Source organism: Macaca mulatta, chromosome 3 (assembly GCF_049350105.2).
Source record: "Macaca mulatta isolate MMU2019108-1 chromosome 3, T2T-MMU8v2.0, whole genome shotgun sequence".
NCBI lineage: Eukaryota > Metazoa > Chordata > Mammalia > Primates > Cercopithecidae > Macaca > Macaca mulatta.
In genome coordinates, this window is record NC_133408.1 from 70,573,911 (window position 1) to 70,718,089 (window position 144,179).

Below are 144,179 nucleotides of genomic sequence, written 5' to 3' on the forward strand. Positions count from 1 at the left end.
ATGCACACTGAATGACAAAAATTTAAATGCATTCTAAATCTAATGCTTTTGTTTTGTTTTGTTTTGTTTTTGAGACAGAGTTTCGCTCTTGTTGCCCAGGCTGGAGTGTAATGACGGGATCTCGGCTCACCACAACCTCCGCCTCCCGGGTTCAAGCCATTCTCCGGCCTCAGCCTCCTAAGTAGCTGGGATTACAGGCATGTGCCACCACGCCCAGCTAATTTTGTATTTTTAGTAGAGACGGGGTTTCACCTTGTTAGCCAGGATGGTCTCGATCTCCTGACCTCATGATCCACCCGCCTCAGCCTCCCATTGTGCTGGGATTACAGGCGTGAGCCACCGTGACCGGCAATCTAATGCATTTTTTTTGTAAATTACTCTTTGGGGAAACAAAATTCAGCCTTAACCAACCATAAACTGCCAATTAACCATGATTACCCAACCAGGAAATTTCCACCTTGATCATACAAATTAAGAAACTACATAACTCTACTAAATCAATTATTGAATTTGGGTTTCTCCATAATGCACTTTATATATAAAGTTTTTTCCATCATGCACTATATATATATAGTTTTTCTTTTATATATAAAGTTTTAGAGACATGGATGAAGCTGGAAACCATCATTCTGAGCAAACCATCGCAAGGACGGTAAACCAAACACCGCATGTTCTCACTCATAGGTGAGAACTGAACAATGAGGACACTTGGACACAGGGTGAGGAACATCACACACCGGGGCCTGTCGTGGGGTAGAGGGAGGGGGGAGGGATAGCATTAGGAGATACAGCTAATGTAAATGACAAGTTAACGGGTGCAGCACACCAACATGGCACATGTATACATATGCAACAAACCTGCACATTGTGCACATGTACCCTAGAACTTGAAAGTATAAAAAAAAATTTTCTAAACCTAAAAAATAAAGTAATCGTTATAGAAAGTGCTATGTAGAGATATTATAAGAAAAGCAGTAAAATCTCATTATAAAGAAAAATAAAGTTTTATATATAAAGTTTTTCATGGACCACAAACTACAAACCATAGCTAGTTGGGTGCTCTTCAATTCTTGAATTACTCTTTGATTTTATTCTTTAATATTTTTGCCTTGACTCGCTTAATTTTTCTTTTTTTCTTTTTTCTTTTTTTTTTTTTTTTTTTTTTTTTTTGAGACGGAGTTTCGCTCTTACTGCCCAGGCTGGAGCGCAATGGCGTGATCTCGGCTCACTGCAACCTTCGCCTCCCGGGTTCAAGCGATTCTCCTGCCTCAGCCTCCAGAGTAGCTGGGATTACAGGCGCCCGCCACCACGCCAGCCTAATTTTTGTATATTTAGTAGAAATAGGGTTTCACCATGTTGACCAGGCTGGTCTTGAACTTCTGACCTCAGTGATCCACCTGCCTCGGCCTCCCAAAGTGCTGGAATTACTGCGTAAACCACCGCGCCCGGCCCGACTCCCATAGATTTTTAATTAAAAAAAAAAAAAAAAAGGCGGGAGGACTGGAAACACCACGGACCAAAGCTCCTCTTCTCATTCAAGAACCCCACACTCCGAGTCACGATTTTCCCTTGACTACCGTCCAGTGGTTCCGGCACAATAGGGAAGAGATGCGGCGCTGCGGGTGCAGAGCTGCCCAGAGAGGGCTCCAGGCCATGGCACAGTCACTGCGCAAGGAGGAGACACGACGCCCGGGGTCCCGGCTGTCAGCCCAGCCGCCATCTTATGGCTGAAGGGGACTGAGGGCCGAGCTGCGCCAAGGACAACTCTGGCCAAGGAGAACTCGGGACACGGATTTTGGAGCCGACAGCGGGGAGGCAGGAGTCCAGCCACAGCCTCTTCAGACTGGTTCCAACCAGCCCCTCCCCGTCTCTCGGTGCGTCGGACCCGGCCGACTCACCCTTTCTAGGCTTCCTGGGGGGTCCTGGCATCTTAAGCTGTGGATCTCCCAATACCTACAGGTTACAGGGACACAGAGGCTAGGCCTGTGGGACCAGAAAACACAGAACAGAGAAGACAAGACGTGGAGCTGCGGCTGCAGCCGAAGACCGCGCCAAATCCCGAAAGCCGTCCCGTCCTCTCCAGCTGCGTTCCTGATTGGATGGATCGCAGCCCAGCGTCCCTGATTGGATAACGTTTAACATCCCACCCCCTCAGGCCCTGAGTGACAGAAGACGTGCTCAGGGGCTGGGCTGAATGAAAATAGAGTGAAACCTAAGCTGCAGCTTTTTCAGGCAGGGCTTCCTCCCTGAGCTGAGCCAGGCCTGCCCCAGAGGGTATTTGCATTTAACCATGTGTATAAGATCATATGCATTTATAATAATATATGGCTATGCACAAGTGAAGATAATGTAATAACAATTATTTTGAAATTCCAGATTTTATTAACTTACCAGCTTCTGGTCCTTTGAGTAGGCAGCCTGAGATTTTAAAAAGAAGGCAATTCTCTGAAATAAAATGTGGGCCACATGTGAATTCTAAATTTTCTAGTAGTCAATTTTTTTTTTTTTTTTTTTTTTGAGAGGGAGTCTCACTCTGTTGCCAGGCTGGAGTGCAGTGGTGCGGTCTCGGCTCACTACAATCTCCGCCTCCTGGGTTCAAGCAATTTTCCTGCCTCAGCCTCCTGAGTAGCTGGGATTACAGGCGCCCGCCACCATGCCCAACTAATTTTGTATTTTTAGTAGAGACGGGGTTTCACCATGTTGGTCAGGTTGGTCTCGAACCCCTGACCTCGTGATCCACCCGCCTCAGCCTCCCAAAGTGCTGGGATTACAGCCAGGCGTGAGCCACCGCGCCTGGCAATAGTAGTCAAATTTTAAGAAGAAAGAAGCAACAGGTGGAATAAATGGCAACCATTTAATTAACCCAATATATCCAAAATATTATCATTTTAATGTGTGAGCAATGTGTAATTATTAATGAAGTATATTTAATTTTCACTCTAACTTCCTAGCACATCGCAGTTCAGACCAGCCACATTCCAAGCACCCAGTAGCTACATATACCTAATAATTGTCACATTGAAGTGCAGCTGTGATGTCAGGGTGGGTGAAGGGCCTGAAAATCCCTTTTCTGCCAGAGGTGAAGAAGAGCCTCTTCCTACCAGCATCTCTCTTTAGTTCCGAGGGTGCAACAGATAATGACCATAGAAAGAGCAGAAGGTGGCCGGGCACGGTGGCTCACACCTATAATCCCAGCACTTTGGGAGGCCAAGGCGGGCAGATCACTTGAGGTCAGGAGTTCAAGACCAGCCTGGCTATCACGGCAAAAATCCATCTCTACTAAAAATATTAAAATTAGATGGGTGTGGTGGCTGGTGCCTGTAATCCCAATTCCTTGGGAGGCTGAGGCAGGAGAATGGCTTGAGCCCCAGAGGCGGAGGTTGCAGTGAGCGAGATCATGCCACTACACTTCAGCCCAGGCAACAGAGCAAGACTCTGCCTCAAAAAAAAAAAGAAAGAAAAGAAAAAAAAGAAAGAACAGAGGGCAGCAGAAATAAAATAACCCCAGGTAGACCACTGCTGGCCACCTGTTTCCCATTTTTGTTGCAGAGATCAATCAGTGAACAAAGGATGATGGGTCCACAGCAGAAAAAAACTCTGTGTCTTCAGATATGTTCACAGTCTTGACCTCTAATGTATAAATACAGAGAAAACAGATGAAAGGTAAACTTATTTTGCCATTTGGCCTTGGCCCTAATGGTCAGGCTGTGGTTATCTGTTTTCTCCTGTGGTTTGTGGGAATGTGTGAGTATAAGCACCAATCACATGCACACATGTCTACATGTATTTATTTATTTCTCAATATTACAAAACATCCAACTTTAAATCAAGAAAAAAAAGTCAGCACTTTTAGGGTACCCACTGTTAGAAGGTAACTAGTAATCAACCTGCCATTAAATTTTGGCATCCTATCTGCACTGGATACCTGTATTAGTTACCTCTTACAGCATAACAAACCATCCAAAACTTCTTAGATCATAATCGTGATGGTCAGCCATTTAGGCAGGGCTTGGTGGGGCCATTCTTCTGGCCTCAACTGAGCTCCTTCAGACATGTATCATCAGCTGCCTCTCAACTAGGCAGCTGTGCTTCTGGGCATGAGCTTCTGCTTCTGGGATTGTCAACAAGGGGCACCTTGCTTCTCCTCCCCATGTATCTTATCCTCTAGCTGGCGAACATGGGCTTTTTTCATGGAGATGGTAGCATTCTGAAAAACAATTAGAAGCATTTAAAACCATTTGAGCCTAGGCCTCAAACTAGCACACTGTCATGTTCACAGGTTTCTACCACCTTGAACAAATAAGGCCAGCCAGATCTGGAGTTTGGAAAACAGATTCTGGATCTCGATGGGAACGCCTGTAAAAGCACCTGGCAATGGGCATAGAACAGGGAGAATAAAAAATTGCTACCACTTGTGCAATCAGAATCATTCTGTTTTTTGGTTTTTTGTTTGGTTTGGTTTTTGAGTATATGTGGCTTATAGAACTCTTCCACATCAACAAATTGCCCAAACACCCACGGCTATTAAGTGACTGGGCTGAGACTCACTCCCCAGGGCTCTAAATCCTGGAGAGTAACACTTCTAAAATAGAAGCCAGATTCCTTTTAGATTTGTGCCCAAATAGTACTGTTTATTATTGGAAATAATCTCAATAAGTTGCATAAGCACATGGTGGCTCGTACCTGTAATTGTAGCACTTTGGCAGGCTGAGATGAGAGAATCATTTGACATCAGGAGTTAAAGTACAGCCTTGGTAACATAGTAAGATCCTGTCTCCATGAAAAATACATTATCCAGGAATGATAATGCATGCCTTTATTCCCAGCTACTCCGGTGGCAGGGGCAGGAGGATTGCTTGAGCCTGGAAAGTTAAGGCTGCAGTGAGCCGTGATTGGTTACACCACTGCACATTAACCTTTTGAGACCTTGTCTCAAAAAAAAATTAAAATAGCCGGGCATGGTGGCTCAGGACCGTAATCCCAGAACTTTTGGAGGCTGAGGCAGGCAGATCACCTGAGGTCGGGAGTTCGAGACCAGCCTGACCAACATGGAGAAACTCCCTCTCTACTAAAAATAGAAAATTAGTCAGGCATAGTGGCACATGCTTGTAATTCCACCTGAGGTCGGGAGTTCAAGACCAGCCTGACCAACATGGAGAAACTCCCTCTCTACTAAAAATAGAAAATTAGTCAGGCGTAGTGGCACATGCTTGTAATTCCAGCTACTCCGGAGGCTGGGGCAGGAGAATCGCTTGAACCCAGGAGGTGGAGGTTGCAGTGAGCCGAGATCGCGGCATTGCACTCCAGCCTGGGCAGCAAGAGCGAAACTCCATCTCAAAATTAATTAATTAAATTAAAAAGAAAATTACAGAAGATTTTCTTTTGTTTGTTTTTTTGTTTTTTTTTCCAGATGTAGTTTTGCTTTGTCACCAGGCTGGAATGCAGTGGCACGATCTCGGCTCATTGCCACCTGCACCTCCCAGGTTCAAGCGATTCTCCTGCCTCAGCCTCCCAAGTAGCTGGGATTAGAGGTGCGCACCACCACATCCAACTAATTTTTGTATTTTTAGCAGAGATGAGGTTTCACCATGTTGGCGTAATCCCAGCACTTTGGGAGGCTGAACTTTTGACCTCAGGTGATCCGCCGACCTTGACCTCCCAAAGTGCTGAGATTACAGACCTGAGCCACCACGCCTGGCCAAGTTTCTAAAAACTTCAAAAACATGCACAATCCTAGAGTATTATGTTTCTTTTTGAGTGTGTGTGTGTGTGTGTGACGAAGTCACACTCTGTTGCCCAGGCTGGAGTGCAATGGTGCGATCTTGGCTCACTGCAACCACTGCCTCCCGCGTTCAAGCGATTCTCCTGCCTCAGCCTCCTGAGCAGTTGGGATTACAGGCATCCGCCACCATCCCCAGCTAATTTTTGTATTTTTAGTAGAGATGGGTTTCACCATGTTGGTCAGGCTGGTCTCGAACTCGTGACCTTGTGATCCACCCACCTCAACTTCCCAAAGTGCTGGAATTACAGGCGTGAGCCACTGTGTCTGGCCGAGTATTGTGTCTTTAAGAAGGTTCATGAAAAGATGGAAAAAGTCCAGACAAGGTGAGTACAGGTTTCTGATAATTTTAGGATTGTATTGTTTGGACCGGGTAGGGATCATAAGAATTCTAAAGAAGAGATGGACTTATAAAACTACTAATTTAGGCAAAACAAAAATTAATTAAACATCAGGAAAATAGTCTGCCACAATTTTATGCTACAACTGAAATTTTTTAGATATGCTATTTGAATAAACTCTGTCATTCAAGTCAAATTACCTGTGAGAATCCCTCAGTTATCAGTGCTATGGACCTAAATTGGAGAAATAAGTCTGGTATTAAACAGGACACAAATTCAATGTTAAGTGTGGATTCATGGAGAATCTAGACAATCAATAGCCACTGTTCATTAATGAGTTCTTAATGTTTCCATTATTGAAAACTCTGTATTCCATTAATCATCACAAAAGAGATAAAATAATATAAATTAAATAAAAATTAAAGTCTGGGCATGGGAAGCTGAGGCAGGAGAATAGCTGGAACCCGGGAGGCAGAGGTTGCAGTGAGCCAATATCACACCATTGCACTCCAGCCTGGGTAACAAGTTATATATAAATTAGATGAGTGTGTGCATGTGTGTGGTGACTATTCTAAATTACTAAAATACATTAATTTTTTTTGGTCGAACATAGTATCCTGAGAAGACAATCAAAACTTCATGTACTACTGAAGTACATTCTACTACCTGATGGGCCATTTAAACATTTACAGAGAAATTTTATTCAATTATCATTTATAATGCATATTTTATGGTAATATAATAGTTTTCTCACACAAGAAGGCTGATGTTATAATACTAGCTAAAAAGATATGAGGAAATATGTATTCCTCATGGGACATTTCTAAAAAAGTCTTCAATAATAAAAATACTTATTTCACTAGACAAGCTGTAAATCTGTTAAATAAGGTATTACAGATACAATAGTATTGAGCAAAGCTAACTAAATTGACTGGATTGCTCTTGTAATTGCAGGTTGATGACAATCAGATCCACTTAGAGTGGGAAAAATGTGTTGACCCTTATAAAATAGTAATTGGAAGGCCTATGCACCCCATGATAGAACCTCATGCATCTTCTGCTACTGAAGTCTAATATGACTAAATGCAGCAAGGTTTTAATGCATTATGGCAAAATATATTGTCATAAGGTAACGAAAGCTTTTAATACTCTAATGACTAAGAACAGTGTAATCCTTTATAATCTAGAACCTAAAGATTGAGTCTGCTTGCCATCTACACTGCGGAAAAACTTTAGGATCTTGAACCTTGGGATCATAATCTTACAACTCAGAAGGGCCCCACCAAACTGGAGATCTTAAGGTAAAGCTAACCAGCGAAGTTTCTCCTTAAAAGCAGACAGCAATCTTGATGTAGGTAGCTTTTTTTTCACAAGATCAAAAATAAAGCCATCTCTGCCATCATGACACTCTTAGTTCGAAGTGTTTTTCTCATGGCTGTACAAACAACAGAAATAAAAAAGGGTTCTTCACCAGGTCCCCTCCCTGGCAACCAAGGCGAAGTGCTGGGCGCCCTTAGGCACGCAGCTGGCCAGCCGGGAGACCCAGGACATCGTGGACCAGGTGAGGGCCCAGCTTGAAGAGAAAGAAAAGAAGTTCCCTGTGTTTAAGGCTGTGTCGTTCAAGAGGGTTGTGAGGACAAACTGCTTCATCAAGATGTACATTGGTGACGAGGACGTCATACATTTGGGAGTATTCAGAAGTCTCCCTCACAAAAACAAACCCTTGATCTTGTCTAACTACCAGACCAACTGACCTATTTCTTTTCTTTCTTTCTTTCTTTTTTTTTTTTTATTTGAGGTGGAGTCCTTCTGTCTCTCAGGCTGGAGTGCAGTGACAGGATCTCAGCTCACTGCAACCTCCGCCTCCTGGGTTCTCCTGCCTCAGCTTTCTGTGTAGCTGGGATTACAGGCACGCGCCACCTCACCCCCGGTTAATTTTTGTATTTTTAGTGGAGACGGGGTTTCACCATGTTAGTCAGTGTGGTCCCGAATTCTGACCTCGTGATCCACCTGCCTTGGCCTCCCAAAGTGCTGAGATTACAGGCGTGAGTCACCGCGCCCGGCTACTTTTTGTATTTTTAGTAGAGACCAGGTTTCACCATGTCGACCAAGTTGGTCTCAAACCCCCGGCCTTAAGTGATCCTCCTGCCCTGGGCTCCGAAAGGGCTGGGATTACAGGAATGAGCCACCGCGTCCCGCCCAGCTGACCTATTTCTAATCCTGATTTTGGACAGGGCCCTTCAGCCAGAAAACTGATACTTAAAATCATACTTTTTTTTTTTTTTTTTGAGATGGAGTCTCACTCACCAGCCTCACTCGCCAGGCTGGAGTGCAATGGCGCCATCTCGGCTCACTGCAACCTCTCAACCTCTGCCTACAGGTGAGGGCCACCAGGCCTGGCTAAGTTTTGTATTTTTTAGTAGAGGCGGGGTTTCTCCATGTTGGTCAGGATGGTCTCTGTCTCTTGACCTCGTGACCTAGCAGCCTTGGCTTGGCAAAGTGCTGGGATTACAGGCCCGCGCAGAGAAGCCTTTTGAAAGGACAATAGGCCTGGCGCGGTGGTGCATGCCTGTAATCCCAGCACTTTGGGAGGCCGAGGCAGGCGGATCACGAGGTCAGGAGATCGAGACCATCCTGGCTAAGAAGGTGAAACCCCGTCTCTACTAAAAATACACAAAATGAGCCGGGCGTGGTGGCAGGCGTCTGTGATCCCAGTTACTGGAGGCTGAGGCAGGAGAATGGGGTGAACCCAGAAGGCCGAGCTTGCAGCGAGCGGAGATGGCGCTCACTGGGCGACAGAGCGAGACTCCCTCTCAAGAAAAAAAAAAAAAGAAAAAAAAAGGGACATAGAATAATGTGGAGAAAATAGCTGAGAGATGAGTTTAGAAATCAAAGTCCGAAACACAGTACTTATGTTTTTATAGAAAAAAATGTGAATACTTTTCAATAGAGAAATTGAATTTTACAGAGTTTAATTGAGCAAAGTATTATTTGCAAATCAGGCAATCTGTGGGCCCAGAGTAGGCTCTGAGACTTTAACACAGCCACACAGCCACATAGTACAAGAAGATTTATAGACAGAGCAAAGTAACATACAGAAAATGAAAGTGAGGTACAGAAACAGCCAGATTGATTACAGCTTGAGATATGTCTTATTTGAACATAGCTTGAAAAGTTGATGTCCTTTTATTGGCATAAACACAGTAGTTGGTACACGAATCACGAATGGGTTACAGTCTATTTACATATCCAGTTAAGTTTCAGTTTACTATGTACAGTTTACTATGGTACTATGTACTATGGCAATTAGCAATTGCCATAACAGAATTAAATAAATATTTCTTATGGTCATCTGCTACAAGCTAATTAATTAGAAAAATTGGATAATGACTTTATGCTTTATGACATGTTAAGTGTAAATGGTTCCAATCAGTATAAACATACTAAAGTATTTTCAACTTTGAAAGATCCAAGAATGATTAAATCCTTCTGAACAAATGTTTATAATAACTAAGATTATAGCCCTGTAGTTACAAAAATAATAGAAAAAATGAAGTTGTAATCTATGAGAACAATGTTCTTCAAATTATTTGAAGTTTAAAGGCACTGGGAAAAGGGATTACTAGAGATGTCATTTTACTATGTTTCCCAATAATGTATTATTACCATTTGTTACCTGCAACCTTGATTAAGGTGGGATAGGTTACGGATGGTGGCAGGATATACTTCATTCAATGCACAACTATTTAAACACACTAAAGCCACTTTTGTTTGATTTTAAAAATTATGTTCATACGGACTAGATGTGGCTTGCATTCCAATGGTTGGGACTCTTTCACCTGAGACTGAGACTTGGTGGTCTTCAGTTCACCATCTTCTAGTTGCAGTGATAAGTGCACGAGTAAGATCAAGATTCAGAGGAAGAGGAGATGGTCAAGAGGAATCTGATTTGGTTGCATTCATGACTTCTCAGAAGCACCATCAATCTCAATAAAAGAAACCACTGCCGGGTGCGGTTGCTCACGCCTGTAATCCCAGCACTTTGGAAGGCCGAGGTGGGCAGATCACCTGAGGTAAGGAGTTCGGGCCGGGCGCAGTGGCTCAAGCCTGTAATCCCAGCACTTTGGGAGGCCGAGACAGGCGGATCACGAGGTCAGGAGATCGAGACCATCCTGGCTAACACGGTGAAACCCCGTCTCTACTAAAAAATACAAAAAGCTAGCCGGGTGAGGTGGCAGGCGCCTGTAGTCCCAGCTACTCCGGAGGCTGAGGCAGGAGAATGGCACAAACCCGGGAGGCAGAGCTTGCAGTGAGCTGAGATCCGGCCACTGCACTCCAGCCTGGGCGACAGAGCAAGACTCTGTCTCAAAAAAAAAAAAAAAAAAAAAAGGAGTTCGAGACCAGCCTGAGCAACATGGAGAAACCCTGTCTCTACTAAAAATACACAAAAAAAATTATCCGGGTGTGGTGGTGCATGCCTGTAATCCAAGTTACTTGGGAGGCTGAGGCAGGAGAATCAGTTGAACCCGGTAGGTGGAGGTTGTAGTGGGCTGAGATTATGCCATTGCACTTCAGCCTGGGCAACACAAGTGAAACTCAGTCTCAAAACAAAACAAAGCAAAACTCCACTAATTGAGAATTAGGATATTGAACTTGGACAAGAGAGAGAATACAATATACACCTGTGATTGAGCAACATAAATTAGAAGGTGATTGCCAGAAATTGGGTCTGGAAAAGACTGGGAGTGAGTGCAAAGATGGCCCTGATGTAAAAGGGAAGACTCCACCTAATCTGAAGCATGCTAAGATTACAGAAGCAGGAGATGGACAGCCATAAGTTAAAAAGAAGACAAAGTGGTTGGTCACAGTGGCTCACGCCTGTAATCCCACCACTTTGGGAGGCCAAGGCAGGTGGATTACAAGGTCAAGAGTTCAAGACCAGCCTGGTCAAGATGGTGAAACCCAGTCTCTACTAAAAATACAAAAATTAGCCTGGCATGGTGGCGGGCACCTGCAATCCCTGCTACTCAGGAGGCTGAGGTAGAGAATTGCTTAAATCCGTGAGGCAGAGGTAGCAGTGAGCCGAGATCATGCCATTGCACTCCAGCCTGGGTGACAGAGTAAGACTCCGCCTCAAAAAAAAAAAAAAAAAAAAAAAAGAAGCAGCACACACACGGATGACGTCACATTGAAAATTTGACTGAAATTTTGAAAATACTCTCAATTAAGTTTGAGTTTTCGGCCAGGCACGGTGGCTCAAGCCTGTAATCGCAGCACTTTGGGAGGCCGAGACGGGCGGATCACTAGGTCAGGAGATCGAGACCATCCTGGCTAACACGGTGAAACCCTGTCTCTACTAAAAAATACAAAAAACTAGCCTGGCGAGGTGGCGGGCGCCTGTAGTCCCAGCTACTCAGGAGGCTGAGACAGGAGAATGGCCCGAACCCGGGAGGCGGAGCTTGCAGTGAGCTGAGATCCGGCCACTGCACTCCAGCCTGGGCGACAGAGCGAGACTCCGTCTCAAAAAAAAAAAAAAAAAAAAAAGTTTGAGTTTTCGCTGAAGCAAAAAAGAAAAACTAGTATCTTAAAATTAACTGTATTTTATTGTCTTAAAGTACAATTGGTAAAACCAATTTACTTCTTTAAATTTCAAATTTTTCTGACTATAATGCAGTAGACTATGACTCTAAACATTTCCCTATGCATTTTGTGGATATTATGACTTATTATAAAGTCAATCACAAAGAGAATCTACACTTAAATTTTCTCCTTGCATCTTAAATTTCAGTATCTATAATTCTCCATTAAAAAGAACATGATAGGCTGGGCGTGGTGGCTCAAGCCTGTAATCCCAGCACTGTGGGAGGCCGAGACAGGCAGATCACGAGTTCAGGAGATCGAGACCATCCTAGCTAACAAGGTGACACCCCGTCTCTACCAAAAAATACAAAAAACTACCCGGGCGAGGTGGCGGGCACCTGTAGTCCCAGCTACTCGGGAGGCTGAGGCAGGAGAATGGAGTAAACCCAGTAGGCGGAGCTTGCAGTGAGCTGAGATTGGGATACTGCACTCCAGCCTGGGCAACAAAGGGAGACTCCGTCTCAAAAAAAAAAAAAAAAAATGAGAGGCTGGGCGTGGTGGCTCACGCCTGTAATCCCAGCACTTTGGAAGGCCGAGGTGGGCAGATCACCTGAGGTAAGGAGTTCGGGCCGGGCGCAGTGGCTCAAGCCTGTAATCCCAGCACTTTGGGAGGCCGAGACAGGCGGATCACGAGGTCAGGAGATCGAGACCATCCTGGCTAACACGGTGAAACCCCGTCTCTACTAAAAAATACAAAAAGCTAGCCGGGTGAGGTGGCAGGCGCCTGTAGTCCCAGCTACTCCGGAGGCTGAGGCAGGAGAATGGCACAAACCCGGGAGGCAGAGCTTGCAGTGAGCTGAGATCCGGCCACTGCACTCCAGCCTGGGCGACAGAGCAAGACTCTGTCTCAAAAAAAAAAAAAAAAAAAAGGAGTTCGAGACCAGCCTGAGCAACATGGAGAAACCCTGTCTCTACTAAAAATACACAAAAAAATTATCCGGGTGTGGTGGTGCATGCCTGTAATCCAAGTTACTTGGGAGGCTGAGGCAGGAGAATCAGTTGAACCCGGTAGGTGGAGGTTGTAGTGGGCTGAGATTATGCCATTGCACTTCAGCCTGGGCAACACAAGTGAAACTCAGTCTCAAAACAAAACAAAGCAAAACTCCACTAATTGAGAATTAGGATATTGAACTTGGACAAGAGAGAGAATACAATATACACCTGTGATTGAGCAACATAAATTAGAAGGTGATTGCCAGAAATTGGGTCTGGAAAAGACTGGGAGTGAGTGCAAAGATGGCCCTGATGTAAAAGGGAAGACTCCACCTAATCTGAAGCATGCTAAGATTACAGAAGCAGGAGATGGACAGCCATAAGTTAAAAAGAAGACAAAGTGGTTGGTCACAGTGGCTCACGCCTGTAATCCCACCACTTTGGGAGGCCAAGGCAGGTGGATTACAAGGTCAAGAGTTCAAGACCAGCCTGGTCAAGATGGTGAAACCCAGTCTCTACTAAAAATACAAAAATTAGCCTGGCATGGTGGCGGGCACCTGCAATCCCTGCTACTCAGGAGGCTGAGGCAGAGAATTGCTTAAATCCGTGAGGCAGAGGTAGCAGTGAGCCGAGATCATGCCATTGCACTCCAGCCTGGGTGACAGAGTAAGACTCCGCCTCAAAAAAAAAAAAAAAAAAAAGAAGCAGCACACACACGGATGACGTCACATTGAAAATTTGACTGAAATTTTGAAAATACTCTCAATTAAGTTTGAGTTTTCGGCCGGGCACGGTGGCTCAAGCCTGTAATCGCAGCACTTTGGGAGGCCGAGACGGGCGGATCACTAGGTCAGGAGATCGAGACCATCCTGGCTAACACGGTGAAACCCTGTCTCTACTAAAAAATACAAAAAACTAGCCTGGCGAGGTGGCGGGCGCCTGTAGTCCCAGCTACTCAGGAGGCTGAGACAGGAGAATGGCCCGAACCCGGGAGGCGGAGCTTGCAGTGAGCTGAGATCCGGCCACTGCACTCCAGCCTGGGCGACAGAGCGAGACTCCGTCTCAAAAAAAAAAAAAAAAAAAGTTTGAGTTTTCGCTGAAGCAAAAAAAAAAAACTAGTATCTTAAAATTAACTGTATTTTATTGTCTTAAAGTACAATTGGTAAAACCAATTTACTTCTTTAAATTTCAAATTTTTCTGACTATAATGCAGTAGACTATGACTCTAAACATTTCCCTATGCATTTTGTGGATATTATGACTTATTATAAAGTCAATCACAAAGAGAATCTACACTTAAATTTTCTCCTTGCATCTTAAATTTCAGTATCTATAATTCTCCATAAAAAAGAACATGATAGGCTGGGCGTGGTGGCTCAAGCCTGTAATCCCAGCACTGTGGGAGGCCGAGACGGGCAGATCACGAGTTCAGGAGATCGAGACCATCCTAGCTAACAAGGTGACACCCCGTCTCTACCAAAAAATACAAAAAACTACCTGGGCGAGGTGGCGGGCACCTGTAGTCCCAGCTACTCGGGAGGCTGAGGCAGGAGAATGGAGTAAACCCAGTAGGCGGGGCTTGCAGTGAGCTGAGATTGGGATACTGCACTCCAGCCTGGGCAACAAAGGGAGACTCCGTCTCAAAAAAAAAAAAAAAAAAAAAAAAAATGAGAGGCTGGGCGCGGTGGCTCACGCCTGTAATCCCAGCACTTTGGAAGGCCAAGTCAGGTGGATCACCTGAGGTCAGGAGTTCAAGACAAGCCTGGCTAATGTAGTGAAACCCCGTCTGTAGTAAAAATACAAAACTTAGCTGGGCATGGTGGCAGGCGCCTGTAATCCCCGCTACTCAGGAGGCTGAAGCAGGAGAATCTCTTGAATCCGGGAAGCGGAGGTTGCAGTGAGCTGAGATTGCACGATTGCACTCCAGCCTGGACGGCAAGAGTGAAACTCCATCTCAAAAAAAAAAAAAAAAAAAAAAATGAGGCTGGGCGCGGTGACTCAGATCTGCAATCCCAGCACTTTGGAAGGCCGAGGCAGGTGGATCACCCGAAGTCAGGAGTTCAAGACCAGCCTAGCCAACATGGTGAAACCCAATCTGTACTGAAAATATAAAAATTAGCTGGGCATGGTAGTGTGCGCTTGTGGCCCCCAGCTACTCGGGATGCTGAGGCAGGAGAATTGCTTGAACCAGGGAGACAGAGGTTGCAGTGAGTCTAGAACACTCTGCTGCACTCCAGCCTGGGTGACTGAGCAAGACTCCATCTCATAAATAAATAAATAAAGCAAATCTAACAAAGAACTTTTCATAGTTTTAATGCAGCCAACAATTGATCAAATGTTTTTTTATAATGCCACAAATGACGGCATAACATAAAGTGATTTGAGAGTTAAATTACCTCAACATTCATATTTTAAAAATTTAAAATGCTTTTAACGCAAAACAAGAAAAGTTAAATATAACTATAGCGCCTCAAAAGATCAAACTCTTGCTTCTTTTAGTCTTACATAAAAGTAAATGATATATTTTAACTTTGGATTACTCTGTATAATAAACACTGTTTAGAGTAATGTCTGAAAATGTTAGTGCCTTAGTGCTTTCTACTGAGAATTATCTGATGATTATTTCTACTTGAATTCTAATTTTTTTTACATTTACTGAATTTGAAGAATATTATTTAATGTGAACACTCTGGTGTTTTCTAAGGTATGCTTCTCAGAACAAATGGTTTTTCTCTATTTATTAAATTATTCATAGGGTCTGTCTAAAATACAAATTTCCTAAAGTTGAAGAAAGTGTCAACAACTGTTTGAGGGTTTCTCTCCAGTATAGATTCTCCTGTGTACAATAAGATATAAGTGAAGACATTAAACTCAACTTTTGAAAATCAGGAAATGTAACATTAAAAAATGAGATGAATCTTAACAACATAAATAAAGTATACAATCACAAAAAACAGATACTGTCTGAATCCACTTAGACGAGATAGCTAGAAACAGAAACCAAAATGATATTTTGAAAAAGATAAATAATATGAAATTGGGCAGTTGTTTCAGGGGCATTGAGTTTGGTTTAGAAGATAAAAATGTTCGCCAGGCGCGGTGGCTCATGCCTGTAATCCCAGCACTTTGGAAGGCCGAGGCGGGTGGATCACCTGAGGTTGGGAGTTCGAGACCACCGTGACCAACATGGAGAAACCCCTTCTCTACTAAAAATACAAAATTAGCCAGGTTTGGTGGCACATGCCTGTAATCCCAGCTACTCGGGAGGCTGAGGCAGGAGAATGGCTTCAACCCGGGAGGCAGAGGTTGTGGTGAGCCGGAGATCATGCCATTGCATTCCAGCCTGGGCAACAAGAGCGAAACTCCATCTCAAAAAAAAAAAAAGACAAAAATGTTCTAGAAATATGTTGCATAATAATGTCACTATACTTAAAATGACTGAACTATACATTAAAAATATTTAAGACTGTAAAATTTATAGAGTTTTCATCACTATTGAAGATAAACAAAACCTAAAAAAATGCAGAATTATAAAACTTTTCTAAAATTACTCTGAATCACAAACTATTTTCTTCCCACAAAAATGATATATGGATTCACCAATAAACAGATGTAGAAATTGGGACAACTTTTATTTCTACTAGTCTAGAGAGGATAAAACAACCATTGATCACCAACCAAAATCAATACACATAATAAAAAAAAAAAAGGTGGGCCGAGCGTGGTGGCTCATGCCTGTAATCCCAGCACTTTGGGAGGCCGAGGAGGGCAGATCACAAGGTCAGGCATTTGAGACCACCGTGGCCAACATGGTAAAACTTTGTCTCTACTAAAAACACAAAAATTAGCCCAGCATGGTGGCACGTGCCTGTAATCCCAGCTACTCTGGATGCTGAGACACAACGGTCTCTTGAACCAGGGAGGTGGAAATCGCAGTGAACAAAGATGGTGCAACTGCACTCCAGTCTAGATGACAGAACAAGACTCCGTCTCAAGAAAAAAAAAAAAGGTGATATTTATACAGGCAAACAAACACATAGATAAACTGCCAACAGACAACTTGAGTCAAGCAACATACGTTAAGTGATATATGACATGCACATTTCACTTTTTTCACACTTTCTTAAAGTGTATAAAGTTGAATATTCCTATTAAAATTATAATACATAAATAAAAACTAAAACTCAATCAAATTATGTAAGTTGACCTATCCTGAAATTTGAAAAACAGAAATATAAAATTGCAAGACAAATTGAAAAGAAACTTTAACCTATAAAATCCTGAATAAAAATAATATACTACTAAACAAATATTTTTCTAGATAACTGTGATTTTTTTTTTTTTTTTTGAGACGGAGTCTTGCTCTATCACCCAGGCTGGAGTGCAGTGGCACGATCTCGGCTCACTACAAGCTCCGCCTCCCGGGTTCACGCCATTCTCCTGCCTCAGCCTCCCGAGTAGCTGGGACTACAGGCGCCCACCACTACGCCCTGCTAATTTTTTACATTTTTCGTAGAGACGGGGTTTCACTGTGTTAGCCAGAACGGTCTCGATCTCCTGACCTCGTGATCCACTTGCTTCAGCCTCCCAAAGTGCTGGGATTACAGGCGTGAGCCACCGCGCCCCGGCCAATTTTCAACTATGACTGGAAATGCATGAAGAACACAAATTTTAAATCATTAATATTATAGTAATAGCAACAACATTTAACCATAAACGCATTATAATAATAATTATTATTCTTATTATTTTTTTGAGACAGAGTCTCATTCTGTCGCTCAGGCTAGAGTGCAGTGATCTTGGCTCACTGCAACCTCAGCCTCCTGAGTTCAAAGGAGTCCCCTGCTTTAGCCTCCTGAGTAGCTAGGATTACAGGAGCATGCCACCATGTCCGGCTAATTTTTTGTATTTTTGGTAGAGACGCAGTTTCACTGTGTTAGTCAGGATGATCTCAATCTCCTGAACTCATGATCCGCCCACCTTGGCCTCCCAAAGTGTGAGCCACAGCGCCCGGCTGCTTTATAATTATTTACTGAAAACTTTGATAAAAATATTTGGAATAGGCATTAAATAATACCAGAAAAACTTCTTTGTTATTAATATATTGCTGCTCTTCTTACACAAACTGGAAAGGCTATAATCCATCCTTAAAAAGTAATTAAAACCCTTTTGTTTCTAAGTGCAGAAATACTATGAATATTATAAAATGTGGTGTGCCGGGCGCGGTGGCTCACGCCTGTAATCCCAGCACTTTGGGAGGCCAAGGCGGGCAGAGCACCTGAGGTCAGGAGTTCGAGACCAGCCTCAACATGGGAAAATCCCGTCTCTACTAAAAATACAAAATTAGCCAGGCGTGGTGGCGGGCGCCTGTAATCCCAGCTACTCGGGGAGCCTGAGGCAGGAGAATCGCTTGAACCCGGGAGGCGGAGGTTGCAGTGAGCCGAGATCGTGTCATTGCACTCCAGCCTGGGCAACAAGTGCGAAACTCCGTTTCAAAAAAAAAAAAAAATGTGGTATGAAACACTGATATATTAAAGGAACAACTGGGGCCTGGGCACGCTTGCTTATGCCTGTAATCCCAGCACTTTGGGAGGCTGAGGCAGGCGAATCACAAGGTCAGGAGTTCCAGACCAGCCTGACCTATATGGTTAAACCTCGTCTCTACAAAAAATACAAAAATTAGCTGGGTGTGCTGGCGGGTGCCTGTAGCCCCAGCTACTTGGGAGGCTGAGGCGGAAGAATTGCTTGAACAGGGGAGGCGGAGGTTGCAGTGAACTGAGATTGGGCTGCTGCATTCCAGCCTGAGTGACAAAGTGAGACTCCATCTAAAAAAACAAAAATAAAAAACTTTCTTATTTTATGACCCCTAACTTTTGGATGTTACAGAGAGCCAATGCAGCATCCAAAAGAGTGATAAACAGGATTATATGCTATGTTAAATTAATAGGAAGCATTGTCAGATTAAAAACGATGTTTGGGCCAGGCGCGGCGGCTCATGCCTGTAATCCCAGCACTTTGGGAAGCCGAGGTGGGCAGATCATGAGGTCAGGAGTTCAAGACCAGCCTGGGCAACATGGTGAAACCCCAGCTCTACAAACAATACAAAAAAAAAATTAGCCAGGCATGGTGGTGGGCGCTTGTAATCTCAGCTACTCAGGAGGCTAAGGCAGAGAATTGCTTGAACCCAGGAGGCAGAGGTTGCAGTGAGCTGAGATTGCACCACTGCACTCCAGCCTGAACAACAGAGCAAGATTCCATCTCAAAAAAAAAAAAAAAAAAAGGCGCTCGACTGGGTGCGGTGGCTCACACCTGTAATCCTGGCACTTTGGGAGGCCAAGGCAGGTGGATTGTGTGAGCTCAGGAGTTCAAGACCAGCCTGAGAAACATGGTGCAACTTTGTCTCTACTAAAAATACAAAAAATTAGCCGGGCGTGGCAGCATGCACCTGTCATCCCAGCTACTTGGGAGGCTGAGGCAGGAGAATCACTTGAACCTGGGAGGTGGAGGTTGCAGTGAGCCAAGATTGTGCCACTGTACTGCAGCCTGGGTGACAAGAGCGAAACTCCATCTCAAAAATAAATAAATAAATAAATAAGATAATGTTTGATCTTCTTTATCTTGTATTTTAATAAATGTTATTAATAATTATTCCAAAATTGTATGAAATGTCTGCAAATGTAATATATCTGAGTGTATGTTATTAATCATAATTATGGTTAGTATGATAAATTATTGTAGGCCGCAGATATAATCAATTTCTTTTCATTTGTTCGTTTATCATCATTTAAAGCCATTCCCATAGCCAATGGTTTAATTATAATGTAGTTTGTTTGTTTGAGACAGAGTTTTGCTCTTGTTGCCCAAGAGTGCAGTGACATAATCTTGTCTCACTGCAACCTCTGCCTCCTGGGTTCAAGCGATTCTCCTGTCTCAGCCTCTTGAGTAGCTGGGACTACAGGTGCGTGCCACCACGCCCAGCTAATTTTTGTATTTTTAGTAGAGATGGGGATTCACCATGTTGTCCAGGATGGTCTCAATCTCTTGACCTTGTGATCTGCCCGCCTCAGCCTCCCAAAGTGCTGGGATTACAGGTGTGAGGCACCGTGCCCGGCCTTAAAAATAATTCTTAGTCGACCAGAAGCATGTACTTGGGATCACAAAATAAATCGCATCTCTGTGCTGTGCCACTTGGGGTGGAAGGGGCAGGATTAAGCAGCTTCTCTTGCATTTTTGTTCCTAAATTTTATTGTATTCATTTTTTTTTCTTCCCAGTGATCTTACTTTCAGAATATTTTTGAAATATATATATTTAAAAAATTTTTTAAAAGGGGGTTTCTTGTGTGCATTCATAGAGTATAGTTTTACATGCAGAAGATTTTGCAGCCAAGCTTATATATATGAACAAATTTATGCCTTGATAGGCAAAAGATGAAGGGCCAATATGGGTGAGAAATTTTTATGAAATATTTGTTTTCTCATAATATCAGAAACAGAATATTCATCCACTGCTCTTACCTTACTTCACAAGTTAAAGAGAATTTATTCAGAATAGGTTCAAGAGTATTGTCAGGAGGCCATTACTCTTCTGAATGGGCATCATTTTATTATGGTTTAGAATAAATGAGGAAATGGTGAAAAATTTATCCCCCATAATAGACTCTATAGCAGATTCTACTGTAAAGGCTATGGTTACACAATAGACTTTAAATTTTCTTACTAAAGTTGTGCCAAATAGTAGAATTTCTCTAGATTACTTACTGGATAAACAGAAAAGCATTAGCAGTTGCTAATACTTGTAGTTGCACATGGAGAAATATATCAGATGTTACAGAGATTCCGTTGTAGGGGATTACTTAACAGGCTGCTTGGTTAAAATGAGTAGACCATTTATCTAGCTAATTATTTGATCTATTTAATTTTAGTTGGTTGGTTCATGGAGACACTGGCTTTTTAAACAGCATACTTCAAACTCCTGTTATTATCCTCCCTGATAGTCAAAATAGGAGTCTCCCTACTACACTGTATTCTCTCAAAAGTTTTAAATGTTTGCATGTGGTCTCCTGTAGAATGTCAAATAGTCTCTCCTTAACTGGAATGACGAAAACTAAAAGACATATGTAACCATGAGGACATCATAACCTATGAATGACATGATAAGGAAAAAAACCAAAATAATAAAAACTTAAAGTTGCACTAAGGCCCTGAGTTTTGGTCACACTCTGACCTATATGAGAACTTAACCGAAAAGGGGATATTTTTTAACCAAAATTATTAGAGTCCACCATTCTGGACTGCACTTGTGCAATAGGTCCAAACAGACCAAATCAAACTAAAGTGGAGTCACTTATGCTAAAGTGACTCCATAATGAAGTAACATAAACAAAGTAAAAATTTAAATAAATAGATAGATCCTAAAACAGACCAGATTTTGTTTTTTTTTTCTGTAAACAGCAGATTTCAACTTGAAGAGCTCCCCTTTACTGTAAGCCTTTTATTTTTTATTTTTTTATTTATTTTTATTTTTTGAGACGGAGTCTCGCTTTGTCGTCCAGGCTAGAGTGCAGTGGCACGATCTCGGCTCACTGCAAGCTCCACTTCCCGGGTTCACGCCATTCTCCTGGCTCTGCCTCCCGAGTAGCTGGGACTACAAGTGCCCGCCACCGCGCCTGGCTAATTTTTTTGTATTTTTAGTAGAGACGGGGTTTCACCGCGTTAGCCAGGATGGTCTCGATCTCCTGAACTCATGATCCGCCCGCCTCGGCCTCTCAAAGTGCTGGGATTACAGGCGTGAGCCACCGTGCCCGGCCTACTGTAAGCCTTTTAAAAAAATAAGAACTTGACGTCTTTGTTTCCTTCCACTTTACAAACCCACAGTTCTGCTATTTTACAGTGGAATTTGAGACTAATTAAGTAATTTTTTTTTTTTTGAGATGGAGTTTCACTCTCGTCACCCAAGCTGTAGTGCAGTGGCACGATTTCAAGACAAGGTTTCACCACGTTGACCAGGCTGGGCTCAAACTCCTGACCTCAGATGATCCACCTGCCTTGGCCTCCCTAAGTGCTGAGATTACGGGCATGAACCACCACACCTGGGCAATAAGTACATTTTTGATGGTGCTAGATTGGTATCAATGTCTAAAATTTTGGTCTAACTTTCTTTTTTTTTTTTTAAGAGACGGAGTCTCGCTCTGTGGCCCAGGCTGGAGTGCAGTGGCCAGATCTCAGCTCACTGCAAGCTCCGCCTCCCAGGTTCAGGCCATTCTCCTGCCTCAGCCTCCCGAGTAGCTGGGACTACAGGCGCCCGCCACCTCGCCCGGCTAGTTTTTTGTATTTTTTAGTAGAGACGGGGTTTCACCGTGTCAGCCAGGATGGTCTCGATCTCCTGACCTCGTGATCCGCCTGTCTCGGCCTCCCAAAGTGCTGGGATTACAGGTTTGAGCCACCGCGCCCGGCTGGTCTAACTTTCAAAATTGAGAAGATGAACAAATGAGAGAAATTGTTTAATCATAGCCTAAAGCTGCCCACTTCCATGGTTAATTTTGGTCAGTAGGGCTTTTTGTACATAGTAAACTGAAACCTAACTAGATATATGTAATTAGGCTGTAACCCATTCTTGTACCAATCACTGTGTTTTTGACAATAAAATAACATAAACTGTTCCAATCATGTTCAAATTAGGCAAATTCAAAGCTGTAATCAATCTGGCTGTTTCTGTATCTCACTTTCATTTTCTGTGTGTCACTTTGATTTTTCTGTCTATAAATCTTTTTCCAGCATGTGGCTGTACTGGAGTCTCTCTGAACCTACTCTGGATCCACAAATCATTCTTTGCTCAATTAAACTTTGTTAAATTTAATTTCTCTAACTTTCTTTTAAGTTTTAGATTTGTTTTTGTGATGAAAAATAAAGATGTGTTGTTGGGCATTGATTTTGAGAAGCAAGGTGTGCTTCAGCCCTACAAGTAGAAGAGCCCCCTAAGAATCACAGCTGCCCAGTCAACAAGCAGCTGCTGACACATGTCTGAAGGAGCTCAGCTGAAAACAGAAGAATGGCCCACTGAACCTAGTCTAAATTGGTGATCATCTCAATTATGAGCTAAGAAGTTTTGGCTGGTTTGTTATGCTGCAATAGCTAATTAATACATGCACCCGGTGCAGACAGGATGCCAGGATTTAATGACAAAGTTGATTTCTAGTTACCTTCCAACAGTGGGCCCCATAAAGGTACTGATTTTTCTCCTTATTCAAAGTTGGATGTCTTGTAAGAGAATATTGCATAATGCAGAAATACATGTAGACATGTATGCATGTGATTGGTGCTTATACTCACACAGTTCCCCACACCACAGGAGAAAACAGGTAACCACAGCTTGACAATTAGGGTCAAGGGCAAATAGCAAAATTAGTCTGTTTTTAATTCGAGGTAAAGACTAGGGACATGGCCTAGCATGGTGGTTCACATCTGTAATTCCAGCACTTTGGAGGGCTGAGGCGGGTGGATCACCTGAGGTCGGGAGTTCGAGACCAGCCTGACCAACACAGTGAAACCCCATCTCTACTAAAAATACAAAAATTAGCTGGGCATGGTGGCGGGCGCCTGTAATCCCAGCTACTCGGAAGGCTGAGGCACTAGAATCGCTTGAACCCGGGAGACAGAGGTTGCAGTGAGTTGAGATCATGCCATTGCACTCCAGCCTGGATGACAAGAGCAAAACTTTGTCTTAAAAAAGAAAAAGAAAAAAAAAAAAAAAAAGAAAGAAAGACCAGGGAGGGATCTGTAGACATAGAGCTTTCTTATTTTGTCACCCCATCGTCCTTTGTTCACTGTCTGATCTCTGGAAGAAAGGTGGACAACAGGTGGTCTTCCTGTTGTGATTTTATTCCTGCCATCCTCTGCTCTTTCTATGGCCACTATCTGTTCTACCCTTGGAACTGAAGAGAGATGTTGGTAGGGAAAGACTTTCTCTTTATTTATGGCAGGAAAAGGATGTTCAAGCCTGGTGTGGTGGCTCATGCCTGTAATCCCAGCACTTTGGGAGGCTGAGACAGAAGGATTACTTAAGGTCAGGGGTTCAGCCTGGCTGACAAGGGAAAATTCCATCTCTACTAAAAATACAAAAATAAGCCAGGCATGGTGGCACATGCCTGTAATCACAGCTCCTCCGGGGAGGATGAGGCAGGAGAATCACTTGAATCCAGAAGGTGGAGATTGCAGTGAGCCAAGATTGCACCACTGCACTCCAGCCTGGGCCTAAGAGCGAGACTCTGAAAAGAAAAGGAGAGAAAGGAAAAGAAAGAAAAAAAGAGAAGAGAAAGGAAATAAAAAGAAAAGAAAACAGCAAAGGGATGTTCAGGATTTCATCTTCTGCTGTCAGAGCTGCACTTCAATGTGGCAGCTATTGGCCACGTGTGGCTACTGGGTGCATGGAATGTGGCTGGTCCGAACTACGATGTGGTAAGAAAGGTAAAATACATAGTTTTAATGTTTTTTCCCAAAATATATATAGTTTATTAATAATTACATACTGGTCACATATTAAAATAATATTTTGGATATATTGGGTTAATTAAATTCCTACAATGAATTCCTTCTGTTTATTTTTTCTTTTTAAAATTTTCCTTCTAGAAAATTTAGAATTCACATGTGGCTCACATTCAATTTCAGAGGATTGCCTTTTTAAAAAAAATGTCAGGCTACCCGCTCAAAGGACAAGAAGCCAGGGAGCTCATAAAATTGGAAAATTTTAAACAATTGTTATTGCATTATTTTTATGTGTGAATAGCCACATAATATATTATTTATAAAGGCAAACGACCTTATACGCAAGGTTATATGCAAATACCCTCTGGGGTGGGCCTGGCTCCACTCAGGGAGGAAGCCCTGCATGAGAACGCTGCAGCTTGAATTTCACTCTTTCTTCGTTCAGCCCAGCAGCTGAGCACATATTCTGTCACTCAGGGCATTAGGGGGTGGGGCCCTAAACATTATCCAATCAGGGACGCTGGAATGGGACCCGTCCAATCAGGCACGCAGCTGGAGCGGACAGGACGGCTTCCGGGATTTGGCGGGGCCTTTGTCTCTAGCTGCAGCGGGAGCTCCAGGTCTAGTCTTCACTGCTCTGTCTTCTGCTCCTAGAGGCCCAGCCTTTGTGGCCCCGTTACCTGCAGGTATTGGGAGATGCACAGCTAAGATGCCAGAACCACCTGGAAGCCTAGAAATGGTGAGAGTGCCGGGTCCGACACCCCGAGAGAGGGGGAGGGGCTGGTTGGAACCGGTCGGAAGTGACTGTGGCAGGACTCCAGCCTCCCAGCACTGGGCTCCAAAATCCGCGGCCCGAGTTGTCCTTGGCGCAGCTCGGCCCTCGGTCCCCTTCAGCCATAAGATGGCGGCTGGGCTGACAGCCGGACCCCGGGCGTCCTGTCTCCTCCCTGTGCAGTGACTGTGCCTTGGCCTGGAGCCCTCGCTGGGCAGCTCTGCAGCCGCAGTGCCGCATCTCTGCCTGATAACTCGCAGTACCGGGTTCATGAATGGGAAGAGCTTTGGTCCGTGGGGTCCCAGTCCCTCCTTTTTTCTATTAAAAATTCATGGAAGTCACCGCAAAAATATTTAAAAATGTAATAGAAGAGTGGTTCAAAAATCGTAGAGCACCCAGCTATGATTTGTAATTTGTGGTCCATGGGAGGGGCTTGAAGGAAAGACTTTTAAGTGGTATGTGATAAATAAAACCAAATTCAATAATCGGTTAGGTACAGTTACATAGCTTCTTAATTTGTAAGATCAAGGTGGAAATTTTCTGGTTATGTAATCGGAGGGTACTTGGCAGTTTACAGTTGGTTAAGCATAAATTTTATTTCCCCCAATGTAACAATTTACAAAAAAAAATGTATTTGAGTTAGATTTTTTTTTTTTTTTTTTTTTTTTTTTGAGGTGGAGTCTCACTCTGTCGCCCAGGCTAGAGTGCAGTGGCGCGATCTCGGCTCACTGCAAACTCCGCCTCCCAGGTTCACGCCATTTCCTGCCTCAGCCTCCCGAGTAGCTGGGACTGCAGGCGCCCGCCACCACGCCCGGCCAGTTTTTTGTATTTTTTTAGTAGAGTCGGGGTTTCACCGTGTTAGCCAGGATGGTCTCAATCTCCTGACCTCGTGATCCGCCCGCTTCGTCCTCCCAAAGTGCTGGGATTACAGGCGTCAGCCACCGCGCCCGGCCCTAGTGTACATTTTTGATACTGTGTTTTAATTAATCATTGTGTGAGAAATCATTGGATGATACTTTTTAAAAGGTTTGCTTTCCGTTTGTAAAAATTTTCTATAAGAAGAAAGCAAAGAGTAATCCCCGGACACTACTGTAAAAAATCTCTGTGCCTCTTTTCCTTTTATCTTCCCTAGTCACAGAGATCTTACCAGAATTTTGGGGGGTCAGGGTTTCCCTTTGGAAACTTTATGGGGTGATGTGTCCTCGGCCACCCTTCAGATTTTTCCTGGTCCTGGGTTTCAGTACTGTCTGGGAATAAACCATGATACCCACTGTGGCTATGTCTGCCAGAGTGCCTAATGAATATCAGCTGGTGGGTCATTTTCTCCCGTAGGACTGCCTGAGGTACAAAGTGTAGCCTCTCCAGGGAGCAGGTGGACGCCCTGGGGCTGAGAGAAATCTTCTGGTGTACACTGCCTTGGAAAAGCTGACCCCTTGAGACATTACGATTGTCTTCACCCAACTCAGCTTCTGTTTCTTTGGGACACATTGCTGGTCAATCAGATGCTGGTATTAAGGGAAAAACATAGAAATAATTTCTGCCTTTGGGATTCTCTAAGGGGGCAGAAAAATAGTGAAAAAAATGATGAAAAAAGAGTGAAAGACAAATAGTGAAACATTTGTAGAGGAAATTAAAAAGTAAGAAAATATTTACAAATGGTATAGAAGAGGTGAGTTTCAGAAAAAAATTAATATCTACGTATATTTCATTTGTTAAAAATTCTCATGTACTATTTTGTTTTCCAGACCGAGTTTAGTAATTGTCACAGGTAGTTTTTTTTATGGCTGGGTAATTTCTTTTCTTTTTCTTTCTTTCTTTTTTTTTTTTTGGAGACAGTCTCATTCTGTCACCCAGGCTGGATGGAGTGCAGTTGCACGATCTTGGCTTACTACAACCTCTGCCTCTCGGGTTCAAGCGATTCTCCTCCCTCAGCCTCCTGAGTAGCTGAGACTACAGGCGCTAGCCACCACGCTCAGCTAATTTTTGTATTTTTAGTAGAGATGGGGGGTTTCACCATGTTGGCCGGTCTGGTCTCAAACTCCTAGTCCTAATCAAGGTGCTCTACCCACCTTGGCCTCTCAAAGTGTTGGGTTCACAGGCGTGCCGCATCCAGCCTAGCTGGGTAATTTCAAGCAGAATTCCAGGCCTTAACTTTTAGAATGCTAGCTATCTAGGGAAAAAAATAGAGAACATCTCTCTTCCATTTTGGCTTTAGAAAATGAATACATTTCCGGCTGGGTGGCCGGGTGCAGTGGCTCACGGCTGTAATCCTAGCACTTTGGGATGCCAAGCGGGGGGGTGGAGCACTTGAGGTCAGGAGTTCGAGGCCAACCTGGACAACATGGTGAAGCCTTGTCTCTACTAAAAATACAAAAATTAGCCGAGCATGGTGGCACATGCTTGTAATCCCAGCTACTTGGGAGGCTGAGGCAGGAGAATTGCTTGAACCTGGGGGGCAGAGGTCGCAGTGAGCCGAGATCGCACCACTGCACTCCAGCCTGGGCGAAAGAGTGAAACTTCATCTCAAAAAAAAAACAGAAAAGAAAAGAAAATGAATACATTTCCACCAGAAAATGTGGTAGATAATTGGTGAAGGTACATAGATTCTTGAAGACATTAGTACCTCTTTTTGCAAGGTGAATTTGTGACATTGAATATTTCTAGTCTATACCCTGTTATCTTGATTTCTGAGTTTCATGCTAAATTTTATGAGATAAAACTTGGTACCTCCTAGAAGTGTTTCCATATGACTAATTGTTTACTACATAATTTTTAATGGAAATAATAAAATAATACATTTATTATCTAAAAGGAATACTTTTGCTTTTCCTATTGAGATGTAAAATGTAAGCATCTTCAGAAAAGTCCTCCCTGACCAGGCACAGTGGCTCAAACCTGTAATCCCAGCACTTTGGGAGGCTGAGGCGGGTGGATCACCTGAGGTCAGGAGTTCAAGACCAGCCTGGCCAACATGGCGAAACCCTGTCTCTACTAAAAAATACAAAAATTGGCCAGGCGCGGTGGCTCACGCCTGTAATCCCAGCACTTTGGGAGACTGAGGCGGGCGGATCATGAGGTCAGGAGACCGAGACTATCCTGGCCAACATGGTGAAACCCCATCTCTACTAAAAAAAAAATACAAAAAAATTAGCCAGGCGTGGTGGCAGGCGCCTGTAGTCCCAGCTACTGGGGAGGCTGAGGCAAAATGGTGTGAACCCGGGAGGCGGAGCTTGCAGTGAGCAGAGATTGCGCCACTGCGCTTCAGCCTGGGGGACAGAGTGAGACTCTGTCTCAAAAAAAAAAAAAAAAAGAAGAAAAAGAAAAAAATACAAAAATTAGCTGGGTGTGGTGGCGGGCGCCTGTAATCCCAGCTCTACTAGGGAGGCTGAAGCAGGGAGATTGCTTGAACCCAGGAGGTGGAGGTTTCAGTGAGCTGAGATCTCGCTACTGCACTCCAGCCTGGGTGAGAGTGTGAGACTTCGTCTCAAAAAAGAAAAAAAAAAATTCCTTCCCTTACTTGAGCACTGTGTTCAAGTAATTTTGCTGAATGTTCAAACTGTTAGTTTCAAAAGCGAAATGAATAACTCAGACATGAAAATTAAAGCTTGAGCCCAGTGACTCCAAGCTAAGGCTAATATTGACCCTGCAAAAGGCCTAGCTCTTTTTGGGGAGCCTCCCCTGCAGATGTCTCAGGCTGCTCACCCCAGCCACGGAAGAAGCCTTTATACTGAGAAAAGCTACAGAGCCCTGGAAAGCTGAGGACGCACAGGCAGATGCAGTTAAGGTTAAGATGGAAGGGGATTGGGAAGGTCTTACTGAAGATGAAGTTGTTTTTTTGAGGCAGTTTCTGGACTTTGTAAAATAAAACGCAGATTTATGTAAAAAAAATTTAGAATTTCAAAGGAGGAAGCACCAACTATAAATCTTTAAAGATTGCAAAGTTTAGGCAGACTAGAGCTTGCTTTCTTTTTTCTTTTTTTTTTTTTTCAGTCAATTTTGAGATTTATTTTGGTAATGTTGAGGACACACTGGGGAGAAAGAGAGACAAGTCACAATAGGATCTGTGTCCTGTGCTTTTTCCAAAGAGTGTTTTGGGAACTTCAGTATTTAAAGAGGAAAGAGCAAGTGGGAGGGCCGTGAGGCTCTGATTAGCACTCAGTGAATCTATATTTTACATGTGCAAAGAAAGGGTTCACGGGAAGTCAATCATGCATTCCCCCTTTCTCTCTCTCCCTCAGTAAATCTACATTTTATACAAGATAAAGTAAGCATGTGAAATTACAGCTATCTGTTTGGGAATAAAAGGAAGCCAATCTTTGCATGACCCAGTCCCCAGCTTAACTTTTGGCATAGTGAGTTCAGCATCCCAAGAGTTTATCTTCCTTGCACATGTATCTATAATTTTTGATGTTACCAAAGTCAAGGGCAAAGTTTTCATTAGGAAGTTGGCAACTTCTAGAAAAGGCTTTATTCATTTGAGGGGCTGTAAGGTACATGGATGTGCTTTGGTCAGGAATAGGCCGAGGCAGACATCCGGGCCAGAGTGACTCAGCAAGTTTGGAGCACAGGCATATAAATCCACTTGGTTTTTTTGTTTGTTTAGATTTTTGTTGTTGTTTTTGAGATGGAGTCTTGCCCTGTCGCCCAGGCTGGAATGCAGTGGTGCGATCTCAGCTCACTGCAACCTCCACTTCCTGGGTTCAAGCAATTCTGCCTCAGCCTCGTGAGTAGCTGGGATTACAGGCGCCCACTACCACACCTGGCTAATTTTTAATATTTCTGGTAGAGGCAGGGTTTCACCATGTTGTCCAGGCTGGTCTCAAACTCCTGACCTCAAGTGATCCACCCACCTTGACCTCCCAAAGTGCTGGGATTAATGGACTTGAGCCACTGTGTCCAGCCAGGGAGGACTTATTATATAGTCACAGTTATGTAACCATAACATGGGAAGGTTCATCATCTGACTCAGAGCCACTGTTGTTTGTTTGTAAAAGGTATAACTGCCCTGGTGATACTGTGCATACGCCTGACGTCCAAAGAGAGAGAGTGAAGTTTTTGACCCTGTAAGGGAGAGTCAGGCTTGCAGGCCAGGGAATGCAGCTGCAGGCATGGGAGCGGCAGGAGTCCCAGAGCCCGAGCAGGCAGAGACAGACGGTGTAAGAGAGCTGCTGAATAAAACCATATTTCATCTGCCTATGGCCCTCTGTCTGTTCTTTCAGCTATCTGCCACCCATCCACCCACACTCCCTTGGGACCTCAGCATGGGCTGGAATCTGACTCTTGGCATGACAGGGGCTGGTGTTAGAGTGGGCATGCTTGCTCACTTTGATCCATCTCAGGTTGCAAAAGTACTTTTGTTTTTTCATTCAGCTTGATACATAATATGTTTAATCAAAAAGGCAGGCAGGCAGGGTGTCCACTGATTTTTCCGCAGACACCAAAACTACTGCATCATTTAAATGTGGGCTCAAGTCCTCAAAAGTCTCTTGTTTTCCAGGCTCTGTGCTCTCATGCTTCTGAGCCTTTTAGAGACCCTGAGGTTTTATTGTATCCTGGCATGACTGACTTAGTCCCTGCTTCTCTGCTGCATGTCACTTGGGCTTAGCGAAGAGAGGTCACAGAGACCTGTAGCCCTGGGAAGCCAATGTTTGGTGGGGGAGGCAGAAAATTCCAGTTTGATATGGGCTGGCATCCTTGCACAAGATCATGTCAATTCCTTCCTGGAAACCATCCTACTGATTGAAGAATACAATTAACCTGCCTGCTGGCCCCAGCCTCCAGTACCCACACAGTCTGGTTCCTGCCTCTCTGTCCAAATTCATTTCCCAACCCTCTCCCTCCACTTGCTAAGCCCCTGGCACAATGGTCTTTTTTCTTCAAACTTGACAAGCTCATTCCCACCTTAGAGCCTTTCTACTGGGTGTTCCTTTTACCTGGAATGTGCATTCCCAGATTTTCTCCCCACTTAAAAATCAGCTGAAATGTCCCCTTCTCAGGCAGGGCTTCCCTGACCACTCAAACAAATCACCGCCACTTTGCATGTTACTACCATGTTTTGTTTCCTTGTAATTATCCAAGCTTTGTTGTCTCCTCTCTCTGGAACATATGCTGCTTTAGGTTGGAAGCTCTGTCTGGTTTATCACTGTAGCTCTAGTGTACTTTTTGGCACATAGGATATGCCCAGTGAATAACTGCTGAATGAAACAGTCACCGAGATGAGGGAGTGTGTCAGGAGAATGGTGCAGATGGCAGAACTGTCTCAGACTGTTTTCTGTGGGGAAGCAGGCCCCAGCCAGAGGCTGCTGGGTATAGGGAGCAGGGATAAAGCTGGAGAGATCCAGGCTTAGGTCAAGGATTTGACCCACTGCCTGGGGCTGGAAATAGTGTCTACATAGCACTGTCCTGTAGGACTTTCTGTGATAATGGCAATGTTCTGTGTCTGCACTGTCCAATAAAGTACTTCTGGCTTCTGACCCGCACTTGAATGTAGCTAGTGCAACTAGGGAACTGATTTAAATTAGATTTATGGGAAATTGAATTTATTTAACAAATGCACATTTAAACAGCCACATGAGACTAGGGGCTACTGTTGAACAATGCAGCACTAGAGACGCTCACCTGGGACCCCTAAAGCCCTTTCATTCTGAGTCGTCAGCGTCTAAGTGCTGGAAGCTGGGTGGAACTCAAGAAGCAGCAAGTGGAGGCTCCATCCGGAAGGCCCTGGCTGCTCTGAGTGTCCTGAGAGGCAGCCCTGGTGTGCTGATCAGAATGGCCACTCCAGCCGCTTCAGCAGCAGCCCGCGTTACCTTCTAGGGCCTCAGGACAAGGGCTTTTTTTCATAGGGAGGAGGAAACAAGATTAAAAACAAGGTGGGAGGGGAATGGCAAATTGAAGGACAAAAAATTCAATTCTAGATGAGAGAATTGTTTTACCCTGAAGTCAGCATGTTCTTAGGAGGGACATAAAATGGGGTTCTGTGTTGGCTCAGACTGAAGGTAGCTCAATGTTCAGGAGCCTGTGGGAAGGAGAGAAACTTAAGTTTGATTAAAAAGTATTTTATTTTGAAAACTGAAGGCAAATTCAGCTAATTTTTTATAACGAAAATAATGTGCGGAGTCTGCTTCTGGCTACGTGTCAGGTAAGAAAAGAGAGCACCCACCATCTAAGTCATAATGGGAAGGGTGTTTCTTTTCATAAACTGTTCCTGGAGAACTCAAAGAATAAAAGAATTTTATTAATCACAACTTTTTACCAGGATTATCTATGTGCTTCATCCTTCCTCACCTTTATTCTTTGTCGTCCTGTACCTTTTTCCATTGACTTTTTTGGGCCTTTTGGTATCTTTTATAATAAACTGGTCAACATAACTACAGTGTTTTGTTTAGTTTTGTGAGTAGCTCTATCAAATTATGTAATTGGAGGGAGTTTATAAGAGTTTCCAATTTTTAAACAGTAGGTCAGAAGCATAGATGGACCCGTGAGGTTTGTGACTGGCGTCTGGAGTGAGGATAGTGTTGTGAGACTGAGCCCTGAATCAGGGTCTGTGCTGACTCTGGATGGTGTCAGAATTCAAATGTTAGACAATTAGTTGGTGTTGGAGAATTGCTTTGTGTTCAGCAAATACAGATTTGGTGCCAGAAGGAAAATATCACAGAGGCCTGGCCTGGAATGGAACTCTGGGTGTCTGGAAATGAGAAGCTCTGCTCTCCTGTACACAGGCTGTCACACTACGCCATTGTCCTGGAATTCCAGGTCTCTTCCCAGGGTGAGAGAGGACTGAAAACTTAGAGGAAATTAGCTGTGATAACAGGCCCCCTTTTCCCACAGCTGCCACCCCAGGATTCCTACCCACTCACAAACATACCCACTGGAAATTGATGTGTCCACACTCCTCCCAGGACTAGGCACCACCATCAGGAATTTCACCACAGCATTTTTGATCCTAGTGTTTTTTTTTGCCAAAAATCCACAAAAGTGTTTACAGTCTCCTGCATATCCCCACCCCCAGACACTGAATCTGCAGCAGCAACCTGCTTCCTCCACGACCAACGGTTCTGTACCACCTGTTCATAATCTCATCTGCCTGCCCAGACACAGAAATAAATGAGTACAGCCCCACGTGGGCCGCTATCTGTAGGACAAACCAGTCCTTCCACCTACATTGCACTCTCCCCCACCCATGGATTTTATTCCTTTTAACTTTTATTTTTGTTTCAGGGTCGGGGTAAACGTGCAAGTAGTTATATAAGCAAAATTGTGGCATGGGGGTTTGGTGTAGATTATTTTGTTACTGAGGTACTATGCATAGCATAAACAGGTAATTTTTCTAGTCCTTTCTATCCTCCCACCCACCACCCTCAACTCGGCCTGTGTCTGTTTTTCCTCTTCTTGTCCTGCGCCTCCTGGGTTCAAGCAATTCCCCTACCTCAGCCTCCTATACTACAGGTGCATGCAACCATGGCCGGCTAATTTTTGTATTCTTAGTAGACATGGGTTTCACCATGTTGGCCAGGCTGGTCTCAAACTCCTGACCTCAAGTGATCTGCCTGCCTCGGCCTCCCAAAGTGCTGGGATTACAGGCATGAACCACCATGCCCGGCCTTGGGGTAGATTTTTTTTTTTTTTTTTTTCCTGAGACTGAGTCTTGCTCTGTCGCCCAGGCTGGAGTGCAGTGGCGTGGTCTTGGCTCACTGCAACCTCCACCTCCTGGGTTGAAGTGATTCTCCTGCCTCAGCCTCCCAAGTAGCTGGGATTACAGGCATACGCCACCATGCCCGGCTAATTTTTGTATTTTTAGTAGAGACGGAGTTTCACCATGTTGGCCAGGCTGGTCTTGACCTCCTGACCTCGTGATCTGCCCGCCTCAGCCTTCCAAAGTGCTGAGATTACAGACATGAGCCACCACACCCGGACAATTTTTATATTTTTAGTAGAGACAGGGTTTCACCATGTTTGCCAGGATGGTCTCAATCTCCTGATCTCGTGATCCGCCCACCTTGGCCTCCCAAAGTTCTGGGATTACAGGTGTGAGCCACCATGCCCGGACTGCCTTATGGTAAAATTTTTTAAATTCCTTACAAATTTTGAGTAGTAGACCTTTGTCAGAAGCATATTTTGCAAATATTTTCTTTTTATTGTGTAGGTAGGTTGTTTACTCTATTGATAGTTTGCTTTGCTGTGAAGAAGCTCTTTAGTTTCTTTAGGTCTTATTTTTGCTTTTGTTGCAATTGCTTTTGGTATCTTCATCATAAACTCTTCGCCAGTTCCTATGTCAATAATATTTTCTTTATCCAATTGACATAGGTATTTTAGATTTTTCTTTCAGAATTTTTTTACCATTTTATGTTCTACATTTAGGTCTTTAATCACCTGGAGTCGATTTTTTTTTTTTTATATGGTGTAAGGAAGGCATCCAGTTTCAGTCTTTTACATAGTGCTAGCTGGTTTTTCCAGCACCATTTATTAAATAGGGAATTCTTCCTGCATTGCTCTTGTGAGATTTGTAGAAGATCAGACGGTTGTAGGTGTGTGGCATTATTTCTGGGCTCTCTATTCTGTTTCGTTGTTCTATGAGTCTGTGTTTGTACCAGTATCATGCTGCTTTGGTTACTGTACCTCTGTTGTATAGTTTGAAGTCAGGTAACGTAATGCCACCTGCTGTGTTCTTTTTGCTTGTAATTGCCTTGGCTATTCAGGTTTTTTTTCGGTTTCATATAAATTTTAAAATACCTTTTTTTTTTTTTTTTTAGTTCCATGAAAAATGGTTTTGGTCGTTTGATAGAAATAGCATTAATTCTGTAAATTTCATTTGGCCGTATGGCTATTTTAATGATAGCAGTTTTTTCTATCCATGAGCATTAAATGGCTGCCCATTGGCTTATGTCATCTCTGACTTCTTTAAGAAGCATTTTGTAATTTTTGTCATAGAGATTTTTTACCTCCCTGGTTAGTTGTATTCCTAAACATTTTATTATTTTTGTAGTTATTATGAATGGGATTTTTTTTTATTTGGCCTTTGGTTGAATGTTGTTGATGTTCAGGGATGTTACTGATTTTTGTACACTTATTTCGTATCCTGAAACTTCTACTTTCTAGTTTGTGTGCATAGATTTTCTAGTTCATGTTCATAGAAGTGTTCATAGTCAATAGTTATTTGTATTTCTGTGGGGTCAGTGGTAGTGTCTTTTTTTGTCATTTCTAATTGTGTTTATTTGGACCTTATTTCTTTATTATTGTAGCTATAGTGGTTTATCTTATTTTATTTTTTTTTTTTTACAAAGATTTAACTCCTGGATTTTTTGGTCTTGTATATTTTTTTCTGTTTAAATTTTCAGTTCAGATCTGCTTTTGGTTATTTCTTGTCTTCTAGCTTAGGGGTTGGTTTGCTCTTGCTTTCTCTCCTTTTATTCATGGTGTTAGGTTGTTAAATTGAGATCTTTCTAACTTTTGGGTGCGAGCTTTTAGTGCTATAAATTTCTCCTTAACACTGCCTTAGCTGTGTTGCAGAGATTCTGGTATGTTGTATCTTTGTTCTCATTTTTTGCAATGAACTTGATTTCTGCTTTAATTTCATTATTTACTCAAAAGTCATTCAGGCTCAGGTGGCATAATTTCCATATACTTATATCATTTCAAGTGTTTTTTTTTTTTGTACTGAATTATATTTTTATCAAGCTGTGCTCTGTATGTGTGGTTGGTGTAAGTTTTGGAATTTGCTGAAGGTTGTTTTATTTCTGATTGCGTGGTCAATGTTAGAGTGTGTGTCACATGGTAATGAGAAGAATGTATAGTATGTTGTTTTTAGATTAAGAGTTCTGTAGGACTGTTCGTCCAAGTGTTGAGTTTAGGTCCTGAGATCTTTGTAAAGTTTCTGCCCTAAGAATCTAAGAGTGTCTGTGGGGTGTTGTAGTCTCCCACTATTATTGTGTCAGAATCTAAGTCTCTTCATAGGTCTCTGAGAACTTGTTTTATTCATGGGCATCCATAGATTTTTTTTATGACACCTTTCTGTATTCTGCTTTTTCTCTCTGTAAACTTTCAAGGGCACACAGTGTGCCCAGGGCCACTCCTTAGATGCCTGAATCCAGTGTCTACTGAAATTCAGATATTCAAGAGCATGTCTAAAGACTTGGCTGTTATAGGAGAAAATAAAAATAAGAGGCTTTATTTTCCTGCCTGAAAATAAGGAAGGCTATTATCCTCATCTCTCTTTTCTTAAAGCATTTGGATTATATGTACTTTTTTCCTCTGCTTTATTGAAATATATGTAAATCATATAAATCATATTAACCTAGGTGTAGCTAAATAAACAGTTCAGTATATAACAGTGGAGTTGGAATTGAGCCTTGGTTTCTATTTATTACTTCAGAACAATTAGCATTGTCAGGTGAAGCATTTGTAGACAACCTATAATCATATACTTTTTTTTTTTTTGAGATAGAGTGTTACTTTATTGCCCAGGCTGGAGTGCAGTAGCAATCTCAGCTCACTGCAACTCCATCTCCCAGGTTCAAGCAGTTCTTCTGCCTCGTCCTCCCGAGTAGCTGGGACTACCAGCATGTGCTACCACGCCTGGCTAATTTTTATATTTTTAGTAGAGACAGGATTTTGCCATGTTGGCCAGGCTGGTCTCGAACTCCTGACCTCAGGTAATCTGCCCGTCTCGACCTCCCAAAGTGCTGGGATTACTGGCGTGAGCCACCACGTCTGGTCAACATTAATATAAATTAAAGAATATTTTCTACAATAATATAAATATAAGGCCACAATATTTACTTTGAACGAAACCCTTAGTCATTTTAATATTATTATTTCTACTTTTTGAATAAAAAGTGTTTTAACTGAATTATGGTTAAAGAAAATTTTCACGAATCTTACATTATGACCAGTACATTAAAATTATTTATATTTAGATACTTATCTCTAACATCCAAATAAAATTTAGTACCATATTGTTACAGTAGATGTTAGTCTTACATACTTATTACTTATCCAGTAGGGATAACAATAAGTAAGCATGATTTTAGTGTCTTTTTTTTTTTTTTTTTTTTTTTGAGACAGAGTTTTGCTCTTTTTGCCCAGGCTGGAGTGCAATGGCGCGATCTCAGCTCACTGCAACCTCCGCCTCCTGGGTTCAAGCGATTCTCCTGCCTCAGCCTCCTGAGTAGCTGGGGTTACAGGCATGTGCCACCATGCCTGGCTAATTTTGTATTTTTAGTAGAGACGGGGTTTCTCCATGTTGGTCAGGCAGGTCTTGAACTCCCGACCTCAGGTGATCCACCTGCCTCGGCCTCCCAAAGTGCTGGGATTATAGGCGTGAGCCACTGCGCCCGGCCATTTTTGTGTCTTTCATTTCAGTAAGTTAGAATGCTGCTATTAAAGAACAAATAAACACAAACGATCTGACCACCAAAAAACTATAATAGCTCTCCTCTTAACTGTGTTGCAAGCTCAAATATATTCTACTATATAAACAAAATCAGATTCTAATTTTTCATCAAAAAGTGCTGGTGGTGACTGGGCACAATGGCTCATGCCTGTAATCACAGCACTTAGGGAGACCAACACGGGTGGATCACTTACGGTCAGGAGTCCGAGACCAGAATGGCCAACATAGTGAAATCCCGTCTCTACTAAAAATACAAAAATTAGCCAGGTGTGGTGGCAGGTGCCTGTAATTCCACCTACTCTGGAGGCTGAGGCAGTAGAATTGCTTTAACCTGGGAGGCGGAGGTTGCAGTGAGCTGAGATCATGCCACTGCACCCTAGCCTGAGTGACAGAATGAGACTCCATCTCAGAAAAAAAAAAGTGCTGGTGGATGTAGTCAGATGTATTCCGATAGAATCCCCCTTTCAATGGCTAAAAGATGAGAGAGCAGCAGAGATGGAGGAATCTTATAAAATTCTACTGAGAATATGCTCCCTTCTTCATAATGCTCATGTTTCTCATGCTGAGAGTAGCTGTGTAATTTGGGTATTTAGAGATAAATATTTTATAGTGAAATATTTTCTGGCTGACTTCATCAATCTTACATATAATCTGAGTGTTTTCTCAAGATACATTTAACTTATTTTTTTCTCTCAATATAATCTTGCTGAGACTGAGAGCTGTTTTTTTCTCCAGTGCTTTGAGTGTCTGTTTCAGAAGCCATTTTAGCATTTCACAGTGTCCATGAATGAGGTGGGCTGTCATAGTGGAACTCTTGGAGCTATCTTTTTCCAGACTCATGCTGGAAATCCAGCAGAACGTTTTCCATGTCACCATTATAAATAGAAACAGCCTAAAACACTGTTCCCTTTCTCCTTATTGTGAAGGTGCGATCCTACCCAGGAAGCCTGCAGGCTCTCCTCCTGCAGCTCAGGCTTCATTCTTTGATGTGGTGCTGGAGTGCTGCTGTGGCAATTGGGGTTCATGTGAGATGTGACCTGCCAGCTGTTCACCCTGTATTGTGGGTTGTACCTCAGTGGCAGAGGGTAGGAGTCAAGAGAAAACTCCAGCCACCAGGAGAGGGCATGCAGAAGTTCTGTAGTCCAACGCTCGGGGAGTAGAGAGCCATTGCTTCAAAATGTAAATAGCCAAAATGATAGCACCCTTTTCAAATGTTTCTGTAGGAGACTGAGAGCCTACCTTCAGCAGGCACCTGGTTTTATATTGCAAAACTACCCTCTGTCATGAAGATCTTAAAAGTTTATTTTGTAATTATATGTAACAAATTGACATACACAGATGGCCTCCCCCATTACCAGGTGAATTCAGAATGAACTATGCATGACATGGTGCTGTAAGTTTTTCTACTCTTGGGCTAATTATGGTGACCATCTTTCTGTCTTTGCAATCTGTTAAGCAGATTGACCTTGATGCATGTCAAATTCTGGATTAATTGTGTAATGTAACAGTTTTATTTCTGTTCAGTCATTGTGGAGTTGCTCTAAGGCTGGAGAAAATTTGTCTTTTAATTATATTTCCCAAGAACTGTCTAGAATTACCAGACATGACATAAACATATAAGGTGCCAACCAAGCTTTACTCTAGAGGGTCCTTTCCCTCTCAGGCTTCCAGTCCATTCACAGTTGTGCTGCAGAATGCATGCTATCCCCTAAATATGCAGGCAGAATTGTTTCTCTGCCTGTTTGATAATCTGTAGTCCTCTATAGTCACTTTTAAAGAGGTTAGACCAAATTTCACAGGGCAGCAATCAACCATTTTACCTCTTTCAGTGACTCTTGTATCTTCAGACCTGAAACTGATTCAGAGACCATAAGGCTCACAAACTTAGTAACATGTGTGCAGTGAGTAGAAATGAGAATCTCCGCTTTCTCTTTCCTCGTGTTGCTAAAATGTCCATAAATCTGCAGGTAACACCAGCTACTACTCCATTTATTCAGGACCTAAATCTGGACTCCAAATTCTGAATCTGGATCTTGAGATTTTGGGAAAAAAATAAAACATTTTATCTGAAAAATGCATGTCCATTTACTTATAAGACTCAGAGACATTTAAATGAGACCACAATTATGTCTTTCTTGCTTCTTTTAGCAAGAAAGATTTATCTCTTAAAACTGCTTACTATAGCCATAAGTAGCTATAAATTAAACTAATAATTCCACGCTGGATACTATAACCCACACCCTATAGCTTAACAATGTATAGCCAATTAGTAATCAATTTTATTTTTGTAAATAAGAATTTCTAACAACTTTGTATCAGTCCAGTCTCTATCCCTCTATTTTTGCCTGTACAAATCTACTTGTAACTGCTGCTAATCAAAGTGTAAATTTTTGACAATTTGAATCTTTGCTCTCAAGTTACAGTCTTCAAGCTTGACCCAAATAAACTGTCTACTTATGTTCATTTTGCCTCAGTTTTTTTTTTTTTTTTTTTTTTTTTTGTGACGGACTCTTGTTCTTATTGCCCAGGCTGGAGTGCAATGGTGCAATCCCTGCTCACTGCACCCTCTGCCTCCCAGGCTCAACCAATTCTCCTGCCTTAGCTTCACAAGTATCTGGGATTACAGGCACGTGCCACCACGCCCAGCTATTTTTTTTTTTTTTTTTTGCATTTTAAGTAGAGACGGGGTTTCACTTTGTTGGCCAGGCTGTTCTTGAACTCCTGACCTCAGGTGATCTACCTGCCTTGGCCTCCCAAAGTGCTGGGATTACAGATGTGAGCCACCATGTCCAGTGTCTCAGTTTTGTTTTTTTTTTTAATTAAAAAAAAATTTTTTTTTAGGTAGACATACCATTTAGAATGTGCTAAAACAGCCTCTGTGAGGGGAAGTCTCCTTTGGTTGTACCCCATTTGCTGTAACACCCAAGAACGCAGAGCTAGGTTAATCCCACCTAGAATCTGCACGTAATAAGGTTTGGCCTCTGCCTGGGATTTACAATACAGGGCCAGACTTAGGATTGAGAATGTACAGAAAACCAACAGGAGGCATGTTCTGCATTGTGAGATGTCAACATAGACATTCTAAAGTTCCCTTCTGAGAGTATGGCTGCTTGAGCTTTTCTGATCTTATTCAGTGACCTGCTACAGTTTTGTGAGAGGCACCAGGTGTAAATAGAATCTCATGGGAGAATCCGTAAGTGTAAACAAGCATCTTAGGAGTGAGAGATCAAGGCCACAGAGTATCCAAAGCCATGACCACAACTATATCTACCTGTAAAATGTGGTACTGGAGTAGAGTATTCTTGTCCTTCCTCTAACCCAAGAGCTAGCTCATCAGGACAGGTGATCCAAATTCTGGAGCTCCACCAGGGCAGTTTCATTCTTTTTTTTTTTTTTTTTTTTTTTTTTTGAGATGGAGTCTCACTCCATTGCCCAGGCTGGAGTGCAATGACATGATCTCAGCTCACTGCAGCCTCTGCCTCTCAGGTTCAAGCGATTCTCCTCCCTCAGCCTCCCGAGTAGCTGGGATTACAGGCACATGCCACCATGCCACACTAATTTTTGTATTTTTAGTAGAGACAGGGTTTCACCATGTTGGCCAGTCTGGTCTCAAACTCCTGACCTTGTGATCCGCCCACCTCAGCCTCCTAAAGTGCTTGAATTACAGGCATGATGAGCCACCGCGCCCGGCTAATTTCGTTTTTTACATAGGATCACCCTGAGTCTCTCCTGCCTGGCACATCATTGGGTCATCAGCCCAGGGTCATTGGGAACCCTCTTACAATCACCTAGGCATCTTTGAGACATTTGAGGTTGTCCAGAGCAGAACTGTGTCAGGCTGACAAGAGTGGTTAATTATGCTTCTGTCTCAGTGTAAGAGAAATGAGTCAGTCTGCATTTGTTCCTCCCCTCATACAAGAGATGTCTTGGTTGGTACCCAGATGAGAGTTTCGCAAGTTTCCTGGTACTTGGGTGAAAAAAAAAGAAAGGGTCTGGAGACTCAAATAGATAAACTAATTGCTTCCATTTTATATGGCCATTAGAAAATAGTTGAAGCAATCATTGTTCCTACCATGCAGGAACTTTAAGTCTAGACTAGTAACTGGATAAATGGTTGAATGAAGCATTATATGGTTGGTACAATGTGTGGAAAAAAAAAAACTTGGCCTTTGGCCACTTTCTTTATATTGTTGTGACTTCTGATGTCATCACCTGAAGGGATATTTATGAACAGAAGAGTTGTTATTGTTTGTATTCTTTTTTACTTTCCTGTTAATACATATTTATGTTCTAATAAAATTACCCTAGAAAACCTTAAGGAATTTGTTTAAATTACTTATTGACATGGCAGTGGCTAAAAGAAATTAGAGTTACACAAACTCTATAATGTAAGTTTCTCTTAGGTAAGCTAAAAAAAAATCAGAACTGGAAATACCTCAATGGCGTAGAGAGCAGAATTCTACATAGGGTCCACTCCCTCCCCCAGTTCTAAGATTCACTCTTTTTGGAGGCCTTATTTAGGTCTGGCCCCACTGTGGAGTCTTGCCTCACCAAACTGATTAGAAGAAATTAGTTTTGGCTGGTGAGTCCTGCAGCCTTTTTAGAACTGGTGCCCATAACTCTTTGAAACTCAGAAGCAGATAAATGGGAAAAATAAAGTATTTATTTTGAGGCCTTAAGTTTTTATTTTTAATTTTTTTATCAAAACCAGGACTTGCTGAGATGTTCCATGTAGCAACTTGTTTTCTGTTACTGCAGATTTAGTAGTTGCTCCATAAGCCACAAAAAAGTAAATATAAACACAATAAAAAATTTTTCTAAACTACATTAAGCTTTTCTGTATCCCTCTCATCTGTCTATATTTAGCTTTTATTTTATACATCTTCAAAAAAAAAAAAATCAATGACAGAAACAGAAGAAATAAAAATCCTGGGCTCTTTATCCTGAGATTTATTGAACACCTCATACCAACTCCCAGGGTGTTATGAGGATTAAATCAAATAATGTATTTTTCCCAGCACAATGCTCTGTAACACTTGAGGACATAGCACTTGCTTAATAAACGTTACGCTAGTGCATGTGTACATGTTGTTTTCCGAATGCAGACTCATTCAAACGTTGCTCCCTTTTGTTTCCTCTGTAAACTTTAAAGGACCAGCAAAGAATATGATACTTGAGGATGGAGATTGGTTGTCTTTGTGTTGTGATGAGAGTGCTGAGTTTAAGGGAGTCTGTGCTGTGCCTGCTTTCTCCAGCTAATGCTGATAATGAGCCCAGGAAGAGCAACATCAGCATTGACAGGGGATTTGTTTAAAACACCCATTCATGGACCCTTTCCAAACCTGCAGAATCACATTACATAGAGTGGGACCAAAACTATCAAGTGATTTATAAGCTCATTAAAGCTTGAGAGGCAATGCTTAGCTAAGTGGTTATCAGCCCAGGCTTCTAATTAGGATTACATGGCTAATTTAAAAAATCTTACTTGTGCCCTTTCCACAGGTTCTGTTAATTGTTCTTGGTGGAAGCATCCATATTGTTCTAAGTAAGGGCCTCATGTGACTCTTAAAATGAGGACAGAGTCAAGTATGAGGGGTTCAGGATACATTCATGAGAGATAAGTTCCACCTTTGCATTCAGGGTTGGTCACAGGGCCTGTTCTGTTCAGGTTTGGTAGAGACAGGTCAGTGTGGCCCATATTGCCATTATTGTAGCAGAAATTGGTGGTGTCTGTGCCAGGGGAGGGCACCTGAGAACAGGAAAAGGAAAAGGAAAATATATATATTTAAGAGACGGAGTCTCACTCTATCGCCCAGGCTGGAGTGCAGTGGCACTATCTCAGCTCACCGCAACCTCTGCCTTCCGGGTTCTAGCAATTCTCCTGCCTCAGCCTCCTGAATATCTGGGATTACGGGCTCATGCTGCCATGCCCACCTTATTTTTTTGTATTTTAGTAGAGATGGGGTTTCACCATGTTGCCCAGGCTGGTCTCGAACTCCTGAGCTCAGGCAATCCACCAGCCTTGGCCTCCCAGTGTGCTAGGATTACTGGCCTGAGCCACTGTGCCTGGCCGAGAAACTTGTATTTTTATCTTCATGGAGTGTCTCATTGTTCCTGAATCCCTTCTTGTATAAAGGACAGAAGTGGGTGGACTTTTTCTCCAGGTTTTGGTTTTTCTGCCTGTGGGTGTGGCGGTAGCAGGTAAACAGGGGGTGCTGATACCTTTAGAGGCATGTTCTCAAGATACGAGTGTAATTTGTCCAGAGAATCTCATCTGAGAAGGAATTCCAAAAAAGGAGAAAGAGGAAGAATTGGTTCTTTTTTTTACTTAAACCTGTCTCAGATCAAGAGCTGTGTCCACTCTTCCTCCTGGAATACCATGTGTTTAGTACTTGCAAACCTTTACTTCTCTGCTTGATCTTTTCCTCCCTAATGAGCTAGTTTCAATTACTTTAAAAATTCATTATAATAGTCAAGGGTCTCTGAAAAATATTTTTCCTATGTACCAGAGCCGCCTTTATATTCTCTGCATCGTGGCTTCTTCACGCAGAATTCTCATTATGAATTTATAATCTGCAATATTAAAAATATTTCCTTTGTAGCTGTTGAATTATGGGAATGTGTGGATACTCAAGATTTCTACTGGGGAAAAGCTGGGGTCCTTAGTAAAGAAAAAGAACATGTAATGTTGAGGATCCACCTGTGTTCTCCATTAGCTCTATACAGAAAAGGACCAAGAAAATGCTTATTTAAACAGAATGGCATTTATTACCCAGGAAGTTCTGAAAAAATTTTTAGGAGATTCCTGCTCTCTAGGGTGCTGAAGAAAGACTACTTAAAATCACTAACAGTACAGTAAATAGGGGACATCTGTATTTTGAACTTTGCATAAAATTGATGTTTCTTTATGGTTAAATTTAGATTATAATTTACTTTTCGGGAGCAGTATTCCAGCAGTGATGCTGTGTTCTTTGTGCATCAGCACATCATAAAAATTTGTTCCTAGTGCAGTTGATGTTAATGATTCACTTGGCTAAAGAGCTCTCTGACAAGTGTTTTTTTTAATAGAGTTAATTACTTTTCTCTTCATTAGTAAGTATCTTCATACAGCTGATGTGCATAAATTATCACATTTGATTGGGCAGCTGCCTTTTTTTCTTAGGTTTTATTTGCATATATGTCTTTGGAAGATGAAGGCGCTCATCTTTATTTACAAGCCAGAAAAACTGGGAAAAACACAGGTTCTTTTTTGTTTGTTTGTTTGTTTTAGATGGAGTCTTGCTCTGTTGCCCAGGCTGGAATGCACTGGTGCAATCTCAGCTCATTGCAACCTCCGCCTCCTGGGTTCAAGCGATTCTCCTGCCTCAGCCTCCCAAGTAGCTGGAATTACAGATGCACACCATCGTGCCCAGCTAATTTTTACATTTTTTTTAGTAGAGATGGGGTTTCGCTATGTTGGGCAGGCTGGTTTCGAACTCGTGACCTCAGGTGATCTGTCTGGCTCAGCCTCCCAAAGTGCTGGGATTACAGGCGTGAGCCACTGTGCCCAGCTAACACAGACTCTTGTACTTAGTGGATGTTTGACAAAATATTCTTCTTGGGCCAAAAACATTGGCATTACTGGTGAGCTTGTTGGAAATTCAGAAATTCAAACTTTATTCTAGATCCTTAAAAAAAATCGGCATAATAAGATCTTCAGTTTATTGTACACATTAAAATTTGAGATGTACCTTCTAACTCAACGTGTCTTTTCCATCTGAAAAAATATATACAACTCGTTGTGGATGATGTAAATATAGCATTCAAAAATTTACACGTTTGTATTAATGTCTTTTTATACTTTTTCATTCAAAAAAGTATATATACACTGATGTTGTGGATCTTGTGCTGTTCTGTTATCTGAGTTAAAGAATACATTAGATAATATTTCTGCATTTAAATTTATTTTATTGTATAATTTTAGTCACTCCTTTAAGTCAGAATCCGTTTTCTATATTGTCTTACTTTGCCTTGAGCCAAAATAAAAATTCTGCCCATGGTTATTTAGTAAATATATATGTGTGTGTGTGTGTGTTTTTCAGGGACCATTGACATTTAGGGATGTGGCCATAGAATTCTCTCTAGAGGAGTGGCAATGCCTGGACACTGCACAACGGAATTTATACAGGAAAGTGATGTTTGAGAACTACCGAAACCTGGTCTTCCTGGGTGAGGATAACTTCAACACACAATTCCTAATATGCCTTAAAAGTTTTATTTCTCTGTTTTTGTATAACTTGTGGTAATTTGTGCTTTGCATAAATGAGTTTCAGATCCCTGTTTTCAAGAAAACCTTTGAGATTTGTCCGTGTAGAAAGAAAATTTCTTTATTATGTTTCATCTTGACCTGAACTTTACACATTCCTGAGCTGATCTGTATCCTTCACTTTAGATTAGTGGTAATTACAGAAATGTGATGGCATAAAATGTTGTTGCCCACACCTTAAAATTTAATTGCCACCACCAATTTTTGATTCAGTAGTACTGGGTAGTGAAATTAAAGACCTACAAATTTTAAGTATTTTCTCACTATTTAGAAATGTCTTATAAATTAGTAATTTGGGATTAATTTACTAGAATATGCTATGACATTCTCTTTACTGAGCACATTAGTAGGTCAGTAATTGGAGGAGATGAGCAAGATTCATGTTATTTATTTTTAATAAAACAGGTATTGCTGTCTCTAAGCCTCACCTGATAACCTGTTTGGAGCAAGGAAAAGAGCCGTGGAATAGGAAGAGACAGGAGATGGTAGCCAAACCCCCAGGTAGGTGAAAATGATAGCGAATACAACAGATGACACAGATGAGAGGTCCAAAGGTCAAAGAGAAAGTCAGTTCTTGACATGGAATTTGGGAAGCTATGTTCCAGAGAAAGTAGTTTCTGGGAAGCTCAGTTTCTTTTCTCTTGTTCTCATATAGGGGCATCTTCTTTCTTATGCTCTTAAATTCTCTAAAAATTCTACTTCCCCATCAGTGATCTTCCTTCAAGTTTACTGTGAGCCAGAATCCTCTTTGTGGCTTATAAGAGACTGCACAATCTGACTGATGTTCCATTGTTTTAGGGACACACAAATATCTGCAAAATTTTGAGAAACTCTGTTATTTTTTAAGTTCTCTTTTTACATCATGTCTGAAATATGTGTGATTAGTGGTTTCTTTTCCAATTTTTTGATTCATTTTTCTGCACACTTTGTCTTGTTTTTATTTAGTCTTTTTTTGATAGTCTTGAAATATAGTTTGAAATTATAAAGTATAATGTCCTTCTTTGTTCTTTTTCCTCAAGATTGCTTTGACTATTCAAAGTTTATTGTAGTTTCATATAAATTTTAGGATTTTATTTTTCATTGCTGTAAAAAAATGCCACTGGAGTTTCGATAGGGAGTTCATTGAATCCATAGATTGTTTTGGATAATATGGCACTTTAACAGTATTTATGCTTTCAATCCATAGACATAAAGTATTTTAAAATGTATTTGTGTTGACCAGGCACAGTGGCTCAACTGTAATCCCAGCACTTTGGGAGGCCTGTAATCCCAGCACTTTGGGAAGCCAAGGCAGGGAGATCATTGAGGTCACGAGTTTGAGATCAGCCTGGCCATCAGGGTGAAATCCCATCTCTACTAGCCTGGCCTGATGGCAGGTGCCTGTAATCCCAGCTACCCAAAAGGCTGAGGCAGGAGAATTGCTTTAACCCAGGAGGTGGAGGCTGCAGTGAGCTGAGATTCCACCACTGCACTCCAGCCTGTGTGACAGAGACTCTGTCTCAAAAAAATGTAATTATTTGCCTCTTCTCTAATGTATTTCATTAATATATTTTTATTGTAAAGATTTTTTTACCTCCTTGTATAACTTTGTTCTCAGAAATGATTTAATGCTACTATAAATAAGATTATTTTCTTAATCAGTTTGCTTAAGTGTATGGAACTTGTATGTTAATTTTATATTTTGCCAAATTACCTAGTGTATTTATTAATTTAAACAGGTTTTAGTATAGTTTATATTTTTTTATATACAAGAGCATGTGATCTATAAGCAGCAAGTTTTTACTCATTTGTCTTCAATTTCAATGAGTTTTAAAACTTTTTGATTAATTCTTCTGCCACATACTTGCAGTTCTATGCTAAAAGTATTTACAGTGGGTACAATATAGTTTTGCATTGGTGTCTGAATTTAAAGGAGCAAACACCTCTTTAAGTTTTTATAAACTGGTTTCAGGAGGTAAAGATTTTTTTTGTTGTTGGGTTCTCAGGGTGATGAGATGCCCTCTGGGTTTGTAGTAGAGAGCGGTGTAGCTTGGTCACAAGGCTGCTGGGTCTGCACTAGGGCTCACCTTTAGTTGGCTTAACAGGGGCTTGGGTAATTGTAATTTCCATTATATTTTGGAACAGACTAAATATTTTTCTGGATGTTGCTCTGTAGGGCAGACAGTAGGGCACGTTTTCGTAATTGGGTCTATATATGGTGGGCCTTATATCAGAATGTGGATGAGTATGGCTTTCACTGAGTATCAAAGAGGTTTTTTTCAGATCACTGTGGGTTCCTATATAGGCAGAATAGGCCATGAACTATAGCTCAGGGAGCTGGAACTGAGTCATTAAACTGCTTCAGAAACCACAGTAAAGGACAAGGTCTGCGGGCCTGCCTGCGTGGCTATAAATGGGTGTCTTCCTGCAGGCTTCTGGAGGGCAGGTCTCTCCCAGTCTGTGGCTGGGAGGAGTTTGGGATGATTAGAGAGTAAGTTCAGAATTCTCAGTGGGACTAAATTTGGTGGGCCATTTCCTGGTCTGTAGCTTAGAACAGGGGTCCTGTATTTTTCCACCTGAATGAGGGCTTGCCTTCTGAAAAGAACGCTCCTTAATCTTAGACTGTAGCAGAGTTTCACAACACCTTCTCTGGATCTCAAAGCTCTCTTAAAGGCACTTATTTTTGAGATGGGTTTTGGCTTCATAACCCAGGCTGGTCTTGAAATCCTGGCCTGAAGCAGTTCCCCAACCTAAATGTACCGTGTAGCTTCCATTACGGGTGTGAGCCATGGCTCACATAAACGCATTTTTGTCAGGGATGGCTGATAAATTTTCTTGTTGTGGGATGATAAGCAAATAGGGAACCTTTTATTTATCCATCTTACTGATGTCACTCTCTATATATATTACTTTCTATTTTCTATTTCAAATTTTTCTGTACTTTAGGTTCAGACATTTAGGACAATATGCTAGAATTTACATGATATGGCTGATGTTACTTATAAATTTAAGTATGCTGCAGGCAAACAGGAATTATAGTATTTTCATCCACTTTCTTAAGCATATATCTAAATAACAACATAACTAATTTCTAAGTTTTTTATTTTATTTTATTTTATTTTGAGAGGGAGTCTCGCTGTGTCTACCAGGCTGGAGTGCAGTGGTGCAATCTTGGCTCACTGCAAGCTCTGCCTCCCGGGTTCACGCCATTCTCCTGCCTCAGCCTCCCAAGTAGCTGGGACTACAGGCGCCCGCCACCACGCCCAGCTAATTTTTTTTTGTATTTTTAGTAGAGACAGGGTTTCACTGTGTTAGCCAGGATGTGCTCGATCTCCTGACCTCGTGATCCACCCGCCTCGGCCTCCCGAAGTGCTGGGATTACAGGCGTGAGCCACCGCGCCTGGCCGCATTTGTTTTATATATAAGAAGTGCTAACCATATTCTGCAAAATATATAATTTTTAAATTTAGCAATGCAAGGCTATTGTTTTGCTCTGAAGGTTGAATTACAGCAGTTTTATTTTGTGTAAGAATAGCATATATTTAAAACAAAAAACTTATTAATTTCTTTTAAATTTTTATTATAAATTTATTGTTATAATCTTTTATTTATAATTGTACTGTTTTTTTCTGAAATTTTATTGCAACACAGCACATGCCAATGATTTGAAATACCTGCTTTCCATGAGTACACACAGTCAAATATTGTAATTATCTAGACAAATTCTTTTTTAATGGTACATAAATATTGCAAACCGGATTTTGTGAGTAAACATTTCTCTAGTTATTGTTTTGTAGTTCCATATTAGTGTTTTATTTAGTATAGGTTTTTAAACATCAGTTTATTGTGATTTTTTGTTTTACTTATATATTTAGACATTTTGCAATTCTGTTTATAAACTTTAAGTCAAAATGAGGTTTAATTAAAAGATAAATCAGCTGGGTGCAGTGGCTCAGTCCTGTAATCCCAGCACTTTGGGAGCCTAAGGTGGGCGGATCGAAGGTCAGGAGTTTGAGACCAGCATGGCCAATATGGTGAAACCCCATTCTACTAAAAATACAAAAATTAGCCTGGCATGGTGGCGGGTGCCTGTAGTCCCAGCTACTTGGGAGGCTGAGGCAGGGGAATCTCTTGAATCTAGGAGGCGGAGGTTACAGTGAGCTGAGATCACGCCACTGTACTCCAGCCTGTGTGACCGAGTGAGACTCCATCTCCAAAAAAAAAAAAGATAAATCAGCCATATGTCTATCACAATCAGTTTATATATGTGTGTGCTTTTATCTACAAATATGACCTCAATTTTGGTTATGGCTTACTTTGTATATATTCTTTCTTAGCTGATTTTCAGTGGTTGTCCTATCATCTCTAAGTGAGTAGTCATGGAAATCGCCTTCTTTTCATCATGTGTTTAATGATGAATATGTATTTCTTTTGCATGAGAGAAACACTTTTGTGATTTGAAGATAATTTTTGAAAAGATACATAATTCTGTATTTTTTCAGTTTTTCTTTTAAAAAATTGTGAAAATATAACATAAAATTTACCATCTTAAATTCATTGAAGTGTACATTTCAGGGCCAGGCATGGTGGTGGCTTACATCTGTAATCCAGGGATTTTGAGAGGCCAAGACAGGAGGATCACTTAAGCCCAAAATTTGGAGACCAGCTTGGGCAACATGTGAAGACCCAGTCTCTACAAAAAAAAAAAAAACGTTTTTTAAAGACAGGCATGGTGGTGTGCACTTGGGGTTTCAGCTACTTGGGAGATTGATGGTGGAGGATTTGCTTGAACCTGGTTGAGACTACAGTGAGCCATAATTGTGCCACTGCACTCCAACTTGGGTGACAGAGTGAGATCCTGTCAGAATAAAAGTTGTACATTTCAAGCCTGTTAAGTGTATTCACACTGTTAGGCAAAATACTTCTAAAAGTTTTACATCTTGTAAAACTAAAACTCAGTACACATTACATAACAACTGCCCATTTTACTCTCTCTTCAGCCCTTGACAGACACCCTTCCACTTTCTGTTTTTATGAGTGTGACTACTTAAGATATCTCATAGAAGTAGAATCATACAGTATCCATCATTTTGTTACTGGCTCATTTTAGGTGAGATAATTCTCTCAACATTTATATTAAAATGGGACAAGATTTTCTTTGTTTTTTTTGAGACGAAGTTTTGCTCCTGTTGCCCATGCTGGAGTGCGATGGTGCCATCTTGTCTTACCTCTGCTTCCCAGGTTCAAGCAGTTCTCCTCCCTCAGCCTCCCAATTTTTTTTTTAAGGCTGAATAATATTCCACACCCGGATTGCTTCAGCGTTTTGGCTTTTTTTTTTTTTTGAGACCGAGTCTCGCTCTGTTGCTCAGGCTGGAGTGCAGTGGCGCGATCTCGGCTCACTGCAAGCTCCACCTCCCGGGTTCACGCCATTCTCCTGCCTCAGCCTCCCAAGTAGCTGGGACTGCAGGCGGCCGCCACCACCCCCGGCTAGTTTTTTGTATTTTTTTTAGTAGAGACGGGGTTTCACCGTGTTAGCCAGGATGGTCTCAATCTCCTGACCTCGTGATCCGCCCACCTCCCCCCTCGGCCTCCCAAAGTGCTGGGATTACAGGATGAGCCACTGTGCTCGACCGGCCCTTTTTTTTTTTTTTTTTTTTGCGATGGAGTCTTGCTCTGCCTCCCAGGCTGGAGTGCAATGGCAGGATCAGATATCGGCTCACTGCAGTCTCCGCCTCCCAGGTTGAAGCGATTCTCGTGCCTCAGCCTCCTGAGTAAACTGGGATTACAGGCACCTGCCACCACACCTGGCTAAATTTTGTGTATTTAGTAGAGACGAGGTTTCACCATGTTGGCAAAGCTGGTCTCAAACTCCTGACCTCAGGCGAGCTGCCCGCCTCGACCTCCCAAAGTGCTGGAATTACAGGTGTGAGCCACCATGCCTGGCCATGTTTTGGCTTTTGTGAATGCTGGTACAAGAAGCATAAATGTTCAAATATGTCTTCCAGGTCCTGCGTTGCATAGTTTGGATGTAGATCCATAAGTGGGATTGCTGTGTTTATTTTTATTTATTTATTTTTTTTGAGACGGAGTCTCGCTCTGTCGCCCAGGCTGGAGTGCAGTGGCCGGATCTCAGCTCACTGCAAGCTCCGCCCCTCGGGTTTACGCCATTCTCCTGCCTCAGCCTCCCGAGTAGCTGGGATTACAGGCGCCCACCACCTCGCCCGGCTAGTTTTTTGTATTTTTAGTAGAGACGGGGTTTCACCGTGTTAGCCAGGATGTTCTCGATCTCCTGACCTCGTGATCCGCCCGTCTCGGCCTCCCAAAGTGCTGGGATTACAGGCTTGAGCCACCGCGCCCGGCCGCTGCTGTGTTTAATAATAATTCAGTTTTTAATTATTTGAGGAACATTTATAACATTTGTCAGTAATGGTTGCATCCTTGTTTTGCACCAACAATTAACATGGATTTTATTTTCATTGCATCATCAACTGGGTGTTTTCTAGAAAACTTTTAGTGGCTATTATAATGGATGTGAGAGGATTCTGTTTTTCATCGTGACTTTCATGCATTTGTCTACAAATTAGTATTTTTGTGTATCCTTTCAAATGCTTTTTTGCATTTGTATCATTTTGATGAAAATTTAGTTCAATTATTTGTCCAATTCTAAGTCATTATTCAACTTTATAATTCAGTTTTAATAGTTGTTTATATATTCTGAATATTAACTCCTATCACATGTGATTTGCAGATATTTTCACCTGTTTCCTAAGAGACATCACTACTCTTGAATGTTTTCTTTGATTTGCAGAAATTTTGAAGTATAGTGTAGTTCAGTTATTCTGTTCTTCTCTTTGTTGCTCATGCATTTAATGTCGTATCTAAGAAAATGGTGCCAATATGAATGTCATGTTTTTCCCTATATTTTTTCTAAGAGATAGTTATTTTTTAAATTTCTAAATATTTTATTTCAAATATTCTTTGTATATAGTTCAAGGAAAGGATTCAGCTTTATCAGCGTAGATAACCTGATTTCAACGTTAGTTTTTGAAAAGATTATCTTTTCTCTATTATGCGTTAATTGTGACTTAGTGAAAGATCATTTGATCATACACAAAAGGGTTCTTTTCTGGGCTCTCTATTCTGTTTTTGTTTTTGTTTTTGTTTTTTTTTTGGAGTCTCACTCTGTCGCCCAGTCTGGAGTGCAGTGGCGCTATCTCAGCTCACTGCAAGCTCTGCCTCCCGGGTTCACGCCATTCTACTGCCTCAGCCTCCCAAATAAGTGGGACTACAGGTGCCCGCCACCACGCCCGGCTAATTTTTTTGTATTTTTCGTAGAGACGGGGTTTCACCATGTTAGCCAGGATGGTCTGGATCTCCTGACCTCGTGATCCACCCGCCTCAGCCTCCCAGAGTGCTGGGATTACAGGCGTAAGCCACCGTGCCTGGCCCTTATTAAGTTTTTGTTAGAAAACACATAGTGTATGATTTTGGTGTTCTTAGATTTATTCATCATTGTTGTTTTGAGACAGAATCTTACTGTCACTCAGGCTGGAGTGCAGTGGCATAATTTTGGCTAACTGTAGCCTGAGCCTCTTGGACTCAAGTGATCCTTCCACCTCAGCTCCCCGTGTAGCTGAAACTACAGACATGCACTATCATGTCTAGCTGTTTTTTTATTATTATTTGTAGGGATAGGGCCTCACTGTGTTACCTAGGCTGGTCTCAAACTTCTTGTCCCAAGTGATTCTCCCACCTTGGTCTCCCAAAGTGTTGGAATTATAAGCATGAGTCACTGCACCTAGATGTTATTGTTAAATTTAGTAAGACCCATTATATGTTTTAACAGAATACACTAGGTGCAAATAAAAATATTATATATTCTCTTGCTTTTGACTGAGAAGTTTTTTTATGAGTCTGTTAAGCCTAGTTGGTCTATGCTATGGTTTGGATGTCCATGTTCTCCAGACCTCTTGTTGCAATGTAATCCTTAATGTTGGATGTGGGACCTGGTAGGAGGTGTTTGGGTCATGGGGGCAAATTCCTGACGCCATCCTCTTGGTAATCAGAAAGTTTACACTCTGTTAATTCAAATGAAAGCTGCTTCATTAAAAGAACGCGTTTCCTTCACCTCACACTTGCTCTGTCTCTTACCATGTGATATGTCCAGTTACTCTTTGCCTTCCACCATGATCGTAAGCTTCCTGAGACCCTCACCAGAAGCAGATGCTGGCACACACTTCTTGTACAGTCTGCCAAAATGTGAGCCAAATAAACATGTTTCTTTATAAATCATCCACTCTCAGCTATTCTTCTATATGCAAAATAATCAGTACAGTCTATAATATCTAAGTTTTCTGTTTTCTTATTGATCTTTTATCTTAATTTTCTATTATTAAAAATAGGGTCTTGATATCTACAATTATTATCTTGCTATGTATTTCTTTCTTCACTTTTGTCAATATTTGCTTTATATATTTTGGAGACCTGATGTTATTAATACACATACATATAGATAGATAAATATGATAGTTATAGATTCCTGGTAAATTGACCCATTTTACTTACCATTATATAATATCAGTCTTTAATTAATGCTACAACTTGATTTGTTTGTGTTTTTGTTTTTATGAGACAGAATCTCACTCTGTTGCCCAGGCTGGAGTGCAGTGGTGTGATCTCGACTCACTGCCACCTCTGCCTCCTGAGTTCAAGCAATTCTCTTGCCTCAGCCTCCTGAGTAGCTGGGATTACAGGTGTGTGCTACAATGCCGGGCTACTTTTTGTATTTTGGGTAGAGATGGGATTTCATCGTTTTGTCCAGGCTGGTCTCGAATTACTGACCTCAAGTGATTCGCCTGCTTTGTACTCCCAAAGTGCTGGGATTACAGGCGTGAGCCACCATGCCTGGCCAAGTACTTGATTTAAAGCATATTATATGTAATATAATGATGACCATCTCACCCAATTGTGGTTACTATTGGCATGAAATAAGATTTTTTTCATTTTGTTACTTTCAGCCTATTTGACTCAATGCTAAAATCTATGCTTTTTTACTTAAGCCATTCAGGCGACTTATTTCTTTCTCTCTCTTTCTTTCTTTCTCTCTTTCTCTCTCTCTCTCTCTCTCTCTCTCTCTCTCTCTCCCCCCCCTCTCCCCCCTTTCCCTCCCCCCTTTCCCTCCCCTCCCCTCCCTCCTTCCCTTCCTCCCTTCTTCCTTTCCTTCCTTCCTTCTTTCTTTCTCTCTTTCTCTCTTTCTTTCTTGGGGCCTCACTCTGTCAACCAGGCTGGTTTGCAGTGGCGTGATAATTAATGGCCTACTGCATCCTCAACTTTCTAAACTTAGAAAATTCTCTTACTTCAACCTCTCCAGTAGCTGGGTTACAAGTAAGCACCATCACATCCAGTTAGTTTTTTTGTATTTTTGGTAGAGACAGTGTTTTACCATGTTGTCCAGACTGGTCTCAAATTCTTATTATTTTTTTTAAATTTTATTTTTCTATAGGTTATTAGTGTTTGGTTACATGAGTAAGTTCTTTAGCGATAATTTTTTAGATTTTGGTGCACCCATCACTTAAGCAGTATTCACTGCACCCTATTTGTAGCCTTTTATCTCTCACCCCCCGCCCCACCCGACCCTCCCAAGTCCCCAAAGTTTATTGTATCGTTCTTATGCCTTTGCATCCTCATAGCTTAGCTCCTATGTATCAATGAGAACATACGATGTTTGATTTTCCATTCCTGAGTTACTTCATTTAGAATAATTGTCTCCAGTCTCATCTAGGTCACTGCAAATGCCATTGATGCATTCCTTCTTATGACTGAGTAGTATTTTATCCTATATATATACCACAGTTTCTGTATCCCATTGTTGATTGATGGGCATTTGGGTTGGTTCCACAATTTTGCAATTGCAAATTGTGCTGCTATAAATGTGTGTGTGCAAGTATCTTTTTCAGATAGTAACTTCTTTTCCTGTGGGTATGTACCCAATAGTTGGGTTACTGGGTCAAATGGTAGTTCTACCTTTAGTTCTTTAAGGAATCTCCATACTGTTTTCCATAGTGGTTGTACTAGTTTACATTCCCACCAGCAGTGTAGAAGTGTTCCCTGATCACCACATCTATGCCAACATCTACTGTTTTATGGTTTTTTGATTATGATCATTCTTGCAAAAGTAAGGTTGTATTGCATTATGATTTTGATATGCATTTCCCTGATCATTAGTGATGCAGAACTTTTTTTTTTTTTTTTTTTGAGACGGAGTCTCGCTCTGTCACCCAGGCTGGAGTGCAGTGGCCGGATCTCAGCTCACTGCAAGCTCCGCCTCCCGGGTTTACCCCATTCTCCTGCCTCAGCCTCCCGAGTAGCTAGGACTACAGGCGCCGGCCACGTCGCCCGGCTAGTTTTTTGTATTTTTTTTAGTAGAGATGGGGTTTCACCGTGTTAGCCAGGATGGTCTCGATCTCCTGACCTCGTGATCCACCCGTCTCGTCCTCCCAAAGTGCTGGGATTACAGGCTTGAGCCACTGCGCCCAGCCAACATTTTTTCATATGTTTGTTGGCCATTTGTATATCTTCTTTTGAGAAATGTTTATTCATGTCCTTAGCCCACTTTTTGATGGGATTGTTTGTTTCTTTCTTGCTGATTTGAGTTCATTGTAGATTCTGGATATTAGTCCTTTGTCAGATGTATAAATTGTGAAGATCCTTTCCCACTCTGTGGGTTGTCTGTTTACTCTGCTGACTGTTCCTTTTGCTATGCAAAAAGCTCTTTTGTTTAATTAAGTTCCAGCTATTTATCTTTGTTTTTATTGCATTTGCTTTTGGGTTCTTGGTCATGAAATCCTTGCCTAAACCAGTGTTTAGAAGGGTTTTTCCAATGTTATCTTACAGAATTTTTATAGTTTCAGGTCTTAGATTTAAGTCCTTAATCTATCTTGAGTTTATTTTTGTATAAGGTGAGAGGTAAGGATCCAGTTTTATTCTCCTACATGTAGCTAGCCAATTTTCCCCAGCACCCTTTGTTGAAAAGGGTTTCTTTTTCCCACTTTATGTTTTTGTTTGCTCTCTCAAAGATCAGTTGGCTGTAAGTACTTGGGTTTATTTCTGGGTTCGCTATTCTGTTCCGTTAGTCTATGTGCCGATATTTATACTAGTAACGTGCTGTTCTGGTAACTATGGCTTACAGTATAGTTTGAAATCAGGTAATATGATGCCTCCAGATTTATTCTTTTTGCTTAGTCTTGCTTTGGCTATGTGGGCTCTTTTTTCGTTCCGTATAAATTTTAGAATTTTTTTTCTAATTCTGTGAAGAATGATAGTATTTTGATGGGAATTACATTGAATTTGTTTATTGCTTTTCGCAGTATGGTCATTTTCGCAAGATTAATTCTATGCATCCATAAGCATAAAACGTGTTTCCATTTGTTTGTGTTGTCTATGATTTTTTCAGCAGTGTTTTGTAGTTTTCCTTGTAGAGGTCTTTCATGTAATTGATTAGGTATATTTCTAAGTATTTTATTATTTTTGCAGCTATTGTAAAAGGGGTTGAGTTCTTGATTTGATTCTTCATTAGGTCACTGTTGGTGTATAGAAGAGCTACTGATTTATGTACATTAATCTTGTACCTGGAAACTGCTCAATTCTTTTATCAGTTCTAGGAAGTTTTTGGAGGAGTCTTTGGGATTTTCAAGGTAAATGATCATGTCACTAGCAAACAGTGACAGTTTGACTTTCTCTTTACTGATTTGCATGCCCTTTATTTCTCTTGTCTAATCGCTCTGGCTAGGACTTCCAGTGCTGTGTTGAAGAAGAGTTGTGAGAGTGGACATCCTTGTCTTGTTCCAGTTCTCAAAGGGAATGCTTTTAACTTTTTTCCATTCAGTATTATGTTGGCTGTGGGTTTGTCATAGATGACTTTTATTACATGGAGGTATGTCCCTTGTATGCCAATTTTGCTGAGAGTTTTAATCATAAAGGATGCCAGATTTTGTCAAATGCTTGTTCTGCATCTATTGAGATGATCATGTGACTTTTAACTCTGTTTATGTAGTGTATCACACTTATTGACTTGCATATATTAAACCATCTCTGCATCCCTGGTATGAAAATCACTTGATCATGATGGATTATCTTTTTGATATGTTGTTGGATTCAGTTAGCTGGTATTTTGTTAAGGATTTTAGCATCTGTGTTCATCAGGGATATCAGTCTGTAGTTTTCTTTTTTATCATGTCCTTTTCTGGTTTTGATATTAGCGTGATGTTGGCTTCATAGAATGAATTAGGGAGGGTTCCCTCTTACTCTGTCTAGCGGAATAGTGTCAATAGGATTGGTACCAATTCTTCTTTGAATGTCTGGTAGAATTCTGCTGTGAATCTATCTGGTCTTGGACTTTATTGGTTGGTAATTTTAAAATTACTATTTAAGTCTGGCTACTTGTTTTTGATTTGTTCAGGGTGGGAGGGTTTTATTTTTCCAGGAATTTATTCATCTCTTCTAGGTTTTCTAGTTTATGTGTGTAAAGGTATTCATAGTAGCCTTGTATTTTGTATACATAGATCTATGTATACATAGATCTTTTGTATTTCTGTGGTATCAGTTTGTAATATCTCACATTTTGTTTCTTATTGAGGTTATTTGGATTTTCTCTCTTATTTTCTTTTTCTTTTTTTTTTTTTTGAGATGGAGTCTTGCTCTGTTGCCCAAGCTGGAGTGCAGTGGCGTGATCTCAGCTCACTGCAAGCTCTGCTTCCCAGGTTCATGCCATTCTCCTGCCTCAGCCTCATGAGTAGCTGGGATGACAGGTGCCCGCTACCATGCCCAGCTAATTTTTTGTATTTTTAGTAGAGATGAGGTTTCACCTTGTTAGCCAGCATTGTCTCAGTCTTCTGACCTTGTGATCCGCCCACCCGGACCCCCCAAAGTACTGGGAGTACAGGCGTGAGCCACCGCACCCGGCCTATTTATCTTTTCAAAAAAACAGCTTTTTGTTTCATTTATCTTTTGTATTTTTTTTGTTTCAGTTTCACTTAGTTTTGCTCTAATCTTGATTATTTCCTTTCTTCTGTTGCATTTGGATTTGGTTTGTTCTTGTTTCTCTAGTTTCTTGAAGTGTGACCTTACAGTCTCAGTTTGTGCTCTTTCAGTCTTTTTGATGTAGGTGTTTAGGGCTGTGAACTTTCCTCTTAGCACTACCGTTGTTGTATCCCAGAGGTTTTCATAGGTTGGGTCATTATTGTCATTCAGTTAGAATAATTTTTAAATTTTCATCTTGGTTTCATTTTTGACCCAATGATCGTTCAGAAGCAGGTTATTTAGTTTCCATGTATTTGCATGGGTTTGAAGGTTTTTTTGGAGTTGATTCTAGTTTTTTTTTTTTGAAACGGAGTCTCACTCTGTCACCCAGGCTGGAGTGCAGTGGCATGACCTTGGCTAACTGCAAGCTCCACCTCCTGAGTTCACACCATTCTGCTGCCTCAGCCACCCGAGTAGCCGGGACTACAGGTGCCCACCACCATGCCTGGCTAATTTTTTTGTATTTTTTAGTAGAGACGGGATTTCACTGTGTTAGCCAGGATGGTCTCAATCTCCTGACCTCGTGATCTGCCTGCCTCGGCCTTCCAAAGTGCTGGGATTACAGGTGTGAGCCACTGCGCCCGGCCGATTTCTAGTTTTATTCCATTGTGGTCTGAGAGAGTGTCTGATATAATTTCAATTTTCTTTTACTTATTGAGGCTTGTTTTGTGGCCTATGTGGTCTGTCTTGGAAAAAGTTTCACGTGCTGTTGAGTAGGATGTGTATTCTGCAGTTTTTGGATGGAATGTTCTGTATGTATCTGTTAAATCCATTTGTTTCAAGGTATAGTTTAAGTCCTTTGTTTCTTTGTTGATTTTCTGTCTTGATCTGTCTAGGTCTGTCAGTGGGCTTTTGAAGAAGTTCCCCACTCTTACTGTGTTTATCACATTTTTTAGGTCTATTAGTAATTGTTTTATAAGTTTGGAAGCTCCAATGTTAGGTGCATGAATGTTTAGGATTGTGATGTTTTTCTGTTGGACAAGGCCTTTTATTATTATTACTATTATTTATTTATTTTAAGATAAAGTCTCCCTCTGTCGCCCAGGCTGGAGTGCAGTGGCGCAATCTTGGCTCACTGCAACCTCCCCCTCCCGGGTTCAAGCATTTCTCCTCCTTAGCCTCCCAAGTAGCTGGGATTACGGGTGCCTGCCACCATGCCTGGCTAATTTTTGTATTTTTAATAGAGATGGAATTTCTCCATTTTGACCAGGCTGGTCTTGAACTCCTGACCTTGTGATCCACCCGCCTCAGCCTCCCAAGGTGCTGGGATTGAACCAGCCAAGGCCTTTTATTATTATATAATGTCCCTCTTTGCCTTTTTTAACTCCAGTTGCTTTAAAGTTTGTTTTGTCTGATAGAATAGCTACTCCTGCTCACTTTTGGTGGCCATTTGCATAAAATGTCTTTTTCCACCCCTTTAATTTTATGTGCGTCCTCATGTGTTAAGTTAGTCTCTTGAAGACATCAGAGGGTTGGTTAATTCTTATCCATTCTGTATCTTTTAAGTGGAGGATTTAGGCAACTTACATTCAATGTTAGTATTTAGATGTGAGATACCATTTCATTTATCGAGCCATTTGTTGTGTGTGTACCTTGGTTTTTGTTTTTCTGTTTTTGCTTTTTAAATTGTATTTTTGTTCTATAGGTCCTGTGAGATTTATGCTTTAAAGAGGTTCTGTTTTGGTGTACTTCCAAAATTTGTTTCAAGATTTGAAGCTCTTTTAGCAGTTCTTATAGTAGTGGCTTGGTAATGATGAATTATCTCAGAATTTATTTGTCTGAAAAAGACTATCTTTCATATGTGATGCTTAGTTTCACTGGATACAAAATTCTTGGCTGATAATTGTTTTGTTTGAGGAGGCTGAAGATAGATAGGGCCCAGTCCCTTCTAGCTTATAGGATTTCTGCTGAGAAATCTGTTAATCTGATAGTTTTTACTTTATAGGTTACCTGGTACTTTTGTCTCACAACTCTTAAGATGTTTTTCCTTGTCTTAATTTTAGATAACCTGATGACAGTATGCCTAGGTGATAATCTTTTTGTGATAAATTTCTCCGGTGTTCTTTGTGAATCTTGTATTTGGATGTCAAGGTCTCTAGTAAGGCTGAGGAAGCTTTTCTCGGTCATCAACCCAAATGTGTTTTCCAAACTTTTAGATTTCTCTTCTTTCTCATAAATGCCAATTATTCTTAGATGTGGTCATTTAATATAATCCCAAACTTCTTGAAGGCTTTGTTCATATTTTCTTGTTATTTTTTTCTTTGTCTTTGTTGGATTGGGTTAATTTCAAGACCTTGTCTTTGAGCTCTGAATTTCTTTTTTTTTTTTTTTTTTTTTTTTTGAGACGGAGTCTTGCTCTGTAGCCCGGGCTGGAGTGCAGTGGCCGGATCTCAGCTCACTGCAAGCTCCGCCTCCCGGGTTTAGGCCATTCTCCTGCCTCAGCCTCCGGAGTAGCTGGGACTACAGGCGCCCGCCACCTCGCCCGGCTAGTTTTTTGTATTTTTAGTAGAGACGGGGTTTCACGGTGTTAGCCAGGATGGTCTCGATCTCCTGACCTCGTGATCCGCCCGTCTCGGCCTCCCAAAGTGCTGGGATTACAGGCTTGAGCCACCGCGCCCGGCCTGAATTTCTTTCTTCTACTCATTCAATTCTATTGCTGAGACTTTCCAGAGCATTTAGCATTTCTATAAGTGTGTCCAGTGTTTCCTGAAGTTTTGATTGTTTTTTATGTTATCTATTTTCTTGAATATTTCTCCCTTTGTTTTGTGTGTTGTTCTTTGAATTTCCTTGCACTGGGCTTTGCCTTTCTCTGATGCCTTTCTTATTAGCCTGATAACTAACCTCCTGAATTCTTTTTCAGGTAAAACAGGGATTCCTTCTTGGTTTGGATTTCTTGCTGGTTAGCTAGTGTGATAATTTGGAGATGTTAAAGAGCCTTGTTTTGTCATATTACCAGAGTTAGTTTTTTGGTTCCTTCTCATTGGGCTAGGCTCTGTCAGAAGAAAGGTCTAGGGCTGAAGGCTATTTTTCAGATTCTTTTGTTCCCTTGATTTAGTATTCTCCCCTTTTCCTATGGATGTGGCTTCGTGAGAGCGAGCTGTATTGATTGTTATCTCTCTTCTGGGTCTAGCCACCCGGCAAGTGTACCAGGCTTTGGGCCGGAACTAAGGGTTGTCTGCCCGAAGTTCTGTGTTGTGAACTGTTTGTGGGTTTCTCAGCTGTGGATACCAGCACCTGTTTCAGTGGAGGTGGCAGGGGGGTGAAATGGACTCTTCTAGTGTTCTTAGCATTGGTGATTTAATGCTTTCTTACTGTGCTGGTTGACCTCCTTCTGGGAAGTGGTGCTTTCCAGAGAGCATCCGCTGTGGTAGTACGGAGAACAACCCAGTGGGTGGGGCCTTACAACTTCTTAGAGTATGCCCTTTGTGTTCAGATCCGAGGGTGGGTAGGGAAGGACCATTGGGTAGGGGCAGGGCTAGGTGTGTCTGAACTCAGACTCTCCTTGAGTGGGTCCTGCTTTGGCTGCTTTTGAGGATGGGGGTGAAGTTCCCAGGTCAATGGATTTATGTACCTAGGAGGATAATGGCTGCCTCTGGCAAGTCATGCAAGTTGTCAGGGAAGTGGGGAAAAGCTGGCAGTCACATGCCTCACCCAACTTTTACACAGTCCAAAGGGCTGGTCTCACTCCTACTGTGCCCCACCTAACAGCACCAAGACTGTTTTCAGGCAGTTAGCAAGCAGGGCTAAGAACTTGCCCCAGGCCACCCACCTGGCTGTGAAAGAAAAGGGCATTAGTTCTTCCCCGGCCTGTGACCTGTGGAGTCTGCAGGATTGATCTGATGAATTTGGGCCCTTTGCCAAGTTCTGGCCCAGAGGCTTCTCAGCTGGTTCAAATTGTCACAAAGTTCAGCTGGAGGTTTTCTTCTCCCTGTGATGTTTTTCCTGTGCCTGTGGCTGCCCTCCAAAAAGATCCTTGTGATGCCAGGAAGGAATGGCCTGCTTGCGGACCCAGTGAGCTCCTAGGGCCTTTTCTGCTGCTTCTTCCACCCCCATATTTCACTTGGCTCTCAATTGACTCACCTCCAGGTAAGGTCGGCATCTTCTCCCACAAACTAGACCTTCAGTTTTCCCAGTGGGGGTGCATGTTCAGAGGTGGAGGATCTCCCTTTTCCACTTCTGCAGTTTGGGCACTCACAGTATTTGGGGTGTCTCCTGATTCCTGTAGGAGCAGTCTGCTTCATTCAGAGGATCTGTGGGTCATTTCAGGTTTCCTGATTTATTCCTGCAGTTATTATGAAGCTAAAATTTATGATGCAAGCCTCCACACAATACTTTGTTTGCCCGAGTTGGAGCTGCAATCTAGTCCTGCTTCCCATTCACCATGATGCCCCAGGTTTGTCCTCAAACTCTTGAGATCAACTGATCAGCCCACCTTAGCGTCTCAGAGTCCTGGGATTCCTCTTTTTTTTTTTTTTTTTTGAGACAGAGTTTTGCTGTCCTTGCTCAGGCTGGAGTGTGATGGCGGGTGGTGCAATCTCATCTCACCACAACCTCCGCCTCCTGGATTCAAGTGATTCTCCTGCCTCAGCTGCCCTAGTAGCTGGGATTACAGGCATGTGTCACCATGCCTGGCTAATTTTGTGTTTTTAGTAGAGATGGGGTTTCTCCATGTTGGTCAGGCTGGTCTTGAACTTCTGACTTCATGTGATCCACTCGTGTTGGCCTCCCAGACTGCTGGGATTACAGGCATGAGCCACTGTGCCTGGCACCTTTTTTTATTAATTAGTTTAATTAATGTATTTTTTAAATGATTGCTTAAAGAAATGAAGTTAGTATTACCAGTTTATTGTTGTTTTATGTGTTCCTTGTAGATATGTTTTCTTTTTCATTGTTCATTTTAGTGCTTATTTTTGTTTGTTTTATTTATTTATTTATTTTTTGAGACAAAGACTTGCTCTTGTTGCCCAGGCTGGAGTGCAATGGTGCGATCTTGACTCACTGCAACCTCTGCCGCCCGGATTCAAGTGATTTTCCTGCCCCATCCTCCTGAGTAGCTGGAATTACAGGCATCTGCCACCACACCCGATTAATTTTTGTACTTTTAGTAGAGAAGGGGTTTCACCATGTTGGCCAGGATGGCCTCGAACTACTGACCTCAGGTGATTCACCCACCTCGGCCTCCCAAAGTGCTGGGATTACAGGCGTGAGCCAGCATGCCCTGCTAATTTTTGTTTAAGTTTATTGTGACATGCTTTGACTATTTTCAAATTTTATTTCACATACTTTCTGGAAATACTGTTGTATGTGAGTGAGAGAAATGCCACACTTTGAGACAAATTTAAGAGTCCTTTATTAGCCGGCGACCAAGAGACGGCCAACTGCTCAAAATTCTCTTGGCCCTGAGGAAGGGGCTTGATTTTGTTTTATACTTCGGGTTAGGAAGGGGAGGGGGAGCTCAGTTGCAGCAATTCTACATAAGTAAAAACATGTAAAGAAGTTAAAAAGACAAATGGTTACAGAGCAACAAACAGTTTCCAGGTGCAGGGGCTCTAAATATTTGATAAGATGTTATATATGGGGATTCTGCCGGACACAAACTCAAGGCTTTATGGTGTTATCTCTTGAGCAAAATCCTGGGAACTTAGTACGTGGCTTGCTTCAGTACCTTATCAGTTAATTGGACTCTGATATGTTGAGAGTCTGCTTACACAAGTTAACTCCTTGAGGACAGGGGTGGGTAAGGAGTCCTTGAAGCCTTGTAAATGAAGGAGCCAAATGGAGTTGGTCTGGCTTTCTCAGCTAAGGGACAGCCTATTCACGTGGAAACAAGGCTAGGTGATTAAGGGAGAGTCTAAAAACAAGGTTAGGTATTACAGTACAATGTAATTATCTTGAAAAGTGGAGATTACATAAAACATCTTAAAGTTAAAACAATATATTTTAATTTCATAACAACTTCAATTTAATACAAAAACTATTATATTTTCCAGTTTTTTTATTGATGTTAAAAACTGTATTATTTTTTATTGGGTATCGACAGATTTATGCAGATTTATTTTTAGTTTCTCTTTATATAGAATAACTTTAAAGGTTTTATGCTCCATCATTATGAGAGTAAAGAATTCTATATGTGTGTGTATATTGACATTTAATAGCTTTATATTTATATATAGTTTTATGATGCTGTCCAGCATCATTTTTTTCCTTCAAAATAATGTAGTCATTTTAGCATTTCTGTGTGTTTATATGCAGAGTCTCACTATGTTGCTCAGGCTGATCTTGAAATCCTGGTCTCAAGTTATCTTACTGCCTTGGCCTCCTAAAGATGTAGGATTACAGGCATAATCCACTTTGCCAGGTCACTATGTAGCCCTTCATGTAGAACTGTGCTAGTCATAATGAATCATAACACTGTCACCTTTTATTTTGAAAAGTCTTTATTTTTATCTGTTTTTAAAGTAAACTAATCTTGAATCAAGTATTATTGGTTAGGAATTTTATTGCTACATCAAAATTTGGGAAGTTCTCAGGCTTTTTTGTCTACAAGTAACCTCTACATTACTTTTTCCCTACATTCTTCTAAGAGTTTTTAAATGAATATATTGATGTACTTGATGGTGTCCAATAAGTTTTACATTTCATGTTTTAATTTTCTTTTGGAATTTTATATTTTTGTGTTACATATTTTAGGATATGCCACCTCAAACGAGTTAATTGTTTTGGTTTTTTAGTTTATATTATAATTGAGTATGCCAATATTTAACTCTGTAAAATTTAAGACAGTGTGGAACAAAGTCAAGTATGAATCAGCCATATGTCTACTACCAATATAACAATCTCTGTGTTTACCCGTATAAATATTTTCCCTGTTCTTTTTATATTTCTGGTATAGGTTTGTTGCGAATGGTTATTTAATCTTGTCTAGGTGAGCAGTCATAGAAATTCTCCTAGTTTCAACATCTATTTATTCATGAATCTGTATTATTTTTGTATGGGAGAAAAACTTTTCTATTTAAAGATAATGTAGAAACTGTCATAACTCTGTGTCTCTTTTAGGTATTGTCTATTTTTACTTGTCAAAAACATATAATATTTACAATAGAATATTTTTAAATATTTATTTTAGTCCTATTATATTGACATTGTTATGCAACATATTCCTAGAATGTTTTTATCTTGCAAAGCTAAATATCAATACCCATTAAAAAACTATGAATTTTACCCATTTCCTGGCACTTTTCAAACACTACTCTGTTTTCTCTAAGAGTGTAACTGCTTTGTATATCTCATACAATCTCTTTGTGACTGGCTCATTTTATTTTGCACAATGTCATCAAGCTTTATAGTTGTTAGAATATTTTGTGCTTTTTAAATACTAGGTGATATTTAAGTATTTTATATTTTAAATTATATCTACTGAGTAATTTGGTGACAAATCTGCACTGCTTTTACCTATTGGCTCTCAGTAACAATGCTGCAATAATTACAGGTATGCAAATGACCTATATGATCATATATGAGAAAGTTTATATATGTGCCGCATTCTGTTCTACTAGTATACATTTTTACTTCTGTACTCATACCAAATTGTTATAATTCTGTAGCTCTGTAATGTGTTTCAAAATCAGAAACTGTAATGCCTTTAAAATTGTTTATTTTATTGCAGATTTTTGGGTACTCTTATCTCTTAAGACTTTATATACTTTGGGGGTTGCTGTTTCTGTTTCTTCAAAAATGCAATGAGAAATTTGAACAACATTGTGTTAAGTCTGTAAATTACATTGAGCAGGATGGACATCTTCACAGCATGAATTATTTTAACATTTCAACAAGCATGTTCAAGAATGTAATGTTTAATTTCTATGTATTTGTGAATTTTTCAGTTTTTTCTTCTTACTGTTCTATACTCTCATTTTGGTCATAGAAAGTAATCTATAAAAATTTAGTTTTAAATAATTTGTTAAAATTTCTTTCTTGGTCTACCAGGTTGTCTATCAAGGAGAATGTTGTAGGAGGTATTGAGAAGGCTGTTTATTGTGATGTTGTTGAGGAGTGTTCTCTATGCCTCTGTTATAAATAATTGTTTTATACTCCCTTCAGGTCCTCTGTTTCTTTACCAATATTTTGTCTTTTTAAAATCTTTATTACAGAAAGTGAAGTATTAAAATATTCTACTATAGTTATATTGCTCTCTATGTGTTTCTTTCATTCTGACAATATTTGCTTTATATATTTGGAAACTTAATGTGAGATACACACACACACACAGACACAAAATCTCCTATATACAGATTTGTCATTGGTTCCCGGCAAATGAATCTATTATTGTTTAATATTCTTCTTTGTGAGTCAGTCGTGGTGGCTCATGCCTATAATCCCAGCACTTTGGGAGGCTGAGGTGGGTGGATCGCCTGACGTCAGGAGTTTGAGACCAGCCTGCCAATATAGTGAAACCTCGTCTCTACTAAAAATACAAAAAATTAGCTGGGTGTGGTGGCGGGCGCCTGTAATCCCAGCAACTAGGGAGGCTGAGACAGGAGAATCGCTTGAACCCGAGAGGTGGAGGTTGCAGTGAGCCGAGATTTCGCCATTGCACTCCAGCCTAGGCAACAAGAGCAAAACTCCATCTCAAAAAAATAAAATAAAATTCTTCTTTGTCTATTTGGAGTTTGACTTCAAGTATATTTCATAAAATACGACAGTTGACTTAAGATGTGTTTTGTGTAATATTTTGACCTCTTCTCTCATTTGATTCATATTTACATGAAATGTCTAGTTTTGTCTTGCCACTTTCAGTCTCTGTTTATCATTAGATCTTTCCTGACTTTTGTAAAAAGGCATGTTGGATCTTGGTTTTTAAAAAACTTTTTTTTTTTTTTTTGAGACGGAGTCTAGCTCCTTAGCCCAGGCTGGAGTGCAGTGGCGCAATCTTGGCTCACTGTAAGCTCTGCCTCCCGGTTTCACGACATTCTCCTGCCTCAGCCTCCCGAATAGCTGGGACTACAGGCGCCCACCACTACGCCCAGCTAATGTTTTGTATTTTTAGTAGAGACAGGTTTTCACCGTGTTAGCCAGGATGGCCTCAATCTCCTGACCTCTTGATCCGCCCTCCTCAGCCTCCCAAAGTGCTGGGATTATAGACATGAGCCACCATGCCTGGCCTTAAAATTCTTTAATAATCCCTTTAATGAAAGTATGTCTCTTGATTGGAAAGTTAATTTTGCATATATATTTTACATATATATATTTGGATAATTTTCTGAAAGAGAAAGACTTACTAATGTTATTTTATTGTTTTATTTGATTCTTTTACCTTTGTCTCTGACTTTCTCTTTCTGTCATTCTTGGTGTCTTGTTGATTTTTGTATTGAAATGCTTTCACTTCCTTCCTATTTTCTTTTGTATATCTATACAGATATACAAACTTTGTTATTAATGCTGCTAGTTATTTCTTTTATGTTATTAATGCTGCTAGTTCTTCTTTTATGTTGTATATTTATTAATATCTTTCAAATTTGAGAGAATAATTAACATTTTCTGCACCATTATAATAATGTTAAGGAATTCTATTTGTGTATATGCATATCTTTTTCATAAAGTTACGTATTTTTATATAATGTGTTGTTTTCTGTCATGTTATTTTCAGTGGAAGAAACTGCTTTCAGCATCTTTTATATGTAGGGAATTTGCAGTGCCAATATACTTTTTCAGTATGTGGTTATTTTGGAAGTTTTTTTTTTTTCCTCCATTTTGTAGGACAGATTTGCTGATGGTATTTTTCTCATTTGGTATTCATGACTTTGACTATATCACACACTTCTCTTCTTGCCTGCAAAATTTTCTTGACAAATTCACTGGTTATTTAAAAAGACTGTGCTTGTAAATGACATACCATTTTTATACTGCAACTCACAAGATTCTCTTCTTGTCTGTGACTTTTGAAATTGTGTTTATATATGTGTTTGTTATAAATATCATTGTGTGTATCCTAATTTGTTGAGCTTCATTTGTACTTTTTTTTTTTTTTACTTTTAGGATTTTTTGGTTATTTATTTTTATATTTTGCTTATGTAGTTTGTGTAATTTTATAGATTTGATTTGTAAAATATATTCATCGGAGTCTAGGAAGTGGAGTAATTTGTTATTTTTATGTCTTTCAGTTATATATTCTCATTTCACTGAAGACCTTTGGCCAGAGCACAGTATAAAAGATTCTTTTCAAAAAGTGATACTGAGAGGATACGGAAAATGTGGACATGAGAATTTACAATTAAGAATAAGCTGTAAAAGTGTGGATGAGTCTAAGGTGTTCAAAGAAGGTTATAATGAACTTAACCCATGTTTGACAACTACCCAGTGCAAAATATGTCAGTGTGATAAATATGTGAAAGTCTTTCGTAAATTTTCAAACAGTCATAAGATAAGAAATACTGGAAAGAAGTTTTTCAAATGTAAAGAATGTGGCAAATCATTTTGCATGCTTTCACACCTAACACAGCATACAAGAATTCACACTAGGGAGAATTCCTACAAATGTGAGGAATGTGGCAAAGTTCTTAACTGGTTCTCAGAGCTTATTAAACATAAGAGAATCCATATGGGAGAGAAACCCTACAAATGTGAGGAATGTGGCAGAGCCTTTAACCAATCCTCAACCCTTATTAAACATAAGAAAATTCATATTGAAGAGAAACCCTTCAAATGTGAAGAATGTGGAAAAGCCTTTAGTTTATTCTCAATCCTTAGTAAACATAAGATAATTCATACTGGAGACAAACCTTATAAATGTGATGAATGTCACAAAGCCTTTAACTGGTTTGCAACCCTTACTAACCATAAGAGAATTCATACTGGAGAGAAACCCTTCAAATGTGAAGAATGTGGCAAAGATTTTAACCAGTTTTCAAACCTTACTAAACATAAGAAAATTCATACTGGAGAGAAACCCTACAAATGTGAAGAATGTGGCAAAGCTTTTAACCAGTTTGCAAACCTTACTAGACATAAGAAAATTCATACTGGAGAGAAATCCTACAAATGTGAAGAATGCGGCAAAGCTTTTATACAGTCCTCAAACCTTACTGAGCATATGAGAATTCATACTGGAGAGAAACCCTACAAATGTGAAGAATGTGGCAAAGCTTTTAATGGGTGCTCCAGCCTTACTCGACATAAGAGAATTCATACTAGAGAGAATACCTACAAATGTGAAGAATGTGGCAAAGGCTTTACTTTATTTTCAACCCTTACTAACCATAAGGTAATTCATACTGGAGAAAAATCCTACAAATGTGATGAATGTGGCAATGTTTTTAACTGGCCTGCAACTCTTGCTAATCATAAGAGAATTCATGCTAGAGAGAAACCCTACAAATGTGAAGAATGTGGCAAAGCTTTTAACCGGTCCTCACACCTTACTAGACATAAGAAAATCCATACTGGTGAGAAACTCTACAAACCTGAAAGATGTGACAATAATTTTGACAATACCTAAAACCTTTCTAAACATAAAAGAAACCATCCTGTTGAGAAATCCTAAAAATGTGAAGAATTTGACAAAGCCTTCCAATGATTGTTACACTTGCTTGTAGGTAAGATAATTTATACTGGAGAAAATTTTATAAGTGTAAAGAATGTGACAAAACTTAACCAATACTCACATCTTATTGCACAGGAAAGCATTTTTACTTGAGAAAGATTGTACAAGTATAAAGAATGTGAAAAAGTCATTGATATCTTTTCACATCTTAACACCAGAGAGTTTATACTTAATAAAAGCATTATAAATGCAATTACTGTCAGGAAATTTCAGAAAATATAACACTTTAAAGTGAAGAAGCATATTTATTTTGAAGACAAACATAAATATAAGGAGCGTAGAAGGGTTGTAGTACCTTTACTTGTATTACAAGTCTTATTGTACACATTTTGTGCTAGAGAAAAATGCGGAAGCAGTTGCTCAAACTTTGTTCAACGTCAGGGAATTTATATTGGAGAAAAATCCTGCAAATGTAATGAATTTGGAAAAACTTTTTTTTTTGAAAACTACAGAGTAGAAAACACGAGTTTATATTGAAATGTGTTTTTATATTGAAATGTGTTTTTGCAGATGCAGTAAATATGAAAAATATTTAATCCAAAATTGAGTCTGTAAATATTAAAGAATTTACAGTAGAAATAACTAAGGCACTGACACTTTAGACATTACACTAAAACAGAGTGTTAAGTATTAAAAAATCTATAAGTTGTTAGATTATTTGTAAATAACTTTAGAAGGAGTAGAAGATTCTTTGGAGGGTTATAATTACATTGAAAGTATACTTTTTTTCTTGAAAAAAATATAGCTTATTTGAAAAGTAAATAATGAAATTCAACCCTCAAATTACTTTATCTTCATTCCTATTGTATTCACATGTGAAAGCATGTGATAAATTGTTGCTGTGTCAGGTATAGGAGAGATTATTTTTTATTAGATGGGCATTATTTATGATTTTTTCTGTGGAAGAGTATGGGCATGAAAATGTAGGTTCATGATGAAAATCTAAGTGCAGAGGCCCTTGTTAGTTTACTTTTCATATTGAGTGATACATGAGGTAGGTGTTCAGAGTAATATTTTGCATCATAGTGAGAGAAAAGCATTTTTAATTTTACTTTAAATTAAATGTAATTAAATTACTAGTGAGTCATTTTACTAATTGTACTTTTATGCTATAAATGCAGTACGTTTGAAAATTTTTAGATTATGTATAAGCTTAATTTTGTAATTAAACATTTCTTTAACATGTTAAGACTATTGTGCATTCAATGAAGTGTTATTATACCATTAACTTTAACCTTTTTCACTTTACTCGAGGGAGGTAAAAGGGAGTAATAATATGTTATTTGGTCATGAGATATTATTCTTTCTGTACCTGGCTTATTTCAGCTAATATGCTGTCCTCCAGGTTAATTGATGTGATCAAAAGTAATAAAATTTTCTTTTAGATTCCACATAGCAAAAGCAAGAGTAAGCCACAAGAACAAATCTGGAGGCATCACATTACCTGACTTTAAACTATACTATAAAGCCATAGTCACCGAAACAGCATGGTGCTGGTATACAAATAGGCACATAGACTACAAACAGGTATGCAAGTGTCTGTTTTCATATAATGCCTTTTTTTCCTCTGGATAGATACCTAGTAGTAGGATTACTAGATCAAATGATAGATCAACTTTTACTTCTTTAAAAAAACTCCACACTGTTTTTCAGAGTGGTTGTCCTAATTTACATTCACACCAGAAGTGTAAAATTGTTCCCTTTGCACTGCATCCCCACCAACACCTCTTATATATTTTAAAATTTTTAAATTTTGGCCATTCTTGCAAGAGTGAGGTGGTATCATATTGTGGTTTTAATTTGCATTACTCTGATAATTAGAGATGTTGAGCATGTTTCCGTATGTTTCTTGGCCATTCGTATATCTTCTTTTGAGAATTGTCTATTCATATCTTTAGCCTACTTTTAAATGAGATTGTTTTTATTTCTTGCTGGTTTGTATGAGTTTTTTGTAGGTTCTGGATCTTAGTTCTTTGACAGATGTATAGATTGTGAAGATTTGATCTCACTCTGTGGGTTGTCTGTTAACTTTGCTGATTATTTTTGCTCTGCAGAAGCTTTTTAGTTTAATTAAGCCCCATCTGTATATATTTGTTTTTGTTTCATTTGCTTTTGGGTTCTTGTTCATGAAGTCTTTGCCCAAGCAAATGTCTAGAAAAGTTTTTCAAACGTTATCTTCTAGAATTTTTACTGTTTTAGGTCTTATATCTATCTTGAGTTTATTTTTGTGTAAGTTGTGAGATGAGTTTCCAGTTTTATTCTACATGGGCTTGCTTAAACATTCCTGCATTATTTGTTCAATAGGGTTTCCTTTCCCCACTTTATGTTTTTGTTTGCTTTGACAAAAATCTGTTGGCTGTAAGTATTTGGTTTTATTTCTGGGTTCTCTATTCTGTTACATTGGTCTATGTGCCTATTTTTAGATCAGTACCATGCTGTTTTTGTGACTATGGCTTTATAGTATAAAGTTATGTAAACTTTAGGATTGTCTTTTCTCATTCTGTGAAGAATGATGTTGGTATTTTGATGGGAATTACATTGAATTTCTAGATCACTTTTGGCAATGTAGTCATTTTGACAATAGTGATTCTACCAATCCATGAGTATGGGATGTGTTTCCATTCGTTTGTGTTGTCTGTGATTTCTTTTAGCAGTGTTTTGTGGTTTTCCTTGTAGAGGTCTTTCATGTCATTGTTTAGGTATATTTTTAAGTATTTTTTTTCCAGCTATTGTAAAAAAAAGTTGCATTCTGGATTTAATTCTCAACCCAGTCACTACTGGTATATAGCAGAGTGACTGATTTGTGTACGTAAATTTTGTATCTAGAAACTTTGTTGAATTCGCTGGTCAGTTCTGGGAGATTTTTGGAGGAGTCTTTATGGTTCTTTAGGTATACAATCATATCATCAACAAATAGTGACAGCTTAGATTCCTCTTTGGATGCCCTTTATTTCTTTCTCCTATTTGATTGCTCTGGCTAGGACTTCCAGTGCTATGTTAAATAAAAATGATGAAAGTACACATCCTGGTCTTGTTCCTGTTTTCAGAGAGAATGCTTTCAAAATTTCCTTGTTCAGTGTTATGTAGGCTGTGTGTTTGACATAGATGGCTTTTATTACATTGAGATATGTCCTTTGTATGCAGATTTTGTTGAGGGTTTTAATTATAAAGGAATGCTGGATTGTGTCAAATGCTTTTTCTGTGTTTATTGAGATGATCATTGTTTATAATTCTGTTTATGTAGTGTATCATGTTTCTTGACTTGTGTATGTTAAATCATCCCTGCATCCCTGATACAAAACCCACTTGATCATAGTGGATTACCTTTTTGATATGTTGTTGGAATTCAGTTAGCTAGTTTTTTTTTTTTTTTTTTTTTTTTTTTTTTTTGAGACGGAGTCTCGCTTTGTTGCCTGGGCTGGAGTGCAGTGGCCGGATCTCAGCTCACTGCAAGCTCCGCCTCCCGGGTTTACGCCATTCTCCTGGCTCAGCCTCCCCGAGTAGCTGGGATTATAGACGCCCGCCACCTCGCCCGGCTAGTTTTTTGTATTTTTTAGTAGAGACGGGGTTTCACCGTGTTAGCCAGGATGGTCTCGATCTCCTGACCTCGTGATCCGCCCGTCTCGGCCTCCCAAAGTGCTGGGATTACAGGCTTGAGCCACCGCGCCCGGCCTAGCTAGTATTTTTTTAAAGGATTTTAGCATCTGTGTTCATTAGGGATATCAGTCTGTAGTTTTCTTTTTTGGCTATGTTCTTTTCTGGTTTTGGTATTAGGGTGATGCTGGCTTCATACAATGAATTATGGAAGGTTCCCTCTTAATCTGTCTTGTGGAATAGTGTAGAATTCTGCTGTGAATCTGTGTGGTCTTGTACTTTAATTTTTTAAATTACGATTTTTACTCACTGTTCAGGGTTTCTGATTTTTCCTGATTTAAGCTAGGAGGGTTGTACATATGCAGGAATTAATTCATCTCCTTTAGATTTTTGTGTTTATGTGTGTAAAGGTGTTTATGGTAGCCTTGAATGATCTTTTATATTTCTGTGATGTCAGTTGTGATATTTCCTGTTTCAAATTAAACTTATTTAGATATTCTCTCTTTTTTTCTTAGTTAATCTTGCTAATGGTCCATCAATTTTATTTATCTTTTAAAAAACCAGATTTATGTTTCATTTATCTTTTTTTTTTTTTAATTTTATTTAGTTCTGCTCTGATCTTGTTTCCTTTCTTCTGCTGGGTTTGGGTTTCGTTTGTTCTTGTTTCTCTAGTTCCTTGAGGCGTGACCTTAGATAGTCTATTGTGCTCTTTCAGACTTTTTGATGTAGACAAAGCTATGGACTTTCCTCTTAGCATGGCCTTTGCTGTATCCCAGAGGTTTTGATAGATTTTGTCACCATATCATTCCATTAAATTTAAAAAATATTTTTATCTTGATTTTATTGTTGAAGAAGCAGGTTATTTAATTTCCATGTATTTGACTGGTTTTAAAGGTTTTTGTTGTTGTTAATTTTCTATTTTATTCCACTGCGGTCCTAGAAAGTACTTGATAACATTTCAGTTTTCTTAAATGTATTGAGACTTGTTTTGTGGCCTATCGTATGTTCTGTCTTGGAGAAAGTTTCATGTCCTGATTAATAAAATGCATAGTTTGTGGTTTTTGGCTAGAATGTTCTGTAAATAGCTGTTAAGCCCCTTTGTTCCACGGTATAGTTTAAATCCATTTTTTCTTTATTGACTTTCTCTCTTGATGACCTGTCTGGTACTGTCAGTGGAGTATTGAAGTCCCCCACGATTATTATGTTTCTGTCTATTTAATTTCTTAGGTCTAATAGTTACTGTTTTATAAATTTGGGAGCTTAAAAAGCCCCTTTTTCCACTTTTACAGTTTGGGCACTCAGAATATTTGGGCTGTCTCCCAGGTCCTGCAGGAGCAATTTGCTTCCTTTAAAGGGACTATGAATTCTCCTGCCTTTCCTGGTATATTCCTAGAGTAGCTCTGTTGTAGTTTTAGCAATGCAACAAGATTTAACAGGTTTTCTTTTGTTTGAGATAACACTTAGGGGTTTTTGTTTTATTTTTATGAAAATTAAAAAGTACGAACACAAAAGTGAGGTTGGAGTGAAAGTTTAATAAGCAAAAGAAGAAAGCTTTTTGCTAGCAGAGAGGGGTTTCTGAATAGGGGTTCCCCCTATGAGGCTGGAGTTCAGGGTTATTATGGTCTAGGAATAAAAAGAAATGTGCTTAGTTTTGTGGGCTGTTTTGGAGAACATGTGACTTAGCTTAGCCTGGGACTAATTAGAAAGCTTGGGCTGAGATCTTGACCCAGGACCAATTAGAAGCTGAAATGATGATATATAGATGCCGCTTAGCTTGGCCCAGGACCAATTAGAAGCTGCCATGATGATATATAGATGCTGCTTAGCTTGACCCAGGACCAATTAGAAGCTGAAATGATGATATATAGATGCTGCTTAGCTTGGCCCAGGACCTATTAGAAGCTGAAGTGAAAGCTTGGCCTGGGACTTTGGCCTGGGACCAATTAGGGGCTGAAGTGATGATTTATAGGAGCCGCCGTAGAGTTTAAATAAAGGTGAGTGCCCACTGGAGCCCACTGTGTTTATGCCCACAAAAGGAGTAGAAAATTTTGTGGAGCCCTCTGATTATATAAAGGATAAAGGCATTTTATACCAGGCCTTGCTTTTTATTTGAGTGAGCTAGAGGTTTGTGCAAGCCTTTTTTTTTTTTTTTTTTTGAGACGGAGTCTCGCTCTGTCTCCGGGGCTGGAGTGCAGTGGCCGGATCTCGACTCACTGCAAGCTCCGCCTCCCGGGTTTACGCCATTCTCCTGCCTCAGCCTCCCGAGTAGCTAGGACTACAGGCACCCGCCACCTCGCCCAGCTAGTTTTTTGTATTTTTTTAGTAGAGACAGGGTTTCACCGTGTTAGCCAGGATGGTCTCGATCTTCTGACCTCGTGATCCGCCCCTCTCGGCCTCCCAAAGTGCTGGGATTACAGGCTTGAGCCACCGCGCCGGGCAGTGCAAGCTTTTATTTAAATAGGCTGGAGGTTTTTTTATTTGTGCAGCTGTGGGCATGTTTTTAGGCACAATACTTCGTGCCAGTTTTTTTATTGATGGCTGCAGCTTGAATTTTTTTTTCCAGGTTGCATTTTACATTTGTGGGGATGAGGCAATAACTCATGGGCTGGGGACTTTTCAGGGACCTTTCTCTTGCTGTATACCTAAGGCAAGCAAACTTCTTTGAGTCCCCACTCAGGAATGGAAACCCTAACTACTTTTACAGAGATTAGGCATTGGATTTTTTTGGGCTACTTTTTGCTGGAAAGGGGCAAAGGGAACAGTAGCTAGGATTTTTTTGGGGGGATGCTAGTTTAAGGGTTTTTGGAAGAGGTGCACATTTGTGTGTGTGTGTGTGTGTGTTTGCATTGCTGTTTGGAGCTTGATAGCCTTTAGGTGGAAAGAAACAATTTGGGTTAGTAGAGGATACGTATTAAAATGAGAGAAGGTGGGTAAGGACAGATTAAAAATTTTGAAGCTACTGACATACCCCGATAATTGGTGGCAATAGTTACGCTTTCTAAGATTTGGGTGCATGAGGCTTGGCTTTGGTTAGCTTTTTTGATTTTGCTTTTTTAAAAAGGAAACCTTTGGGTTATGGGCACCTTATTTATTTTTATTACTTAGCAGGATTTGCAGTATTATTGTTTAGAACTAGAATATTTATTTAGATTTTTACATAATTCAATTTTTTTTTGTTTTGTTTTCTTTGAACCACAGCTAGAGATTGCTGGTTGGCTAACTAAACTAAGTATAGTTAGTTTCAAATACAGGCAGAAATGTAAAAATAACTAATGCAACTAGAAGTTAATGATAGATGTATTATAAGTTTTAAGACTTTTTTTTAGTTTTTATTTTTGTTAAAATGTATAATAGGAATGAGTTATTTGTAAAATAGACTTTAGTTTTATATTTGACTGGGATGATTTGCATAAAGTGCAACAAAAGTAATTACCTTTACATAGGCTTTTTGATTGGCTTTGATGGAACTTTGTTTTATGAGAAATTTTACATAGGATTTCTTATAGCCAAGCTTAGCCATGGGTTTGTACCCTTAAATACTTAAGAGTTGGGTAATTTTTTTTTAAGGTTTTAGAAGCACAGGGATTTTAGGATTTTTTACTTAACACAGCTTAGGAACCCTATACAGAGACTGTGTAGATAAGGTACGTGGCCAGTTTCTTTTAAGGGGATTTTATTGGTAAGTTAAGCTTGATTTTTTAAAAGAGAAATACACTCTTTTATTTAAAGCTTTGGTAAAACAGCAAGTTTTTTTTTTTTTTTAATTGTGTTTTGTTGCAAAAGAAAATGGATTTTTGTTGCGCTGATGGAAACAACTATATTGTTGTAAGTCAAGAATAATTTAGTTTTTAGATTTTAGAGGAACTAGGCTGAGAGAAGCAGATGCATTTTAAATTTTATTTACAGGAGTATACCTTGCTTGTTAAAAGGTTTTAAGAAATTCTTACTTTGAAAAGCAAAATAAAGATTAGTTTGTTTGCTTTTTTGAGATGGAGTTTTGCTCTTGTTGCCCAGGCTGGAGCGCAATGGTGCGATCTTGGCTCACTGCAACCTCCTCCGCCTCCTGGGTTCAAGCGATTCTCCCGTCTCAACCTCACGAGTAGCTGGAATTACAGGCAAGTGCCACCACGACCGGCTAATTTTGTATTTTTAGTAGAAACTGGGTTTCTCCATGTTGGTTAGGCTGGTCTTGAAATCCCGACCTCAGGTGATCCACCTGCCTTAGCCTCCCACAAAGTGCTGGCGTGAGCCACTGTGCCCGGCCAAGATTAGCAACGGTTTAAGAAAAAGTTAAAAACATTGCTTTGACCGGGCGCGGTGGCTCACGCCTGTAATCCCAGCACTTTGGAAGACTGAGGCAGGTGGATCACGAGGTCAGGATATCGAGACCATCCTAGCTAACACAGTGAAAGCCCGTCTCTACTAAAAATACAAAAAAGAATTAGCCGGGCGTGGTGGCAGGTGCCTGTAGTCCCAGCTACTCGGGAGGCTGAGGGAGGAGAATGGCATGAACTTGGGAGGTGGAGCTTGCAGTGAGCCGAGATCGTGCCACTGCACTCCAGCCTGGGCGACGGAGCAAGACTCCGTCTCAAAAAAACAAAAACAAAACATTGCTTTTGTTTTTTATTATTTTGTTAACTTTTGTTTTGCGTGATATTTATAAATATCTTAGCTATTTATAATTTTTGTTTTGTTATGAGAAACCTGCATTGGAGAGCATTTGTTAAAGTTTTACAGCTAATTATAAACCATTTTTTGAAGTAAATTAAGATAACGATTTGTTTACAAATGACAAAATGTTTAGGGTGGTTACAGTTAGAAGCACAATTGACAAAGAAATTTGGTTATTTTTGTAGCTTATAATAACATAACCTTAATTGTGATTGATGGTGCACATTTAGACATTAGAATCTTACACATTTTATATGGTTTTGGAACATATGTTAATGATATTTACTAAAATATGACCTGAGGAAGATATTAATTTGACAGTTTTATATACCCAAACTTGTTAAATAATTTTGTTAACCTCTGTTTTGGATGCCCCAGGAGCCCCTTGCAGCACTCAAGAGCTAGACATTAGAAAAGACAACTTTGAAACTGAAATTTGATTTTGTGAAGTTTGTTGAAGATGTTGGAGGTTTAAAACACTTGATATTCTGAAATAAAATTTTAAATTACCATAAGTTATTTGTTTTGCTAAAATGATGACTTAAAATTTGAAAAAGCAAAACTTTTTATTAGCTCTTATTATTACACAAAAATTTTGATTGGCCAGGTGTGGTGGCTCACGCCTGTAATTCCAGCACTTTGGGAGGCCTAGGACGGTGGATCACAAGGTCAGGAGATCGAGACCATCTTGGCCAACATGGTGAAATCCCATCTCTACTAAAAATACAAAAGTTAGCTAGGTGTGGTGGCAGGCGCCTGTAGTCCCAACTACTCAGGAGGCTGAGACAGGAGAGTAGCTTGAACCCAGGAGGCGGAGATTACAGTGAGTTGAGATCATGCCACTGAGCTCCAGCCTGGGTGATAGAGCGAGACTGTATCTTAACAACAACAACAAAAAAATTTGATGAAAAGAAAGAGAGCTAAATTTTACTTTTGCATACTGTTAATGTTAACCCCAATTTTAATGAAACCTTATAAACAATTTTCTTTAATTTTAACTAATTAGACCATGAGGTGAGAGTTTTATAAACCTTTTATAACCCTTTACAAATTTTGCTAAAGAATAGATTAGTGCTTTAATAAAACCTTGTGTTTGTATTTTAATGCTTAATTTGAAAAACTATATAATATCCTTTTGAATTTAGTTGATATGTTTACATACAGAAGTTTTTTGCAAGATTTTTACAATTCTTTTTTTTTTTTTACAATTTAAAGCTTTTGCTTTAAGACTTTTTTATTTTTAGGCAAAATGTACTTTTAAAAAAGATCTTACTAAAAACATTTTACTGTGTTTGCATACCTTGTAAATTTATTTTTAGTAGTTTTAATTATATGTTATAATGGTAACTTTCAGCAGTTTTTAACTTGAATGTAAAACCTGGTAAATTGTTTTAGTTATGTGCTAGGTGCAGATAGATTTTGACTATTTTTTTTGCATAGTTAGGGGTGCATATGCTTTTTGGCCTTACTCATTGTGAAGCAGGCAAATAGAACAGTTTTTAAAGGCCAGAGGAGCAGTTTACAACCTTAAAACATTTAGCAAATTTAATATTTCACCAGAATAATTTTGGTTACCTATTTACATTTTGAAGACATTTACACTTTATTAATAATTTTTGAGACTGATTTTATTTTTTAAAGATTAAAGTTACATAAACTGAAAGGTACCACAGCCTTTTTTTTTTTAAATTGATTTAAGCACTTATTTTTAATTAGAGCTTTTTAAAATAGACATTACACACACAACACGTGTATAACCACACAGGAAAAAAAAAAGATTTAGTAGTTATAAGATTTTTTATTTGCCAACTTTTAACTGGATTATTGGCCTCTGGGTAAAGCCTTTTAGGGACAAGACTAGAAATACAGTTTTTATTTACAGGTCTAGGAATACAGTTGTTAGGGATTTTATGAGAAAAATTTTTTAAAAATGAGATTTGTGCTTTTCTTGTTTTTAAGAAGTTTTAGGCCACCAGAGATAACTTTAGGGCCTTTTAGGAATGGACCAAGAATGACAGGGCACAGTGGAGAAAATTAATTTAGTTGACCAAGAAGAAACTAAATTACTTCTTGTTTTGTTGTTTGTTTGTTTGAGACAGAGTTTTGCTCTTGTTGCCCAGGCTGGAGTGCAATGGCACAATCTCGGCTCACTGCAACCTCTGCCTCCCAGGTTCAAATGATTTTCCTGTCTCAGCCTCCTGAGTAGCTGGGACTACAGGCACACGCCACCACACCCAGCTAACTTTTGTATTTTTTTTTAGTAGAGACGGGGTTTCACCATCTTGGCCAGTATGATCTCGATTTCTTGACCTTGTGATCTGCCCGCCTTGGCCTCCCAAAGTGCTGGGATTACAGGCATGAGCCACCGTGCCCAGCCCCTTAATAAACTTTTTTTAGAAAAGATTTATGAAGAGAAAAACATAAAAGCTTTTAAAATATATTTATAGCTTGGATATTTATTTTTAATAGTGCTTTTTTGAAAAAATATATTTATAGCTTGGATATTTATTTTTAATAGTGCTTTTTTTTTTTTTTTTTTTTTTTTGAGACCAAGTCTTGCTCTTGTCTCCCAGGCTGAAGTGCAATGGCGTGATCTTGGCTCACTGCAACCTCTGCCTCCCAGGGTCAAGCGATTCTCCTGCCTCAGCCTCCCGAGTAGCTGGGATTACAGGCACCTGCCACCATGCCTGGCTAATTTTTGTATTTTTAGTAGAGACAGGGTTTCACTATGTTGGTCAGGCTGGTCTCGAACTCCTGACCTCGTGATCCGCCCTTCTCAGCCTCCCAAAGTGCTGGGTTTACAGGCGTGAGCCACCGCGCCTGTCTGCTTTAGTGTTTTTTGACAAGACTAGACTTAAGTACCTTACTGAAGTTTGAGCTGAGCTTTAGATTTGGATATTTAGTATTTTTTACCTGCTAGAAAATTAAAAAGAACCTTAGTGCCTTTTTGAAAGACCCCCTCAGTTGGGGCACAGAGGAGAGTGTTGTTTACAAACTGCAAAGTTTTAAATTGAGGTTGAGCAAAATTAGATTTTTGGAAACTGTCTGTTTTTGCAATTTGTTTTTGTTTGTTTTTGTTTTTAATATTAGGGACTGCCTGAATAATAAACCTATTTTTTATTGAGTTGGGATATAGTAGGTGTTTTTACGAAAGCTTTTTTAAGGCTATTTAAAAAAGGCGGTGGTGGGGGAGCATTATTTGGTATTTGATTTAGCAAGGACAGTTTGGAGTTACTAAGAGGTTTGGTTTTGGTTTTTTGCAAGCTTTTTAAAATGCACATTAGAAAGTGTTTTTTTTTAAATTACTTATTGATGGGATTCCCAAGACTTTAATTAGGGTTTTTAAGGGGCATTGTTATTTAATTGGGAATGGGGATCTTATTATTGTGAGTCATAATTACCACATTGGGTTTACTGGAAAGCAGTTATCTTCTTAGTGTAAATAAAAAACAGGCTTTCCTTAAGTCTAAGCATACAGATCTTTTAAGATTGCCACTGTGTTTAGATATGAATAAAATTCATAGGTTTGTAGTAACAGACATTTTAATTAGTCTTCTAATAGAAGTGAAAAATCAATAAAAATAAGTTGTTAAATGAGTTTAAAAGAAACTTCACGTGTTTCTTAAACGTTTAAAACTATGTTGTAAGTGACTGATTAGTAATTCCAGTCTGTTTCATTTTTAGTCACGTAGCGAGTATACAGGAAATTATTAGCTCTCATTTTTTATTCTGTTAGATCATGGTTAATATTAAGCCTGAAAACAAGCTAGCCACATCAGTAGTTTGTAACCCATGTTAATTCTAATCAGTCAGTCTGGGGCTATAAGAGTAGTTAAATGTTTTTAATACTATTCTTGGCAGATTCATATACAGCATAAATATAAATATTATGGAAACATTTCTTATTGAGTATTGCTCTTTAGGACTCCAGTAAATTTAAATGTAGTTTAAAAATATATATTCATGCTTGAACCCAGGAGGCGGAGGTTGCAGTGAGCTGAGATTGCACCACTGCACTCCAGCCTCGGCAACAGAGCGAGACTCTGTCTCAAAAAAAAGTATGTGCATGTATATATGTGTGTGTGTGTATATATATTCAAATAACTTGTTTCTCTAACAAGTGAAGGAAATCATTTACTTAGACATTTAGAGAGAATTTTACTCAAAACAGTTGCTTTATAGCCTTTTAAAGTATTTTATTATTTTGGACATTAAAAATCAAGAAAATTTATTCTTGAGTGTTGGGTTCATACTGTTCATAACATTAAAAGTTTACTAACCCATATCACTAAATGAGCGAGCCATTTGAAATTTCATATATATATATAAAATTTATATTATATATATATATATTTCCTGGAATTTTAAGATGAAAAAACACTTTTTTCTCTGGCCCAAATTCTTAGTTTATTTCTCTTTTTTCTAAGAAAAGTATTAATAGTATTTTTAAATGGCAAATCAGAGTTGTATACATTTATGGGGTACAATGTGATGTTTTAATATACGCATATAATATGGATGGCTCACGCCTGTAAATCCCAGCTATTCGGGAGGCTGAGGCAGGAGAACCACTTGAACCTGGGAGACAGAGGTTGTGGTGAGCCGAGATCGTGCCATTGCACACCAGCCTGGGTGACAAGAGCGAAACTCCATCTCAGAAAAAACAAAAGAAGGAATAATTAAGTTGAGTTGAATAACATATCTATCACCTCGCTTACCTATCCTTTGTGGTGAGACATTTGAAATGTACTCCTAGTTCTTTTGAAATACACAATATATTGTTGTTTACTATAGTCACTCTCCTGTGCAATAGATCTCAAAACCTATTTACCCTATTTGAAACTTTGTACCCTTTGATGAACAACTCTCTGTTTCCTTCCAACCACCCCCAGGCTCTGGTAACCATTACTCCACTTTCTACTTTTTTGAGTAAAACTTTATTAAATTCTACATATAAACGAGATTATGCAGTATTTCTCTTTCTGTGTCTGGCTTATTTCATCTATCATAGTGTCTTCTAAATTTATCTATCTTGTTTCAAATAATGGGATTTACCCTTTCTTAATGCTGAATAGTATTTCATTGTTTATACCACATTTTAAAAATAATTAATATAAATATATATTTGTCTATTGGTTGAAAAAGTCATGTCTTATGGAAAAATATTTCTGTGTTAAAGCATGTATTAATGTAATTCAGCATATATTATTAAAATTAGCTAATTTCTACTGAGTACTGACCATAACAGTATATATGTGTTAATAAGTTTAATTCTCACAGTAACTTAATAACATAGATAACATTATTTACCCTCATTTTACCAGAGGAAGAAACAGAGCCACTGAGAGAAATGACTTGCTCACAATAGCAGAGCCAATATTAAACCACAGGCAACTTTGTCTACAGAGATAACACTCTTGAGTACAACAATAAAAAACTTCAAACAGAAAGTAACTATTTTAAACACTCATTTTAAATACAAAATTTTTAGAAATTGAATAATTGGATACATTTTCATTGTTATATCTGTGCATGAATGTATAAAATAGTACATTAAAAAGAAATAATTTAAGCCAGAAAAAAATTAGTTAATATTTGTCGTGAATAAAATTGGAAAGTAATTAATTATTGTTTGCAGGTATTATCTGTGTTTACTTAGATAACAAAAGAAAGTGAAAGACTAGGTCGGGTGCGGTGGCTCACACCTGTAATCCTAGCACTTTGGGAGGCCGAGGTGGGTGGATCATGAGGTCAGGAGATCAAAACCATCCTGGCTAACATGGTGAAAGCCCGTCTCTACTAAAAATACGAAAAATTAGCCAGGTGTGGTGGTGGGCGCCTGTAGTCCCAGCTACTTGGGAGGCTGAGGCAGGAGAATGGCGTGAACCCGGGAGGCGGAGCTTGCAGTGAGCCGAGATCGCGCCGTGCCACCGCACTCCAGCCTGGGCCACAGAGCGACACTCTGTCTCAAAAAAAAAAAAAAAACTAAAAGACTACTTTAAAAGTCTATTCAGGTGGATGGGCAAAATTCTAAGATGATCCTCAAGATTCCCAGTCTGTTTCACACCTGCCGTGTAATCCTTTCCTCTTGAGTGTAAAACTGTCACTGTGGTGTGAAATTACTCATAAAATTAGGTCACTAATGTGTTGCCTTTGTGGCCATCAAAAGGGAGATTATCATGATTGGGCTAAACTGAATCAGAGATGCTTTTAAGAGAAAGGGATACATAATAGAAAAACACTTCAGCTGGCCTGGAAGTAAGTGATTTCTAGCTGGGCCATGCTGTAAGCTGCTTATGGTAGCCATACGGCAGGAAATATATTTGTATATTGGTATCATTCCTGCCTCCCACATGGTGCTTCCAGTAGGGAGGACAGGAGGATCTCATGGCAGAGGGGAAAAAAAAGTCCAGTTTATGCAAAAAAAAAAAAAAAAAAAAAATCACCTCTCATCTGAGATAACCTAAGATAAACAGAGAAGACAACACATGATTACATCAATGGGAGGAAGAAACAACCTGGATGAAAGAGCTCACTGGCACTATGGAATGACATTTAGTAAGCCGTAGTGAATGATCAGCCTCTGGAACTGATAGAACTCAACAGTCTACCAACAAGGGATCTCATTCTTACTATAATTAAATCAGCATGTCTGCACCATTCTGGTAGCCCAGTTTTACACTACTCATTACAAGCATACCATGGAGACTAGTGTGTACCCTCCTAGAATTGAACTTATTATGAAAAAGCATACCTAATTATTTGTACAATTGAAATACCTTGAAGACATAATAAATTTATTAGTAATTGATATCTAATTACAGAGGATTTTACTATACTGTAATACAATACTGTACTTTAAACAATATGATTATGTCTAGAATGCATGGAGTTATGTATATAGTTTTTCTTAGTTTAACATGATAAAAGTAACAATTGGATGAAACATTTGAAGTAGAATAAAATTCATCAAAACCACATTTTTTCAATGGGTTGGCATAATTGCTATGCTTTTTGAAATGGCCTGATTACTAACACGGAGCAAAGACATGATTTTCGCTTTACTCCATCATTATGTTCTTGACCTTTTAAAATCTAAAATTCTGGCTAAAGGATTCAAAGGGAGTGTAATTTAGATGGCTCCCTCGGGTTTCCAAGGCAATACAAGAATTTTGATGGGCAGAAAAATGCATGCTACATAACACATTGCTCTTCTCTGATTTACCTTAACACTGAAAGATTGAAGATTGCAAATCTAGTCTCTCAATTTAGAGTAAACTGACAAAAAATTTATTTTCCAGCCAGACAAATAATTATATAAAACTAATGGGTAAAAGATGCCATTAGCTGCCAAAAAATTGTATGACTAGATTCAGGAAGCATCTGGACATGCAAATAACAGCCCATTAAATTAAGACCCTAATAGGTGCATGTGAAAAGCATTTATGTGCAATGTGGTGCACGTCCTTTTGGCACCTTTTTCTGTGTCTTTGCAGAGATACCAATTTTTTCTGAGTGACTCAGGGTGAATACTGGGCACTGAGAGTGCTGTATTCAGAGTGATTACTGTGTACATGGTTAACACATTTCTTCCATATTACAAAAAAAGTATGAATCTTTGCCTCAAAGGCTTTTAGTAAAAGATTGTTTTTAGTACTCAATTTGGATTCATGGGAAATTTTCACATGCCAGATAAATCAGAAACAGTTAAACATAAACCAAATTCCATAAAACATATGAATGAGATAAAATCTTCTTAGCTAAAAAATTGTATATTATCAATAAATTTAGGGGAAAATAGGAAACCAGTACTTTAAGCCAAATAACAGTGTTTGGCACTTGAATACCACCCAAACAAGTGCTCTTCATCGTCATCGTTAAAACAGCGATAGCAGCATGTTCTTTCCTGACACCAGCTGGCCTGTTTTCTACTGATATAAACGGAAGAAGACATTGAAATAGTGAAAGAGGGTGATATAAATGAAATACTTATATAAAATACAACTTTTAATAAAAAGTAGCATTTGATGTTGCACAACTATAGATGAGACTATTAGTATGAGGTCATAATAGTATTGACAGAATAACTTCACAACATTCTTATTTAAAATAATATTTTTCTGCTGTATATTTGCTATCTTTCGGTCAAATATTACCCTAGCTCAATAGAGATCAACAAAAGTAATATTTTACCACAAGCACTTTATTATTGAGGCATATACTTATTTTGTTTAAAATATGTTAGCTTTTTAAAGAAGATTTATGATTTTTTTTAGTGTGTTTTTATTGCTAGGAAGTGGCTGTCCTGCCAGGATACTGCTATTCTCAGCTCTACCCATATTGACTAGTAATGAGTGGAAGTGATGTGTGGATAAGAAGCAAATGTGTCTTCTCTGACACATTGTTTTCATCCATTGGCTAAAGAAAAAGGAAGATGCAGATAGAAAATGAAAGAAGATACAATCCTTGAAAGATTAAGGCTTCTTAAGCAGACAAAAAACTCACAGATGGCCAGGTGTGGTGGCTCACCCCTGTAATCCCAGCACTTTGTGAGGCAAGGTGGGAGGATCGCCTGAGGTTAGGAGTTTGAGACCAGCCTGACCAACATGGTGAAACCCCATCTCTACTAAAAATACAAAAATTAGCTGGGTGTGGTAGCACGCGCCTGTAATCCCAGCTACTTAGGTGGTTGAGGCAGGAGAATCGCTTGAACCCCGGGAAGCAGAGGTTACAGTGAGCCAAGATCGTGCCATTACACTCCAACCTGGGCGACAAGTGAAACTCCTTCTCAAAAAAAAAAAAAAAAAAAAAAAAAACTTCCAGTTGATTTCTCAGGTATTGGCAGAATCTGTTTTCTCCGTAGCATAAGGATTCTTGATATACCACCTTTAGAGGTACTGAACAAAACTGAAGTCTGGATTTATTTATAAGCTCATTAGAGACTAAATCATGGCAACACATTATAGTTCATTATTTTTGTGTAAATTCTTGTTGAGCCGCATCCGTCTGTATATGTAATACTGAGTTGCTAACAGCTTCTTTATACTAAGCCACAACTCATTTTACCTGGTGGTTTCATTTGAAATGTATGAGCTGTATTATGTAACATTCAAATAAGTAATAATTTAATTCAAAGACTATGGAAAGAAGAGTCATACAGGCACACTGATAGTCATACAGGCACACCGAGAGTGAATTGGAATCTGGCACCTGACACTGATAAACAGGTTGAGCAGATTCAACTAGATCTAGTGCCACTGCACTCCAGTCTGGGCAACAAAGCGAGACTCCATCTCAAAAGAAAAAAAAAAGGCTCACAGACGATGGTGATGTGAGCAAAAAATATATTATTCTAAGCATCTGAAATTTTAGTGTACAACCTGCATTGCCTTAACAGATACATTATTCGGTTTTGATTCTTCATGATATGATTCAATCCCCTGGTGAATCAAAACTGAGAGGAGAATAACTTATTTGTTAAGGTAGGAAATGTAGGGAAAACATTGCTTTTTTTCCTCCAAATTTCTGGTTTAGTAAGAACTTGTTTATTTTGAGAAAAACAGGTCTCAAACATCAGGCTACTCACAAAAATAACCCACAGTATCAACCTTAAAAAGCAAGTCTTAAGACTATAACACTATTTTTCTAGAGGATGCATTTAACATGCCAACTCATTCACAAAAACACATTGTTATATTTGTGTTGAACTGCCCCACAAATCACACTTATGTGGGGGTGTAGCGCACATACTTCTAACTCAAAGCTGCTTTTAGGAGCTACGCAACTAAATGAGATTGCTTTTGCAGTTAGGGAAGCAACTACTGAAATTAAGTATGAATGAAAAAAACTTTCTGCATAACAAGATAATTTTGGAGACAGTTGATAAAAACCATGCATCCGGCCGGGCACAGTGGCTCATGCCTGTAGTCCAAGCGCTTTGGGAGGCTGAGGCAGGTGGATCACGAGGTCAGGAGTTCAAGACCAGCCTGGCCAACATGTTGAAACGCCGTCTCTACTAAAATTACAAAATAAAATTAGGCGTGGTGATGCGTGCCTACAATCCTAGCTACTCCGGAGGCTGAGGCAGGAGAATTGCTTAACCTGGGAGGTAGAAGTTGCAGTGAGGCGAGATTGCACCACTGCACTCCAGCCTGGGCAACACAGCAAGACTCCATCTCAGGGAAAAAAAAAAAAAAAAAAACCACATCCTTTTTATTGTTAAGTCATAAAGAGGTTTCAAAATTAAAAGCAAAAATTATGGGGTAAGACTTAACAAAACTACTAGGAGTGTCAAAGGAGGTGAAAATGGGACTTAGGTGCAGGGCAATATGAATTAACATGGGAAGGACAAGGACAGTGAGCATGTGCTGAAGATACTAGAGGAGATCTGGTAAAAAATTTGATCTTAGAGAAGCACGTAGGTAAACAAATATTGGGATAAGATTTCTAACCCCCACTATGTGCTTAAGAGTCATTTTTGCCATTGGCACTGACTGTCATCCTCCACTTCCTCAGCCTCTTTTTAATCATCCTTGGTCAACCCCAGTTGGCCATTCCCCATCTTCATTATCATCATCCAGTAGATCCCCCTCCTCAGCAGAGTCATCTGCGCCCCCTCAGACTTCACATTAATCTCATTTTTCTTCACTGAGCTCCTGCTCTGTTCCTCTTCTCACTTATCATTCTTCATCTCTACTGCTTGTCTGCTCTTTTTCATTTTTCCAGGTTTTCCAGGAGTGAATCCACTTTTTATCTGGGTCAGTTCCTTCTTAATGGCCTAAAGGTCATCTCCTTACAACTTTCCAGACTTGGAAGATCCCTGCTGTCCACTCTTAGAATTGAAGCCACTTTTGCCCCTTCGTGAGGTGTTTTCTGATACACGCTGATGTTTCGAGGGCACTACAGGCTGAGCAATAGGAGGAGAAGGAGGAAAATGTGCTGGGTAATTGTACATCCTTTCAAAATAATCCGACTGAAAGTCACAGTCCAAGTCAAAAGGAGCTGAATAGAGGCGATGGAGAAGGGTGTTCTGTTACTTACCCATACGTCTTCGCTGCAGATAATTTCACACCTGCTTTTCCTCTGTTCACTTTTGGCTCTGCAGCCAGGTTAATATGTAAAACCTGGCCAGCAATTATTATGCCCTTCTCTCTTCTATAGCAGCCGGGGCATTTCTCTCATTTACCTATTGAACGAAGGCAAAGCCCTTATGAACAGAGCAACCCACAATTTTGCTGTTCGTCGAAAAGACTGCCTCCACATCAGATATCTTGACCACAAAAGTGTTGAGATTTCCAATGAACACATGGGAGTTCATGGAGCGAGGATCTGTTCTGTTGGTAACATTGCTGGCCATTGTGTTTGATAAGGTTTCCACAAAGCCAAAAACAGGAGGAAGGAAGGAGAAGACATTCAATTCTGAGTCTCCTACTCCCAGGTTCTACGAGGAGAAGCCGACTGCTGCTTGAGGTCGGCAATGTAGCCACAACCGCTCAGTCTTTGTCTCTTCACAAAATCAGACCCATTTTTTCTGACCAACATCTCCTCCACTCCCAGCCCCAGGCAATCATCATTCTACTCTATGCTTCTATGAGTTTAAACCTTTTTACACTCTATAGAGAAATTATATTATGAAAGTTTTTTTCTGTGTCGTCTTATTTAGCATCATGTTCTCCAGGTTCATCAATGTTGCAAATAACAAGAGTTCCTTTTTTTTTCCCCCACAGGGCTGAGTAGCATTCCATTGTGTAAATATACCACATTTTCTTTTTTCATTCACCTGTTGATGGACACTTAGGTTGATTCCATACCTTAGATATTGTGAGTAATCCATTTCCTTCCTTTTCTCTCATTTGTTTTTATATCTTTTTTCCTTTTTTTTTTTTTTTTACATTCAGGAGTATTTTATTTTTAAGATATAAGTTATGAATGTTAAATGCCTTCATTTGAGCTTCATTTGGGTCATTAGCTGTGTTCCCAGGGGAAACTATTTTACATCCTTGGTGTAAGAATTACAGAAAGAGGAGAGAAACACGAAAGGTGGCTTGACAGTCAACAGGGACAGGTTTATTTTGAATAAACCTAGAGGGGCAGCTGGCTGAGTTAGGTCAGAGCCACATTCTTTTACAGACTAAAAATTTTTAAGGATTCAGGGTGGGAGAGTTAATTGGAGGCTTGGACAGCTTCTGTGTCTCTTTGTTGTGCTTATGTGGGAGGGAGAGTTGTGTGTCTGTTCCCATACATCTTTCTGCAGCTGCAGGCACATCCCCCCAGTCTGCTTTTAGCTTCCCTATCTTAGTGCACCCGAAGGGGAAAGAATGTGCTTATTAAGGCCTACTGTGTTACTGGGGCCCATTGTATGAAGGTGAAGTTTGGCAGTTACTCAAGAGACTTTCCCCCCACCTCCCTCTGTGCCCAAGCTGGCTGTTTTTGTTTTTGTTTTCTTTGAGAGGGAGTCTTGCTATGTCACCCAGGCTGGAGTTCAATGGCGTGGTCTCTGCTCACTGCAACCTCCACCTCCTGGGTTCAAGTGATTCTCCTGCCTCAGCCTCCCGAGCAGGCGTGTGCACCACACCCAGCTAATTTTTTTGTGTTTTTGGTAGAGATGGGGTTTTGCTATGATGGCCAGGCTGGTCTTGAACTCCTGACCTCGTGATCCGCCCGCCTTGGCCTCCCAAAGCGTTGGGATTACAGGCGTGAGCCACTGTGCCCTCCCTGAGCTGTCTTACCTGTATTTGACCGTCTGCTCTTTCTGGCTGCTTGTAGTTAGAAGAGAAGTGATTTCTTTGAAATGCATGAGGCTAGAAAGGGAGCTAGAACTTAAAGTGGTGGTGTTTGAGTTGACGGTGCTCCTGCTGTATCACTTGGAGCTTCAATCTTCATTATTAATAAAAAGTACTATTCCCCCAGGACTGTTTTAATTCATACATGGTAGCTATAAGTATTTTTCACTGAAAGCCTTGTCTGAAAATATTACAGTAAATGTTTAAAAATAAGAACAAAATCATTTATATTTCAAAGTTCCTATATTATAGTTTAGTGGGTATATTTTGTCATAGTTAATGTATTTATTTTTTCCAAAAAATGCCAAAATAAAAATGTTATTATTTTTTCTGGAATAACAGACTAAGAGTTTCTACATTGTGACTTTGCTAATTTTTGCATATGGTGTTAACTGCTACCTTTGAATTTAGGTTGAATTTTAAACCCACTGTTGTTTTGTGTAATATTTGGTTCTTTTGGGGAATCACATACATTAAATATGGACTGTTTGGGGTAACTTAATTTCTCCTTTCTTTCTGTTATTAAATCTGGAACTTTAGAAATGACTAGGATTCAAATAAAGTTGATTTGATTTGGAATCCAGCAACAGAAAATCCCAGAAAAAACTGAAGGACACAGCTACTAGATAGTGCCTTTCAGTGAGATATATACATGAAACAGAGTTCAGTGAAATTTATAAAATTATTGCAAGTTTGTCGAATTTAGAAACTAATTGCCTACAATATATTAGGCACTTGTCTTAGTTTGTCTATGGCATCCTTAGCTTGAGAAAGCTGACATTACTGAAAATATTGCTACTGTAATAAACTTTGGAACAAATATTTATGTGCTAGTAAACATTTGCCTTACTTCTTAAATACCTGTCATCCTGGCTCAGTCCTTTTGGCACAACTCTTTATAATTCCAGAGACTTTCACCAATGTTCATTTTATGTTTATTTTTACATAGTAAGCTTCACAGTTGACCATCATTATATTGGGATGCTCCAGGCAATTCCTGAGCCTCAGAGCTGAACATTCTACCTCAGCCGTCTTATTTCACATGCTCTGTTGTGTTTCTCTCACTCCATATTTGAGCCTTAATGAGGCCTCAGTTGGGACGAACCAGAGGAATGGGTTGCCATATATGTTGGGTTGAGAATCAGGATCCTTTTGAGAATAAAGACTTTACATTTATTATTCATAGTACAAAGTAGTATTTTTAAGATACAGACTTTTTTTTTTTTTGAGGCAGAGTCTTGCTCTGTTGCCCAGGCTGGAGTCCATTGGCATGATCTCAGTTCACTGCAGCCTCTGCTTCCTGGGTTCCAGCGATTCTCCTGCCTCAGTCTCCTGAGTAGACTAGCTGAGATTACAGGCATGCGCCACCACGCCCGGCTAATTTTTGTTTTTTTTTTTTTTTAGTAGAGACGGGTTTTCACCATGTTAGCCAGGCTGTTCTCGAACTCCTGACCTCAGGTGATCCGCCCACCTCGGCCTCCCAAAGTGCTGGGATTACAGGTGTGAGCCACTGCGCCCAGCCAACATGTTTTAGTCTAATTAAATATAGATGATTTTATCAGTATGCCCATATGGTAAAAATAACTGTATCAAGTCCATCAAATGTTCTGCTTTAGACTCTCCCAACACAAAGATCAATATATATGAATTGGATGCTAGTTTTGTTTTGTTTTTTAGTGTAGGTTATTGTTTTTATTTTTAAGATTTTTTTTCTATTTTATGCTGATGTTAAGCTACACAAAACTTACCAAAAGGTTTATTTTATCATATTTAATTTTTTACAAAAAGTTCCAACACTTAAATATTGAAAGTGATATTCTGGATTCCCATTTTCCAGGTGATGTAGTTTGCATTTATTAGTACTACCTTTCAGTTTTTCCTTATGTGGTGCAAGATTGTAAAAATGCCTTCCAGCTGACTTCTTAGGTAACAGTAGAATCTGTTTTCTCAGACAGCATAAGAATTCTTGATACACCAACTTTAGAGGTATTGAACACAACTGGATAAATATGATGATATCTGGATTTATCTATAAACTCATTAGAGGCTGACTCATGGCAACACATGTTATAGTCCAATATTTTTGTTTAAATTGTTGAGCCACATCCATCTATATATGTAACACTAAGATTGTAACAGCTTCTTTATACTAAGCCAGAATTCATTTTACATGGTGATTTTATTTGAAATGTTTGAGCTGTATTATATAACTTTCAAATGAGTAATACAAATTTAATTCAAAGAATATGGAAAGAAGAGTCATACAGGCACACTGACAGTGAATTGGAATCTGGCAGGTGACAATGATTAACAGGTTGTGTGGATTCAACTAGACCTAAATCCCTGAAACAATATTAAAAGACAGAATTTTAAAATTAAAAACATTGACAATTTAACAGGCCTATAATATTTTTTAAAATGTTTACCCATCATCAATCAATATTAAGTTAAACTAGAAAATTTGGAACATACTATACAAAAAAGTGAAATAAGTCAACTATCCCCAGGCTTACTCTGATCAAAATAAGACTTTAGCATATTTGAAAACACCAAATTATTTTGAAAAATATTCATTTTGAACAGATCTTTTATATATATTACTTCTAAATAAAACCTAATACTAATAGGTTTGATTTATGAAATATTTATGTCTATCACTGTAGTTAAAAATTGAGATATAAACATACTGTTTAAATAATTTTGATTACAATATTTGGTGTTTTAATTGAGTACCAGTATTCATACAGTATGGCAAATTCAAGCTTATTGTATAAAATGGCAAAATAGTATTTTACTTTTTGTAAAATGCAAAATGGTATTTTACATTTTTTGACTATTTTGGCATTTTATAAAATAAGCCAACATTTTTGGAGACATTTTTAAAGAAGCCAATCTTTTCTAAAATAAAATTAATACATCAAAAACTAGACATAAATGTCATACATCGTTTGCTGAATCCTACAGTAATCTGTAAAGTTTGTATACATCAATGTTAGATTACCTAAAACATAATAAAGTTTGTATTTTACATTATATTTAATATACAAAAGTCCAAAATATATCCAGACAGACAAAAATTGTGGCTGCCACTTTAAAAAACGAATGTTCTTCCGAGCATGGTGGCTCATCCCTGTAAGCCCAGCACTTTGGAAGGCCAAGGCAGGCGGATCACTTGAGGTCAGTAGTTTGAGACCAGCCCAGCCAACATGATGAAACCCTGTGTCTACTAAAAATACAAAAATTAGCTGGGAGTGGCGGCAGGCACCAATAATCCCAGTTACCCGGAAGGCTGAGGCAGGAGAATTGCTTGAACCCCAGAGGCGGAGGTTCCCGTGAGCGGAGATCACGTCACTGCAGTCCAGCCAGGGCAATAGGGCAACAACTCCATCCCAAAATAAATTAAATTTAAAAACCAAAGGTTTTAGCACAATACAGAACGTTAAAATGTAAACTATGACAGTTGGGATTAAAAATATGATAAATGACTTTATTTGCACTTGTGTTAAGAATCACCTTTTTTTTTTTTTTTTTTGGAACACACTGGAAATGCTGCGGTGGTAACTTGCTGGGTGATGACTGGGATGGTATTTACTATCCTAGGGATGGTGGGGGTCCAGTGGACTAGAATTGTTAGCACCTGACCATGTTCACTGCTGTCCTTTCTCTCCCTAAGTTCGTTTCTCAGACTCCATCATCAACTCCGTTTCTATCATGGCGTGAACGGTTTTTCCCTGCTTTAGCATCTAACTTTGATTTCTGCTAATTTTCGTTGATAGTTTGTTTTTCTTGTCCATCTCTGGTGCTGGCTTTGCTGTTCCACTTTGAGGAGTTCCGGCAGCTTCACCCTCAGCTACTCCAACAGTCCGTCCGTTTGGCTCAAACTCTTGCAGTTCTCTCGGTTCTTCTGTTCCTGGCGTCTGAGATTTGTCAGCACAGTCCGTCCGTTTGGCTCAAACTCTTGCAGCTCTCTCGGTTCTTCTGTTCCTGGCGTCTGAGATTTGTCAGCAGAGCCTGGTTTTCAGGGACCATGGCTACCACCTCCTCCCGCCTGCGGGGCGGCTCCTGCACTTCTGGTGGGCGCTGGTCCCAGCCGCGGCCCAGCCAAGCACAGCAGGAACCGCAGCAGCAGCCGGAGCGCCCGACCCCGGGGTCGCCCAGGCCGGGGACGCCTCGTCTGTAACCCTGGGTCGAGGCCCAGATCGGTGCACAGAAAGCCGATGTCAACTAGAGTATTTCCCACAGCTGGGCGAGCCCTCCTCAACCTGCGGAGCCAGTTCCTGCTACCAGCTTCATGCTGCCACCGCCCCTTTCATTAGAGGGACGCACAGGAAGACACAAGGCCACAGACACACCGTGGAAGAGTCCAGGGGAAGAAGGAGGTGCGGGGCCCGGCAGCTTCAGGCCCAGGGCTTTGCGGCGCGCCTCATGCCTAAGCAAACAGCCACTGCCACCGCGAGGAGAACAGAGGGGCCCAGGCTCCCCCAGGCAGCCTCCCTCTGCGCCAGGAGAGGAGAAAACTGTTTCCTAAAAAGAAGCGCAGGGTAGAACTTGCAGATTTGACCCAATTAAGTTTTCATCCTTTTTATCTCTTTTCTCTCTTTTTGCCTTTTCCTTTGGAATTATGCTCACCTGAAGTCAGATTTCATGTTCCATCTTCATGTGGCAATTTACATGTAATTGTAATGGTCACAACTTAAAAAAAAATTTTTTTAAAAAAAATTTGGAGACGGAGTCTCACACTGTCGCCCAGCCTGGTGTACAGTGTCGCGATCTCAGCTCACTGCAACCTCCGGCGCCCGAGTTCAAGCAATTCTCAGGCCTCAGCCTCCTGAGTAGCTGGGATTACAGGCATGCGCCACCATGCCCGGCTAATTTTTGTATTTTTAGTAGAGATGGGGTTTTGCCATGTTGTTCAGGCTGGTCTCAGATTCCTGGCCTCATGTGATCCGCCCACCTTGGCCTCCCAAAGTGCTAGGATTACAGAAAAATTTCAATTTATTTTACCCAAGAGTGCTGGGTTAACATTAAACTTTTAATAGTGCTGACTGCTACGGTTTATTCCCCTTTGATTCTATTAACTAAGCTATGGTAACTAATAATAATGTCTTAATTTGCATAGCTTGACAGTTTACAAAGGGCATGTAATTATTCATTTAACCAATAAATGTGTGTTGAGCACACACAATGTGTCATCCTTTTTGCTAGGCTTAGGAAATAAAATGAAGAAAGTATTGCTCTCTACTCTCATAAAACTTTGAGTCTGGCTTCATAAAACCCTCACACACTCCTGAGAAATGAATACCTCTGAAGTCTCCTATTAACCTCCTATTCCAATGTAACCACCATCTGAATTTTGTGTTATTAATTTTTGCAATTTTATCTATAAACCATATACATTTTAGTGTTGCCTGTTTTTTGCGTTTATATAAATTTTACCATTTTGTATCTGTGACTTCCTTTATAATTTTTTATTATTTCATGTTGCTTAGCATAGCTGTAGTTGTCCATTTTCACAGCTGCATAGTATAAATATACATCAATTTATAAATCAGTCTTATTGCCAGTGGATATTTGTGAATTCCAATTACTCCATATTTTTACCAACTCTTTGCATTACTAGACATAATTTTTTGACAAAATGGTGAATTAGAAAGGTGAATCATTTATAGTTTTAATTAGCATTTCATAGTTACCAATGAAGTTGGAATTTTTTGTAAGTTTATTGATCATTTGTATTCCAAGACTTGCCATCTCTCCTATATTTAATGTCTTTTTCTTATTTAATTCATACATAGTCTGTTTATATATATATATAAAAAATAATTATTATTATTTTTGAGACGAAGTTTCTCTCCTGTTGCCCAGGCTGGAGTGCAATGGTGCGATCTTGGCTCACTGCAGCGTCCGCCTCCTGGGTTCAGTGATTCTCCTGCCTCAGCCTCCCAAGTAGCTGGGATTACAGGAGCACACCACCACACCTGGCTAATTTTTTTGTATTTTTAATAGAGATGGGGTTTCACCACGTTGGTCAGGCTGGTCTTGAACTCCTTACCTCAGGTGATCCACTCGTGTTGGCCTCCCAAAGTGCTGGGATTACAGGTGTGAGCCACCATGCCCAGTCTGTAATATATATTTTTAAAATACCAATCTTTTATGTCTTTTAAAAATATTTTCTCCCAATTATGCTTTGCCTTTGCATCATCTGTAGTAAAACATTTATGTTATTAATAATCAAAAGTTTAAAATTGATATAGTCTAACATATTTTATGCATTATTTTTATCTTGTGCCATGTTTAGAAAATTTTTACCCCAGTTATAATACAATATTTTCCTGCATTTTCTCCTAAAAGTTTTAATTTCTTAATCTATGTGAACAATTTTTTTGTGTGAGTTGCTCTTCAGGTATCTAATCTACCTAGGTAGAACCAATTGTTTAGGTACTAGTTTATTGACTAATTCTTCTTTGCAAGTATAATTGTATAACTAATTTCTCATTTTAATCTGTTGACTGGGACCACAGATGCAATAGTTAACAAAAATGTTTACAGCAGCATCATTATCATGTTTATGACATTAAAAAACAAGCTTTTAATAGTTTATGTACATTTGCTGTAGTTTATTTTAGATACCCTGTATATTTACAAAATAAAATAACATCTTTTATTTCTAGTCTGCTAGAAGGCTTTTACCGAGCTATTTTCTGTTCCTATTTTATATACACGTATAGATTTTACAGTGTTCAACTTATCCTGTACTCCTGAGATAGTCTTAGTCATGGTTTTACTTATTTTATATATAATGTGAAAGGAAATTAAATTTTGGGACCCCAAACTCATTTAGTTGAAGGGAAAAGTCAAGCTGGGAACTGGGTCTCACAAATCAGTCTCCCCCTTTTGGTTCCTAAATAAGATGGTCACAAGATGAAAAGCTACACACCTCCCCCATATTTTGCACACAAGAAAATTCCTGGTGAGATCTTAAAACTTCACCATGGCAGTGCAACTTGATAACTTATCTTTACAGGTGCAGTCACCCTGGCCCGCCAGACACAAATGCGTATCTGATTTTTTTCCTACCCCATTTTGTCTGTTATGTAAAATGCAGATTCCCCACATTTTTCCTCTGTCCCCTTTTATGTAAAAAACTGTGCTTCTCAATATCCCACCCTTTCCTCTTTAAATTTGGAGCCCTCAAAATCATTTTCAGAAAAAGGCATAGACCTGTCTCCTGGGTGTGTCCTTAACTTTGGCAAATAAATCTCCTAAAATGATTGAGATGTGTCTCGTTGTTTACTTCAACTGACATCTGGCAACCACAGAGGGATCCTGACTGAAAGTGACCTGGCCTGTGGCAGTTCACCTTTCAGTGCTTGGTACCAGCTTGGGCACCTTATACCCCGAACCAACAGGACAATTTGCAGAAGTCTGGGACTTCTTTTCTCCAGGGATCCCTGATTTTCCAACGTTTTTCAGCTGGGAGTCTGAGGTTTATTTGCTGTTAAAAAAACCTTTTTTGGTAGGAGTTTTTCCATCAAGGAAGGTGAGCTCATTTGCTTCTGCATCGGGCAGAGAGTCATCTCCAGCATGGGCCCCATCAATAGGTAAGAAACTGGTTTGGGATTCGGCCTTGCAAATTCCCTTCCCTTCCCTCCCCTCCCCTCCCCTCCCCTCCCCTCCCCTCCCCTTCTGCCTTGCAAATTCCCTTCCCTTCCCTTCTGCCTTGCAAATTCCCTCCCCTCCCCTCCCCTTCCCCTCCACTTCCCCTCCCCTCCCTTCCCCTTCCCCTCCCCTCCCTTCCCCTTCCCCTCTCCTCCCCTCCCTTTTCCTTTCCTTTCGTTCTTTTCTTTCTTCCTCTTCTTTCTGTTTTGTTGTTGAACTTTTTTTTTTTTGAGATGGTGTCTCACTCTGTTGCCCAGGCTTGAGTGCAGTGGGGCAATCTGGGCTCACTGCAATCTCTGCTTCCCCAGGTTGAAGCGATTCTCTTGCCTCAACCTCCCCAGCAGCTGGAATTACAGGCGCATGCCACAACGCCTGGCTTTTTTTTTTTTTTTGAGACAGAGTCTTGCTCTGTTGCCCAGGCTGGAATGCAATGGTGTAATTTCGGCTCACTGCAACCTTCACTTCCTAGGTTCAAGCAATTCTCCTGCTTCAGCCTCTTGAGTAGCTGGGACTACAGGCACACATCACCATGCCCAAGTAATTTTTGTATTTTTATTTTTAGTAGAGACGGGTTTTGCCATGTTGGCCAAACTGGTCTCGAACTCCTGACCCCGTGATCTGCCTGCCTCAGCCTCTCAAAGTACTGGGATTACAGGCGTGAGCCACTGTGCCTGGCTTAATTTTTGTATTTTTAGTAGAGACAGGGTTTCACCATATTGACCAGGATGGTCTCGATCCCTTGACCTCGTGATCTGCCCGCCTCAGCCTCCCAAACTGCTGGGATTACAGGCGTGAGCCACCACACCCAGCTGCAAATTCTTTTAAATGACTAAAATAGCACTAATCACCAGCTGGTGTTAATTTCCTGCCTACACTTAGAGCACTCAGAAACTGTATATTTTGTGTGATCATTGTTAGTTATGCTTAACTTTTTTTTTTTTTTTTTTTTTTGGTGTGTGTTGTATATGTGTGTGTTTTGGTCCTTTCTCTTATCAGATCTGACCAACTTTGCACCCTCTAGCTCATGAGTTTGTAATCTTCCACTCTGAGGAAATAGAGCACCTTGCTCCCCTCAGCCTTCTGGGGCATTCTCAGATGACTGGGAATCATGTGAGGGTGTCCAGGAGAGATGCTCCCTAAAACGTGCAGATGTTGTAAATAGGTTTCCCCTTTCAGAAGAACATATTCAGGATCCAACCTCATCTAGCAGGGGCATATAATGAGCCAAACCCTACTGCACCTTGAGCCCCTGACACACTGGTGCCAACTAGCTTCGACACAGGTGGGCTGAACCAGTTCAGAGGGTAACGGCCCTGAAAAGCTAGGTGTGAAAGCAGCACATTTTGGGTTTGACACACGTCTCTACTTGATCAAATCCGAAGAGGAGCTCTAAATTATGGGGAACGAGGCCTCTAAGACCCTGGGTGCTGCAGAAAATAAGGTTCTGCCTTTAGAAACTCTGCTGGGTATATGCAAAATGCTTATGGTAAATCGCATTTAACCAAGTGGACCACTACAAAGCAGATTCTAAATTCCAATGGCCTAAATGGAGATCTTTTGAGATACCTAAATTAGTGTACCTGTGAACCAGGATGAAAAATTCAGGCACAAATCTAAGCGGCCAGAATGGGAGAGTTATTTTTAGTGGTATTTGGAGAGTAGCAAAAGGGGCAGACTACCTCACCTCCCTACAGGAGGCGAACAAGCAACTTAGAAATACTAATCAAGAACTCTCATCTTATCTCTCCCTTTAAAAAAATACTCAAAATCCCTTACTTCCCCCTTGGCACCACCCCCTCCTCCACCTACAGCCTCACTCTACCCTGTCCTCTCTGAACTTCCCAGACCAGACCTGTCCCTTCTCCTGCATGTTTCACACTTGCTCAACAGAAGGCAATCCGGAATCTGACTTAAAAGGCCTCCCTGAAATCCCCAATGGCAGTGTCTCATCTGGAAGATGTAAAAAAGAAGGACCTTCTCTCGTGATTGCCTCATTTCAGGAACAATCAGTAACAGGTAGGGGAACCCAGGTTATTATTTACTAACCTTGGTCAAAGACTGAATTATGAAGCATAATTTTAAAAATTCCCACCAGGGTGCGGTGGTTCATGTCTGTAATCCCTGCACTTTGGGAGGCTGAGATGGGTGGATCACCTGAGCTCGGGAGTTCGAGAGCACCCTGGGCAACATGGTGAAATCTTATCTCTACTAAAATACGAAAAATTAGCTGGGCGTGGTGGCATGTGCCTGTAGTCCCAGCTGCTCAGGAGGCTGAGGCACGAGAATCACTTAAGCCCAGGAGGTGGAGGTGGCAGTGAGCTGAGATTGCTCCACTGCACTCCTGCTTAGGCTACAGAGTGAGACTCCGTGTCAAAAAAAAAAAAAAAAAAAAAAAAAATTCCTGACCCCCATAAAAGTTCCAATCAGGCGTGCCCAAGAATTTGAGCCCATTAGCAGAACCTATGACCCAGGTCATTCAGACCTTTATCTGCTAGTTCACATGTTGGTCTCAGAAGCTAAAGGTAAAGAATGGCTGGAAAAAAGCACAATGGTCAGACCCTATAGCTGATTTGGCCCCTGAAGGTCCAACAGAGCCACAGCAACCAGCCCCCAAAATCCAGAAGACAGGCGTAAAGATGCATGGGAATGAGCGACTGCTCTGTTAAATGTTATTCCTTCAGTGTTCCAAAGGGTTGTGGTTTGGAATAAAATCCAACGACGCCACCAGAACCCAAATAAATCAGTTTTAGATTATTTCACACATTTTGATAAAAATTTAAGACAATATTGTGGGATGTGAGCTGATTGCTTTGAAAACAATAAAATGATACATTATTAAATGTAAATTTCTTAAATGGAGTAGGTGATGATTTAACCAGCCTTGTAAAATGCCACATAACAAACTGGGCCACAGTAAGAACTAGTAAACTAGTTAACTTAGCTGACCAATTATCCCACACTAGATAAAAAAAGAAAAACAGAAGAGTGCCCGAGTTATGCACTTACAGCTAAAGCAATTATGTCCTCAAAGCTGTCAGCCATAGAAAGATTTTAAGCTCCCTTGGTCTGAGAACTCTTTCTGTCCCAGTCTATTACTACTGTAAAGGATCAGGACAGCTTAAAAGGGATTCTCTTGGCCGGGCACAGTGGCTCAAGCCTGTAATCCCAGCACTTTGGGAGGCCGAGACGGGTGGATCACGAGGTCAGGAGATCGAGACCATCCTGGCTAACATGGTGAAACCCCGTCTCTACTAAAAAATACAAAAAACTAGCCGGGCGAGGTGGCGGGCGCCTGTAGTCCCAGCTACTCGGGAGGCTGAGGCAAGAGAATGGCGTGAACCCGAGAGGAGGAGCTTGCAGTGAGCTGAGATCCGGCCACTGCACTGCAGCCTGGGTGACAGAGCAAGACTCCGTCTCAAAAAAAAAAAAAAAAAAAAAAGGGATTCTCTTAGGCTGAAATGAAAGAAAAGGCAGTAAAACGCAACTCAGGGAGACTAGGGGTGCTCTGAGGAAGTACAGAAGTTTCATCTCTCCAAATATTTTATCCTGACCAACAAAATGAGAGCTTAATATAATAATAAACCATGAGCTTAAAGGTGTCCTGATCCAGACCCTGAAACAGGGTTCTTAGATCTCGTGCAAGAAAGGATTAAGGGAGAGTCTGCAATGCAAAGTGAGAGCAAGTTTATTAAGAAAGTAAAGGAATAAAAGAATGGCTACTCCAGAGCTGGTTGTCCTTTTTTTTTTTTTTTTGAGACGGAGTCTTGCTCTGTTGCCCAGGCTGGAGTGCAGTGGCCGGATCTCAGCTCACTGCAAGCTCCGCCTCCCGGGTTTACGCCATTCTCCTGCCTCAGCCTCCCGAGTAGCTGGGACTACAGGCGCCCGCCACCTCGCCCGGCTAGTTTTTTCTTTTGTATTTTTTTTCAGTAGAGACGGGTTTCACCGTATTAGCCAGGATGGTCTCGATCTCCTGACCTCATGATCCGCCCGTCTCGGCCTCCCAAAGTGCTGGGATTACAGGCTTGAGCCACCGCGCCCAGCTGGTTGTCCATTTTTATGGTTATTTCTTGAAGATATGCTAAACAAGGAGTAGATTATTCATGCCTCCCCTTTTTAGACCATACAGGGTAACTTTCTGATGTTGCCATGGCATTTGTAAACTTCATGGCACTTGTGGGAGTGTAGCAGTGAGGATGACCAGAGGTCACTCTTGTCGCCATTTTGGTTTTGTTGGGTTATGGCTAGCTTGTTTACTGAAAACTCTTTTATCAGCAAGGTCTTAATGACTTGTATTTTGTGGTGGCTTCCTATCTCATCCTGTGACTTAGAATGCCTTAACCATCTGGGAATGCAACCCAGTAGGTTTCAGCCTCATTTTACCCAGCTCCTATTCAAGATGGAGTTGCTCTGGTTCACACACCTCTGATATTTCCCCCCTCCCTTTTATAAGAGAACCGTTAGCCCTAAGGGTTTCAGAGGGATGAAGAGCCATCTTCTGTAACTTCTTCAGCTGAACAGGGGTGATAATATTCCTGCCTAACTATGAGGGTCTCTTGCATTCAGGGTAGAGAGAAACTCAGTAAGAAAGCATCAGTATGGTAAGATCCCTTCGTAACTCTTGAGTTTCAACAAAAGGTGGTATCTGGCACATTAAGAAGTGTTTAGTTTAAGAAAACACTCAGTAAGCTTGTCCTGTATTTCTACACAGAGTATAACAGCAATACATTTCATAGGAGTGAGACAAAATAAGTAAAGTTATTCCAAGTAAACTAAATTAGAAGGCTTTCCATGAACTGGGCAACTGTTGAAACCAAGCTTATATAGGGTTGCTAGCTGATTGCAATGTGCCCAGAATTAGAATATTGATCCAGATTTTTTTTTTTTTTTTTTTGAGACAGAGTCTCGCTCTGTCACCCAGGCTGGAGCAGTGGCCGGATCTCAGCTCACTGCAAGCTCCACCTCCTGGGTTTACGCCATTCTCCTGCCTCAGCCTTCCGAGTAGCTGGGACTACAGGCGCCCGCCACCTCGCCTGGCTAGTTTTTTGTATTTTTTGGTAGAGACGGGGTTTCACCGTGTTAGCCAGGATGGTCTCGATCTCCTGACCTCGTGATCCGCCCGTCTCGGCCTCCCAAAGTGCTGGGATTACAGGCTTGAGCCACCGCGCCCGGCCGATCCAGATTTTTATATTACCTATCCCTCTTGTTTCTTCTGAACAGCAGTCAGAGATCACTGGTTGGTTCACAGGAATAAGAAGGGTTAGCCTAAATTGCAGAAATAAACTTAAAAACAACTAATGAGACTAGAATCTAATAACAAGGTACCATAGTTTTTGAAACATAATATCCCTCTCTCCAGTTTCCCATTTTTACTAAAGACAAATCATGGTAAGACTAATTTGCTTTATTATACTTGGCCTGATTATTTGTATGAAGTGCAGTAAGAATAATTATTTTTCACATAGGCTCTTTTTAAATTGGCTTTGATGGAATTCTGTTCCATAGAAGGAATCTTAGATTGAGTAAATTCCTCTCCTCTTGGGGTCCCAAGATAACTTGGGGCTTCTGGACCTGTAAGAAAGAGACATTATTTACTTACCACAGGTAAGAAACTATGTACAGGGACTGTTGTAGGCAAGGTATCAGCCCAGTTCCCCAAAGGGCTTTTACTGGCTCTACAAGTCAAGTTTGATTCCTTAAGGGAAAGCACATCATTCCAGTCAAAGCCTTGGCAAAATAGCCAGTTTCTCCAATTGTGTCCTGTTGTAAAAGAAAACAAATTCTTACTGCACTTATGCAAATAACTATATTGCTATAAGTTAAGAGCACTCAAAACTAGTTTCCAAATTCTGAAGAAATCAGGTAGGCAGAAATAAATGTGTTCCAAATTTTGTTCGCAGGAGTACCTCAACTGTTAAAAGCTATAAATAGCTCAAAAGAAAAGTTTCCTTGACTCTGAAAAACAAAACAAAAGATCAGAAGTGTTTTAATCAAAGTTAAAAATATTACTTCAGTTTTCTATTGGTTCAGTTAATTCAGTTAACTGCTGTTAGCCGAACATTCCATTCATGAACATTCCACCTCTCAATGAGAGTTCTAAAAGTTGTTTCCTTTATTCTAATGTTACAATTTCCAAAGTTATTAGAAACGTGCATTTAAGAACATCTGCTAGAGTTCTATAGTCGATTATAAGCCATCTTCTAAAAAGGATTAAACAATTGTCTATGGGTAATAAAAAGTTTTAGGATAGCCACTATTAAAGCTACAACTGATAAGGAAATTTGGTTACCTCTTTGGCACACAAAATTTTACATAAAAAGTATAATTATTAATAACATACACTGTCATATTAGAATAATAGAAGTTTCCCATAACTTTGGAACATATACTAATAACAAATTTATGCAAATATAGTCCAAAAAAAGCAAAACACCATTTCGAATTTGATGCTTCCTGTAAGATTTTTATACTACATAAGCCAAATTTCATCTTTACATTAATGTACTATTAACGTCAAACCCAATAAACCTTATAGACATATTTACCTAATTTTAATGTTTAACCATAAGGTAAGATTCTTATAAACCTTTTATAAACCTTTACATTGTTTGGTGTGAAAGAGCAGATCAGTACTTTAAGAAAAACCTATTGTGCTTTTATTCCAATGTTTAATTCATGGAAAAACTGAATAATACCCCTTTAACTTTAGCCAATATGTCCACACACAGGATCTCTTACAATTAATTTTTATAAATCTTCCACAACTTGTTTAAACCTTTAGTTTTTTTTCTTACTGAAAACAATCTTTTAACACTTCAATCTAGGCAGAAAAAAACCCCATATTTCCATGACTTCTTATAGTCTTTCACCAAAAACCCCTTGTATGTAGAATTGTTTCTTTAGTAGTTTCAATTACATGTTATTATGTTAACTCTTAGGAGCTTTTATTTTTGGCGAAAACCTTGGTAAGGGATTTTAACTGTGTACTAGGTGTGGATCCTAGCCTAGAACACACCAGGCAGAAGTGCAAATAAGGGCTGACTCTCCAGCATAGCTAGGGGGCATGGCTAACTCCACAGGTCCCCAGGCCTTATCTCAATTAAGCAGGCAAGTGGTACAGTAAGAGTTATATTGGCATTTTATTAAGCATTTAGGAGGCCTAACAACCTTTGAATTGTACAACATTTTTTGCATAAATTCCCTTTCACAAATCCTTTCAGGAGTTACACAGACTATTTGAGGCATTCTTGGATTTTTTGACTTGCCCTAAACATCCTCCTTTTAAACAAGCAGTCATTTTACTTTAGAACAAAAATTTACTATACAAGATCCTTTCTTTTAAAATCTCTTTCTTTATAATCTTCTTTGTATAGCTAGGGGGAATGGGTAATTTCACATGTTCCCAGGCCTTATCGAGAATATAATGGCTTTAAGGTAGGTAAATTGAACAATTTTTAAAAGTTAAAGAAGCAGTTGATAACCTTAAAGCATTTAGCAAACAATATCTGACTGGCATAATTTAGACTAAATGTTTTTATCTTATCAATAATTTTTATTTATCAATAATTCCACCCCCAAAAAAAATTTGAGATCGGGCATGGTGGCTCACACCTGTAATCCCAGCACTTTGGGAGGCCAAGGTGGGTGGATCGCCTGAGGTCGGGAGTTTGAGACCAACCTGGCCAACATGGTGAAACTCTGTCTCTACTAAAATCCCAAAAATCAGCTGGGCGTGGTGGCACATGCCTGTAATCCCAGCTACTTAGGAGGCTGAGGCAGGAGAATTGCTTGAACCTGGGAGGTGGAAGTTGCAGTGAGTGGAGATCGCACTATTCCACTCCAGCCTGGGCAACAAGAATGAAACTCTGTCTCAAAAAACAAAAACAAAAACAAAAATTTGGTAAATTTTTATTTCCAAAAGATTACTAAAGTTACATGAACTAAAAGACATTACAGTTTTTATTTTGCTTTTATAATATTGCATTTAAGCACTTATTTTTGTTTCAACCACTTAATTACAGCCCTTATAAACATTATACACAACACATATATAGCTACACAGAAAGACAGAAGATTACTACAGTAGTTGTAAGATTTTTCATTTGCCAGTTTTTAAGTCTTTTTTTTTTTTGAGACGGAGTCTCGCTGTGTCTCCCAGGCTGGAGTGCAGTGGCGTGATCTCGGCTCACTGCAAGCTCCGCCTCCCGGGTTCACGCCATTCTCCCGCCTCAGCCTCCCAAGTAGCTGAGACTACAGGCGCCCGCCACCACGCCCGGCTAGTTTTTTTTTGTATTTTTAGTAGAGACGGGGTTTCACCATGTTAGCCAGGATAGTCTCGATCTCCTGACCTCGTGATCCACCCGCCTCGGCCTCCCAAAGTGCTGGAATTACAGGCTTGAGCCACCGCGCCCGGCCCAGTTTTTAAGTCTTAATTGGATTACTGACTTTAGGGTGGAGCCCTTGGAAGAACAGGGCCAGGAAAGGGGTCTCTGGTGCCTCCTGTTTTTCCCAAGGAGTCCAGGCTGTTAGAGCTTGAACATTCACTTTCAATTAAACTGATATTAATCATAGCACTCTTTAATAAAGTCCTTTCAGAATTTTTTATGCTAAATGCCTGATATTTCTGGCTTTTTAAACTTTACCAAAGATAACTGCCCACGTGCTTAGACAAAGAAAAATTTAAGACAGTCTGCAGAGAAGAATAGAATAGACAAGGGCATGCAGATATTAAGCCAAAAACAATTTACTTCCTAAGTGGGGAATCAAACCCGGACCTTCACTGTGAAAGTGCAAAAACCTTAGCTACTGAGCTACAGTACAAGGCAGTCTTCATCACCTTTCCCAGAAGGAACCTAGAGTAGTTAATTTTGAGCTTGCAAAGGCTTTTAACTATTTAATATGATTTTTAGAGCTAACTATGACGTGAACCCTAAAATTCCTGTTCCCTGGAAGGAGAAAGTACCACCACATGATTAAAAGGTAACACTCCCAAGGACAAAACACAAGTTGGAGACTTCATCCAGTTTTTTGTTTGTTTCAGGGACCTGCAGCCGAGTTTGTTACTGACCAGCTTGCTGGCACGTCTTGAAAAGCGGCTTACAGTCCAGGCATGGTGACTCATGGACTTTGAAAGGCCGAGGCAGGTGGATCACGAGGTCAGAAGTTCAAGACCAGCCTGGCCAAGGTGGTGAAACTCCATCTCTACTAAACAAAACAAACAAACAAACAAATAAATAAATAAATAAATAAAAATAACCAGGCATGGTGGCGGGCACCTGTAATCCTAGCTACTCAGGAGTCTGAAGCAGGAAAATCGCTGGAACCCAGGAGGTGGAAGTTGCAGTGAGCCGAGATTGTGCCACTGCACTCCAGCCTGGGAGACAGAATGAGACTCCATCTCAAAAAAAAAATAAAATAAAATAAAGCAGCTTCCAGGTGTTCTAAGCCCGTATTTTATCCTGAAGTACCCCTTGACACAGAAAAACAAATTTGTAGCACAAAATACACCAGCTTAAGACTAGCCTTAGAATTCTTTTTTGCATTAGTCAAAGTTTTACAGAGGAGATAAACACACATTTATTTTTTTTTGAGACAGAGTTCTGCTCTTGTTGCCCAGGCTGGAGTGCAATGGTGCAATCTCGGCTCACTGCAACCTCTGCCTCCGGGTTCAAGCGATTCTCATGCCTCAGCCTCCCGAGTAGCTGGGATTACAGGCATGCGCCACCACACCCAGCTAATTTTGTATTTTTAGTAGAGACGGGGGTTTCTCCATGTTGGTCAGGCTAGTCTCGAACTCCCAACCTCAAGTGATCTGCCCATCTTAACCTCCCAAAGTGCTGGGATTACAGGCATGAGCCACTGCACCTAGCCACACTTATTTTTAATTTTTATTTTTAACCATTCATTCAACCATTTGCACAGAGGGAGAGAAGCCAGAAATCTGGTAAGAAATTTGTACCCTTTTGCCGGCATGCCAGGCTTCTGGGTTCCTTTACCCTGAGTGGCCCCAGTGATCAGGCGTGTGGTACCATTGCCCTGGGGGCCAAGCCGCATCATCAAGTTTTTTTTTTTTTTCATTCTGGCCAGAGCAAAATACGTGTGATAAAAATAGCCATTAGCCATTCTGCTTAGTGCCCGCTATCAACTAACAAGGCTTAAATTTTCCTCCAGATGGGCCTCATCATCTTTAATTCAACCTCCAACTTGGAATTTCAACACGTGGTCTCTGGACAAGAAGGTTGCCCTGAGTAACAGAAAAGATAAAAAAAGAAAAGTAGAGAAGGAAAGTATTGCCTGTGGCAGGGTGGGGAAGGCAAAGAGCTTAGGGAGGCCAGAGAAAAGACCCACTCATGTGGGTCGACAATGAAAAGTTCAGGTAGCCGCTTGTTGGTAGCAAAGGGATGTTTTCCAGCGGTCCCATCAGCTCTCAAGTTTCCCCTTTTAGGGACGAAAAAGCTCCCTATGTCCCACAATCCTGTACATGCCTAACCCTGTCACCCACAGCCATCAGCAAAGACTGCAGTTCAATCCAAAGAGAATAGTAGTTAACATCCTATAGTGCCAAACCTGTTCTTACCTGAGAGGAATTTTACTGAAAAGGACCTCTAACTCCCTAAATCTTAGAAGGGACTCTAACCCTCCTAAGTCAGGCCTCTAACCTGAGGTCAGTCAAGCATCCTTGCCTTTTATTAGGAGGGTCCTCTAACCCACTGTGTATTAGGGAGACTCTAACTCCCCTAAGTTGGGCCTCTAACCCAAACCCATTCTTTATGCGGGTAACCCAAAGTCACCCAATCAGTGCTGCAGTCTATTTCCTTTGGGTTGGGAAGGTTTCTTCAGCATTGTCCCTTCCAGGTTTGCCAGAAAGATGTTACAGGACCCCAACACTTACCCAAAGGTAGCCATTGGGTCAGGGTTTCTGCATTATAGCCCCTTCTGTGGTCACCAGGAATAAGTTACAGGAAAAAAGTCCCAATCCAGACCCCAAGAGAACTCTTGGATCTTGCACAATAAAGAATTCAGGGACAGTCCACAGTGCAAAGTGAAAGCAAATTTATTAAGCAAGGAAAGGAATAAAAAATGGCTACTCCATAGACAGATCAGCCCCGAGGGCTGCTGTTGTCCATTTTTATGGTTATTTCTTGATGATATGCTAAACAAGGGGTGGATTATTCATGCCTCCCCTTTTTAGACCATATAGGGTAACTTCCTGATGTTGCCACGGCATTGGTAAACTGTCATGGCACTGGTGGGAGTGTAGCAGTGAGGACGACCAGAAGTCACTCTTGTTGCTATTTTGGTTTTGGTGAATTATGGCCAGCTCGTTTACTGCAATCTGTTTTACCAGCAAGTATTTACAACCTGTATTTTGTGGTGACCTCCTATCTCATTCTGTGACTTAGAAGGCCTTAACCATCTGGGAATGCAGCCCAGTAGGTCTCAGCCTCATTTTACCTAGCTCTTATTTAAGATGAAGTTGTTCTGGTTCATAGGCCTTTGACACAACTGCCTTAATTTACACAGGCATGACTATATCTCTGATAAATCCCACCTTATTTAAAAACTCCATTCCTTGGATAATGAAAGAATTAACATGGTAGGTGTGTCTAATAAAGGATCTTATGTTTTAAGTCAAAACCTATACCTTATCATTTTATGGGGTTCAGATCCCTTGCCGCAGGCTCTAAGTGTGATATGCTGAGTAGGTCACATATGTTTCTTTTCTTTTTTTTTTTTTTTTAATTTATTTTTTATTATTATACTTTAAGTTGTAGGGTACATGTGCATAACGTGCAGGTTTGTTACATATGTATACTTGTGCCATGTTGGTGTGCTGCACCCATCAACTCGTCATCTACATCAGGTATAACTCCCAATGCAATCCCTCCCCCCTCCCCCCTCAACATGAGAGGCCCCGGTGTGTGATGTTCCCCTTCCTGAGTCCAAGTGATCTCATTGTTCAGTTCCCACCCATGAGTGAGAACATGCGGTGTTTGGTTTTCTGTTCTTGTGATAGTTTGCTAAGAATGATGGTTTCCAGCTGCATCCATGTCCCTACAAAGGACACAAACTCATCCTTTTTTATGGCTGCATAGTATTCCATGGTGTATATGTGCCACATTTTCTTAATCCAATCTGTCACTGATGGACATTTGGGTTGATTCCAAGTCTTTGCTATTGTGAATAGTGCTGCAATAAACATACGTGTGCATGTGTCTTTATAGCAGCATAATTTATAATCCTTTGGGTATATACCCAGTAATGGGATGGCTGGGTCATATGGTACATCTAGTTCTAGATCCTTGAGGAATCGCCATACTGTTTTCCATAACGGTTGAACTAGTTTACAATCCCATCAACAGTGTAAAAGTGTTCCTATTTCTCCACATCCTCTCCAGCACCTGTTGTTTCCTGACTTTTTAATGATCGCCATTCTAACTGGTGTGAGATGGTATCTCATTGTGGTTTTGATTTGCATTTCTCTGATGGCCAGTGATGATGAGCATTTTTTCATGTGTCTGTTGGCTGTATGAATGTCTTCTTTTGAGAAATGTCTGTTCATATCCTTTGCCCACTTGTTGATGGGGTTGTTTGTTTCTTTCTTGTAAATTTGTTTGAGTTCTTTGTAGGTTCTGTATATTAGCCCTTTGTCAGATGAGTAGATTGCAAAAATTTTCTCCCATTCTGTAGGTTGCCTGTTCACTCTGATGGTAGTTTCTTTTGCTGTGCAGGAGCTCTTTAGTTTAATGAGATCCCATTTGTCAATTTTGGCTTTTGCTGCCGTTGCTTTTGGTGTTTTAGACATGAAGTCTTTGCCCATGCCTATGTCCTGAATGGTACTACCTAGGTTTTCCTCTAGGATTTTTATGGTATTAGCTCTAACATTTAAGTCTCTAATCCATCTTGAATTAATTTTCGTATAAGGAGTAAGGAAAGGATCCAGTTTCAGCTTTCTACTTATGGCTAGCCAATTTTCCCAGCACCATTTATTAAATAGGGAATCCTTTCCCCATTTCTTGTTTCTCTCAGGTTTGTCAAAGATCAGATGGCTGTATATGTGTGGCATTATTTCTGAGGACTCTGTTCTGTTCCATTGGTCTATATCTCTGTTTTGGTACCAGTACCATGCTGTTTTGGTTACTGTAGCCTTGTAGTATAGTTTGAAGTCAGGTAGCGTGATGCCTCCAGCTTTGTTCTTTTGACTTAGGATTGTCTTGGCAATGCGGGCTCTTTTTTGGTTCCATATGAACTTTAAAGCAGTTTTTTCCAATTCTGTGAAGAAACTCATTGGTAGCTTGATGGGGATGGCATTGAATCTATAAATTACCTTGGGCAGTATGGCCATTTTCATGATATTGATTCTTCCTATCCATGAGCATGGTATGTTCTTCCATTTGTTTGTGTCCTCTTTTATTTCACTGAGCAGTGGTTTGTAGTTCTCCTTGAAGAGGTCCTTTACATCCCTTGTAAGTTGGATTCCTAGGTATTTTATTCTCTTTGAAGCAATTGTGAATGGAAGTTCATTCCTGATTTGGCTCTCTGTTTGTCTGTTACTGGTGTATAAGAATGCTTGTGATTTTTGCACATTAATTTTGTATCCTGAGACTTTGCTGAAGTTGCTTATCAGCTTAAGGAGATTTTGGGCTGAGACAATGGGGTTTTCTAAATATACAATCATGTCATCTGCAAACAGGGACAATTTGACTTCTTCTTTTCCTAACTGAATACCCTTGATTTCTTTCTCTTGCCTAATTGCCCTAGCCAGAACTTCCAACACTATGTTGAATAGGAGTGGTGAGAAAGGGCATCCCTGTCTTGTGCCAGTTTTCAAAGGGAATTTTTCCAGTTTTTGCCCATTCAGTATGATATTGGCTATGCGTTTGTCATAAATAGCTCTTATTATTTTGAGGTACGTTCCATCGATACCAAATTTATTGAGTGTTTTTAGCATGAAGGGCTGTTGAATTTTGTCAAAAGCCTTTTCTGCATCTATTGAGATAATCATGTGGTTCTTGTCTTTGGTTCTGTTTATATGCTGGATTATGTTTATTGATTTGCGAATGTTGAACCAGCCTTGCATCCCAGGGATGAAGCCCACTTGATCATGGTGGATAAGCTTTTTGATGTGTTGCTGAATCCGGTTTGCCAGTATTTTATTGAGGATTTTTGCATCGATGTTCATCAGGGATATTGGTCTAAAGTTCTTTTTTGTTGTGTCTCTGCCAGGCTTTGGTATCAGGATGATGTTGGCCTCATAAAATGAGTTAGGGAGGATTCCCTCTTTTTCTATTGATTGGAATAGTTTCAGAAGGAATGGTACCAACTCCTCCTTGTACCTCTGGTAGAATTCAGCTGTGAATCCATCTGGTCCTGGACTTTTTTTGGTTGGTAGGCTATTAATTATTGCCTCAATTTCAGAGCCTGCTATTGGTCTATTCAGGGATTCAACTTCTTCCTGGTTTAGTCTTGGAAGAGTGTAAGTGTCCAGGAAGTTATCCATTTCTTCTAGATTTTCCAGTTTATTTGCGTAGAGGTGTTTATAGTATTCTCTGATGGTAGTTTGTATTTCTATGGGGTCGGTGGTGATATCCCCTTTATCATTTTTAATTGCGTCAATTTGATTCCTCTCTCTTCTCTTCTTTATTAGTCTTGCTAGCGGTCTGTCAATTTTGTTGATCTTTTCAAAAAACCAACTCCTGGATTCATTGATTTTTTGGAGAGTTTTTTGTGTCTCTATCTCCTTCAGTTCTGCTCTGATCTTAGTTATTTCTTGCCTTCTGCTAGCTTTCGAATGTATTTGCTCTTGCTTCTCTAGTTCTTTTAATTGCGATGTTAGAGTGTCAATTTTAGATCTTTCCTGCTTTCTCTTGTGGGCATTTAGTGCTATAAATTTCCCTCTACACACTGCTTTAAATGTGTCCCAGAGATTCTGGTATGTTGTATCTTTGTTCTCATTGGTTTCAAAGAACATCTTTATTTCTGCCTTCATTTCGTTATGTACCCAGTAGTCATTCAGGAGCAGGTTGTTCAGTTTCCATGTAGTTGAGCGGTTTTGATTGAGTTTCTTAGTCCTGAGTTCTAGTTTGATTGCACTGTGGTCTGAGAGACAGTTTGTTATAATTTCTGTTCTTGTACATTTGCTGAGGAGTGCTTTACTTCCAATTACGTGGTCGATTTTGGAGTAAGTACGATGTGGTGCTGAGAAGAATGTATATTCTGTTGATTTGGGGTGGAGAGTTCTATAGATGTCTATTAGGTCTGCTTGCTGCAGAGATGAGTTCAATTCCTGGATATCCTTGTTAACTTTCTGTCTCGTTGATCTGTCTAATGTTGACAGTGGAGTGTTGAAGTCTCCCATTATTATTGTATGGGAGTCTAAGTCTCTTTGTAAGTCTCTAAGGACTTGCTTTATGAATCTGGGTGCTCCTGTATTGGGTGCATATATATTTAGGATAGTTAGCTCTTCCTGTTGAATTGATCCCTTTACCATTATGTAATGGCCTTCTTTGTCTCTTTTGATCTTTGATGGTTTAAAGTCTGTTTTATCAGAGACTAGTATTGCAACCCCCTCTTTTTTTTGTTCTCCATTTGCTTGGTAATCTTCCTCCATCCCTTTATTTTGAGCCTATGTATGTCTCTGCGTGTGAGATGGGTCTCCTGAATACAGCAGACTGATGGGTCTTGACTCTTTATCCAGTTTGCCAGTCTGTGTCTTTTAATTGGAGCATTTAGCCCATTTACATTTAAGGTTAAGATTGTTATGTGTGAACTTGATCCTGCCATTATGATATTAACTGGTTATTTTGCTCGTTAGTTGATGCAGTTTCTTCCTAGCCTCGATGGTCTTTACATTTTGGCATGTTTTTGCAATGGCTGGTACCAATTGTTCCTTTCCATGTTTAGTGCTTCCTTCAGGGTCTCTTGTAAGGCAGGCCTAGTGGTGACAAAATCTCTAAGCATTTGCTTATCTGTAAAGGATTTTATTTCTCCTTCACTTATGAAACTTAGTTTGGCTGGATATGAAATTCTGGGTTTAAAATTCTTTTCTTTAAGAATGTTGAATATTGGCCCCCACTCTCTTCTGGCTTGGAGAGTTTCTGCCGAGAGATCTGCTGTTAGTCTGATGGGCTTCCCTTTGTGGGTAACCCGACCTTTCTCTCTGGCTGCCCTTAAGATTTTTTCCTTCATTTCAACTTTGGTGAATCTGGCAATTATGTGTCTTAGAGTTGCTCTTCTCGAGGAGTATCTTTGTGGCGTTCTCTGTATTTCCTGGATTTGAATGTTGGCCTGCCCTACTAGGTTGGGGAAGTTCTCCTGGATGATATCCTGAAGACTGTTTTCCAACTTGGTTCCATTTTCCCCCTCACTTTCAGGCACCCCAATCAGACGTAGATTTGGTCTTTTTACATAATCCCATACTTCTTTCAGGCTTTGTTCATTTCTTTTTCTTCTTTGTTCTTTTGGTTTCTCTTCTCACTTCATTTCATTCATTTGATCCTCAATCGCAGATACTCTTTCTTCCAGTTGATCGAGTCGGTTACTGAAGCTTGTGCATTTGTCACGTATTTCTCGTGTCATGGTTTTCATCTCTTTCATTTCATTTATGACCTTCTCTGCATTAATTACTCTAGCCATCAATTCTTCCACTTTTTTTTCAAGATTTTTAGTTTCTTTGCGCTGGGTACGTAATTCCTCCTTTAGCTCTGAGAAATTTGATGGACTGAAGCCTTCTTCTCTCATCTCATCAAAGTCATTCTCCGTCCAGCTTTGATCTGTTGCTGGCGATGAGCTGCGCTCCTTTGCCGGGGGAGATGCGCTCTTATTTTTTGAATTTCCAGCTTTTCTGCCCTGCTTTTTCCCCATCTTTGTGGTTTTATCTGCCTCTGGTCTTTGATGATGGTGATGTACTGATGGGGTTTTGGTGTAGGTGTCCTTCCTGTTTGATAGTTTTCCTTCTAACAGGACCTTCAGCTGTAGGTCTGTTGGAGATTGCTTGAGGTCCACTCCAGACCCTGTTTGCCTGGGTATCAGCAGCAGAGGCTGCAGAAGATAGAATATTTCTGAACAGCAAGTGTACCTGTCTGATTCTTGCTTTGGAAGCTTCCTCTCAGGGGTGTACTCCACCCTGTGAGGTGTGGGGTGTCAGACTGCCCCTAGTGGGGGATGTCTCCCAGTTAGGCTACTCAGGGGTCAGGGACCCACTTGAGCAGGGAGTCTGTCCCTTCTCAGATCTCAACCTCCGTGTTGGGAGATCCACTGCTCTCTTCAAAGCTGTCAGACAGAGTCGTTTGCGTCTGCAGAGGTTTCGGCTGCGTTTGTTATTGCCTTGTCCCCAGAGGTGGAGTCTACAGAGACAGGCAGGTTTCCTTGAGCTGCTGTGAGCTCCACCCAGTTCGAGCTTCCCAGCAGCTTTGTTTACCTACTTAAGCCTCAGCAATGGCGGGCGCCCCTCCCCCAGCCTCGCTGCTGCCTTGCCGGTAGATCACAGACTGCTATGCTAGCAATGAGGGAGGCTCCGTGGGTGTGGGACCCTCCCGGCCAGGTGTGGGATATGACCTCCTGGTGTGCCTGTTTGCTTAAAGCGCAGTATTGGGGTGGGAGTTACCCGATTTTCCAGATGTTGTGTGTCTCAGTTCCCCTGGCTAGGAAAAGGGATTCCCTTCCCCCTTGCACTTCCCAGGTGAGGCAATGCCTCGCCCTGCTTCAGCTCTCACTGGTCGGGCTGCAGCAGCTGACCAGCACCGATCGTCTGGCACTCCCCAGTGAGATGAACCCAGTACCTCAGTTGAAAATGCAGAAATCACCGGTCTTCTGTGTTGCTTGCGCTGGGAGTTGGAGACTGGAGCTGTTCCTATTCGGCCATCTTGCTCCGCCCCCACATATGTTTCTTATATGCTCTGCAGTCTCTGTCAATCTTTTGGGCTATGATATTCTCAACATCCATGATGCCCATATCTCTTTTTCATCAAAAGGTAAACTTTTTTTAAATAATTGGAGCCAGGGGACCAAAAATATCAAATCAAAAATTGTCCTGACAATGTACCACAATTTAGTACTAGTAATATTAAAACATCATCTTTTAACCAGGCAAATAAAAAATGAGACAGAGGAGGAAATATTAGGGGATAAGAGAAAATATTGGAATAAAGAGCAGGAAACAATAAAACTCCTTTTAGCTTCTCTAATTTTTCTGTTACCCCCAGAAGTGGAACACTTGCTCAAGGATGTCCCTTCCCACTTATGGTCGCAGTCAAATACAGATATAGAAAAAAGTATTCTGAGCCACTCCAATAAAGGTAGAGATAAACCCCCCAAAACCCCTACCCAACCTTAAACAGTATCCTCTATGAAAGGAAGCCATAGATGGACAAGCCCCTATAATACACAATTCTCTGAAATAGGGGCTCATTATTTCCTGCACAAGCCCCTGCAACAACCCTATATTCCCAGTAAAAAAAAAAAAAAAAAAAAAAACAAGTGGGAGAGGATGGAGATTTGTGCAGGACTTGAGGTCAATAAACATGTCGTATTACCCAGGTACCCAATAGTCTCCAACCACATACCTTTCTACCAGTTATACCCACTACCAGCCAGTGTTTCTCAGTGTGGATCGCTGTAGTGCCTTTTTTAGTATTCCTGTAAATCCAGATAGCCAGTATTTGTTTGCCTTTACTTGGAAAGACCCAGGGCTCAACACTCAATTCAGTAGATGACCTTCTCCTTTGTTGAGACACACTGTCTTTCTCCCAGGAAGATAGCCTATATTTACTCAAAGAGTTAGCCACCAAGGGACACAAAGTGCCTGAAGACAAACTTTAGCTATGCTTATCGCAAGTTAAACATTTGGGGCATATAATCTCCGTCAAAGGACTGATTAGTAACCTGACGGAGTGAGAGGAATTTTAGCTTTCCTAATGCCCATCACTAAGAAACAACTTAGAGGATTTTTGGGCCTGTCAGGCTATTGAAGAAACTGGATACTAAATAGACAATCTAAGGTCACATCTCAAGAAACCAGAGAAACAAGAACAAACCAAACCCAAACCCAACAAAAGAAATAAAATAACCACGATCAGAGTAGAACTAAGCAAAATTGAAAAAAAAATTCAAAAGATAAATGAAGGCTGGGCGCGGTGGCTCACGCCTGTAATCCCAGCACTTTGGGAGGCAGAGGCAGGCGGATCACAAGATCAGGAGATCCAGACCATCCTGGCTAACACCAGGAAACCCTGTCTCTACTAAAAATACAAAAAAAAAAAATTAGCCGGGCGTGGTGTTGGGCCCCTGCGGTCCCGGCTACTTGGAAGGCTAAGGCAGGAGAATGGCGTGAACCCAGGAGGCAGAGCTTGCGGTGAGCAGAGATTGTGCCACTGCACTCCAGCCTGGGCAACAGAGCGAGACTGTCTCGGAAAAAAAAAAAAAAAAAAAAAAGATAAATGAAACAAAAAGCTGGTTCTTTGAAAAGATAAGTAAAATTAATAGAACATTAGCAAGATTAACCAAAAAGAGAGAAAAATCCAAATAAGCTCAATCAGAAATGAAAAAGGAGATATTACAATTGACACCACAAAAATGCAAAAGATTATTTATGTACATAAATTAGAAAATCTAGGGGAGATGGATAAATTCCTGGAAAAATACAACCCTCCTAGATTTAATCAGGAAAAATTAGAAACCATGAAGAGACCAATAACAAGCAACAAGATTGATGGTAATTAATCAATTACCAACAATAACAAAGTCCAGGATCAGATGAATTCACAGCTGAATTCTACCAGACGTTCAAAGAAGAATTGGTATCAATTCTATTGACAGTATTTCACAAGAGGGAATTTTCTAAGTCATTCTATAAAGCCAATATCACCCCAATACCAAAACCAGAAAAGAACACAACCAAATAAGGAAACTACAGACCAATATTCCTGATGAATGTAGATGCAAAAATTCTTAACAAAATATTAGCTAACTTAACAGCATATCAAAAAGATAAGCCACCATAATCATGAAGGTTTTATACCAGAAATGCAGGGATTGTTTAACATATGCAAGTCAATAAATGTGATACACCACATCAACAGAATTAAAAACAAAAATTGGCCGGGCGTGGTGGCTCACGCCTGCAATCCCAGCAATTTGGGAGGCTGAGGCAAGAGGATCACAAAGTTAGGAGATCAAGACCATGCTGGCTAACACAGTGAAATCCCGTCTCTACTAAAAATACAAAAAAATTAGCCAGGCGTGGTGGCGGGTGCCTGTAGTCCCAGCTACTCAGGAGGCTGAGGCAGGAGCATGGTGTGAACCTGGGAGGCGGAGCTTGCAGTGAGCTGAGATTGCGCCATTGCACTTCAGCCTGGGCAACAGAGCGAGACTCTGTCTCAAAAAAAAAAAAAAAAAAATCACATAATTATCTCAATAGATGCAGAAAAATCATTTGACAAAATTTAGCATCACTTTTTAATTAAAACTTTCAGCAAAACTGTCATACATGGGACATACCTCAATGTAATAAAAGCCATGTATGACAACCACACACTCAACATAATACTGAATGAGAAAAAGTTGAAAACATTCTTCAAGAACTGGAACAAGACAACGATGTCCATTCTCACCATTTCTCTTTAACATAGTACTAGAAGTCCTAGCCAGAGTAATCAGACAGGAAGAAGAAATAAGAGGTATCTATCCAAAGCAGCAAAGAGAAAGTTAAACTGTTGCTGTTTGCTGATGATGTGGTCGGATACCTAGAGAACCCTAAAGACCCTTCCAAAAAGCTTCTAGAAGTGATAAATGAATTCAGTGAAGTTTCAGGATACAAAATTAATGTACACAAATTAGTAGCTCTGCTATATACCAACAGCCACCAAACTGAGAATCAAATCAAGAATGCGACACTTTTTATAATAGCTGCAAAAAAACAAAAACCAAACTTAAAAATATACCTAAACAAAAACATGAAATACCTTACAAGAAAAACTACAGGCCGGGCGCGGTGGCTCAAGCCTGTAATCCCAGCACTTTGGGAGGCCGAGGCGGGCGGATCACGAGGTCAGGAGATCGAGACCATCCTGGCTAACACAATGAAACCCCGTCTCCACTAAAAAAAAAATACAAAAAAATTAGCCGGGCGTGGTGGTGGCGCCTGTAGTCCCAGCTACTCGGGAGGCTGAGGCAGGAGAATGGCGGGAACCCGGGAGGCGGAGCTTGCAGTGAGCCGAGATCGCGCCACTGCACTCCAGCCTGGGCGACAGAGCGAGACTCCGCCTCAAAAAAAAAAAAAAAAAAAGAAAAAAAGAAAAACTACAAAACCCTGCTGAGAGAAATCATTGATGACACAAACAAATGACAACACATCACATTCTCATGGATGGGTAGAATCAACATTGTGAAAATGACTATACTGCCAAAAGCAATATAAAAATTCAACGCAGCTCCCATGAACTCATTCTTCACAGAACTAGAACAAACAATCATAAAATTCATATAGAACCAAAAAGGAGCTCACATAGTGAAAGCAAGACTAAACAAAAAGAACAATCTGGAGGCATCATATTGCCTGACAGCAAACTATACTATAAAGCCATACTCACCAAAACAGCACTGTACTGGTATAAAAATAGGCACACAGACCAACAGAACAGAATAGAGAATCCAGAAATAAACCCAAAGACTTACAGTAAACTGATTTTTGATAAAGCAAACAAAAACATAAAGTGCGGAAAGGACACCCTATTCAACAAATAATGCTGGGATAATTGGCAAGTCACATGTAGAAGAATAAAAATGAAAACTCATCTCTCACCTTATGCAAAAGTCAACTCAAGGGGGATAAAATACATAAATCTAAGATGTGAAACTATACAAATTCTAGAAGATAATACTGAAAAAAATTTTATAGACATTGGCTTACTCAAAGACTTTATGACCAAGAACCTAAAAGCAAATGCTACAAAAACAAAGATAAATAGATGAGGCTTAATTAAACTCAAAACCTTCTGAAAAGCAAAATAAATAATCAGCAGAGTTAACAGATAACCCACAGAGTGAGAAAAAATCTTCACAATCTGTACATCTGACAAAAGACTAATATCCAGAATCTACAGAAAACTCATACAAATGAGCAAAAAAAAAAAAAAAAAAAAAAAAAATCCGTGAAAAAGTGGGCTAAGAACATAAATAGACAATTTTCAAAAGAACATATGCAAATAGCCAACAAGCATATGGAAACATGTTCAATATACCTAATTATCAGAGAACTGCAAATCAAAACCACAATGTGATACCACCTCACTCCTGCAATAATGACCATAATCAAAAAATTAAAAAATAGGACATGTTGCCAGGGATGTGGCAACAAAGGAATGATTTTACACTTTTGGTGTGAATGTAAACTAACACAACCACTATGAAAAACAGTGTGAAGAAATTTTTAAGAACTTAAAGTAGATCTACTGTTTGATCCAACAATCCCACTACTAGGTATCTATCCAGAGGAAAAGAAGTCATTATATGAAAAAAGATACTTACACACACATTTATTGTCTATATGTCTATTTGTATATCAGCACCATGCTGTTTTGGTGACTATAGCCTTATAGGATAGTTTGAAGTAAGGTAATGTGATGCCTCCAGATTTGTTCTTTTTGCTTAGTCTTGCTTTGGCTATGTGGGCTCTAAGAGAATACAATTTTGTCATTTTCAATCACATGGCTAAACCTGGCAGACAGTACATTAGTCGAAATTAGCCAGGCACAGAAAGATAAATATCTCATGATTTCACTTATACATGGATTCTAAATAACTTAATCTCATTGAAGTAGAAAATAACATGGTGACAACCAGATGCTAAGATATTTAGAAAAAAGAGGGGTTGGAAAGATATCTGTTAAAGAATACATAATTATAGTTTATTATGAGGAATGAGTTTAAGAGATTTATTTTGCAGCCTGGTGACTTTAATTCATAATAACGTATTTTTGAATAATGTGAAGACAAGATTCTCTCACTAGAAAAATGTTAACTATGTGAGGTAAAGCAATTAAGAATTAAGCATTTGATAACGTATACGTACTTCAAAACATCATGTTTGGCCAGGCACAGTGGCTCACGTCTGTAATCCCAGCACTTTGGGAGGCTGAGGTGGGCGGATCACAAGGTCTAGAGATCGAGGCCAGCCTGACCAACATGGTGAAACCCTGTCTCTACTAAAAATAGAAAAATTAGCTGGGTGTGGTGGCACACGCCTGTAGTCCCAGCTACTTGGAAGGCTGAGGCAGGAGAATTGCTTGAACCCGGGAGGTGGAGGTTGCAGTGAGCTGAGATCGCACCACTGTACTCCAGTCTGGTGACAGAGTGAAACTCCATCTCAAGAAAAAAATAAAATAAAATAAAATAAATAAAATTTAAAAACCATGTTTTACCAAATAAATACACATTTTATCTGTCATGTTAAAAATGTATTTTTAAACATTATAAGAGGATAACAATGTTTCAAATACTGTGTTTTTGTCATAAACTTGGTTGAATGACACCAAAAATATATGATTTTTGTGCTGTTTTTGTCACTTAATTTGTCAATAATAAGCATAAGAACTTTGAGACTTAACAGCATGTTCTGGACCCAGCACAGTACGTGGGAGAAGCCAATGTACTATAGGGCTTTTACTTAAAGCTTGGGAAACCTGGAATTTCTGGTGCAGACTGTAACAATATGAAAAACACTAAAAGGTCAGGTGTTGCTTATGGTTCCATGACTACCCACACAGTAAACAAGTTTCCTTACAAATTAACAGAAAATATTTTAATCCAAAAGCTGCCATGATGTCCAAAATTTTTCCAGAGAAAATGACAAGGGAGTTGGCTACAGTTAGGTGACTTAAAATGAATACTGTAGACTGAACTTTACACCCCCTAAAAATTGTACATAGAATAAGAGAAAAATCTCTCCAAATTGTAACATCAACATGGAAAAAAAAATTATTCCAAATTTCAAACCCACAAAGTTAGTTTTATTATTTTGCAACACTTCACATTTACATGTAAAACTAAAAAAGAAAAAACTGCATGGAAACATAAGATGTGTTATAAGTGTATCATAAAAAATTAAATTTAAAATTCTTCACTCACCATTAACTCTTAAGAATTTCTAAGACATATTTTCTAGCCAATTTTATATATGCCACAATTTGTGTAAGAAACTAATAAAACTTTTCTTTTACACACATAGGAAAACAATGCTAACTGATTTAATCCTCTCATCTTTGGACAGTGTATGCCTATTATAGTAATTAACTGATCTCAACGTTATATTAATAAACAAATTATCCAGTTAAAACCAATTTTTTAGTGCATTAAAAAATACCAACTTTCTCATCAGAACCTACAAGATACCATGTGAAATGACATGGCATGAAGACAACAGTGAGTAAACTGTAATCATAACACAGAAAAAGGAGAAGGGCTGTAATGCATACATAGTTGGAATACAATAAAATGACAAACAAAACAAGATAATTAGAATAGAAGCAGAATTTGTTTAAATTCAGCAAAATTCAGCTTTGCAGCCTGTAATAAATGTTCTTTTCACAAGAAGAGTTAATGTTATTTCTTCACAATTCGTATTTTCCATCTCTGACTTGAAGTTACAAACTAACTCCGGCAGAAATATTTATGGCTTATTATGGAGCATCTGTTACACAGCAAGCACTTTCATGTTTTTTTGCTACACTTATATTTAAAAAAATCCTCATGACTTATAAAGCCTCCCCAGTACTTACCTGAACAAATCGGTTCAATAGATAAATTTACTTGTGTCAATTATAAAAACGAAACAATGACTAAAGAATAGTAAGCTTGGCCAGGTGCGGTGGCTCATGCCTGTAATCCTAGCACTTTGGGAGGCTAAGGTGGATGGATCACCTGAGGTCAAGAGTTTGAGACCAGCCTGCCCAACATGGTGAAATCCTATCTCTACCAAAAATATAAAAAGTTAGCCAGGTGTGGTGGCACATGCCTGTGATCCCAGCTACTTGGGAGGCTGAGAATCACTTGAATCTGGGAGGTGGGGGTTGCAGTGAGTTGAGATCATGCCATTGCACTCCAGCCTGGGCAACAAGAGTGAAACTCTGTCTCACAAAAAAGAAAGAAGGAGAGGGGGAGACAGAGAGAGAGAGAGAGAGAGAAAGACAGAAAGAGAGAAAGAAAGGAAAGGAAAGAAAAAAGGAAAGAAAGGAAAGAAAGAAAGGAAAGAAAGAGAGAAAGGAAAAAAGGAAAGAAAAAAAGAAAGAAAAAGAAAGAAAAGAAAGAATGAAAGAAAAAGAAAGAATAGTAGGCTTATACAGGGTTCTGCAATTAAATGGAATATTCTAACTAAAAACATAATACACTAATTTTGGAATTACATCTAAAAATTATTTTGTGTGCACTACTACATTTCATTAAAATCATTCATATAATCCCTTACCAGCTCATATAATGAGTACTTTATATACTATATAACAAATAAATTATAACATACAAGATAATTATGAGTCTAGCATGAGTACCAGGCAAGAAAAAAAAAAATTGCATGGGGAGATTCTGAACCATAAGCCTTAATATTTTACAGTAATGAATTCAATAGAAAGCAGAGATCATAGATTTGTTTCCAGCATTTTTGAAGTTTTTAGTTTGCTAGTAAATTAGCTTATGAAAATGCTTTGTTTCAATATTGCTTTTTACTCTGAAAATAAGTACAAACTCATACTTACACAAACACACTTACTTCATAATTTACTTTCACCTAACATTTATCTTTATAGTAATATATATATATATGTTTATGTAAATAAAAATTAAAAGTCTGTGTTTCCAGGAGAGGGCACATGTTCATAGAAAAATATAATAAAATTTAAAAAAATATTTAGGACTCAGAAATGTATAAATTTTATGTATATGTCTATGTAATTTTTATTATGACCTAAAATGACCTGGTAGTCACTAACAGTTTAATTGTACATTTTAATATAACTAGAAGTGGCTGGGCGCGGTGGCTCAAGCCTGTAATCCCAGCACTTTGGAAGGCCGAGATGGGCGGATCACGAGGTCGGGAGATCGAGACCATCCTGGCTAACACGTTGAAACCCCGTCTCTACTAAAAAAAAATACAAAAAACTAGCCAAGCGACGTGGTGGGCGCCTGTAGTCCAGCTACTCGGGAGGCTGAGGCAGGAGAATGGCGTAAGCCCGGGAGGCGGAGCTTGCAGTGAGCTGAGATCCGGCCACTGCACTCCAGCCGGGTCGACAGAGCCAGACTCCATCTCAAAAAAAAAAGAAGTATACAATTGGATGTTTGTAATACAAAGGATAAATGCTAGAGGTGATGGATACCTGATTCCCCCAGATGTGATTATTATAGATTGTATGTCTGTGTCAAAACATAACATAGGACGGGTGCAGTGGCTCACCACTGTAATCTCAGCACTTTGGGAGGCTGAGGCGTGTGGATCACCTGAGGTCAGGAGTTTGAAACCAGCCTGGCCAACATGATGAAACCCCATCTCTACTAAAAATACAAAAAAAATTAGCCGGGCATGGTGGTACATGCCTGTAGTCCCAGCTACTTGGGAGGCTGAGGCAGGAGAATCACTTGAACCCCAGAGGTGGAGGTTGCATTGAGCCGAGATCATGCCACTGCACTCCAGCCTGGGTGACAGAGTGAAAAACAAAACAAAACAAAACTAAACTAAAACTAAAACTAAAAAACGTAACATATATGGCATAAATATATGCACATACTATGTACCCATAAAATTAAGAAATATAAATTTAAATAAAAAGAAATAAAAATTTAAGTGATGGAAACAATGTTCTTTAACTTATTTGCAGTTTAAAGCCACTAGCAAAAGAGATTACTGGAGATATTATTCCACTATTTTACCAAATCACATACTGTTACTATCTTTTACCTGCACTCTTGAGTAAGGTGGAATAGGTGAATGTTAGTGGCATAATAACACTTTATTGAATGCACAATAGTCTTAACATGTTAAAAAATGTACAATTAAAGAATTAAGTTCACACACAATCTAAAAATTTTTAAATGTACTCCATTTTACTGCATAAAAGTACAATTAGTAAATTGGTATTTAATTACTTTTTTTTTTTTTTTTTTGAGATGGAGTCTTGCTCTGTCACCCAGGCTGGAATGCAGTGGCGCGATCTTGGCTCACTGCAGCCTCTGCCTCCCAGGTTCCAGTGATTCTCCTGCCTCAGCCTCCCCACAACCTGGGATTACAGGCACACACCACCATGCCTGGCTAATTTTTGTATTTTTAATAGAGGCAGGGTTTCACCATGTTGGCCAGGCTTATCTCTAACTCCTGACCTCAGGTGATCCACCCACATTGGCCTCCCAAAGTGTTGGGATTACAGGCATGAGCCACTGTGCCCAGCCCCTTTAATTTAAACTAAAATTAAAAATGCTTTTCTCTCACTATAATGCAGAAGAATATTACTCTGAACACCTACCTCATCACTCAGTATTATAAGTTAACCACCAAGAGCCTAGATTTTCATTATAAATCTTACGCTTTAATGCCCTTATTCTTCTACAGAAAAAAATCATAGTGTTTACCTAACAATAAAGAATCTCATATCTCTGACACAGCAACAATTCATTACATGCTTTCACAATAGGAATGAAAAAACAGAATAATGTAATTTGAGAGTTGAATTCATCATTATTTACTTTTCAAATAATCTGCAATCTTTTAAAAAGAAAAAGTATACTTTGAATGTAATTATAACTCTCTTAAAAATCTTCTACTCCTGTTTTTTTGTTTTTTACTTTTTGAGGTGGAGTTTTGCTCCTGTTGCCCAGGCTGGAATGCAATGGTGTGATCTTGGCTCACCACAACCTCTTCCTTCCAGGTTCAAGTGATTTTCCTGCCTCAGCCTCCCAAGTAGCTGGGATTACAGGCATGCGCCACCCCACTCAGCTAATTTTGTATTTTTAATAGAGATGGGGTTTTTCCAAGTTGATCAGGCAGGTCTCAAACTCCTGACTTCAGGTCGGCCTCCCAAAGTGCTGGGATTACAGGCGTGAGCCACTGTATCTGGCCTTACTCTTTTTACAGTTATACACAAATAATCTAACAACTTGAGTTATGTTTTCTATACTGAACACTCTGATTTAGTGTAATGTCTAAAGTGTCAGTAACTTACTTATTTCTACTGTAAATTCTGACATTTACATAGACTAATTGTGAATTACATATTTTTCATACTTCATCTGCAAAAATATATTTTAGTATAAATTATCTGGTATTTTCTAGGCTATAGTTTTTTTAAAAATGTATTTCCAAATTTATTACATTTGCAAGATTTTTGTCCGATATAAATTATCTGATTTTGAACAAAGTTTGAGCAACTGCTTCAGGGTTTCCCTCTAGTATAAAATGTGTACAATAAGATTTGTGATACAAGTAAAGGTATTACAACCCTCCTTATATTTGTAATATTTGTCTTCAGCATAAACATGCATTTTACTTTAAAGGGTTATAGTTTCTGAAAGATCTTTTGACAGTAATTGCTTTTATAATGCTCCTAATTAAGTAAAAATTCTGACGTTGAGTAAGATATGAGCAGATATCAATGACATTTTTATATTCTTCATATTTGTACCATCTTTCTCAAGTATAAATGCTTTCCTGTGCAATAAGGTGTGGATATTCCTTCACAGTTTTGCCACATTCTTTACTTATAAAGTTTTCTCCAGTATAAATTATCTTACCTATAATCAAGTGTGACAACCACCTGAAGGCTTTGTCACAGTCTTCACTTTTTTTTTTTTTTTTTTGAGACGGAGTCTCGCTCTGTCACCCAGGCTGGAGTGCAGTGGCGTGATCTCGGCTCACTGCAAGCTCCGCCTCCCGGGTTCATGCCCTTCTCCTGCCTCAGCCTCCCAAGCAGAGGGGACTACAGGCGCCCACCACCATGCCCGGCTAATTTTTTGTATTTTTAGTAGAGATGGGGTTTCACCGTGTTAGCCAGGATGGTCTCAATCTCCTGACCTCATGATCCGCCTGCCTCAGCCTCCCAAAGTGCTGGGATTACAGGTGTGAGCCACCGCGCCCGGCCACACATTCTTCACATTTTTAAGGTTTTACACCTGGATGATTTTTTGTATATTTAGAAAAGTTGGAGGTGTTGTCAAAATCATTGTCATATCTTTTAGGTTTGTAGAGTTTCTCATCAATATGAATTTTTTTATGTCTAGTAAGGTTTGAGGAACAGTTAAAAGCTTTGCCATATTTGTCACATTTGTAGTGTTTTTCTCCTGTATGAATTTTCTTATGATCAACAAGAGTTGCAGGCTAGTTAAAAAACATTGCCACATTCATCACATTTGTAAGATTGTATGAATTGCTTTATGATTAGTAAAGGTTGAGAATACACTAAAGCTTTTGCCACATTCTTCACATTTGTAGATATTCTTTCTAGTATGAATTCTCTTATGTCATGTAAGGTAGGAGGGCCGATTAAAACCTTTGCCACATTCTTCGCATTTGTAGGGTTTCTGTCCTGTACGATTTCTCGTATGTTCAGTAAGGTTTGAGGACTGGGTAAAAGCTTTGCATCATTCTTCATATTGTGGGATTTCTCTCCAGTATGAATTGTTTTATGTTTAATGAGGTTTGCAAACTGGTTAAAAGCTTTGCCACATTCTTCACACTTGCAGGACTTCTTTTCAGTATGAGTTTTCTTATGTTTAGTAAGGTGTGAAAACTGGTTAAAACCTTTGCCACATTCTTTACATTTGTAGGGTTTCTCTCCAGTATGAAGTCTCTTATGGTTAGTTAGGGTTGAGAACTGGTTAAAGGCTTTGTGACATTCATCACATTAGAAGGGTTTGTCTCCAGTATGAATTATCTTATGTTTATTAAGGATCAAGAATACACTAAAACCTTTGCCACGTATTTAACATTTGTAGGATTTCTCTTTAGTATGAATTTTCTTATGTCTAATAAGGGTTGAGGATTGGTTAAAGGCTTTGTCACATTCTTCACATTTGTAGGGTTTCTCTTCTGTATGAATTCTTTTGTTTAATAAGCTGTGATAACCAGTTAAAAACTACCACATGCCTCACATTTGTAGGAATTATCTCTAGTGTGAATGCTTTTATGTCATGTTAGGTGTGAAAACATGCAAAATGATTTGCCACATTCTTTACATTTGAAAGGTTTCTTGTCAGGATGTATTATGACTTTGAATTTAAAAATATATGAAAGACTTTCATATATTTATCACCTTGAAATATTCTGCTCTGAGTAGTTGTCAAACATTTGCTAAGTTCATTATAACCTCGGTTGTGCACTTTACACTCATCCACACTTTTACAGTAAATTTTTATGTCTTTACTATAAATTTTTATGTCCACATTTTCCATATCTTCTCGGTATCACTTTTTGGAAAGAAGCCTTTATGCCTTGCTCTGGTCAATGATCTTGGGCATAATGAGAACACATAACTGAAAGAAATAAAAATAAAAAATTTCTTCACTTGCTAGACTCAAATGAATATACTTTACAAATCTAATGTATAGGCTAAGTGTGGTGGCTCATGCTTGTAATCACAGCACTCTGGGAGGCTGAGGTGGGTGACTGACTTCAGGTCAGGAGTTTGAGCCTGGCCAATATGGTGAAACCCTGTCTCTACTAAAAATACAAAATTAGCTGGGCATGGCGGTGGGCACCTGTAATCCCAGCTACTCAGGAGGCTGAGGCAGGAGAATTGCTTGAACCCAGGAGGCAGAGGTTGCAATGAGCCAAGATTATGCCATTGCGCTCCAGCCTGGGCAACAGAGCAAGACTCTGTCTCAAAAAATAAAATAAGTCAAATGGAAGAAATGTATAGGAGAAAAAAAGGAATGGTGAAAGATGAAGCACATAGATAATCCTGGTAAACACCTGTGATTAATAAAATTATCCACCCTTTGTGTTCTTCAGGAACAGTTTACAGAAAAAAACAACCTTCCCATTTTGACTTAGATGGTTTAAGTACTCTCTCATCTTACTTATCACATAGCCAGACATGAACTCTCGAAGTCTTTTTCTAATTAAAAAATCAGTTGGATTTGTCTTCAGTGGTCAGAATAAAATACTTCTTAATCAAAGTTTATCCCCTTCCCACAAGCTTCTGAACTTTGAGCTACCCTCAGTCTGAGCCAACACAGAACCCCATTTTATGTCCCTTTTAAGAACATGCTGAGTTCAGGGTAAAAACTGTTCTGATCTAAAATCTAATTATTTTCACCCTGCATTTTCCATCCCCTTCCCACCTCCTTTTTATTTTATTACCATTATTCTTTGAGACGGAGTCTCACTCTGTCACCCAGGTTACAGTGCAGTGGCGCAATCTCAGCTCACTGCAAGCTCCGCCTCCCGGGTTCATGCCATTCTCCTGCCTCAGCCTCCCGAGCAGCTGGGACTACAGGTGCCCACCACCACGCCCGGGTCATTTTTTGTATTTTTCGTAGAGACGGGGTTTCACCATGTTAGCCAGGATGGTCTTGATCTCCTGACCTTGTGATCTGCCCATCTGGGCCTCCCAAAGTGCTGGGATTACAGGCGTGAGCCACGGTGCCTGGCCCCCATCCCCTCTTTAATCTTGTTTGCTCCTCCCTATAAAAGAAAGCCCTTGTCTGCCGAGACTTTGCAGTCCTTAAAGATATCATAGTTGGCTCTTCCTCCTGTTGCAATGCTTCTTTGGAAATCAAATTTTTTACATAAATCTAACTTTGTTTTAATTTACAATGTTTAGAAACTGCCTCAAAACAGTAACAACTTTATCTTCAGTAAAACCCTCCCAATCCCCTTCCATCTTAACCTTAACTGCAACTGCCTGTGGGTCCCCAGCTTTCTAGGGCTCTGTAGGTTCTCCGTATAAAGGTTTCTTTCACGGCTGGGGTGAGCAGGCTGGGACACCTGCAGGGGAGGCCTCCTAGAAAGAATTAACTGGACCTTTAATAACATCCTTTTGCAGGATCAATATCAACCCTAGCTTGGAGTCACCAGGCTAAAGCTTTGATTTCCATGTCAAAGGTACTCACTTGGTTTTTGAAACTAAGTGTTTGAAAAATCCAGCACAATTACTCAAACACGGTGTTACTATAAAAGGAAGGAATTTATAAGCTGCTTACATTTCACACCTCAATAAGAAAAGTAAAAGTATTTATTCCTTTCAGATAATAAATGTATTTTATTATTTCCATTAATAATCATGTACAAACAACTAGTCATATGGGAACACTTCTAAGAGGTACCAAGTTTCACCTCATAAAATTTAGCATGAAACTCAGAAATCAAAATAACAGGATATAGAACAGAGATAGTCAGTGTCACAAACTTACCCTGCAAAAAAAGAAACTGATGTTTTCATGAATCTATGAAACTCACCAATTAACTACAACATTTTCTTGTGGAAATGTATTAATTTTCTTTTCTTTTTTTTTTTTTTTGAGACAAGAGTCTTGCTCTGTCACCCAGGCTGTAGTGCAGTGGCGTGATCTTGGCTCACTGCAAGTTCTACATCCCAGGTTGTATTTTTAGTAGAGATGGGGTTTCACCATGTTAGCCAGGATGGGGAAATGTATTCATTTTCTAAAACCAAAATGAAAGAGTGATTTTCCCTATAATTTTCCTTGGTGGCTAGTAATCTAAAAGCTAAGCCTTGAAATTCTGTTTGAAATCACTCAGCCATAAAAAGCACACCTGAGAAAATTGTTAAACTCACTCTGGGAAAGAAAAAGGTAAATGAGAATTATTAACAAATGCAATATATGATTACATATTAATTTTTTAAAAACCCACCTCTTTTATATCCTTTGTAATTTTTTTTTTCTACCTGTCAAGCCCTACTAATAAAATGCAATTTACAGTTTAAAAACTGAAGTCTGGCTGGGTACAGTGATTCACGACTATAATCCCAGCACTTTGGGAGGCTGAGGTGGGTGGATCACCTGAGGTCAGGAGTTTGAGACCAACCTGGCCAACATGATGAAACCCAGTCTCTACTAAAAATACAAAAATTAGCTGGGCATGGTGGTGTGCGCTGGTAATCCCAGTTACTTTGGAGGTTGAGGCACGAGAATCGCTTGAACCCAGGAGTTGGAGGTTGCTGTGAGCTGAGAGCCCACCACTGCACTCTAAGCTGGGTGACAGAGCAAGACTCAGTCTCAGGTTAAAAAAAAAAAAAAAAAAGCAAAAAACAAAACTGAGGGTCAAAATAAGTAAACAAATATTTTCACAGTGACAAATTTATGGTGTGGCAGTGCTGATTAAAAAGCAGATGTGTCTGAATCATGTGTCAAGTCAGGCCATCCAATCGCTTAAGAGATTCTCCCCCCCATCCTGCTCACTTAAGTGCTCAATAACCTGTCTCTCAGGAGACACTGCACTATGCCCCAGGTGCATCTTACTTTGCATTTTACAAGTTATTGAACCATCTCACTGGGGTCAGTTTTTGTTTTTTGGAATACTGTTTTTTCTTTCACAAATTTTCACTATTTGTCTTTCACAATTTTTCCTCTGTTGTACTTCTTTCACAATTTTTCCTCTGTTGTACTTCTTTCACAATTTTTCTGCCCCCATACAGAATCCAGGGAGCAAAAATTATTTCTGTTTTCCCCTCAATACCAGCATCTGATTATCTGACCAGCAATGTGTCTACAAGAAATGGAATCTGGCTTGAAGACAATCTTAATGTCTCAAGGGGTTAGCTTTTCAAAAAAATAGTACACCAGGAGATTCCTCTCAGCCCTAGAGCATCCAGCTGCTCTTTAAGAGGCTACACTCCATACCTCAGGTTTTCCTATTGGAGAAAATGACCTAGGAGCTGAGAGTCAGTAGAATTACAGCAGACATAGCCATGGTGGGTATCTCGGTTTATCCCTAGACAGTACTGAAATCCAGGACCTGTAAAAAACTGAAGGATGGCTGAGGACACATCACCCCATAAAGTTTCCAAAGGGAAACCATGACCCAAAAACATTCTGACAAGATCTCTGTGCCTAGGAAAGATAAAAGAAAATGAGGCACAGACTTTTTTTTACAATACAGTGTCTATGGATTATTCTTTCCTTTCTTCTTATGAGAAATATTTACAAACAGAAAACAAATGTTTTAAAAAGTGCCATCCAATACTTTGTCATAATGATTAATAATGATTAACACAGTATCAAAAATGTACACTAAAGAACAAACAGTTGATCATGCAAATTAGGGAGGGGAAGTTGGCATTTGGGAATGTCAGAAGGAACTGGAAATTTAGTATTTTACTGCAAGCCAGAGTTAGGACGAAGGATTAGGGGGTGGGGGGTAGACTTGAGACCCTGTTTGGGACACATGTGAAAAATGCAGGGTAAAATCTGTCCCCTGTGGAGTGTGAACATAATTAAATGGCAGGCAATTAGACTGAGGTGGCTCTAGCCCCTGGATTCCTACTTTTAAAAAAAAAAATCTAACTCAAGTGCATTTTTTGGTCAATTACTATATTGGAGAAAGCAAAATTTAGGCTTAACCAACTATAAACTGGCAATTAACCTCTGATTACATTATCAGAAAATTTTCATCTCGATCATACAAGTTGGAAAACTATGTAACCGTACCTAACCAATGACTTTCTTCATTATGCACCTTAAAATGACTTTTTTTTTTTTTTTTCTGAAAGGAAGTCTCGCTCTCGTCCCCCCAGGCTGGAGTGCGATGGCCCGATCTCGACTCACTGCAACCTCCGCCTCCACAAGGAGGAGACAGGACGCCCGGAGTCACTGCTGTGAGCCGGGCCGCCATCTTATGGCTAAAGGGGGCTGAGGGCCGAGCTGAGCCAAGAATTGGGAGTGGGGGTGGGGATAGGGGGTGGCGGGAGGGGAGGAGAGGGAGGAGGTCCGCGGAATTTGGAGCCCAGTTCTGGGAGGCCCGCGTCCCGCCACAGCCACTTCCTACCGGTTCCAACCAGCCCTCTCCCCCTTTCTCGGGATGTCGGACCCGGCACCCTCACCACTTCTAGGCTTCCAGGGGGTCCTGGCGTCTTAGCTGCGGATCTCTCAATACCTACAGGTCACAAGGACACAGAGATTGGGCCTCTAGAAGCAGAGGACACAGAGAAGTGAAAACCTGGAGCTCCAACTGTTGCGAAAGACAAAGGCCGCGCCAAATCCCGGAAACCGTCCTGTCTGCTCCAGCTACGTGCCTGATTGGACGGTGCCCAGCCCAGCGATCCTGATTGGATAATGTTTAGGGCCCCACCCACTCAGGCCCTGAGTAGCAGAAGATGTGCTTAGATGCAGGGCTGAATGAAGACAGTGAAACCTAAGCTGCAGCCTTTTCAGGCAGGGCTTCTTCCTGAGCTGAGCCAGGCCCGCCCTAGAGGGCATTTGCATTTAACCAAGTGTATAAGATCACATGCATTTATAAATAATATATGGCTATTCACAAATGCAAAGAATATAATAACCATTATTTAACAAATTCAGATTTTATGACCTTCCTGGCTTCTGGTTGTTGAGCAGGCAGCCTGGATTTTTAAAACGGAGGCAATCCTCTGAAATAAAATGTGAGCAACATGTGAATTTTGCATTTTCTGGTAGCCAAACTTTAAAAAAAGAAGAAACAGGTGGAAATGATTGTAGCAATTTAATTAACTCAATATATTCAAAATATTATCATTTCAATATGTAATAAATACTTATTACTAATAAAGTGTGTATATATATATTTATAAATAAAAATTTGAAACGAACTCTGTATTTTACCTTTCTAACACATCGCAGTTCAGACCAGCCACATACCAGGCACTCAGTAGCCACACGTGACCAATAGCTGCTACATTAAAGTGTAGCTTTGACATCTGGAGGATGAAGAGCCTGAACAAATCTTTTCCACCAGAGGCGAAGGAAGAGCCTCTCCCTACCAACATCTCTCTTCAGTTCTAAGGGTGGAACAGATACTGGCCATGTAAAAAGCAGAGGGCAGCAGGAATAAAATAACCACAGGTACGTCACTGCGGCCCACCTTTTGATGTACCTGTGACTATTTTATTCCTAAGTTATAAACTAAAGATCTCAATTATAAGCTAAAGACTGTTGAAGTAAGAAACTAAATAATAAGGGGAGAGAGAATGCTTAAAAACTGTTGGTGTGAATATAAATCAGTAAAGCCATTATAAAAAACAGAATGAAGATTTCTCAAAAATATTAACATAGAACTACCATATGATGCTGCAATTGCACTACTGGGTCTAAATCCCAAAACAAAATACATGTGTTGAAGAGAAATCTGCACTTCTATATTTATTGCAGAACTCGTCACAGATTCATAGCATAGAATCAATCTAAGTGTCTATCATTCAATGAGTGAATAAAGACAATGTGGTATATATTTTTTGTTTGTATATATTTTTTGTATAAACATATATAATATATGTATATTTTGGGTTATATTTTAGTATATATATTTATATATATTTTGAGCATATACATACACATGAAATAAGAAAATCCTGTCATTTGCAATCATATGGACGAAACTAGAGGAAATTATATTTGTTAAAGTAAGCCAAGCACAGAAAGATTAATAACTCATAATTTCACTGTTGTTCACTTACCTAAACAACTTGATGTTATTAAAGTAGAAGTTTTGTGGTGGTTACCAGATTGTAAGATAATTAAAGAAAGAAATGTATGTGGAGATGTCTGTGAAAAGATACCTAATTACAGTTGGCTAGGAAAAATAAGTTCAAAAGGGCTATTGTACAGAATAGTGACTATAGTTAGTAATGATGTATTGTGCCAAGACCAGCTCGATTGGGGAGACCCTAAGCCAGTGGCACTAGAGGAATTAAAGACACTCACACAGAAATATAGAGGTGTGAAGTGGGAAATCAGGGGTCTCACAGCCTTCAGAGCTGAGAGCCCCGAACCCAGAGATTTACCCACATATTTATTAACAGCTAGCCAGTCATTAGCATTGTTTCTATAAATACTCAATTAACTAAAAGTATCCCTTATGGGAAATGGGATTAACTAAAAGTATCCCTTATGGGAAACGAAGGGCTGGGCCGAAATAAAGGAATAGGTTGGGCTAGTTAACTGCAGCAGGGGCATGTTCTTAAGGCACAGATCGCTCATGCTATTATTTGTGGCTTAAGAATGCCTTTAAGCCGTTTTCTGCCCTGGGTGGGCCAGGTGTTCCTTGTCCTCATTCTGGTAAACCCACAACCTTCCAGTGTGGGTGTTATGGCCATCATGAGCATGTCACAGTGCTGCAGAGATTTTGTTTATGGCCAGTTTTGGGGCCAGTTTATGGCCAGGTTTTGGGGGGCTTGTTCCCAACATGTCCCCCTTCTTTGATTTGCAAATCGATAAAAGCAAAGGCAGCTTTGTCACAGTGAGCTACTTCTCGCAGGAGTCAGGATCCACATCTGCAGACTATAAAAGAGAAACAACACAGATTAAAAGCACAGTCATCATTGAAATCACAGAGCTTCCAAGTGTTTTTATCTATTGTAATGGGTTACTAGCTGCTAATCTGTCTGCAGCTCCTTCAAGCACTCCAGTTCCTGGCATTAAGGTCAGGTGTGCCTGGGATGCTTTAAATATTTGTTCTTTAATTTTGTAATACCCAAAGACAAGTTTTTAGAGTGTCCTTCTGATGCTTTTTTTATTCTTTCCCAAATTTTGATCTTATTAAGAGCTATTAATAGTTTCCACAAATCCTTAATGTTTAGCTCCTACAGTGGGCCATATCATTTGAGGTTGAGGTGCCACTATACCGCCATGGTTCCAGATAATAGGAACTCTTGCCAGGTTCAATTTTGTTTACAAATAGATTTATGAGAGTGGTATGCCTTAATTATAGGAGCAGATTTATTACGGTAAATACTGAGATCAGAAAGCATGTGTAACTGTGTCATAGAGTGATTACATCCAGGCATTATTACCAGCCAGGATTGATAAATATGCCCAATAAGTATAATTGTTCTCTGTGTCAGCCCTTGTTGAAGGAATACTCACAGCAGTGGTGATAACTGCTATCATAGCTACCATTAAATTACTCTTTGTGACTGGTTGTCCTGCTTTCCTCAGGTTTTCTTCCTCCATCTGTGACAGCTTCTTGATCTGTCCCCAGGTGGGTGGCTGTGTTCGACGGGTGTTGCTCATGACAGTTGGGGTTCTCCTTAGCATCAGTCTCGACATGGCTGCAACTGAGGGGTCCTCAGGATCCTCCCAGAATCTGGCTCATGAAAAGGTTTCAGGTGTCTTGATGGTATCCAAATTGGCTGTTGATTTTGGCCTGGAGAATCACAAGCATAACCATAACCTCTACCCCATTATTATCTTACCTATTTCCCAACTTTTTGCTATCAGATCTCTCCACCAAATCAGTTGTTCTGCTTCTGTCTTTGTGGCTGTTTCTGTAGATGTTGTTCAGCTGCTGATAACATCTGGCCTTTGGGCAGGCTCAAAAAATTTAAAGTTAATAATGCTAGATTTAGTTGCATCTGTGGGGTTCCATATTCTCTAATTCCCCTTTTCTGCTTTTGCAACTGCTGTTTTAGGGAAAGATTCGTTCTTTCCACTATGGCTTGTCCTTGAGAATTGTATGGGATACCAGTAATGTGTTTAATATTCCACACAGAGAAAAATGTAGCTACAGCTTGGTTAGTATAGCCTGGGGCATTATCTGTTTTAATAGAAGCTGGAATGCCCATCACCACAAAACACTGCAAAAGGTGACATTTAACACAGGCAGGAGACTCTCCTGATTGGCATGTAGCCCAGACAAAGTGAGAAAAGGTGTCCACACATACATGTACATAAGCTAGTCTCCCAAATGAGGGAATATGTGTGACTTGCATTTGCCAAAGAGAGTTAGGTTCCAATCCTCGAGGATTAACTTCTCCTGTAAAAGATGAGAAATGTACCATTTGGCAAGTTGGGCATCACTGGATAATCGCTTTAGCTTCTTTCCAAGTAATGCTTATCTGCGTTTGAGACCAGAGGCATTAACATGTGTTAAATTGTGAAAGTGTCTAGCATTAGATATTGCATTAGCAACTAGGTGATCAGCCATTTGATTCCCTTCAGTTAAAGGTCCTGCAAGAGGTGTATGAGCCCTAATGTGAGTGATGCAAAAAGTGTGCATTCTACTTCTAACTGCTGTTTGCAATTGGGTAAATAAAGTCATCAGTTGTTCATCTGTATGAAACTGTAACTGAGCATTTTCAATTAACTGTGTGGAATGACCCACATATGAAGAATCAGAAATCACATTAATAGGTGTATCAAAAACAGTCAGTACCTCAATTACAGCTACAAGCTCTGCTTCTTGAGCTGAAGTATAGGGCATCTGGAAAACTTTACCTTTTGATCCAGAATAAGAAGCTTTACCATTACTAGACCCATCTGTGAAACAATGAAAGCACTTAGTAGGCTGCAGGTTGTTTACTGCAAGAATTGTAAATGCAAACCTTTCACAGTCTTACTTAGCTAAAGGGATAGTAAAGAAATAGTCTTTTAAATCTATGACTATTAAAGGCCGATATTTTGGAATTATAACAGGAGAAGGCAATCCTGGCTGTAATGCTCCCAGAGGTTGTATAACTGAATTGATGGCTCTTAAGTCAGTTAACATTCTCCATTTACCTGATTTTTTCTTAATTACAAAAACTGGAGAATTCGAAGGGGAAAATGTTGGAGCTCTGTGCCCATTCTCTAATTGTTCAGTAACTAATTTCTCTAAAACCTCCAGTTTCTCTTAGTGGCCATTGTTCTATCCAAATTGGCTTATCTGTTAACCATTTTAAAGGTATAGATTCTGGAGGCTTAACAATGCCGCCATCAAAAATGATATCCTAATCTTTGGCAGGAACTTTGCCTTTCCACTTGAAGTGGTTTTTTCAAACCTTGCAAAATTTTTTCTAGTGCCATACCAGGGACATGCCCCCTTTTAATGCATTGTATGTTGACTCTGAGGGCTATATAATTGTTCTGGAATTAGAACTTGTGCTCCCCATTGTTTTAATAAATTACCCCCCATAAATTTATAGGTACAGAAGTTATAATAGATTGAATAGTTCCAGGTTTTCCATCAGGCCCTTCACAATGCAAAATATAACTACTTTGACATACTTCAGGGGCTTTACCAACTCAACTACATTAAATTGAGCGGGTTGAATTGGCTATGCGGACAGCCAGTGCTGTAGAGAAATGATTGAAATGTCTGCTCCTGTATCTATCAAACCTTTCAATTTCTTTCCCTGAATAGTTATTTCACAGGTAGGACGTTTATCAGTAATTTGATTTACCCAATAAGCTGCTTTGCCTTATTTATTTGTGCTTCCAAATCCTCCTGTTCATTTAATTTCACTTTTTCCCATTCACACATATGGCACAATCAGGAGCTGTGCTATACGTTCTCCTGGCTCTGCTTTCCAGGGAACAGAAGTAGATAAAACAATTTGAATTTCCCCATTGTAATCTGAATCAATGACTCCTGTATGTATTTGTACCCCTTTTAAACTGAAACTAGATCTGCCTAGAAGTAATCCTATCATCCCCACTGGCAAGGGTCCACAGACTCTGGTTGGGACCTTTTGCAGGGGTTCCCCAGGCAGAACATTCACAGCTTTTGTGCAGCATAAATCCACTGTGGGACTACAGGCTGTGGCGGGTGACAGACATTGTACAGGGGTGAGGGAATGGCCTAAGTTGGAAATGTCCATGTTTAGAATGGGACCTGGGACGGGCCTCTCGTGGCATCTCCTGAAATCAGGTTCCCATCTTTATCAAACTTAGAGTGGCACTGATTAGCCCAATGTTTTCCTATTTTACATTTTGGATATATTTCAGGCTCAGCAGTTTTCTTTTTTCCCCTATCTGGTGACCTGACTCACTGATTTTTTCTACATTCTTTTTTAGTATGACCATGCTTCCCACAGTTAAAACAAGCTCCAGGAAATGGAGTATTTCTGTTATCCACTCTCAGTTCTGCCATTGTCTGTGCTAGCAGAGTAGCTTTATGCAGATTACCTCTGATATCATCACAGGCCTTGATATAACCAACTAAATGTGCTTTCCCTCTGATAGGTCGCAGAGCAGCCTGGCAATCGGGATTAGCATTGTCAAAAGCTAATAACTGCAACACTATATCCTGAGCAGTTGAATCTGCAATCATCTTTTTAAGAGACTCCTGTAACTGAGCTATAAAATCAATGTATGGTTATTTGGGTCCCTATTTTATAGCAGTAAAGGAAGGGTATTTTTCTCAACTTGAAGTGATTTTTTCCCAAGCTCTAATGCACACTCCTCTAAGCTGTTCTATGGCATCATCCTGCTTGACCAGTTGTGCATCTAAACCAGCCCAGCCACCAACCCCCAAAAGTTAGTCTGCAGTTATATTAATTCGAGGTTGGGCCTGGGCATTGTGGGCAGCCTGAATGGAAGCATCATCTGCCCACCAAGTTTTAAATTGTAAGAACTGAGCAGGAGTTAGACAAGCTCGAGTAAGAACATCCCAGTCAATAGGAATCATTCGCCTGGAAACAGCAACATTCTTTAATAGTCCCATTATAAAAGAAGAACCTGGCCCATACTGATTTATAGCTTGTTTAAATTCTTTGAGTAATTTAAAAGGAAAAGGCTCAAATGTAGCTATAATACTTCCCTGTTGATCTGGGGGGTGTATCCTAGCAGGGAACTGCCAAGCCTCTAAATCTCCCTCTTGTCTAGCTTCCTGAATTCCTGCCTCAATAAAACTAAGAGCAGTTGTTCGAGGCGCTGCTCGAACAGTCACTGGGGCAACTACTTTTCCCACAGTGTCCTCCAGAAAAGAAAGATCTGGAGGTTCCTTTTCTTCAAAATAATAATGAGGGGGCGCAGAAGGGTAGGGATGAACCTCTCCCTCCTTTGCTGCTTTAGCTTTAGCTGGCAAATAAATCTAATCTGTAACCTCTTCTGTTACTTCATTATATTTCGCTTCCTCCTCATCACTGGTGTGAAAAAGTTCCAAGGTGGAATGAACCATAGCCCACACCTGTCCCATTGCTACCCTGATGCTTCCAAGCTCCCCTTCTTATTCACCATGGAAACTGCTTTAAGAGTATTTAGGTGTCCTCCAGCCAGTTCCACGTTCTCCAACCATCCCTCCAGCAACCCTTCAACCTGGATTTGAACCCCCATGATGGACACCACTTGCCGAGACCAGCTTGGTTGGGGAAACCCTAACCCAGCGGTGCTGGAGGAATTAAAGACACACACACAGAAATATAAAGATGTGTAGCGGGAAATCAAGGGTCTCACAGCCTTCAGAGCTGAGAGACCCAAACAGAAATTTACCCACATATTTATTAACAGCAAGCCAGTCATTAGCATTGTTTCTATAGATATTTGATTAACTAAAAGTATCCCTTATGGAAAACTGGATTAACTAAAAGTATCCCTTATGGGAAATGAAGGGATGGGCCAAAATAGAGGAATAGGTTGGCTAGTCAACTGCAGCATGAGCATGTCCTTAAGGCACAGATCACTCATGCTATTGTTTGTGGCTTAAGAATGCCTTTAAGCAGTTTTCCACCCTGAGTGGGCCAGGTGTTCCTTGTCCTCATTCTGGTAAACCCACAACCTTCCAGTGTGGGTGTTATAGCCATCATGAACACGTCACAGTGCTGCAGAGATTTTGTTTATGGCCAGTTTTGGGGCCAGTCTATGGCTACATTTTGGGGGGCTTGTTCCCAACAGTATTGCATTTTAAAAAAATGCTAAGACAGTCAATTTTATATGTTCTTGTCACAAAAATGTCAATGATGTGAGATAAAGCACTTGCTAGGTACCTAGCATTAAGCTTTGACAATGTATACATTTGACAATGTACTTTAAAACATCATATTTTACAGGATAAATAAATTTTATGCATCAATTTAAAAATATGTTTTTAAAAACATTATCAAACAAAAGTGTTTCAAATGCTCTGTGTCTTTGTCATAAACTTGACTAAATCCTATCAAAAGTATATATCTTTAGTTTAGTGGTTTTTTTTTTTTTTTTTTTTTTTTTTTTTTTTTTTTTTGTGAGATGGAGTCTCACTTTGTCACCCAGGCTGGAGTGCAGTGCACAATCTTGGCTCACTGCAACCTCCAACTCCCAGGTTCAAGTGATTCTCCTGCCTCAGCCTCCCGAGTAGTTGGTACTACAGGTGTGTGCTGCCATACCTGGCTAATTTTTTGTATTTTCAGTAGAATGGGGTTTCACCATGTTAGCCAGGCTGGTCTCAATCTCCTGACCTTGTGATCAACCCTCCTCAGCCTCCCAAGGTGCTGGGACTACAGGTGTGACCCACCGCACCCAGCCAGTTTTTTTTTTTAAATTTAATAACTATAGAAACTATAATATTTGCCAGCATATTCTAGACCCAGCACAGAACATGGGAAGAGCCAGTGTACTCTAGGGCCCTTACTTTATGCTTGAGACATCTTGGAGTTTCTGGTGCTGATGATAATGAGGCAGAAATTGAAAAATAAATGTGTTCATTCACTCTAAGAAAAGTACCAGCAAAGGTAAGGGTTAAAAAGAAAAGAACAACCGTTCCTCCGCTTAGCAGCTCACTTCAAGGACAGTTATAAGACAACACTGTCTGGAAAGCCAAGGCCAAAGGAATGGGTTTCAGACACCATCCCCCTACCAACTGCCAGAACAACGTTGAAGGAAAAAAGAGAAGAGAAAGACAAATTCTTTCACTGTTACTCCTTTCCCTGGTTTCTTAAGCATAATTATGTTTTACAAATGTCTGTATTTAGCCAGTTCTTATTTTTCTTTTGACACAGTTACAAGGTCACTAGCTATGCAAGGCCACAAGTTATGCTAAGTCAACAGTTACGCTATAGATTACATGACCTGTCACTGTATGATTAACTGCTTTTGTTTTGCCTCTGTAAGTTTTCTTACAAAAACCCTGCTCTGTCTTTGTTCAAGACTCAGCATTTTGAATGTGAATCCACTGAGCCGTTGCATACCTAAAATAAACAATCCTCCTGTTCTTCATGTCGGTCTCTCTGTCCCTCAGTTTCCTGCAACAGTAATAGTATGAAAGACATTAAAAGGGCAGGTCTCATAATTAACTATTCTGTAAACACATTAAATAAATTTGCACCCAAAATCAGTGGAAAATGTTTTAATTAAAAAGCTGCCATGATCTCCAATCTTGGCTACAGTTAGGTAACTAAAAACTGTAGGCATAAACTGCACCCAGTAAAATAAAAAAAATATTATAAGAGAAAGTTTTCAAGATTGTAATCTCAATCTGGAAAGGAAAGGTCATTTTGGATTTTTAGTCCACAGAGGTTATTCTATTATTTTTCCACACTTAACATTCACACTCAAATAGAAGCTTTTGCATGGAAAAATAAGTTGTGGTATATGTGTGTCACCAAAATCTTAATTTAGAATTACTCACTTACCATTAGGTTTCCTGAAAATTTTATTTGTCAGATACTTTTTCTCTTAAGAGATTTCACAAATCTGATTTGTTTCTTTCTATGATGCTTACAACAGGCAACCTACTCATGTTCATGCTTTACCTATTCTAACTAATGTTATATTTACCACATTTTGTGTTGGAAACTCATAAAAAAAAAAGAGAGAAAGACAAGTGATGCTAACTGCCTGATTTATGTCTTTTATCTCAATTAAATGATTTAACCATTGCATTGATAAGCTAAAAAGAACCTCAAACCCTTCAGTTAAAAAACAGGTTTTCATCGCATTAAATAATTTCAAACTTCTCATCAGAACCTAGAAAGTACATGTGAAATGACATGGCATGGAGAAAACAGTGAGAAAACTGTAGCCATAAAACAGTCCTCTTTGGAACTGTAGTTTTGGCTGTAAAATGACCATGTAAAGCTTTACTTTTTGTCGTATAACTTACACTATGGAGTAAGCATCTTTTCTTGCCTTGAAGTCTATGCCTTAAAAAATTGTCATTTTGTTTTCAAAGTCTGAATAAATTTCTAACACTTTATCCTTTGTGCTTTCAATATTATCAAATATTTGTGAGTTTCTGTGATATAAAGGTTTTTCTCAGCACTCCTTTTTTAAAGGATTTTAATCTTTTTTACTACCTCTGTTTTCATGTTGATAATTTTGTTTTCCAT

At 39.9% G+C, this 144,179-nt stretch overlaps 1 protein-coding gene and 3 pseudogenes across 3 annotated transcripts; 1 reads left to right on the top strand and 3 right to left on the bottom strand.

The window, feature by feature from the left end:
* Nucleotides 1-24,733: 24,733 nt before the first annotated feature.
* ZNF680 (zinc finger protein 680) lies at nt 24,734-96,521 on the top strand. 3 transcript variants are annotated; one of them, XR_013415257.1, is made up of 5 exons: nt 24,734-24,913; nt 45,416-45,542; nt 46,045-46,140; nt 68,856-70,286; nt 95,118-96,521. XR_013415257.1 is itself a non-coding variant. In XM_015133433.3 (4 exons), the coding sequence occupies exons 1-4, from the start codon at nt 24,884-24,886 to the stop codon at nt 70,187-70,189; spliced, it is 1,587 nt and encodes a 528-aa protein (XP_014988919.2). In that variant the 5' UTR covers nt 24,734-24,883; the 3' UTR covers nt 70,190-71,483. The 3 variants fall into 3 exon arrangements, 1 of the variants encoding a protein (XP_014988919.2); XR_013415258.1 differs by lacking the exon at nt 95,118-96,521 and adding an exon at nt 71,680-71,806; XM_015133433.3 differs by lacking the exon at nt 95,118-96,521 and having other exon boundaries at nt 68,856-71,483.
* On the bottom strand, nt 89,024-89,927 carry LOC100425850 (heterogeneous nuclear ribonucleoproteins C1/C2 pseudogene; annotated as a pseudogene).
* Nucleotides 122,450-123,001, bottom strand: MACMULV1R-PS1007 (vomeronasal 1 receptor macMulV1R-ps1007 pseudogene; annotated as a pseudogene).
* Nucleotides 126,275-133,822, bottom strand: LOC144340192 (uncharacterized; annotated as a pseudogene).
* Between the last annotated feature and the right edge of the window lie 10,357 nt (nt 133,823-144,179).

What these genes read in the sequence shown, in the direction of transcription:
- ZNF680 (XM_015133433.3), top strand. Translation starts at nt 24,884, where the DNA reads ATGCCAGAACCACCTGGAAGCCTAGAAATG. An exon ending in CACCTGGAAGCCTAGAAATG is followed by an intron (nt 24,914 to 45,415) that starts GTGAGAGTGCCG and finishes TGTGTTTTTCAG; the next exon opens with GGACCATTGACATTTAGGGA. An exon ending in CCGAAACCTGGTCTTCCTGG is followed by an intron (nt 45,543 to 46,044) that starts GTGAGGATAACT and finishes TTAATAAAACAG; the next exon opens with GTATTGCTGTCTCTAAGCCT.